Source organism: Dendrobium catenatum, unplaced genomic scaffold (genome assembly GCF_001605985.2).
Source record: "Dendrobium catenatum unplaced genomic scaffold, ASM160598v2 fragScaff_scaffold_124, whole genome shotgun sequence".
Lineage (NCBI taxonomy): Eukaryota > Viridiplantae > Streptophyta > Magnoliopsida > Asparagales > Orchidaceae > Dendrobium > Dendrobium catenatum.
Window position 1 is genome coordinate 603735 of NW_021318586.1, and position 144179 is coordinate 747913.

Below are 144179 nucleotides of genomic sequence, written 5' to 3' on the forward strand. Positions count from 1 at the left end.
AGGTGCTTGGTGATGCCCTTGTAGTTGCCGAGTTTCACCTCAACGTAGGGATCCAAGCTACCAGTAACATCCATGGATGGGAGATCGCGGGCTTTAACGACGTTGACGTACAGGAACTGCATCGGTAGGACGAGATCATAGGTGGAGGAGATCTTGTCGCGACTTCTGTAGCCAACGCGGCCGGCAAGAGGAGGTCGGGTCTCAACAAGTCCGTATTCGGATTGGGGGCGGGGAAGTCCGGTTTGTACTTGCATCACTGCTGAGGCGGGAAGAGGCGTGGCAGCGGTGCGAACCTCCACCGCCGGCGGAGCAGGCTGTGTGGGTCGATTTCCCTGTGCCCCTGCAGGAACGGAAAAGAAGACCCGTGGTTCTCTCAAGTCAGGGGACGGCTGCGGAACTGAGGTTGACTTTTTCTTCTCCTTCTTGTGAGGGAGAGGAGGAGGGGACGGATCAGGGTTGAAAATTGTTGCTGTTTCGGCTGCACCGGGAGAGGGGGAAGAAGATTCCTGGAAGGCATAGAGTCGGAGAGCGATGTCGCCGCTGATATTGGAAAAAAATCCTCGCTTGTCTAGCGGGAAGCGGAGGATTTGGGCTTCGGACGGGGAAGTGGCCACGGAGACGCCGGAGATGCGGACCCTACCGAGGCTTCGATGATGGCCGCCTGCGGATGAGTGGTCGGATGAAGTATACGAGGACTGGCGGCGGTCATGGTAGACGGAAACATCGATGGTTAGATTGGGGAGGATGGAGGGGTCGGAGACGTTGAAGACGAGGGTCTCGTTCCAACTTGGATTCAGGTCCTTGAACTTGGTCTGTGTGCGTTGCTTCTGACCGTCGAGCTCCACTTCGACAAAAGGATTAGCTGAGCCCAACCCATCTTTGGCCATGAGGTCGCTGGCGTCCACCACCTCCACCGCAACTTTCATCCTCTCCTCTGCTGCCCTAATCTGTTGATCCTGTTCCTTGTCCGTATAAGAGAAGAATGGTGGAATATTTTGCGCTTAGTCGGTCAGCATTAAAACGACCTTTTTATTTTTTTTTTTAATTTAATACAGTATTTATAAAAGAAAAAAATTAAAAGAAATCCACGTGATTTTGCCTAATTGAAGTCCTTACGAAAAGTTATATTAGGACTGCGAGAGGGGAAATTATTCGTTCGGACATTAATTCGGATTCGTCCGGACATCAATTCAGATGTGCCGCGTCACTCAAATATATCCAGGATTCAGTATATCCAGGTGACTTGATGCATCTGAATTTGTGTCTTACGGTCCGGTAACCGGACGTAATAATTCGCCCTGAGAGGGGTAGAATTGGGGTAAATTGGGAATTCAAACAAGATTTGCTGACCTGGGGGAGTATATATGTTCGCCACATGATGGAAGGACCTCTACTTTGTTTAGTAAAAGATTTTTTTATCGGTTTGATAATTGTAATATTTAATTAATATAATTAAATTCATTTCAAAGCCAACAAAAATAAAAGAATGCTAGATTATATCATAAGTTTCTGATAAATAATTAATTATGACAGTTATTTTGAATGAATATGTATTTAATTATGTGAACATATTGTAAAAAATAATCTTGTGTTTTGCTTAAATTTATATGTTTGATCTATGAAATTTTAGGTGATAATATTTAATATAGTTCTTGAGAAAGGTTTTCTTAATGCTTTTTAAATTAACTTTTTAATATAAAAACTAATTTTTTTTAAGTTATTTTATGAAGTGTTGCGTCCTAGAATATACGCGGCGATAGAGTTTGTAAATTCGCGTTCGAGTGTTGTACAAGTATTCAGCACACAAACAGAAAAGAGTATGAACACCAGAATTTTTACGTGGAAAACCCAAAAAGGGAAAAAACCACGAGGCCCCGCCCAATTGAAAAATTTCACTATTGTTTTGCAAATTACAAATGGTTGATTCGTCCCACAAGTCGGGGGAATCAGATTACAATTCGTTTCTTCAAGCAAGTTTACAAAGTTCTGCAAAATCTCGTTGTTTCCCGAAAATCCGGCGGGAAGAGCTCCAGCGGTGGTCGAGGAGGAGAGGATTCTCCTTTTCCCCTTTCTCCTCTTCTTCTCTCTCTTCACTTGAGTCCCCTTTGTGAAGAATAAGAGCTCTATTTATAGTTTTTCTGGAGTGGCATGGCTCGTAAATAGGTGTGAGATCAGGGGCGAATAGAGAGTGGTTTGAATGGACGGCCGATATTGAACCCTTCGATCGTGCACCGTTTGTTGGACATTTGGAGGTCTTAATGATGTCGGAATTTGACGATCTTGGGCTCGTTGGATTCGTCTCGTCGAGCCGCTCGATTAATGATAATTTTGTGATGCCTTATCAAAAAGCAGTAAAAAAATCATATCAAATGAAATTTAACTACTAAAAATGAACTAAAATTAATTTTTATGGGCTCGTATTTTGGGAGAGCTATATGAAAGTAAACACGAGTCAAATACAATATTAGGATATTGCTAATGAGGTTTCCAAATGCAACTGTGTTTTTTCTGAAAAAGAAGCCACATAAGAAAAAAAAAATTTACAAGCTGGAGTTAATTTTTTGTTTTTTTTAAAGGTGATATTGGTTTGTTGCATAGAACTTAGAAACTAAAAAGACAAATTGCATGTGTATTTTAGTTTTTTTGGATCTGCTGATGGAAGAAATTGCAACAACAAGTTCTTGAAATATTACAAAAAAAAAAAAAAAAAAAAAAAAAAAAAAAAACACGAAGAATATTTATATAAATTTGAAAGTTATTGAATTTAATTTGATCACATATAAATCTTATATCAAAATATTATGATATAGCTTTTTTAATTATAATACTGTGTTGGCTAGGTGAACATCAATATTTTGGGTTGGGATATTGAAGAAAAATATATTGGGAGCTGATGATTGTGCGAAAAAAATTGTTTGGCTAGCCTCTCATATTTTTAATTAAGAACTATTTAAAATCTTGAAACATGCTTTTATATTTTTAATTAAGAACTATTTAAAATCTTGAAACATGCTTTTAAAATAAATCATTTATAATTGTTCAGATTAGGGGTGTCAATATTGGACCCAACCTGTGCGAAAAAAATTGTTTGGCTAGCCTCTCATATTTTTAATTAAGAACTATTTAAAATCTTGAAACATGCTTTTATATTTTTAATTAAGAACTATTTAAAATCTTGAAACATGCTTTTAAAATAAATCATTTATAATTGTTCAGATTAGGGGTGTCAATATTGGACCCAACCCAAAAATTTCAGGTTTGGATTGACCCGAACTCGAAGCGGGTCAGGTTCGGGTCCGGAAAACTACCCCGTTTGAAAAATCGGGTCGGATTCGGGTTACTCGGGAACCCACGAATGACCCAAAATGACTCGGAATGACACATGAACCAGTCTGCCCGGAATGACCACACTCCGTCTGCCCCGACTGGCCCGCCTGCAACCTGCCCGCCTGCCCGGCCGCATTGCGTCGCGTCGCATCCCGAGCACAGTGTTGTGTCGCGTGTCACCGGCCGCGTCAGTTTAGCTTTCCACACGTCCCGTGTTAGTTTCGCATCGCGCGTCCTGCTTCCGCTGTCGCAAGGCAGTTCTGGGTCAGTTGCAGTTTCAACGGGTAGGGTCGGGTTGACCCGAACCCAAAGTGGGTTGGATCGGGTTGACCCAAAATTGAAGCGGGTTGGGTTCGGGTCCAAAAAAAAGACCCGCTTGCGAAACCCGAATAGAGCTAAGTCAATTTCGGGTTCGAACCAAACCCGACCCGTGACCCGAAATTGACACCCCTAGTTCAGATGATAAAATATTAATTTGAAAAAAATATTTGTTTTACAATTTTAAAAACATTATGAAAAATTTTTACAAAAAATTTAATCTCAAATATATATTTAAAAAAACATGGCTAAAATTTTCAAAAATTATTGTTAGAACTATATGAACTCTTATTTTAGTAATATTATTGATACGGCATCACAAAAATTATCTTGATTGGGCACGAATCTCGAGGCAAAAGCTAGTTGGAAACTTCATAAATTAATTTTGGGCGCACCCGAACTTCGATTTCAGCGAGCTTATAGTCAAACTGAGCGTCTCGGAAATACGAACCCAACGACACCAAGATCAACCCAATCCGAGCCCAAATGAGTCCGAATCAAGGGCTCAAAGCGCTGTTGGAAGGTTCAAACTGCAATTTGAGTTACCAAACGGTCTCCAATTTTGACGAGCTTATACTCGAATCGAACGGCTCGACGAGACGTCGGCTTAAGGCCCGACGTTCAGTCCCTACGTCCTGCTGAAGACCCGACGTCCTGCTTAAGGCCCGACGTTCAGTCCCTACATCCTGCTGAAGACTCGACGTCCCACTTAAGGCCCGATGTTCAATCCCGACGTCCTGCTTAAGGCCCGACGTTCAGACCCGACGTCCTACCCATGGTCTGGACTCGACGTCCTGCTTAAGGCCCGACGTTCAATCCCTACGTCCTGTTGAAGAACCGACATCCTGCTTAAGGCCCGACGTTCAGTCCCTACGTCCTGCTGAAGACTCGACGTCCCGCTTAAGGCCCGACGTTCAGTCCCTACATCCTGCTGAAGACTCAACGTCCCGCTTAAGGCCCGATGTTCAATCCCGATGTCCTGCTTAAGGCCGGACGTTCAGACCCGACGTCCTACCCAAGGCCAGACCATCAACACCCGATCTTCCAAGTGACACTGGGTCTAACACCTGACTCCTTGTCTCCAACCGCCTACGGTCCTTCTGACCTCTGTCGCCTACTACGGTCCGTCCGACCAACATCACTAGACAACGGTCTTTTAGACCCCAGCTTTCTATCGACTACGGTCCTTCAGGCCTTCATCGCATAATATGGTCCTTCTGACCTCCATCAACAAACAACAGTCTTTCTGACCCCGGTTTCCTGCCGACTACGGTCTCCTTCCGACTACGATCCTTCAGGCCAAACAAACATGTATATGTAACTCCTACCATGTAATGCAATCTATATGATGTACATTCGCTACATCAATCCAAGGCCTTCTCCCAAGGAAGAGCCTCATTTGTAGCAACTACAAATACTAGTGGATTCATTCAAACTGGGCCAGGCCCCGTGATTTTTCCCCCTTTTTCAAGGGTTTTCCACGTAACAACTCTGGTGTCTCTTATGAATGTTTCACCCCCTCACTTATCTGCTTGTGTGCTGGATCTTCGTACAATGCTAAGACGTTAAACCATATATTTCTCTACCGCCTCAAATATTCCAGGACGCAACAATTATAATCAAAACAACATTGAGCATGGATAATTTAGTTAAATATTTACCCTTTTGCAGTACATTGATTATCTTCGATCTTAACTTCAAGTTGATCAGTCAATATTGATCAATTTCGAATTAAGTTTCGAGTTGATTGGAATAAAATTGAGCTAAATTTAGTATTTTATTTCTAAATTTATATTATCAAATAAATTAAATATAAATATAGATTTTATGTATCCCCCAACAAAATTCAACTTTCTTGTGGACATCTTATACTTGCATATAGTTAAATTCTGCATTTTGATTTTGTTATTCATCATAGCTTTATTAAACATGGAATTAAATAATTATTTCTCGCTTCTCATTTTGCATCCACTTTTCTTTCATTTGAATATCACATAGGTATTACAAAATAAATAATCTAACTAAAGCTTTTATGTGTAGGTTGGTTGAGTGAAATCATTAGCTAAACTGTTGGTGATCTTCACTCTTCTGGATGGTCCTTGCGCGGATTCGAGGTGTTGGGAGTCCCGGCTATCTGCTAAGCTCTCTTTTTGGATTTAATCTCCTGTGTTTTTCATCTGTTTTGGAGTCTGTAGCTTTTTTGGGGCTTCTATGATGAGCCTTTCTTTATTTGTTGTACCTCTTGTTTTATTATTAATATATTTGTTTTGAAAAAAAAAATATAAATAAATAAATAAAGGATCGGCAAAATTCAAGCAAATTCAAGCAACTTTTTCCGCTTTTTTTTTTTTTTTTTTTTTTTTTTTTTTTTTGATATTTAGGTCATTTAAGGAAAACTCATACACATAATACATACACAAAGACTCGAACCGAAAACCTTTTAGTCAGAAGCCTAAACTCTCAACTAAGAGGTCAAAGTGAGTTATTTCTTTTTTCATTTTTTTTTCCTCTCACATATCCATTTCTTACATTTATATTCAACTTTATACAAAAAAAAAAGCTGTCTGTTGAGATGTCCATTTGGCTAACGTACTGTGAAAGTGACATCGCAACTTACACGATATAGCCGCGAATTGTGAATGGTTGATAATACACTTGAAATTTAAATGAACGGCGATGATCAAATTGAAATTTAAATATCGGCATCAAATTAAAATTTACTTTAACAAACTTATAATATTATTTAGGGGTTTTTACATACATAACACCTAAAAGTTCTCTATTTACTTATTAAACACTTAAACTTGCCTATTTACACTCATACCACCTAAAACCTATTTTGCTCTCTAAAATACCATTCCGTCACTATTCCGTCGTCGTGTTCGTCAAAACTTCCCGAAACCTCCGCCAGTCCTATGCACGCCTTAGAATGACATTGCCATTACAAGCGATCAGATCAAATAAAAAACGAAGCAAAAAACTGAAACAAATGAAAGAAAAGGTGAAGGGAAATAGGGCGCGCTTACTTGGAGAAGAGCTTCTTCCTCTCTATGGTTCTTTGACGCGCCTCCAGGACGACGAGAAGTGATGTTGTTACCTAAAGATGACCCAGCTACCACTCACATCATGATTGCTACTGGAACTGGAGTTGCTCCTTACCGTGGCTATCTCCGACGAATGTTCATGGAATCAGTGACCATCTTCCAATTTCGCGGCCTCGCCTGGCTCTTCCTTGGTGTAGCAAACTCCGACAGCCTTCTCTATGATCAGGAGTTCTCCAACTACCTTCAGGATTACCCCCAACAACTTCAGGTGAACATTCCTCCCTCTTTTCTGTCATATTTATCCTAATTTCCCTATGTACAACTTGTCTGAGTTATTTGGTGAAATAAGTTCATGTATGTTACAACCCTCAGCAGGGAGCAGAAGAACAGGAATGGAGGAAAGGTGTATGTGCAAGATAGAATTGAGCAAGTGCGACGTTTGCACTGGCCGGAGAAACAAAACTGGGCCGAAGAAATTTTGGAGAAAATGACGCCTATGAGAGAGCAGCAGGGAATGCAAGAGGTGCCGGGATTTTTCCCGCCGGCGAAATGTTTTCGTGACTTGCTTTGACGGGGGTAGACGGAGTGGTAGGTTTGATGAGGGAGTAGGTAACTAAGGTGGTATAACAGTAAAAATTAAAGTTTTGGTGTTTAATAAGTAAATAGAGAACTTTTAGATGTTAGGTATGTAAAAATCCCTATTATTTAACGTATTTTTACAGAAGACATCAACTTTTAAGAAATAAAACAATGAACTCATTGCGAAAATTTTCGTTATTTCAAAATATTTTTTGCATTGTCCTTCAAAAAAGCGTTTTCAACAAGTAATTGAGCCAAAAATCTTTTCTCGGTAATATGATGTTTGCGCAGAACTTTTTTCTTTATTCAGTTCTTACATTTATATCTAGAGCGCACTCACTAAACTTGCGCAACTTATTCTGTGCGGAGATCGCATGCAAGCTTACGTTCGGATTTGGTGCTCTTTTGTTGTATTTTTGCAAAAGTCAGCTAATATACAATTTTAATTGCATATTAGCTGTCCGTTTATAAAAATATAGCAAAAGCGTAGTAAAAGCACAGTAAAAGTGTAGCAAATATCTTACAAATTGAGTATTTGCTGCCCTTTTACTGCGTTTTTGTAAATACTCAACAAAAGCGCAGCTAATACGCAATTAAAATAGTATATTAGCTACCTTTTGTAAAAATACAGTAAAAGCACAATAAATGCACAGCAAATCTGAATGTAAGCTTACGTGCGGTCTCCACACAGAATAATTTGCCCCAAGTTACTTATAAGCATTGAAATTTGTGCTTCTTGGGAAAGGTACGATTAAAAATTTATTTATGTAATTAAATATTAAAAAAAAAGTAAAAAAGAGTCATAGTAGTCTGTATAACGAACGATTTGTTAGTCCAATCAGTTAAAAAGGAAAAAAAATAAAAAATACGGTAGCATAATTGGTTAAACGTACGACTTATTATTGTAGAACTATTTTTATTTTATTTTATTTATTTATTTAGGAATAAATTTAGTTATTATATAAATTAAATCAAAATTATTATTTTTATAATACAACATTAAATAATTATTATGAAATCAAAATCCTCCAAATTCTTCCATTATCATTAAAATCCCATGCACATATAATTTCATTAGTGAACCCAAATTACAACTTAAAATATTTTTTTTATATATTCACCTACTCCAAAGATTGTGCTGAAGGGAAAATTGTGCTGTATCATTCTCAAGTATTGTGAAAACTTTTTTTTTTTCATGACTACAGCCGTTTAACAATCTCATCAAATTATATAAAATTTTGATATCTTACGTTTTAAAAATTCTATAGATTTTGTTCACCTTGAGTTTATTCTGAATTAGGTTAGAAAATATTAGGAATGAGCATATACGTGAAAAGGTTGGAGTAGCTCCAGTAGAAGATAAGATTAGAGAGAGTCGCCTTAGATGGTTTGGTCACATAAAAAGGCGGCCTTCGGATGACCCGGTTAGGAGAGTAGAGGTATTAGATTTGACTTGTGTTAAGAAATATAGGGGTAGACCTAAAAAGACTTGGTTAGAAAATATTAGGAATGACCTTTCTTTATTAGATTTAAATAAGAATTTGACTTTTAATATAACACAATGAAAAAAAAAAGGATTCATGTAGCCGACCCCACGTAATGGGATAAAGGCTTGATGATGTTGTTGTTGTTACGTTTATTCTGAATTATATTTTATAACACCCGCAAAAAGAAGCGATACTTTAGGGGAAATTTTGGGTCAAGATATTGTAATCCGAATCTGCGTGTGTGTGTATATATATATATTAACGAATCTGCGTATATAAGTATAATACAATTTGATTTATTTGTCCTGTATTATGTTCATCTTAAAAAAAAAATTATTATTATTATTAAAAATCCATCAAGCTCATATCATGATCCAGATTTTCTTTTCTAAGTGAACCAACTAACATTCCAATTTTTTGGTTTAAGGCATTTTTTTAGCAAGTAGCTTTTATTTTGTGGCAAAAGAAAATTCTATTAGATAAAAGGAGCATTACAACACAAGTCACAAGCCCAAAAATAGCCACAAAGAAGAATACATCCAGAGGAAAAAATAGTAAGCGTTAGGGCCAAAACCACCTAAACAAAACAACGAAAAATGATATCCCTAAAAGCAACTGGATTCAGACCGCTACCTAGTTGCTAGGCTTGGACCAACCAAGAAGGTCAAGAGATAATAACAGAGGTTCCAAGCACATCCAGTCCTCCAAAATGAAAGTCCAAATAATATGAGAAAGAAACAGCCGCCAAGGTTGTGCACCAAGCCATGACCTTTTGAGGGAAGAGTTGTGATTAGGAATAAAGCATTATTAGTAGCAAATGGTTACAATCAATTAGAAGTGATTGATTTTGAGGAGACCTTTGTCTCTATAACTAGATTAGAAGTCATTCGATTTCTATTAGCCTTTGCATGCTTTAGAGGCTTCAAATTATATCAGATGAATAATAAAAGTGTCTTTCTGAATGAGGTTATTAAAGATAATGTTTATGTAGAACAACCCCCTAAATTTGAAAATGCAACCATTCCTAACCATGTATATAAATTAAAAAAAAAACATAATATGGACTAAATCAAGCACATGGAGCTTGGTATGAAAGGCTTAGTACATTTCTCCTAGATAAATCTTTTGAAAGAGTAGTGTACATACAACCCTGCTTATAAAGAAAGAAGGATATGATGTACTAATTATTTAAACTTATGTGGGTGACATATTGTTTAGATCAACAAATGAATGACTATGCAATAATTTTTTAGAAACCATTAGTTGAGTGTTTGAGATGAGTATGATGGGAGAGCTTACATATTTTCTAATATTTAGTATGAAACAAAGATATGATGGAACCTTCCTTAGTCACAGAAAATATATAAAGGAGATTCTTAAGAAGTCTGAGATGGATGGTGCTAAGGCAATAAATATACCCATTATACCATTCAATGAAATAATGATCCAAATGAAAAATTAGTAGATCAGAAGAAGTACATGAGGATTATAGGATCACATTTGTATCTGACTGCTAGCAAACCTAATATAATATTTAGGATATACATATATATATATATGCTAGATTCCAAGCTGACCCTAAGGAATTCCATATAACTGCAATTAAGAGAATTCTTAGATACCTTTTAGGTACCCAAAACTTAGGTATCTAATATCCTAGATATAGCTCATCATTTGAAATCATAGGATGTTCAAACTTAGACATTGCAGGGTATATGATACATAAAAAAAGTACTTCTAGAACATGTTAATTCATAGGGAAATCATAAATTTTTTGATCTAGTAGGAAGTAAAATTCAGTAGCCCTATCTACCGTTGAGGTGGAATACATAGCTTTAAGAAGTTATGTTGCTCAAGTTTTATGGTTAAAGCAAATAATCCTAGATCTTGCACTATTTGTAAGCACCATTCCTATCTAGTGTGATAACACTAGTGTCATTTATATTTATAAAAGTCCAATTCAACACTCTCACACTAAGCAAATAGATATTGGATATCATTTCATTAGAGATAATGTAACTAGGAGAGATATAGAACTACATTAACTATAGAAAATCATTTGGAAGACATTTTCATCAAACCCCTAAATTATGACACCTTAAGTACATTGAAGACTAGACTAGGTGTCATTCATATTCATGCTTTATTCAGCATAGAGTGAAATAAAAAAAAAAAAGTGTGCAGTAATTTCTTTTTGTGTGTTTCCATTTTTGTTCAGTTATTTATTTTTTATTATTTTTGTTTTTTATGATAATTATAGCTAGTAGAATTTCCATAATCTTCACACACCAATCTATTTTCCAAAAAAAAAAAAAAAAGTAAACAATTTTCTCACATCATACTATAAGAATCTCATTCATACCATACGATCCTAACATGTATTTTTGTATCATCACCATTCATGCACTCAAGGGGCCAGATCTTGCCAATAAATATTGTTTGTACTATATGACCACTTACTTCGTATTGAACAATCCATGTGTAATTAATCGTTGGATGAAATTAATTCGACCAATATGATTTAACCAAAAAAGGTCAGGTTTGACCAAGCATAGGTCTAGTCAACCAAGTCAACTTTTGACTGGGTTAGGTTGTCCAATCATGAGAAAATCACTAGGAGAGATGTTCAAATAGGTTTGATGAAAATCAAGGTTGATTTGGAGCTTGATTGAATGTTCAATGAAGTTGACTTGAGCTAACTCAATTGGGCCATACTAGGTCAATCACTAGCTGAGGAGCCAATGATGATTGATTTCATGCATAGAGCTCCTAGTGTGGTTATTTGAACATAATGTAAGTCATAAATGTCATTATATTGAGCTGTGTAGTGCACTAAGCTCAAAAGGTTATGGTTCATGATTGATTTGGTTAACCATGGTTGACCTGATCAACCAGATCAGAGCAAGGATTGGAGTTGGATCCAACATGTTAAACATAGTGATTTGAGATCAATGGGTGTGGTCTTAGGCCATGAAATGGCCATCTAGCTTGAAATATTCATTTGGATCCTTAAAGGGAAATTTGGTCAACATGAATAGACTTTATCAACCATGCATGATCAAGGATTAAATTTGAGTCCAATGCATTCACAATGATGTTTAGGATGCATTAGAGGAGGTTTCAATATTTGATTTGACTGGGTCATATTGAGGTCTCAAGGTTTAGGACCGTAGTTAATGGGTGACGATGGTCGGAATGACTGTAATCAAGGGACGATAGTGGTCGGAGGGACCATAGTCGACGGTAAACAGTGGTTGGAGGGATCATAGTCAGCGGACGACGGTGGTCGGAAACACCATAATGGGGCAATGATGGTCAGAAGGACCGTAGTCGGTGGGTGACATTTAGCCGGAAGGACTGTAATCAGGTTATGGTGGTTGAGCAAAAGTCTAGCAGTGGCGGCACGGTGGCATTGATTCGTCAATGAGTTGTCAGGGTAGAGCTCTAAGATTCTTCAAGTCTCAAAGCTCTTCGTCTCTTCCTCCTCCCAAAGGCTCCAAGCCCCTTTTCATATGAAAAGTGGGGGTCTATTTATAGATTTTTTAGACAAAATGGCTAGTAAATAGGGAGAAGATCATGGGCACGTTTGTAGTGCTGCAATGAATGGCCAATATCAAATCCCTAAGCATTTGAGTATCTTAATAATATCAAATTTGGGCGATCTTGGGTATGTTGGATGTCTCATCAAGCTGCACAATTCGACTATAAGAATGTCATATTTGGATGACATTTGATTATCCAATTAATGATTTGAAGCTTCAAAATAGACTGTCATCCGTTAATTTGGACTCATTTGGGCTCGGATTGGATTGAATTTGGTGTTGCTGGATTCATCTCCTTGCGATGTAAAATTTTACTATAAGCTTGCTGACATCGGAGTCTGGATGATCTCGAATTTAATTTTGGAATTATATGATTCATATTTGCATCAAAATTCGCACCCAATTAAGATAATTTTTTTGGTGACATATCACGCATTTTTTGGATTGAGAAGTGAAATTGGAGAGATTAAATTTTAAAATTTAACCACGACTACTCAATAATAACATGCATTACTGCTATACTGACGACATAAAAGTGCAGAAGTGTGCAGAAAGAAGCAAATGTCAAAAACAGCCAGGCAATACAGGAAAATATAACCTAAGCAAATGCAATTGTACTTTCAACAGGGACGTATAAATTAGTATTTACTATTGAAACCAGACCTAGATCACAGATCACAGCACAAATAAAATCAAGTATGTAAACAAATAGTAAATGATGTAACTAGAGCTCATGAAATAATTCATTTAGCTTCTTACAGTAAAGTCACAGGATGGCAGCACACCAAATTGCATGTTCAGTAAAAGGTAGCTCCAGATATCTTCATTTATCTAACATGCATATAGCAAGGAACGTCGCGACTTTTTCAACTGCCAGAAAAATACATAAATAAGTTAACTTTTCCGATGAGGAATGATACAGATTAAGTAAAACCTACAATTTGTGTGAGGTTAAGGCTTCATTTCGGGTGGCTTTTTTACTACTTCTTAAAGCAACTTTTTAGTATAAAATTTAAAAGTTTTATACTAAAAAGTTGCTTTAAGAAACAATAAGAAAGCCGCCCCAAACGAAGTCTAAATATGCAACCTTTGTCTGCGCCTTTTAGAGCTATCTTCTGTGTATGATTCCCAGTCCCGGTGATTAAGCGAACTCAGATCAGGAAGCTCGGATATGGCCAGTAAATATTGACTAAGCTTAGCCAACTCTTGGTCACTGCTACGATTCAGATGGGCTTTCCTGAAAGGTCTGATGGTAAGACCATTTTGTGGATTCATAACAAAATTTCTTCGCAGATCATCAAGCATTATGGTATTCATTGAACTATAGAACTGCAAAATAGAATAAATCATGTCCATATTAAACTTACACAAAGAGACAAGAAGTTAAAGATAGAAAGTATAAAACCTGAGGGAAATGAGCCCAGATTAGGCCAAGTGGCTTGCACTCAAATGTCCCGTGTGAATCGGTTTGAACAGTGACCATGGCCAGATGATCAAGAAGAGCCGTTATCTTGTAGATGGGATTGTTCAATACGCCGAGCTGTCCCATCTTTAGCTCAATCCATTTCATGCTGTAAAATGAAGAATGTTGCAAGCATATTAATCAAAAAAATCACAAAACTACTCAAATTTATTTCAAGAAAATAAACGCTCATCCTGTGGGGGGTTGATTATTATGGGTGCAACTAGGGGTACAAGTGAGCCGAGCTTATCGAGCTCACGAGTCGAGCTCAAGCTCGAGTTTGAGCTTGAGCCGGCTCGGCTCGTGAGCTCACTGGTTTGAGGCGCGGGAGGGGAGCCAAGCGTTGTTTTGGGGTTGGGGCGGAGCCGCGAGCCGGCTCGATTAAATATTAATATTTTTTTAAATTATTTTTTTATATATTAAATTTAAATATTAAAAAAATTAATAAAAATCACCTAAGTTTTATTTAAATGTTAAACATTTCATATATTTTTCTAAATTTTGACTAATTTTTAAAAATCCCGCTTAAGTTTTAAAAATCCCGCCTAATTTTTAAAAATCCCGCCTAAATTTAAAAATTCATGCCCATGGCTTGCGAGCCGGCTCGAGCTCATTTACAATAAGACGAGCTCGAGTTCGAGCTCGCTTTCCCCTATGTGCAACACAGGTATAGAGGAAGGTGCACAAGGGTATACATTGGTATGCACATTTTGCCATAATTTTTGTGCAAGAGAACCATGGTTTGTTGTACAAAAGAATATCAAGGAAACTACACACCCATAAACGCGCTAGTGCACCTTCCACCTGTTACTTTTACCACACCTAACATTTTTTCAATCAATTAAGACATGAGACCTGACCTAGTTGCTGACCAAATTATGATGTCATACTCTGCATAAACAGAAGAGAGGAACTCATGCAAATCTGCACAGATATCTTGCGTCAGAAAATAATAAAATAGAAATTTTGGAGCAAAATATTGGTTGACCTACATGGCCTCATGAGCTCCAGAGGGCTTTCAGCCGGGGACCTGTGATCGAAGAGAGTATAATCAATGTCCAAAACTAGCAGCTTCTTCCCCTCACGACATGGATTCCGAAGTTTGATCTGATTGAAACATTCAACCGAGCATTAAATGTTGAAAAAGTAAATAATCTACAGCATGTAAATGCAGCTCTTCGCACAAGAAAAAAGGGAGAAAAGCTAAGAAACGGAAAAAACTGAGAATTTGTTTTGCATAGCCGCACGGATGCATAACAAAGCTGTCATTTAACAGGCCAACTTTGCCTCTCCAAAACTTGTTAACAAACCTTGTATTGACTGATCCGACGCCTCAGTTTCTGTTTGTTTACATCTTTGTCTTTGATATCAACAATCTCATCTTGGCCCAAATCAAAATCATCAACTATTTTGGGTGAATCTAGTTGGTCTATGATAATATCATCTTCAACAGTACTGTCAAAACATTTTTAAAAGAAGATTATAAAACAGTGTAGAGCATACTGAATACACTTTTGTGGTACTTATCCATGGTAGATGACCTGAAGCAATGAAACTCAGTGGTGTAAATAAAACCTTTTAAAATAACAAATATCTACAACTTAGAAGTATATTTCTGTATTAAAGAATGATAAAATGAAGAAAATCATAAATAAAATGTGAATCTTATTTAAATCATAAAACTGCAATAATTAGCCCTCCTTCATAACCAAGTTCCGGGGATTGCATACAGTGGTCAATGATGACAGAATATTTCAAATTCATTAATATGGTGTTAAGAAACAATATATTTTTGTGGATTCAAAGAGAGTACAATAACGATGTCAAGAATGGGTGAACAATTCAGAAAATTGACAACAAATAATAAAATATTTAATATATATCATAGTAGAAGGGGTGTCAAAATGGGTTTTTGGGTCAGGTCAGTGTCCAACTCGAAACTGACCCGCCTTCAACTAACCCGACCAGGTTTTTGGGTCAGGGCGACATCACAAGGGTGAGCGGGTGGAAAAATTATTCCGTCAGGTTACCTGACGTAGAGATACATCAGGTAGCCTATAATACGTCGCCACGTGCACTTACTTTTTACCGCGCGGCCCGACGACCCGACTCGGATCGAATCCGGGATTACTATGTTCGCGTATTGCTCGGTATTGCTAGGTATTACTCAGTATTGCTTGGCAATAACGATAAATACCACTCTGTAAAGACCAATACCGAGCAATACCGAGCAATACCGAGCAATACCTAAAAGAACTCGGTATTAATACCGAGCAATACCGAGTAATACCTAAAAGAACTCGGTATTGCGTGGTATTGCTCGGTATTGGTCTTCATAGAATAGTATTTTTCATTTTTGTCGAGCAAAATGGATCAATACCTAGCAATACCGAGCTACGCCAACTCCCGGGTCAGCTCCGGGTCGGGTCGTCGGGCCGCGCGGTAAAGAGTAAGTGCACGTGGCGACGTATTATAGGCTGCCTGATATATCTCTACGTCAGGTAACCTGATGGAATAATTTTTCGAGCGGGTGAGGGCAACGTTGCGAGGGCGAGCGAGTGAAGGAGAGCGGGTGAGGGCGAGGCTTCGAGCCGGCGAGTGGGAAAGGCCAAGGAAGGGCAAGGGGGCGAAGCCGTGAGGGTGAGCCACAAGCGAGTAAGAAAGAGTAAAGTGTGAGCGCAATGCAAGTGTGGGTGCGAGGTGCGAGCGCGGGTTGCGATCCTGAGCATGGGTGCGGGGTGCAAGCACGACGAGGGCGGGCCGCAATGCGAGATGCTTTTAGTTCAAACAGGTTGTTTCCGGATTCCCAGTTTAACCCAAACCTGACCTGATAGATCAATCATGTTGAAAAATTCAACCCAAACAAGACCTACCTGTTATACAGGTCGACCCGAGCCCTAAATTTTCAGATCAGGTACATGTTGGTTTTCAGGCCTTGTCATATATTGAAACCCCTTAAGAAGAAAGAAGCAATCTATCAAACGTTGAGAACACTACAAAAATGGGCTAGCTACAACAACTCGTTATTAAATTTATTTCAACATTTAACTGATCCCAAACCCATTGCATGTTTGTTTACTTGTATTGACCCAACTAGTCTAAACCCTTATTAAATCCCAAATCGGTTTATGTAAACATAATAAATAGACCCCAAAGGCTATATTGAAAAAAAGGAATTAAGATTTCTTGTTTCTCTCTTTTTACTCTCTTCTTTCCCTTCTTTCTTGAGGAGTTCACACATAATCAAAAAATGTCTTCCCCTTCTTGGTGTTGATCAAGAAGTATAACAAACGATGCTCTCATTTATACTAAACACAACCTTCCACCTCATTCTGTTAGACCGATCATTGGAGGGGTCCAGCCGGTCCACATTAGACAAGCTCATGGCTACAAGAGGCGGAACAGAGTTCCACCCTCCCTTGTTGCCGCCCAAACCGTGGGGCCAGCAACTCCCATTAAGAAGAAATTAGTTTGGTAGGAGAAAGAACTCAAAGTAGGGGTTGTTTAGGGATTTCCTTTTGGATTATATGCTTTAAGTAGAGAGACAAATACTCATCTCTGATTGAAGATCCATGGTATCTTATATGATTTTTACCTACTATTATTAATTTAATCATTTTCCCACTTGTGTTTTTATCAAATTCTTCCACTTTTTGGTTTCGCACCCTGCTGAAATTCAAATTCAGCCAAGGTAATTTGGAGATTAACAAGTTTTTTCTATCAAATTGGTATTAGAGCGGTGTCCAGGTTGAAACTCGGGCCTTCCTTCACTGATTTATGCGGTTTTCTTCTCTCCAAATTGCTGCTTCTGCCGATTAAAGGGCAGATTCCTGTTTTTTATCGTTTTCCAATATCTGAGTACCTTTGGCGACCAAAAAGGTGGATGCTTTGGAAGAGCGTCTTGGATATGAGATGAGTCAAATCAAAGAAACAGTGGAGGACAGAATCTCCTCCATGGAAGATAAGTTCTCCAACCAAAAGGAGATAGTGAAGGTGTTGGATCTTCACAACCAAACGGTGGCATATGTGGCAAAAGTACCAGTAGGGGGGAATATGAATTTTTGCAGTAGAAGGGATGACCACGATAAGGAGATCTTGGAGTGAGAAGATAGAAGACGTACTATCGAGCCTATTCAAAGAGAGGTGATGGATACATGTATAGAGAAAGACGTGAGTATTTGGCGTATGAGCAAAGTGGAGATGATTTTGAAAGGAGGATGGGGGAAATTAAAGTTGGGTTTGGGTACGAACGTGGAAGAGATGATTAAGATACTTGGGGAGAATCACCCATATAGGGAAGGGGAAATTATGGAGGATATACAAGGTGAAGAGATATTTCGCTGTCAACAGCTTGATGGAGGAGGAGAGGCTGATAGCGGCTGGCATATGTTTGGAATGGAATTAAGTCTTTGGCTTGGTACCAGTGAAGAGATATCTGATAACTCATACGTAGCTAGAGGGAGTTCAAAAATTGCTTGTTATAACATTTTCAAACCAGCAGGAGATGAGACTTCAACGAACAATTTTTTGCCCTGACATAGGATGGCTCGGTGGTAGAGTACTGAGAGATGTTTGAGAACCTTGCTAGTCGATTGGATCGCCTTTTTGAGATGTTGTTAGAGTGGAACTTCATGAAAGGACTTAAACAAGAGATCCGGGCAGTGGTTAGAGTAATGAGGCGTCATGACTTGGGAGATGCTTTGGAGTTAGCATAATTAGTGAAGGACCAGAAGCACCTGGAAAGGGGAGCCAGAGGAAGTAGTTCAGGAGGCTCGTACAGGATGACCACCACGTTCTTATGACCCAAGAGTCCAACACCAGGAAGCCTTCGTGAGGCCCCAAAGGAGAAGCCTACGGAAGGGGGATTTGGGGGGAAATTTAAAAAGCTTACTTAGAATGAGCTGTGGGAGAAACGGGCAAAAGGATTGTGCTTCAAATGTGATAAGAGGTAACGTCAGGGCGCAGGTGTAAGGACCGAACTCTTCAGGTTCTCACCATTTGTGATGACGAGGAAGTTGAGGCTGGAGCTGAGAGTGAGACAGCAGTAGAAAAGGAGAAAGAGTTGCATCTTGACATGGCCTAAATCTCCTTAAACTCAGTGGTGGGGTTCACCCCGAATCAGACCATAAAAGTGAATAAAGAAATATCTGACAAAGAGGTGATGATGCTGATCGATAGTAGGGCTACCCATAATTTTATCTCCAATTAGGCCGTTGACCAATTGGGGGTGAAATTAGTGGCCACTAGGGGATATGGGGTGATGATGGGCATTGGGAAGGTGGAGATGGGTAGAGGAGTGTGTAGGGGACTTATGCTGACTATACAGGGGGTTCAGATGAGGAAGGATTTTCACCCATTGGAGTTAGGAAGCACTGATGTAATCTTGGGGATGAAGTGGCTACAAACTTTGAGCGATACCAAAGGTAAATTGGGGAGCACTAATGATGGAATTGGTGGTGGAAGGAAGAAGAGTGGTGATCCGAGGAGTCGCAGGGTTGTTAATGCCATGGTGTCTCACAAAACCATGGTAAAAACCATATAGGAGGTGGAGGGAGGATTACTGGTGGAACTGCATAACAAATAAGGGATCATACTAGAGGAGGGGGGGGGGGGGGGGGGGGGGGGGGGGGGGGGGGGGGTACATTCCTTTTTCAGTACATCCACTCATACATCACTTTAGTGAGGTCTTTAAGCCACTTCAAGATTTACCCCCACTGAGGGAGCAGGAGCATGCCATCATCCTAAGGGAGGGAGTGTCACCAATTAGTGTTCGATCGTACCTCTATCCTCAGATTCAAAAGACCAAGATGGAGAAGCTGATCTGGGAGATGTTGAAGGCGATGATCATTAAACTAAGTGTGAACCCATTTTCTAGCCCAGTATTGTTGGTTAAGAAGAAGAACGAAGGCTAGAAGTTTTGTGTTGATTAATGGGCCCTACAAAAAGCTGATTGTAAACATTTCCCATACCGGTGATCTATGAGCTATTGGATGACCTATGTGGAGCATTGGTGTTCACCAAGATGGATCTGAAGTTGGGATACCATCATATTAGAATGAGGGAGGAGGATGTCCCGAAGACCACTTTCAGGATGCATGAGGGGCATTACAAGTTCTTAGTGATGTTGCTCGGTCTCACAAACACCCCTTCTACTTTCCAGTATTTGATGAACAAAGTATTCTGACCATACCTCCAGAAGTTCGTACTAGTATTCTTTGACGACATCCTAGTGTACAATAGGTCCGAGGAGGAGTATTTGGAACACTTGCCAGTGTTCTTAAGAGCCTTACATGAGCAACAACTGAGGGTCAACCTAAAGAAATGTTATTTTGCATAGGCTAGTGTGGAGTACTTGAGGCACGTGATATCCAAGGAGGGAGCGGCCGTAGATCAAGCCAAGATTAAGGCAATGTTGAAATGGCCTCTACCTAGGAATCTAAGAGAGTTGAAGAGTTTCCTAGGGTTGAGCAGGTACTACATGAGATTTGTAAGGGGATACAACACCATAGCCTAACCTTTGACAAAACAGCTGAAGAATGATAGTTTTTTTTTTGTGGGGAGAGACGGCTACCTAGGCCTTTGAGAAATTAAAAAAACTATGACCACGGTATCCATGTTAGCCCTACCAGATTTTTGTGGTAGAGACTGACACTTCAGAATATGGTTAGGAGCAGTGCTCATGCAGAAAATCCTTACTAAGTCGACATTTCATTGTCAGAACAGACTAAAGGAGCTTGAAGTATCTGTTAAAGTAAAAGATGAGGACCGAAGAGCTTCGAAGGTGGTTATCAAAGACGTTGGGTTATGACTTTGAGATCCGGTATAGACCAGGTTTAGATAACAAGGCGGTTGATGCCTTATCCAGATGCATAGAAGAGCTCCATGAGTTAGCCATATCGATTAGAGCAAATATGCTAAAGGATAAGAATAGCTATCCTAGCTATTCCATAGAGGGGAAAAGGATACTGTACTAGGGTATATTTGTGTTGCCTCGAATTTTGATTCATATTCCACACCTATTACAGGAGTTCCATGAAAGCATTGTGGGGGCTCATTCTGGTGTGCAGAAAATATACAGGATATTGGCAGCAAAGTAATATCGGAATGGAGCGCACAAGGATGTGGAAGAGATGATAGCTAGATATGAGGCAAGCCAGTGGAAAATGCACATGGCAATGGCTCCGGGAGGGTTACTTTAAACCCTAGCTCTGCCAGACATGGTATGAGAAGAAGTCACCTTAGACTTCATAGACAGGTTACTCCGATTTGAGGAGTTCACAGTGATTCTGCTGGTAGTTGATAGGTTGAACAAGTATGCTCATTTAATCCTCCTATGACATTCCTACATAGTAGTGACAATGATAGAGACATTCATCAAATAGGTGGTCAGATTGCACAGGATATCGAAGTCTATAGTGTCGAACCAAGATGAAATGTTCCTCAGTCACTTTTGGATTGAGTTGTTCAGGCTGCAAGGAACAGTACTAAAGAGTACCACTTACCACCCTCAAATAGATGGGCAGACTGAGGTGGTTAATAGGAGTTTGGAGACTTCCCTATGATGTTTTGTTTCAGAGACCCCCGACTTTGGGCCAAGTGACTACCATGGGCAGAGAACTGGTATAACACTTCATATCATTCGGCTTCACAGATGACTCACTTTAAGGGGTAATATGGGAGGGAACTACCTCACCTGATGTATTTTGGGCAGAGTAGCACTCTAGTTTCTTCTATGGAATAATACTTGGAGGCGCAGGATAGGGTGTTGGAGGAATTAAAAAAGCATTTATTGAGGGCTCAGGGACTTACTCTTAGAGACAGGTTATGAAACAATCATATCCGCGAAAAGGTTGGAGAAGTTCTAGTGATAGATAAGATTAGAGAGAGTCTCCTTAGATGGTTTGGTCAGGTACATCGGCCTTCTGATGACCCTATTAGGAGAGTAGATGTATTAGATTTGGCCTATTATGTTAAGAAAGGTAAATGTAGATCTAAAAAGACTTGGTTAGAAAATATTAGAAATGATCTTTCTTTATTAGATTTAAATGAGAATTTGACTCTTAATAGGACACAATGAAGAAAAAGGATTCATGTAGCCGACCCCACGTAGTGGGATAAAGGCTTGATGTTGTTGTTGTTGATAGTGGTGGTTGTATTGGATGTGGTTAAAATCCATTGCTCGGTTTCCCAATAGAGTAATATTTAAACTCTGTATAGAAAAAATAATTTTTAGAGGATTATAATTTGTAATAAATTACCAAGATGTTATAACCATTATATATGTAAGACAATGGCCGCTCCTTGAATTTGTAAAATGAAAGTCAAGAATGAAAATGATGCTATGGATTGTGATATATAAATTTGGGCATTTAGTGATGTAATTTCATTTGTCTCTTTTATCAAATAAAACAAGTAATGGCGTCGTCCAAGACCAGAAGCTGGAGGGATTCAACAAAATGATGTTGGACAAAATTGTGTGTCAAGCCACTATCAATGAGTACTAAGACACATTTGTTTGTAATATAGCCATCAATGCGAAATGAGTATGGGATCGGTTGGCAGTCAGGAGCGGGTAAACTACTTTTTAAGTGATCAAGTTATATAGTTAGTGAAGATTGCTCTATTTCAACAAAAGATATAAAAAAGTCAAGTGGCATATCAACTGCCATATCATCTGGTATGATCAAGAGAGAAAAGAGCTTTTCCTTCCAAAATAACAGGGATGAAAACACCCGTCATATTTATATCAAAGACTTTATTCACGATTTCCATAATTTTTGTTAGTGCAATCTTTTTATAGGAAATGGTGCTTTATTTTGGTTCACAAGTATGCTTAGTAGTGTAGATGGTTGTGGCATATGGATGTGTTGTGGTTTGTCATTGTTCAATTTAATGATTATGGCTAGTTCAATAATCGAGGGACAGTGAAGGTGTGCCTCTTTTTGGATTGTTGTTTTCAAGCTTGATTCAGGACAAATGCTAGATTTTTTTTATTGAAGCTGATATGTGACCATTGTAGATGTTGTAAGAGCTGGGCAAGTTCACATCAAAGGTCTCTATAATTCAAAGTGTCGAAACAAATGCGAAGTGTGAAAAGAAAATCATCCCAAGAGAAGTGTTTTATTTTGAATGGACATAGAAACCCTTCTTTCGTCAAACCATCAAGGTGAAAGGATGTTATTGGCCTCTTCTTTTAACACGTTCACTAGTAGTCCGTTTCTGAGCCATTTTGATTTTACTGGTTTATCCAATCTTCTCAGATGTAGCCTATTGGTGTTAGTTAGGCCCAATGACCCCAAATTGACTCTTTTATGTACATGCCCACATGCTCGTAAGCTGTGCAGCCCCACTCTTGAAACCACATACCAACATTCTTTTGTCACCCCATAGACATTTCTCCTAGGTGCTATGGCCAACAGCTTTAACAAAGGGAAGACAATCATCTCGTCGCTTCATCGACATCTCGACACCACTACCGACACCTCTAAGGCTTAACAATATTCATTACTTTGCTAAACATTTCTATAAGTTGTCCCAAGGAGTCAATTTCAAGTCGCTGCACCCAAAAAGCTAAGAAGCTTAAAGTCGACAGCTTCATCTTGGTATTCAGCTGACACCCCAGATTTGTCGATTTCACCAATGGTCATCATCTCATTGAATCCTTAAATCATTGGCATAGGGCTACCAGAAAAGCTCATATGTGTTCATTAAGTAAACAATTTGAACATTAACAAACTATTTGAGTTTGATTTTGAAAATGAGACAAACATGAAAAGACTTTGCTCATGTTCCGCTCATTTTTAACATGAAATAAATATTTAAATAAATAACACTATTAACTTTGTTTATTATTTAGTATGTTAACTACTTATTATTTAGTATGTCACATAATCATAATCTCACAATCTCGTAGGTTATTACCTTTCAATCTCTCGTCTTTCATTATTAACCAATCTCTCTCTATTGTCTCACTTGCCACTCTTTCTCTCTTAGTTCTTAACGCTCACCTCTTTTTCTCGATGCTACAAGGAGAAGCCCTAGCAGGTCAGTCCCTATTGATGTTTTTGAATTATCTTACTATATTATTATATTCTTACTCCTTAACTAGATGTGGAGCAATATTAACTCAAATTTGAGCCAAATAAGTTCATCGATAATAAAACAAATCGAACATGAACACAATTAAAATTGAATATAAGGCAAGTTTAAACAAAGAAAAAGTCAAATGAGTTGAACATGAATAAGCAAACAGCACTCTCAAACTCGCCTTGTTTACATCTAAACTTGTACGGGTTCAATTATGTGGCTACCAAATCTCTTGTGCCAGCTAGCACACAGAACATGCAGATCAGGCCAAATTCACCTTTTAGGCAAGTCTTTCGTTGCCTTTACAATTAGGCCTCGGGTTGCCACCCTTTCTTATCGATGTGGGCCTTCAATCATTGTCTGCCACTAGTTTTCCTCTCTCCTAGCTTTCATCATGATTGCTACAAAGAGTAGACCATTTTAAAGTCGATCCAATGTCTTCATATTCCTTGGAAATGCACCAGTCAAGATATGTCGATTCTTCTCCTAGTTGCTACCAAGCATACAGGTCCTTTGCCACAGTAACAAAGGCCACCCACTTATTCCTCTCTATAAATACCCAACACTTTAAACTAGCAAGGTTTCAATTGGAATCGATTATTCTTTCTACTCAACTTCTCGACTCAATATTCTTTCTTCCTAAACTCCTACCTAGATCCAAGATCCCTAAATTCTCATATGTGCATTATTCCTCTCTCCCTCAAGTACACTTCACTGCGACCATTGCTTCCCAACCCAATAACATGCATTTCACTCACCTGAGTTTCGATACACACAAGAGATCACACCTGTCCCCTATGCTCGATAATCCACACTAATGACCTTCCTGTTCGTGGTTATTAAGTGCATCTATCCTAGTTCCGCACAACTCCTAGTGGCTATCAACCTTCCCCTTGCTCTCATGCTAGCGCTATGGACTATGCAAGGCCATTTGGAGTAGTTTAACCCTAGAGTCACAGCACTAGGAGAGGTAATTTTAAAAACAACTTCTAGCTTTCTTTTCATGAGTTATCTAGTCGGCATGTTGTATTCGATTCATCAACCCAACAACCTCTATGCCTCTAATAATTACGACAAATATGGTTCCACCATGCATAATTCTATCCTTGGAGTTTATAGTGAGAGCTGCATTCCACCTCTTTAGGTAGTATGATCTCCATCTATGGATTACACTCTAAAAATAGACGCGTGTGCAACTGATCATGGGATTCCTCACGACCTCTTACATCGCATTAGAGCCTTTCAAAACCAATAAATGTCAAAGTGAGTTTGTTAGAAATTTATATTTTACAAGACCAAAATATTGTTGAATTTTTAAATACAAGTATCGAGGTTATCTGCATTGTATCATGTATAATTATACACAATGAAATATAGGGTTAGCACCCATAAGTTCATGCATAGCATTGGTAGAAGCAGGTTTTGTAAGAGTACATTCTTGGGTTTGGCTAACCTGCTCATGTTTAACCTCTTGTAATATGATATGAAGCTAAAATTCTTGAAGAATTTCAATAATATTCATAATTTCCTCTGAGGTGAAGAATACTCTTGTAACGCTCCAGAATCAAGCAACTAAAATAATATATATCAAGATATTTTATTATAAAAAATCAAGATATTTTATTATTTATTCACTCAAAATGTCATTTACACTAACCAGAAGATCACTCTATCACTAATATATCACAAGTTCTTAATTATAATAGAATACATAAAAATACATAATAAAATTTAAAGAATATCTGAGTATCTCTAACAATCTCACTCCAATTGATCATGACCCTTTTTCTGACTTGAAATCATTAAAAATTCACATAATAAGCTCAAAAGCCTAGCAGTAATTTAAAATTCACTAAAACTTTCAATGTAAGAACTAAAGAATCAATATGATATGCTCAATCTAATATAATCAATAGCAATCAATATAGTTAATGCTCAAATATTATCAATAAAAGTCAAAATAATCAATAATAAAAGTATGAAATTATTACAATGAATCTAAAAATTAATAATTTGTATAAAACTCAATAAATCGATAAAATAATGGTGCAAAAATAATTCATAAATCACTAAAGGAATATATTTTATATATTCATATGCATCATTTGTTTATGTATTATCAATGCATCCAATACTGTCAATAATATTAATTTGTTTATCAATGTCATCAGTATTATCAACATATACATGCATCAATGTATGATTTAGCAAGGTAGGACATCCAGCTTTAATGCGATGTTTTCAATATCTTTTATCCCAATTGATTCTCAGTTAGTCATCAGGCATATCAATTATCACTTATCAAATTAATCAATTATCATATTCAATTAATCAAATATCATTACAGGTGGCTTCATTAAATTAATAAAGAGTCGTCACTCTCTGCCCGTCAGCACAATCGATCATCTATTACAAGCTACAATTAGGATAACACAACAAACTATCTTTAAAAGAAATCTTTTCGGCTCATCCTGCTGTACAGGGTATTATGTTTTAATAGCTTACTAATTTTATTGTCTTAACAGTCAGCCTTTCTTGCTTATGCAAATGCCATAATCAAAATGCAGCAGAAAATAATCAAATTTGTTCATTATAAAAAAATATATATATAATAATCAAAATCATTAAAAACTAAAATGAGATTTGAGTTACTTACAACAAATAGAAGAAACATATTAACAAATTCGACGGATGAAAAAGTTCCAAACAATATTCTCTCTGTTTTATCTCTCCTCTTCGGCAAGGTATGGCACTGAAATTAAGATTTTTCATTTAAAAAGAATAATTTTTTAAAAAAATCAGATTATTACAATCCACCCATCCTAGAAAAATGTCATTCCTGACATTTTCTTTAAGGATTTGGGTACAAAATCAATACCAAATAAATTCGTAAAATCAAAACTCAAATCGAATGAAAACAAATCACGAATCAAAATTCATTCAATAAAATACAAAAATGACAAATTTATAATGCCCAACTTCTACCACACTCATAAATCAATTCTTGTATCTCTAGTTACAATCCAAATTCTTCCAACAACCGCTATGATACCAATTTGTAACGTTCTGGAATCAAATTTGAAAGAATTATCTATTTATCATTTTAAAAATATACATAGCTTCTATAAATCATTAATACAAATAATAATCAAAGAAAGTAATTAAATTCATATACATCAAGATATTTTATTACTTATTCATCTAAAATGTCACTTACATTAACGAGGAGATTACTCTATGACTAATCTATCACAAGCTTCTAATTATAAAAGAAAAAATGAAAATACAAAATAAAATTTAAAGAAAATTTGAGGACCTATGACAATCTCTTTCTAATTGGTCATGACCCCTTTCATGACCTGAAATTATTAAAAATCCACATAATGAGCTCAAAAACCCACCAGTAATTCAAAATTCACTAAATCTTTCAATGTAATGACTAAAGAATCAATATGATATATTCAATCCACTATAATCAATAACAATCAATATAGTTAATGACCAAATATTATCCATAAAACTCAAAAGGATCGATAATGAAAGCATTGAATTATTAAAATGAATCTAAAAATCAATAATTTGTATAAAATTCAATAAATTGATAAAACAATGATGCAAAAATTATACATCACTAAAAGAATTTATTTTATTTATTCATATGCATCATCCATTTATGTATTATCAATGCATCCAACACTGTCAATAATATTATTGTGCTTATCAATGTCATCAACGCTTTCAATATATGCATGCATCAATGTATGATTTAACAAAGTAGAACATCCAACTTTAATGTGATATTTTCAACATCTTTTATCCCAACTGATTCTTAGTTTATCAAGGGCATATTAATTATCACTAATTCAATTAATCAATTATTATTACAAGTGGTTTCACCAAATCAATAAAAAGTCATTACTCTCTGCTCTTCAGCATAATCGATCATATGTTACAAGCTACAACTGGAATAACATATCAAACCATCTTTCAAAGAAAGCCCGTCGGCCTACCCTATCGAGCAGGATAATATATTTTAATAGTTAACCCATTTTATAGTATTAACAATCAACCTTTCTTGCTTATGCAAATGTCACAATCAAAATGCAATCGGAAATAATCAATTTCATTCATCACAATAAAATTTATATAATAATCAAAATCATTGAAAAACTAAAATGAGATTTAAATTACTTACAACAAGTAAAAGAAATATCTTAACAAAATTGACGGATGAAAAATCTCTGAACAACCTTCTCTCTCTCATTTTTAGCAAGATACAGTGCTGAAATTCAAATGTTTTATTTAAAAATAATAATTAGAAAAATCAGATTATTACAACCTATCCATCTTAGAAAAATGTCGTCCCCAATATTTCCCTTAAGGATTTGGGCACAAAATTAATACTAAAAAAAATCATAAAATCAAAAACTCAAATCAAATTAAAACAAATCATGAATCAAAACTCATTCAATAAAATGTAGAAATGAAAAATCTATATTGTCCAACTTCTATCCCACTCATAAATCAATTCATATATCTCTAGTTACAATCAAATTCTTCCAACAACCGCTTTGATACCAATTTGTAACGCCTCAAAATCAAATTTGGAAGAATTGTCTATTTATTATTTTAAGATATATCAGAGCTTTTATAAATCATCAATATAAAAAATAATCAGAAAAAACAACTAAAATTATATGCATCAAGGTATTTTAATATTTATTCATCTAAAATATCATTTACACTAGCTAGAAGATCACTCTATCACTAATATATCACAAGCTCCTAACTATAAAAGAATAAATAAAAATACATAACAAAATTTAAAGAAAATCTAAGGATCTCTGACAATCTCACTCTAATTAATCACGGCCCCTTCCTTGACTTGAAATTATTAAATATTCATATAATGAGCTCAAAAGCCCAACAGTAATTCAAAAACACACTAAAGCTTTCAATGCAACAACTAAAGAATCAATATAATATGCTTCGTTTAATATAATCAATAGCAGTTAATGTGGTTAATGATCAAATATTATCAATAAAACTCAAAATGATTATTAATAAAAGTACGAAATTATTACATAAAATATAAAAATCAATAATTGATATAAAATTCAAAAAATTGATAAAAGAATAGTGCAAAAATCATTTATAAACCACTAAAAAAATCTATTTTATCTATTCATATATATCATTCGTTTATGTATTATCAATGCATCTAATTCTGTCAATGATATTAATATGTTTATCAATGTCATTAGTGCTATTAATATATGCATACATCAATGTATGATTTAGTAAAGCAGGACATCCAGCTTAATTTAATTTTTTCAACATTTTTTACCTCGATTGATTCCTAGTTGGTCATCAGTCATATAAGTTATTAGTTATTCAATTAATTAATTATCATATTCAACTAATTAATTATCATTACATGTGATTTCATTAAATCAATAAAGAGTGATCACTATCTGCTTATCAGTATAATTGGTCATCTGTTTAGGCTACAGTTAAGATAACACTATAAATCATCTTTAAAGAAAAGTTTATCAACCCACCCTCCTGCACAGGATATTAAGTTTTAACAGTCAGCCCATTTTATAGTATTAACAGCTAGTCTTTCTTACTTATAGAAATAACACAATCAAAATGCAATAGGAAATAATCAATTATATTTATTACAAAAAAATCTATATAATAATAAAAATCATTGAAAACTAAAATGAGATTTGAGTTACAACAAATAGAAGAAATATCTTAACAAAACTAACATATGAAAAAACCTCGAACAACCTTCTTTCTCTTCCCTCTCTCCTATTCGGCAATGCACAGCGCGAAAATTCAGATTTTTCATTTAAAAGGATTATTACAACTCTTGCATAGCTTTTGATGGAACAGATGTCATTGCCCATCGTAGGAAGAGTTGATCAACAAGAGAATCAAATGATAAATGATAGTTTATGATCTTTGAGTTTGCCAAAATTCTCATAGCAACAAAGATAGGATGATGGATGATTAGAAGGGCTCTTTTCAAATGAAAAAATTAGAGGGAAAAGAAAATAATAATAGAGAAAACTAAGAGGAAGGAACTTTTTAGTTTTCATTGCCTTAATTCCTCTTATTAGTATAACCAACATATTTCAACCACACAAGATATATGCCTAATCAATATTAACATAAGATGCAACAAACTATTCCATCATTACAAAAATCTTAACAGGATACCAAATAAAAAAATGACAAGTGTTCTAAGCATAATTAATTCATCAAAATGTAATGCACTTTGAATATTCTGTTATGGTCATCATCGAGGTTTATGACCATAACGGTGGAAAATATAGTAACTTTCAGCATAGCAACAGACACATGGGCAGTTAATACACAATTTTTACCTTCTTTCCATCACTTTCTCCCACTAAATTGAGAGAATTATCATAATTGTGCACATTAAAGTTACAAAACATCTCCATGGTGATCAATAATGCTTAATGATCACCGGCGGAGCCATGGTGAGGGCACTAGGGGCACATGCCCCCACTGGCCCGCCAGAAATATTTTTCCTATGAAGAAAAGGTAAGGTGAGCCTCTTATGCCCTACTTGGCAATGTGCTGATCGACCCTGTTTGACTTCTACCATAAGATGAGGAAATGCTTAAATTTGGCTACTATGACCACGGTTGCTATTAACACTGTGATTGTGGAAAACATAAGCAACCATCTCTATGGAAAACACCACAGCTTCATCCCCATCTCTGATCTTCTATGGTTTATTTTCTTCTACAGTGTACTTTGCTTTTTCTTCTCTTCCAAAATAACTTTTCAGAGCTCTGTTTGTCTTCTCTTATACAACTTCTCTTGCTACTATTATTGTTAGTAATTGTGTCTATAGTAGAATAACAACCAACACTTACATCTTTTGGCTTCCACTATACTTTTTGTTGCAATATGTGAGGTGGGATGCAAAAAAGAGGAGAGAAAGAGAGAGTCAGAGAGAGAGAATTTTATAGGAATGGAAGGGTAGTAAACAGGGTAGATGCCATTGTGAAATGAAGCCGTCACCTTTGGAAGCCTATGGAACAAATGATGAATAATATTTTTTTAGACATTTAGGCCAATTAAGGATAATTTACACACACATTATATGTAAGTTTCAAATTCAATACCTCTTAGTTTGTAGCCAAAGCTTCCAACAAATAGATTAACAGAGTTGAGTAATGATGAATCACGTGATTTACATTTTTGTAATTTTGAAGAATTTTTTTCTAAATATTTTGCCCCCACGCAAAAAAAAAATATCCATGGGTCTGCCAGTGCAAATGATTACTAGAATTCCATTAGCACGTTATCTCATTAAAACAAAATTGCACGAACCGACGGAACAAGAAAGATAGAACAATTTAACTTGAAAAAATTATCAGAAAAGAGAGTAAGGCAAGGCTTGCTAACCCAATCATGGTCATCTTAATGGAGGGCTTAAGATTGAATTGGGAAAGCATAAGAGAATCGTCGCCAAACTTGTTGGCAAGCTTCGGATAAAGGAGCTTCTGACGCTTAGGAAGAACGTTCGTAAGCTCGCAGATCCGCCGCTTAAGTTCCGCCACGCTATCGTCACAGCAAACCCTCACTGTGTATTCCTTTCCGCTCCACTTCACAGTCAATGTCATCTCGGCCACTTCGTCCTCCACTGCCATCAAGCTCGAGCACGCTACGTCCGACGCAGAAGGCGAGGGAACAGTCGATTCAGAAGTGTGTGGTGGCCGTGGCGGCTCCATGTCAACCACTTCGCTCCCCTCTTCTAACGAAATTCGATTCGACCTTGCCCGATTTCCCGTGCTCGCTTTTAACGCCAAAGTGTGTGTATATATATATATATATAAAGTATAATAATTATGACTGAAAATTTATAGTTACTATTTTTTAAAGAAATATATTAAAAAAAAATGTTGTACTAAAATACATCCACTTTTATTAATAAGAGTCAAAACTCCTCTAAAGAATCCTTTTGATTATTGCTGATCTTATTTTTTTTGTACTCAACTAGGATAATGTTGAAAGATTTACATACATATCACTCTATATTATTATATTTACATATCTAACACAAAAAAATTTAATATTACATACATACCACTTATAGTTTACTTTCATATCAATTATGAGTGGTATAAATGAAATATATGGATGGTATGAATGAAGTATGAGTGACATATTTGATATTAAAATAACATATGATGGTATGTATGTAGTATTAAAGTTTTAGGTGCTAGATATGTAAATAAAATAGTATAAAGTGGTATGTATGTAAATCCCCCAATAATATTTTACAATGATGATCTCTCTATTCATGTTAGTTATATTATATATTTGATTAATTTGATTTAAATGTGTTGTTTACACTCTTGACCATTTTTTTTTTTTTTTACACTCTTGACCGTTAGCCTATAACTCTATTAGAAATTATAGTATATGCTACAATCTTATTTGAGCCATAAATCCCCCGATAATATTTTACAATGATGATCTCTCTATTCACGTTAATTATATTATATATTTGATTAATTTGGTTTAAATGAGTTGTTTACACTCTTGACCATAAGCCTATAACTCTATTAGAAATTATAGTATATGCTACAATCTTATTTGAGCCATCTTCGAACAACCATATAATCATGGCTAAGCCATCTTCGAATCCTGATTGAATCATCTTTGAATATTGTTCAATCTTTTGAACAATGTTTAAATAATATTTGAATATGATTTGTGCAATACTTTATCATAATTCGAAGATGGATTAAAAAGGATTCAAAATAGTTCAATCATGATTTAAAGTGGTATAATCATAGTTTAAAGTAGGTTGAATAATAGTTTGAATATAATTTTATTATGAATTATAGATGATTTGATTATGGTTTCAATCATGGCTCAAAGATAATTTAATCATTGTTCGAAGAAAATTTTATAGATTTGATTTTATTAGCATTTTATCATGTATGATCTTTATGGTTTTCACATTAATATTGCTTAATATTGAGAAACTCATGGTGTATATTCAAATGTATTGATTGAAATAGATAAACACATTCTTTTGGATCTCAAGTACATGACTCATGGGTACTATGGAGTGAAATTTTGAATTCAAATAAAATATTTAAGGCTCTATCTCCCGTAAATAATGCTTAAATTTTCTTTAATATATAAAAATAACAAACCCTACTTAATATACACAAGTATATGTGTCGAACCGAGTAATAAAGTGATAGAGCAGCTTTTTAGCAATTAACTACTATTGTTTATTCTAATTGTAAAATTATCCTATTAAAATAAAATGATTAGTTATATATGGAGATTCAATCACTGAATAAAAATAGTTAAATAATAGATAAAATATTTAAATAAAGTATTTTGGATTGATGAACATAAATTGCATATCTTTCCAAATGAGATTCTTATTTTTAATGTAGTTCGTAGTATATGCATCTCTAGATCTCTAGATTTAATCACATAAACAAACAGAAATATCCAATATATGTTAGGAGAAACAATAAAATTTTGTTATCATCAAAAATCACAATTTCAATCTTGATTCCTGATTTGCAACAACAACACCTAGTCCATAATCTATAAATCGCAATGCACAATACATAACTCGTAACCAACAACCTATAACCCGCAACCTGTAACCTACAACCTAATACCCATAACCCATAACTCAAAACATGCAACACACAGCACCCAACATTCAAATATGCTATTTTACCCCTAGTTCAAAAATGCAAAGTGTGCAAAAAAAGATATATTTGTTCTTACAGTGGTCAATCATAATTTACGAAATTGAGATTGTAATCAGGAGTTTACATTTCTAAATATAATTGTGATAGTGTCATTTGATCAGTAGTTTGTCTATGTTGCCTCTAGGTGGGAGAGTTTTGATGTGGATATGTGAATGCTTATATAGGCAATGGAGGAGGGAATTTGAAGTATCATGTGATAGTTATTACTTGGTTAACTCTAGTTATGCTAACACATGACTGATTATCATACAACTACCTATAAAAGATATATTATTGAGTTAGAGTTATTTAATCACTGATGTGCACGACATAATTGAGAGAACTTCTGGAATTTGGAAAGAACGATTTCAAGTGTTAACTCACATGCGACAATTTCCACTTAATGTCCAAGGTAATATTATGCTTGCATGTGCAGGTTTGCGCAACTTCATTAATTGATACCATAAACAAGATCTCTATTTCAATTTGTCGCAAACGGGAATGCAATATGACAGTCATACGGAGAGTTTGAAATATCTGATGAAGATCCCAATAAGCAATAATAGGGGAAAGAATTCAAGCGAAAGCAATAAAACATGTCATCAACATAGATTTGTAGGATGATTGGGCAAAAATTTTAATCATAGTAGTAAAAATTTTATTTAAATATAAAATTTTAAAAAATTTGTGATTTTTTTATTTCATATGTCGAGTCAAAAGTGTCGCCTATCATGATTGAATTGTTCTAAACTAGTAGATATATCGTATCACTATCAACATGCAACATATATCGTCATTTGTTTTTCACTACTTAGGTTGTGTTCATCAATGTTAATATACTATTAACTTTTTGTTGGTTTTATCATTTTTGTTATATAAATTTATGTTGGATTTATAATTTGGTTACTGATTTAATTTATTGATATCAATTAAAAATTTTCAATTCTATCATATAATAACAAATGTCATGCAGAATAATTTTCAAAATTTAACACCCTCGGTATTTAGTAAATCTAAATCTATAGGATTTACTAAATTCTACATATCACCAAACAACCACTTAAGAGATTAAAATATCTCATAAGTCAAATTTTATGGCATATCGCAAACAAATGTTTGATAGCACTTCTCTCATTCTCCATCCCCTAAGCTACCGACTAACTGCATCGCATCCCCAAGCAGCAGACCGTTAGCTAACGAAGTTTGCCAGCGAGCCCGCCATGGGAATGGGAAGCTAGGTTACTCCAATTTACAGGGTAAGAAGCAGAGTGAAGGTGTCGTCACTTCGTATCTCATTTCTAAGGCTTCGTTTGTGACGGCTTTCTTACTACTTCTTAAAGCAGATTTTTAATATAAAAAGTAAATTTTTTTTACAAAAAAAATTATTTTAAGAAGTTGTAAAGCTTCAATGCTATCACTATTATTTATAATTTATCTGCTTCACCAATTATTTTGTCGTTTGCAAATGTATATCTCTATGTTATTGTTAATTTCATTCTACATGCTTAAACTTTAATTTATCTATTAGTGTTAAATCCAAAATTTACTCACGAAAGATACAAAATCTTACTAGCAGATCAAACATGTGAATTAGATGAGCTTGACATGTGAGAATGGAGAGAGTTGAGAGAGTAACGAAAAATTCTATAGAATGCCCAAGAAAGTTATATATCTCAAACCAGCAAATAGGCACTTTCATGTAATAGAGTCTAGAAGAATGGTCGCTCTATGAAGGAGCAAGTGTCTGAGGTCTCTCTGATGAATGATTGATGTACTGGTCTAGGTGTGTGAAGAATGTCGAGTTACTAACAACGGCGGAATCAGCTATAATTTTACAGGTGGGTAAACTCATTATATGAGCAATAAAATATTTAAAAAAAAAAGAAAAATATAAATTAATCAGAATTGTATTCCGGTCCTAAACCCACTTCCACTAAATTATTAAAAAATCTCTACTATTGTTTATATCTTCTAGTAAAACTATTAATTTCATAATCAAATATTGACGTCCCACTGTTCACCCGCACCCAAATAACGGAAGTTTTTACCGTTCGGCTGTAGCTCGCGAGCGACGTCATTCAAGCATTTGGAGTTCGGTTGGAGATGCCCTTAGACGCCATTTAGCACTGTAGTTTAATGTTGTACTGTGCTATATATTTAATTACTTATCTTCTTATTCTGCTGTAAAATTTCTGAGGATATCTTGATAAGAAAATTTCCATTCAATCTCTTGGGAGATGATACAATAACAATCAATCAAGCGCTTCAAGAACAAACTTTTACAAAAGGAAAAAAATATCTAAGAAACCATCTTCATATTAGCTTGAAACATAGTACTTAAAATAAAAAATAATAAATTAAATAAAGAAAAAAAACCTCCAACTGCCAGAGGAAATGGGCTCAAGGAAGTATCTTGAAACCTCTTTTCAGTTTATTCTGGAACCTTCAAAGCATATTAGTCTTCCCACATCTATTCCTTGAGCCAAGGTTCTTGAGCTGGTACCCACTCACACAACTCATCTTGCTTGAACCAGAGATCTTTGAAAAGGGTTAAGCAGGTTAGAGAATGAACCCATTCATTTATGTAGGAATACTATAAAATAAAATAATCATAAGAAACAGCAGGTTTTGCATAACAATCCTTGGAAGCTTTTGAAATCAAGTGCGTTATGATATCTACAGTGCACATTTAAGCCTTGTTGGCACTTCAGCTGCTACAGTCAGTAATGTTCAACCATTCTATGCTATTCTTGTGTCCATTTTGTTCGTAAAGGGAAAAAACAAACATTTTGAAGCCTTACGTGTTTTGATGTACTTTGTTCACCTTGGCTTGATGGTATCTATGTTTCTTTAAAATTCTGTAGAATTTATATCATGGTTAATGACAGACTATTAACCCTCCTCAATTCTCGAAATATTTAGAACTAAAAAAAATGGGTTTTTGTGATTGAGTTGTGCTCTATATGATAAAAATAGACTGTGTAAAAGCCACTAAACGTTTGAATGAGGATACTTAGCATGCATGATTCAATGGAGTTGAGAAACTGCAGCCAGCATTTAGTTTTAGCAAGAATAGGAAAAAATGGTAATCAGGAGAGCAAACACAGTAATAGAATGCCGAGAGTAAACAAACAAGTTTACTTACGGAGAATGCATCTTCGATGAAACATCGAAACTGTTGACATAAAATAAATGGAAACAAGGGTTTCTAGAATCTAAACTTGTATCAACTGTCAGACAAGGAGCAGCAATCGGGACATGACAAGAATACTCCTTAGAAGCAGATGCCTTCAAGGACTCCCCACGGCTACTAGAGGAACTCGTCGAAGAAGAGGACATCACTTACCTGCATCCACTCGAGATCGCCCCACACTGGGCGATTAAAAGGTTCCTCATTAAACAAGCAAATCATCACTCATCTCACCCAAGCTCTTACCCTTTAAACTCATCAAGCCCGCCGAACTCATTTACAGAAAAACATTTACAGCAGAAACCCCTCACTCATTTAGCCGCAATTCAAGCTAGGCTCAAGAACTCATCATCTTCTCTTAGACCTCAACTCGCCTTCACCAATAGGGCAACGTCGAGCCTCTCATATCACTAGCCAATATCATCTCAAAAGGCTCGCCCCTACCCCCTCCTCTCTCTCTCTCTCTCTAGCTCACTCGATCGTTAACTTCACTTTACCAAGTCTAATCAGGAGGCGTCACTTGTCTTAGCTTAGTGTGTAACATCATACCCATCTATGTGTAGCCTATATTTTTGCCTTTTTCTGTGTAGTCATTCCTATAGCCTTCAAAATCCTTCAAAATCCTGTAAATAAGAGGTGATGAGGAACAGTTAAGGGGACTTTTGGACTTTGACCATTTGAAGACCTTTAGACTTCTTTTGGGCTCTAAGTTTATTCATTATTATTGACTGAGTTAAAGAAGATTTTGCTAACATATTTCTCCTCTATTCTCTGCTCTCCATTCTCCTCCATTCTCCATTCTCACTAACAAGTTCTCAAGTTTATCAGACAAATCTACTAGTAAAGTCTAGTATTATCCGCTAGATAAATCCGAATTCAACATGTAGGATTGAACAAAAATTAAAATCGAGTAAGGTTACATATATGTTTGTCCTACATTAATCCATAGATTACCTAAATGACCTTATAAACAGGCCCATAAATCAAATGAGTACTTGGGCTTGTTAGATTAAATAATAAATTTCTAGGTCTATATGAGCAAGAAATTCATTAAATTTTGAATTTGTTACGAAGAGATTTTATTGCAAACATGCAGCTTGTTCATAGAAATAGAAAAAAGGATGTGATTGTTGAACAAACAAACTTAAAACAAACATAAATATTTCAAACAAATAAGTATTATATTCAGGTACACAATTTGGAAACTAAGTAGTTATAAGTCACAAGTCAACACTTCACAAAAGATAATATATTATTAGATAAAATTCAGATTTTCTGATCAAAGATTAATAAATTTAAAAATATCAACAACTCAAAAATAATCAAAAATATTTACCTTGTGTAAATCCAAGGTACTTCTAAATATTTCATGCAATCTGCATTGGCCTCATCTAAACTGTAGCAATGACATATTTTGACCGAACATTGAACCCCAAGACGTCAAATATCAGGCATATATAATGCTTCTGATGGTGGCCCCGCTTCAGGACACCTCTACCATCAATTACTCTATCATCAATTAAAATGTAAAGCAAGCTAAAGAAGATAGCCTCTATGCTATGTCGTTCAGTTCACAAAATCCACCCATGACCTAATTGATGGTAGCAAGTCTATCGTCAAGGTTGCTTTCTTTTTGGGATTGCAACTTTATAATTTCAAATTCTGTTATTAAAAAAGCTCGTCACCATGGAAGAGTTGCTTAAGAAGGCACCTAAATTTGTTAGTGTTGAAAAGTTTTTTTCTGGAAAGCTAATATCTGCCAAATCTAGCTCAAATTTTTTAAGACAATTCTGTAAGATATACCTTGACCTATCCTGAGAGGAAGTATAAAAAAACCTTTTTTTAGTATAAAAAAACCTACTTCTCTCACTAGTTAAGTTTTCAAACGAGGCAACATCCCTATGAGAAGCCTAAAAAAACCATATTTTGTAATCGTTGGAAGACACGAAAACCTTATCTGCCTCCTCTTAACTGGTTACTAAATTGTATTTACAACCATTCACAAGAGATATTACTTTTGTTGACCTATTCAGTTGAGGAAAGGTGCTGGAAAGAGACAACCAAATTTTGTTTATACTAGAAAAAACATGGCCAGGACACCGAGAATTGTTGAGTCTTAAAGGCTCTCCTGAAGAAGCTAAACAATGGTCATTTGAAAGAGTTCGAAGCTTAATGGCAGGAAGATAAGAGACACATCGATGAGCAACTAAAACAATAACGACTTCTTGCAATGCCTAGAAAGGATCATTTGAGCTATCACTAGATGAGTTGGTCTTAAAGTTGCTTGGCGATAAATCCTAAAGAAGCTTGGCCGAAATTTGGTTACAGCGGTTTTGAGTGTGTTGCATTTTGGATGCAAAAATTTTGAGTTTTTGAGTATTTAGTTTGGATTAAAATAAATACAAAGTATTATCTTGAGGGTGCCCTTTAGTTCATTTTTGAGGAATTTAGCTCACAAAGAGCTAGTCATGTGATCCTCCGGCGAAACTCTTCGACCATGAAGTCTCGTGTTCTTGCATGTCCATCTAAAAATTAAGTCTAAAGTTTTAATCTTTGAGGCAACATCATTCTATTTCATCAAAGATATTAAAATATTATCAATAACATTTAAGTTGAAATATATCATGAATATGCCCTGATCTTGAATATAGTCAAGGTAACGTCAACATTGAAGCAGGTCTCTTTTGTAGCATCCCAACTTTGTCGACATCTTCACAATTCATGAAATTTTCTCCAATTTCATTTCAGGCACTATTAGCCATGGCATCATCATGATAGTTTCCACCTTTCACATCCAAAACTATGGGTCCTTTTCATTAATTGTTTGAGCTGCTCCTGTAAGACAATCTTCCCAGCCTTTGTCACGACCCGGCCCGGCTAGCCCGATAATATCGGGGCGGGAACAGACGATCGTACGGAAGAGCATTAGAAACATAAATCAAATTGATTAGATAAATAACATCAGTACATAAATATCATCCATAAATAAGAAAGAGCCACTAAAACAACATCAAATACAGATAGTCCCAAACAGTTCAGATTATCTCAATACCAATAAAAACTTTTGAGTCAACATACATAAACTTTACATACTATTCATACTCAGATACTAACTCAAACCTTAGACTTAAAACATAAAATAAATGGAACCTTTCATCCTGAGGTCCCCTACGACGATACATGTAAGGTCGTCGTGCAGCCATTACTGAATGAGTAGGAGAAAATTGAAGGAAAAATACGAGGAAGAGCTAAGGGAAATGTTTTGATACAATCTAAAAATATGTGAAAGTTTTTTTTTTATTTAATTATTCAATAATTCTAAAAGACAAGGTAGGTATAAATAGAGAAGATCCGCAATTTTTCATATACAACAAAAACGTTTCTAAACATGAAGAAGTAGAATGAAAAAAATAATAAAACATGATCTGAATATTTGAATTCAAATCTTTATTCTTTTTTTTTTTTTTTGGCTTTTTTTTTTTTTTTTGGGGGGGGGGGGGGGGACATTTAGGTCATTTAAGGCAAACTCATACACACAACGCATACACAAAGACTCGAACTCAAGACCTTTTAATTGGGAGCCTAAGCTCTCAACCAACAGACTAAGATGAGCTGTGTATCTTTACTCCATTTAACAATGCACAAAAAATAAAGAAGCAATGTCATAGATTGGTGAATTCTATGAAAGAACCTCAAAATCATCTTGGACAGGCACGGATAGATGGATGGCAAGATCCATGGAATCTCCAAGAACAATGAACTTTCCAGAATCCATGGGCAATAGCAACAATCTAAAAATTTGTTATGACTTCTCAATGCTTGATCTAATGTATAAAATTATGTGAGTATATAGCAGTTATTTAAATATTTATTCAAATAATTATAAATTTAAGATGGAAAAATAGTATTGCTTACTCTTTTATTTTATCCTAATATCAAAAGTTCTTGTTCATGCAAAAAATGTATTTAATATACTTCGAAATTTCTTAACCATTGTTTCAAACCTTTCTAAGAAATTTGTTTCAACGATAAAATATAGATTTATTAAATCAAAAGACTCATTCTTAAATTTTTTTTCTAATTTCAATTTTCTTTTTAGTAGAACTAACTCTAGTTTCGTGCATTGAAGGCACATGAATTTTCTCTTGCAGAAAACAAACTTTACATTCATAAAACATGAAACAAAAATACATTAAGTGGAATACACAACTTTACTTAAAGCACTACCATATATAAGGCGTTACACAAGAAATTTCAAGTATTTTTTTCTTTTAAAAGCAATTATATACGAGCACCAGTGTCTAGTTTCAATATTGCCAAAGCTATGTTTCAATTAGGCGTTCTATGTTATGTCAATGTTAACGTTGACTTTCAAGACAATCATTGATACCTAAATTAAGTGTGTCACAAATAAGAGTATTCAAATGATAATATGGTGAAATTAAGAAGAATGAATTAAGGAATAATTATATCAAATAAAAAGTTGGACAAACATTTATTAAAGTTAAGGAAATTTAAAAAAAATTGAGGTGATTTGAACATGTACTTTGAAAGATAGAAAATGCACCAAGTAAATGAGTAAATAAAATTAATTTCAGAGAGCATTAATAAAGAAAATGAATAGACCTAAGGTTATACAATAGATAAAAGTTGTTCAAAATTATTTGTGAAGGATTGATTAACACCTTAACAACACTCAAAATGAACGAATGAAAAATAAGGATTCATTAAGCTAGCCCCAAATAGTTGGATAATGCTAATAATGATGATGACAAGAAAAAGAGGATCATAATACGGATCATGTATTGCAAAAGAAAAAGATTTAAGGAAATTTCATAGTAATTGTAAATCAACAAAATTAGTGTCTTACCAATTTCACGATGTCCATTATCAGGGCTGTCACTTCCATGAACAACATTTCTAGAAAGAAATCAGATATCACTTTTACAAAAAATATAAAAGCACAGAACAACACAGGAAAGACTTCTCATGCAAATAGAAATATAAATAGAATGCCGAGCTAATCACGGTACAAGAAATAAATTTAAAGGGCTCCTACCTTCCAGTTTGAACAGCTAAATCACCCCGAATAGTTCCTGGGTCAGCTTGAAGAGGATTTGTTGCTCCAATAAGCTTACGAGCCGATGCAACTACTCCAATACCTTCCCATGCCTCTTTGTAGAAAAGAAAACATAGATTGAATGCATAAATGGTCAAAGTAATTTATTTTTATTCCATTTTTAAATGGTTTTAAACATTCATCATTCTCTGCATCTTACTTGCAACAAAAATTGATAGATCTCAAGTAGCATACCATACACACAACTGGACCAGATGTGATGTATTTTATCAGCTTAGGATAGAAACTTTTGTCCTTCAGTTCTTTGTAATGCTCCTGATTAGACAACGAAATAGGGATAAGGAAGAATGCAAAGGAGATCCAAATCTTTTCCACGTATTAACAGATATGAAAAGGAGATAGAATAAGGGAAGGCTTCTTCCATTTAAACTATAATATGGAAGAGAAAGTTAAATATGATTAGAGTCCCATTTGAAATTCATGTGATGGTCTAGTACTGGTCTCTGCTACAGCAAAAGCTAAAAGTTAAAAAAATAAAAATAAAAAAATCTTAAAATTACTACATATTGAATTCTAGGCCCCTGAGAACTACTAAGTATAAAAAACTTTTGAGGTCAATTGTGCTATATTTAATAAAAAATTCCCTTGTTGTTGATTGACTAGAGTGACCTTAGCACCCTAAATGAAAGTAAAGATTTCTGTTTTTATCGGCGCCTAAAAAGACTTGGTTAGAAAATATTAGGAATGACCTTTCTTTATTAGATTTAAACGAGAATTTGGCTTTTAATAGGACACAATGGAGAAAAAGGATTCATGTAGCCGACCCCACGTAGTGGGATAAAGGCTTGATGTTGTTGTTGTTGTTGTTGTTGTTGAATCAAGCTCAAGCATCCATAATTAATATATCCTCACGCTTAAATGAAATCATTTTCAATTAAGAAGAATGTTTAAGTTCAATTTTTAAGAAAAAGGTCCCTTGAGTTTGGGTATAGATGTGGTAAACTGATATGCCAGGGGAGCTCACCTTGTGGGGTCCAAGAGAGTTAATATTCACTATGTAAGGAGGTGAAATCATAGGAGAAATTATAAAAATTTATTTAGGGAAAGATAGCTGATTTGAATTAGATTTTGGAGGGAGTTAGGAAGGCTTTATTAAGGGAAAGAGACTGATTTGAGGGCTGATTTAGATGGAATTAAGTAGAAGATGTTCCCTAATTGAAGATGGCATATTTTGAGGCTGATTTGGAGGGGGTTAATTAGAAGATATTTTGTAATTAAAGAGGGCTGATTTGAAGGGGATTAATTAGGAATTGTTTCCTAATTGAAGAAGACATATTTGGGGGCTGATTTGAGGGATGATTTGGGAGGGAAAGCAAATATGGAAGATTTGGGGCTGATTTGGAAGGGAATTAGGAGAGGGTTGTTTTGGTATTTTATTTTTTATTGTTTTCTTTAAATAGTTGATTTACCCTAGAGTTTAGGATATGTTATGTGTTTGTTGAATTTAGTTTGTCCTTAGGTTGTGAGAGCTCTAGCCACCGGTTAGAGATTTGGAAGAGCCGGATCTTCCTCTCTTATTGAAGATCTATTGTATTTTGTTTAATCTCTTTCATATTTTTTAAAACTAAAAAGATTTGTAGTGTTTTCTTCTTCTCAATTTCTCTTGTGGTTCACTGATTTGATTAAAAGTTTTTCTATTTCGTATCATAAACTCTACCAAGTTCAGATGATTCAACCATCCTGAGTATACCAACTTAACAATCACCCTATTAACAATCCTTAGTTATCAAGGAGCCTTAGCTATGACAACATAGCTTTAGATCAATAAGCTTAGTGCTGCAACTGCAGCCATGAGATCAAATACCTTGTTCTGACCAGAGCATTGAGTCTGGGAGCTAACTATGACATTCAGCTTAAAACAACTAAGTATAATTGTGTCGTGAAGCATCCTCATTAAAGGGCAGTTTGCCTCATCCAAGGTGCTTCCCAAAGACTAAAAAATAAAGGATTGGATTTGGTGAAGAAGCATTGAGTAGCTTGGGAGTTTGACAACCTAGAACCTTAGCTCCAAGTTGAATGTCAGAAGAGTGATCCTATTAGCAGGCTTCAGGCCTTAAACTACATAGATGTTTAAAGCCTGGTCTTAATTAACACTAAGGATTTTGATAACAAAAAACCTTAACTCCAATTCTCAGAACTTTCTATAATATATTAAGGGCATGACCACTCTGCTCAAGGTTGAACCTGATTCACCAATAGTTAAAAGGAAAGTATCAGCTAAGAAAGATATGTTATTGTAATTCTATTTCTATCCTCAATATTATTTTCCTTTATTATCTTATATAGCCACCGATATTCAGTCAATAATACAACAACAACAACATCAAACCTTTGTCCCACTACGTAGGGTCATCTACATTAATCATTTTTCTCTATTGTATCATGTTAAAAGTCAAATTCTCATTTAAATCTAATAAAGAAAAAATTATTTCTAATATTTTCTAACCAAGTCTTTTTAGGTCTACCTTTGCCTTTCTTAACATAAATCAAATCTAATACCTCTACTATCCTATTCGGGTCATCGAAAGGTCATCGTTTTATGTGACCAAACCATCTAAGGCGACTTTCTCTAATCTTATCTTCCACTGGAGCTACTCCAACCTTTTCACGTATATGCTCATTTCGTATCCTATCTCTAAGGATATTTTGATTACTCCCCTTCTTGGTTTTTCATTTGACTCCCAATATAGAAGCCAAGCTCATTCTGCGGTGCATTGTCAAAATGATGATGGAGTTTGTGATTCTAGAGAGGCTTTCATGAGTTGGATCACTTGATAAGACAGATGAGAGAGCTTATAACTTTGGTGAAGTTTTAATAGGTTGAATGAAGAGCCATGATGAATGTTCATAGTCTATGTGTTTGAATGGAAAGAATACTGGATAATCAAATAAGTTTCAACTTTGAAACTCTTGTTCCTGAGTTTTATCCTCTTAAATTTGGATTTAGAGTAATAAGGCAGGTATTCAAGGAAGGTTAAATATATGGATTTGAAATTTTTTCTAGTACTTGACCAGTAACATTCGTACTTTCTATATTTTGGGGAGTATCCAATATAAATGGCCTTTGATAGACTTAGGATCTAATTTACTTGGATACTGAGAATAAATGTAAATGTAAATGAAAATTGAACATCCAAAGACTTTTGAAGGAACAAAAAGAAATAATTTTGGTCCAACACCAATTCGAAGTATTTTTGATATAGAAAATAATTTCCTAAAACTTATTCAAAGTACTCTTGGGCATTGTCGGTTTTTAAGAACTGAATTTTGCATTAAAATTGAGTGTAGATCGTGGTGTTGAAATCTTTAAGAAATCGTCATGTTTTGAATTTTTCTTTCATTATCAAAACTAAATCGAGGATTTTATAATTTTCAATAAAAGAAACAAACAAACTCACTCTATTCTCAAAATAATTTAAGAAAACTACGGGTATGAAATCATAATTTGGAAGAGCTGACCTCTGCCAGTTCCTTGGGACATTGGAAAAGCTTCAGGCCTTTCAGCAGAAACCCTTTCTTCTCAAATCGTGAAATAATATCTCCAACCTATAGCATTAAACTTTAAGCGCACTCAAAGGCCATAAACAATTGAATCTTACATATTTTGCAAATAAAGCCATAAATAAAGGTGGCATACCAGGCCGCGCTGGACACCATCAGGTTTAACCATTACATAAGTCTCCTCAACCTCTTCCTGTCCACAAGAAAACCAAGAAGATTCTAAAATTAACGCTTAAAAAAGTGGATTTTCCTAAAACAGTTAAAAGGAATGTGCTTGAATCAGATTGCGTTGACAAATTGTCCCCTTTCCTAAATTTGATCAAATGAGCCACGGAAATTATCACGAGCGAATGGCGTTGCTAAAACGTGCATCGTTCAAAATGGCACAAATTTAAGATGCTAATTTCTTGGAGTAAGGTAATAATCAGATGGCTTTGAGTTTGACAGATCCGTTTGCTCAAAGTTGTAGATAGTGCAAAAAGGATCGTAATAAAGACAAATAAAATGTGGGAGAATAAAACGAACAATGGAGGCGACAAGATGCGGGAGGAAGATGCGGCTTGTCGACCTTCGAGCTCCCATCCGGTAAAGGTGGCCGCGAATAGCGCAAAAGGAGGGGAATGTAGACGGCCTGAAGGCGGAAAAACGATCCTGGTAACGAACAGTTGAGGGATAAAAGCAAGCAGGCGAAGAAGAGGAGCGGCAACTCTTCCTGTTTCCGCTTCCACGATTAGGGTTCTGCGATGGGAAGCAGTGTGTGGTTGCAAGCATAGACGAGAGCATGGTCGCCGCCATTTCTTCGCTCCGATCTCACTTTGTCGCTGACTGGGATTATGGATAGAAGAATTAGGAAGGATCATCAAACTGCTTATTAGCTTATTAGCGGAAAAAATAAGCTGTTTAGGAACTTATCACGCATGAAATACGTAGGACTAGAATTAGGGGCTTAAGTGAGCTCCGTCCTGCTCGAGCTCCACTTGTTTATAGGTTGCAAGCTGAACTTATCGAGCTCATGAGTCGGACTCGAACTCGAGTTCGAGTTTGAGCCTGCTTGGCTCGTGAGCTCGCGAGCAAGCTCAAATAAATGTTAATACTTTAAAAATAATTTTATTTTATTTATTAAATTTAAATATTTAAAAAAATTAATAAAACTACCTAAATCTTATTTAAATGTTAAACATTTCATATTTTTTTCTAAATTTTATCTAAAGTTCTAAAATCCCGCTTAACTTTTGAAAATTCAATCTAATTTTTAAAAATCTCACTTAAATTTAAAAGTTTCCAAGCTGACTTGAGCTCGTTTACAGTGAGACGAGCTCGAGTTCAATAAAGACTCAACTTGTTTGCACCCCTGACTCGAATCAAGGGTATGGGAAATTATTCTGTGCTTATTACGAGCTTCACTGAAATTGTGACATGTGTATTGCACAATGTGAATATTCATTTGCATTTTTAAGTCTTGTTAGCCCGTTCGATCCTAAAAATTTGAATTTTGCAGGAAATGAAAAGCCTCTCACTCGATTCAATTTTTCATCCTCTTCTTTTCAGCATTCTCTTCTCTCCTAGCATCTTCAGGATTGCAGCTTTAAGAATCATGCGTGAATAGCTTCACCGTTGAAAAAGGTTAGTATGTAATTTGCTTGTCGTTTGTTCACCCACATTTAAGGGAAATTTACATACATACCACTTTATTTTATGCTATTTACATATCTAACATCCAAAACATTAATATTACATGTCTACCACCCATATACAATTTTAATATCAAATATATCACTCCTATAATTCATTTATATTATTCATATAATCCTATAAACTTTAATATTTCATTCCATGCACCCAAATTTGTTTTATGGGTGGTAGTCATGTAATATTAATATTTTAGGTGTTAGATATGTAAATAGCATAAAATAAAGTGGTATGTATGTAAAACCCCCTTAAAATTATTATTTTGTATAATGAATTTTATTTCTTGAACATAGGTAATTAAAGAAATTTAATTGTGCAAACAAATAGGACTAAACCCTAAAAAAAACTCGCTTATAAATGAAGCTACATATATAGATAGATATAGATGGTAAAGGATATTGTAGATCACTCATTAAACATTAAACATGAGACAGAGAGTGAGAGAGAGAGAGAACTCACTCACACAAAAGAAGCCAGGGTTTACTTAGCAGGACGAATAATTTGGGAACTCAAGCCAGAGATAAGAACAGCAGCAGGATATGCATCCGAGAGGAGGACAGTGGAGGGATACGCATGAATAATTATTAGGCTTATATATATATATATATATAAAAGAAAAATTATCAAAATAAAAGTCATCCGGCAAATGGGGGCACGCGCCCCCACCCTGCCTCTACCAGTGCCCACAAGCTTGTGGTGTTGGAGATATTGTAAGCTTGTAAAGAAGAGCAAAAAATCAAAGTACAAGACGAACTTTAACAAATATATCCGTTAGCTGATCCTGTGAAGCAATATGATGAACAATAATTTCTTTGGACTTCATACAATCTCTAATAAAATGATAATCCGCCTTAATGTGGTTCGTCCTTGCACAAAAGATTAGATAATTAACTAAAGCAAGAGTGGAAAATGCTATAGCAATATATGGATGTCAATTAAGAAATGGGAAATTGGAATTCACTTAACAAATAATGTAACCATATAAGATCAGCTCCAACTGAAGTTAAAGTACGATATTTTGCTTCAGTTGAGGAATAAGCGATAGTAGAATGCTTCTTAAAACACCAAGAGATAAGTGTGTTTCCAAGATATGCGTAATTATGAGTTATAAATTGTCTGTCAATATTTTCTCATGTGCAATTAGAGTTCGAATATGTTGGTAAATGTAAAGTAGCAAGAAAGAGTAATTGAAAGACTATAATTGGAGGTGATTTGAATGTATCAAAGTAGGTGTTGATTGAAAGTAGTAATGTGAATAACTCCAACACACATAATTTGTTATTCCTAATGCATCACGTAATTTTTTAAAATAATTATCAACTATAAAGTTAAGTCCATAACTATCTATAGATTTAATTATGTTTATAATTGACAATCTTCCTATTAGGTACTTTAGACAAACATAAATCCATCATTATATCTCACTATCATTCATAATGCTATCAATCCTATGAGTAGGACAATTTTTTTTATAGTCCAGCTGTTTTGTTTGCTCCTTCACCAATCTTACAAATTTTGTAGAATGTCACAATTGTTTTTATACTTTGGTGGCGAGCTGCAAGTTTCTAACAAATTTACATCGACCTATATTGGGGTAGAAATAGACCACTCATCATAGATGACATCATATATATAATATAATATAGAAAGTCAACGAGAGCAATTAACTAGTAAAGTTATAAAAAATGCAAAATATCAAAGTTCTTCCAAGACACCACTGGGTTCAAATATTTTATAATATATATTATCATTGTATGCAACAAAACATAACACAACAAGATACAAACTACTACATAACATTACGCTACAGGAAAACAGTTTATTTCCGGCGGATCTGTATATGTCGCTTAAAGCAACGGTTTAACCGGTAGATATTACGACGGAAATATTCTGGCGTATATTACGCTGGTAAGTTTCCGTAGTATATGATGTCGGTTAATTTGCCAGTGCGTTGATATACAAGTGTAAAATACGCCGGAAATAGGTCCGGCGTAATATCCGTCAGTAAGTCCACCGAAAAGAGCCCTATTTCCACATTTCGGGCCGTTCCTTCTCATTTGCTTTCGTTCGGTTCTCTGTTCACTGTCTAACTGTGACGACGCCTTGCCGACGTAAGCCATCCATTCGCCACCGTTCTTGGCCTCCGCAGTCGTTAAGGTGAGACGATCTTCGTTCGCCCGTACCGATTCTCACGACGGCTTCCATTTCTTACGGTAATACTCAAAACTTTTTTTCCTTCATTCATGGATGTTCTCACTAGACATTTGCAAGAGGTTTTTCCCTAATGTATGCTATTTTCTTATGATATTCTTATCGTTGATAAGACTAGAGAGGGAGTTGAAGGTAAACTTGAATTGCTGTGAACCTTAAGTCTAAATGCTTTTATTTGAGTGGGGATTGTGACTTTTAGAATTAAAGTTGGATGACTACAGTGGAGGAATGCATTGGGCTTGTTTTGTGATAAAAAAAGTCCCCCTCAAAATTAAGGGAAAATTCTATAAAATTGTGGTTAGACCTACAATGCTTTTATGCTGTAGAATGTTAGCCATTAAAAGAGAAGCATAATATTAAATTAAGTGCTGCAGAGATGAGAATGCTTAGGTGGACGAGTGGCTTTACTCTTAGAGATAAAATACAAAATAGAGTTACCTTAGATGGTTTAGTCATATAAAACGGCAGCCTTCCGATGACCGGCCGATGGCTTTCCGATGAAATAGATGAGGACATTAGTAGTGGAATTCAATTTGGATGATTGAACTGGAGGAATGAATTAGGCTCGTAGTTTGATAAAAAAAAAAGTCCATCTTAATCTTATGGGAAAATTCTATAATATAGTGGTTAGACCTGCAATGCTTTATGGTGCATAGTGAAAAATAAGAAGAAGAAAAAGCAGGAAGACTTCTACACCAAGAAGAAAAAGAAGGAGAAATTTCAACTTCTACACAAGGCGAGAGGTGCCGATTTAAGTAGGGAAAGTCACGTACTAAAAAACAGTGGAATGCCTCGACTGTAAGAAAGTTAGAGGGAGAAAAGAAAAAGGTGCAAGTTTCCCCCCGGCCTTGGGGGGTATTTATAATTTTTTTAGAAGAAAGAACATTCCAGAATTTTTTAAAATATTTATGAAGTTTTTCAAATTTTTCTGATTTTTTCAAAATTTTCTGGATTTTTTTGGGATTTTTTCAGAATAAAAAAAATCTACGTAGGCCCCACCAATTAAAAAAAAAAATTCAAACCACGGTTAACAGCGCGGCTAACTGCTGCAGAACCGTGCGGGTCTCAGACTTTCACGCGCGACGCGCGTGCCGCCACCGGTGGCTAGCGGCGAGAGGCGGTCGGCCGGCCGCGCGTGCCGCCGCCGGTGGCTAGCGGCGAGAGGCGGTCGGCCGGCCGGCCAGCCAATTTAGCCGCCTACCCTTGTATCAGCCCGATTCTCGGCCCTGACGGTCCAAATCGGACATTTTTTGGGTCCTCAAAACACATTTTTTGACGTTCCGGACTCAATTTTGATACTTTTGAAGCTCAACGAGCCCTCTATGATTGAGTTTGAGTAAGTTTACATTTTTTGGAATGCAAATTTTTGCGATTCGGCCAATGCAAAAATGTCGACACATACATTTTCGGACTTTCTGGAGCTACGACGTCCGAAAATATGGGGCAACTGATATATCATCCAAAAATTGTATTGACCGGGCACAAATCTCGAGGCAAAATCAAGTTGGAAACTTCAAAAATTAATTCGGAGACCGTCTCAACTCCAATTTCAGCAAACTTATAGGTCAAACTGAGCGTCTCAGACATAAGAACCCAACAACGCCAAATTTGACTCAATTCGAGCCCAAATGAGTCCAAATCAAGGACTCGAAGTACTATTGGAAAGTTTGAACCACGATTTGAGTTACCAAACGATTTCTAAATATGATGTTCTTATAGTCGAATCGAGTGGCCAGACTAGACGAATATAACGAGCCCAAGATCGTCAAATTCTGATATCTTGAAGACTTTCAAATGTCTGACTAACGGTGCACGATCAAGGGATTCAATATCAACCGTCCATTCAAACCACTCCTGATTCGCCCCTGATCTCTCATCTATTTACAGGCCATGCGGCTCCAGAAATCTATAAATAAACCTCTCATTTCTCTTGAGAGGGGGCCCAAGTAAGAAGAGCCCAGACTCAAGCCAGAAGAATAAGAGGAGGTGAAGAGAAGAGAAGAAGGATATGAAGGAAGAAACTCCTCGACCACCGCCGCCGGAATTCCGCCCAACTTCCACTAGATGCCGGAATTCTGCCCAAGTGATGCCATAATTCTGCCTAACTTCCACGAGATGATGGAATTCTGCCCAAGCGACGTTGAAATTCCACCCGATCTCCAAGTGACGCCGTAATTCCGCCTGACCTCCAAGTGACGTCAGAATTCCGCCTGATCTTCAAGTGACGTCGGAATTTTGCCCGACCTCTAAGTTACGCCAGAGTTTCACCCGAACTCCAAATGACGCCAGAGTTTTGCCCGAATACCATATAACGCCAGAGTTTTCCTCGACCGCCAACTGACGTCGGACTTCTACTCGACGACGGACCTCTGCTTTTCGCCAAGTTTCTACCCGACGCCATGCTTTTGACCTTCATCGTTTGACAACGATCTTTCTGACCTACATCGCTCACCTACTACTATCCTTTCGACCTCTGTCGCCCGTCGACTATGGTCATTCCGACTTACGTCGCCCGCCGACTACAGTCCTTCAGACCAAATGAACGCATCAGTAGTGATTCTTTGTATTCTTATCATGTAATATACTCTATAAGATATACATCAAGCTAAGGCCTTCTCCTAAGGAAGGGCCTGATTTGTAATCAACTACAATACTAGTGGATTCATTTAAATTGTGTTAGGCCCCATGCTTTTTCCCCCTTTTTAGGGGTTTTCTATGTAAAAATCTTGGTGTCTCATAAATGCTACGCACATTCTCTCTTATCTAATTGCGTACTGGATCTTCGTAAAATGCTGAGACGTTAAACTTTATATTTCTCTACCGCCGCTAATACTCCATGACGCAACAATTATATTTATTTTAAAAACAGAAACCAAAAACTTATAAATTATTATAAATTAAATATTTAATTTTTCTCTCTCCTCTCTCTCTCCCCTTCTCTTTTTCTAGGCTGCCATCTCCTCTCTCCTTCTCTCTCTTCATTGTTATCTCTCTATTCCTTTCTCTCATCTCTCTCTCCCCCCTCTCTCTGTATTGATGATAGGAATACATCAAATTAAATTACGTATTCTAAGTGCACCAAATAAATGACATATTCTATAATACGTCATTTAATTTAATGTATTTGCTCGTAATTAAATTTTTTTTAATCTACGCTCATTCTACTAATTTTGGTTATTATATTGCTTTTTATAAAATTTGGCCATTAAAACATCTCCAACCTTTCGGCAAACAACTGAATGTAGGCCCTCAAACGTAGCAATCGAACGCCATTTACTCTGCCATTTGATCGCAGTTGAACAGTGTGACGTCATTATTGGCGTCACACTGTTCACTTGCGCCATTCTTTTCTCTCTACCAAACTTGCCTAAGAATGACGCGAAAGAAACAAGTCATGGCTAGGGGACAAAATAACATTCCATTGGATGAATCACGACATTTTTTTATTTTACTGCAAAAAAAAAAAATAAAATTGGAGAGTTTCGGTTGGAGATGCCCTTATTCTTTTTAGAGTTAAGTACTCCTTGCAGCACTTGAGAAACAAACAAATCCAACCAAAATGCGCTCCTGCGTCCTATCTCCCACTCTCCCGTCTCCTACTCGTCATCCTCTCCACAGATTCAAAGCCCCGGGCGCCTCCCGCTCCGTCCCTTCCATTCCCTTTTCTTCTTCTTCCTCCTCCTACTCTACCAATGAAGTCCCCATCGACGAGGATTTTCTCAAGAAGTACGCACCCAAGGAAAAAGAATCCGAGGAAGAAGCTCGCCGCCGCAACTGGATCGAGCGTGGTTGGGCACCGTGGGAAGAGATCCTCACTCCCGAGGCTGACTTCGCTCGCAAGAGCCTCAACGAAGGGGAAGAAGTCCCTCTTCGCACTCCCGAGGCCATCGAGGCCTTCAAGATGCTTAAACCATCCTATCGACGTAAGAGGATGGAGGAGAGTGGGCTCTCCGAGGAGGAGTTGCTAGCACAGCAGTTCGCTGTCAAGGGGGAAATTCCTGAACTTATTGAGACGACCTGGGCCGGGGGTGTAGTGGCTGTGCGGGCGGTGCCGCCTAGGGATTGGCCGCCGAGGGACTGGGAGGTGGATGCCGAGGAACTGGAGTTTATTCGTGGCGCACATAAGTTGGAGGCTGAGAGGGTATATTTGGAGGAAGAGATTAGGACTGATGTTGATTCCATGTGTGTGGAGAGGTATAAGGTTTTTTTGAAGCAGTATAAGGAGTGGGTGGCTGCTAATAGGGAGAGGTTGGAGGGAGAATCCTACAAGGTATACTAATTTCCCTTTTTTTTTACTATTTGCAAGATGCGCTAATTTCCTGAAAATTGTTTATTAGAGCCGTACAAACTTCAATTTTGAATTTTTTATTAAGTTCTTGTACAGTACACAACTCTCCTTGGCCTATTGGTTGAGAGCTTAGGCTTCCAACTAAGAGGTCCAAGATTCGAGTCTTTGTGTATGCGTTGTGTGTGTGAGTTTGCCTTAAATGGCCTAAATGTCCCATAAAAAAAAAATTTCTTGTACAGTTACTGTCCGCTGAAAGTTTGTTATTGAATTTCACTATTTCAAAGATGGGCAGATTAGACTGAATTGGTGTAATCAAATTTAGACTGAATTGGACAAATTAGACTGAATTGGGGTATTCAAATTTAGAGAAAGAGGGATATTTTATTGGTGCTTTCCTATGCCCACGCTTGACCATTGACCCTCCATTTACAGTTAGAGACCACGGTTTGCGCTAGAGAATCAACAACTTATCATAATCACACAGAAAATAGTGAATTGAACCCACTATAGCTGTCTATGTGGCAGACAAGACAAGCTGGAAGTCGAGCTAGTTCTCTGGACTAATCCAAACGAGTTCTTTATGAGAAAACTCATTGGTTGATAAGTACTTTTGGTCAGTATTTTCGAGTGAGTTGATGAGTTCTTCATGTGCTTAAGCGGTTCAACTCTCCATCTCTTTTTTATAAGGATGGTATATTTAAATGGTTGCACCACTTTTACTTGTGTTCCCACCTTTTCTAGACACTTCAATGAAAGATATTGACTCTTGTAAGGTATTGCATGTGCTTCGTAGGTCTAGTTGTTTCTCTTAAAAAGCATATGTAACTGCAATGCAAATTTGTCATGGAATCCATTTCAAATCCTTATTTTGTACAAATTATGTGTAAGTGGGTACTTAAAGCTGGTAGTCTGTGCATGTGACATTTTACAAATAAATAGAGGCGATTTCCTTTCTATCTGGTCCTCAATCTATTAAGAAATTCAATTAGGGAATCAAGAGGGTGCATAAATAAGCAGCAGCAACAACAACAACATCTTCATTCCTTTATCCCACTACGTGGGGTAGACTACATGAATGTTTGTTTTTTCAATTATGTCTTGTTAAGAGTCAAATTCTTATTTAAATTTAATAATTAAATATCATTTATAATGTTTTCTAACCAAGTCTTTTTATATCTACCTCTACCTTTCATTACATAGGCCAAATCTAAAACATCTACTAATCGGGTCATCAGAAGGTCGACGTTTTATGTAACCAAACCATCTAAGACGTTTCTCTCTAAATCTTATGTCATTGGAGCTACTCCAACTTTTTCATTTATATGTTCGTTTTGCATACTATCTCTAAGAGTAAAGTCACTTATCCACCTAAGCATCCTCATCTCTGCAATATGTAACTTAATTGTATGCTTCTCTTTTAATGGCCAACATTCCGCTCCCTAAAGCATTGCATGCCCGATGCATTCCTTCATTTCAACCATCCAATTTGAATTCTACTAATCTTGAAAATATTCCTAAAAAATTGAGCGTGCAATTCTCTTGTTTTTGTTGCTTCTCCAAATCCTATCTGCAATTTCTTCTTAAAAAAACAAATTAATTACTTATTTAGTATTATTATCTCATTCTACAAAGAGATAAGAGAATTATTGCTCATAATTTCATACCCCAACTGGTGTCCAAAACTTTTCTTGACACCCTATGGAAAGGAAATCAGTATAATGCCTCTTACATTTTCTTGATAGGTTTCTATTATCATCCTCCCGACACACCTTTTTCTCCATTTCCATATGTATCTTAAATACTCGTAAGTCACAAACTTAAGTTCACTTAATTTTCTGTGTGAAAGGACTCGATCGCATGCTACTTCATCAAAATAATTTTGCTTTTCCTTTTGTTTTCCTCTTTTCTTTTTGTAGATAAAGAAAGAAGCTATGGTAATTAGGAGCAAGAAATAGTGAATTGTATTTTTGATTTGAGTCATCAAAAATGTTTTAGTCTCTGGGAATTTCATTTTTCTGATTTAGTCTTTGACAATGTTTATCTTTCCTATATGTATAACATATGTGAAGACAAGGAAAAAAATACCTTATTTTATCCTTTTTAATTGTAAACATCTATTCAAAAATATGCTATTGACTAGTCTTAAGTTGTTTTATCTCGATCTGGTATAAGTGATGAGTTATCAACTGAAATGAGGACTTTCTCAAAAAGTTCCCAAAATTAGCTCACTTCATTGATTTATAATAGAATGAAAACTCAGACAGTTCCCAATTTCTGATCACTTGATTTAGTTATCGTACAATGAATAATTTAAATGCTTTGTTTTTACTTCAGTTTGACCAAGATTACTATCCAGGTCGAAGGAAACGAGGCAAAGACTACAAAGATGACATGGTATGTTATGCAATATTCATTTCTTCTATGTTTTCCTGCGTAGTTGGCTTTTTAGTTAACTCCTTTTTGACATTGTTGATTTGAACTGATTTTTTTGTGCAGTTAGAGCTTCCTTACATATATCCTGGACAGGTAACTCCCTTGCTTTAATATTAATGAACTTCTTGATGCGGAAATTGTTCGAGATGTTCATCATTATTGTTTGTAGTTTTAAGTCGCTTTCAAAACCTTGGAAACAATGTTGTTACATGGTCATCCTTGGATTATTTATTATTATGATATGTTATGTTTATGTATTATCTATCATATTTAAACTGACAAACTGGCTTGCAAGCTGGCCATTATTACTGTAAGCCTAGCTCGAGCTTACAAACTGGCTTGCAAGCTGGCCATTATTACTGTAAGCTTAGCTCGAGCTCAAGTTAGATCCGTCTTATCTCAATGATGTCTCAAGCACTTAAGTTGAGAACTTAAGCCCATGACTTGTTTTTACGTTGTTAATTCAAATCAACCATGATTAAAAAATGATTTCTAATTTTTATTTTCAGTCTAATAAAGCAATCTAACCAGCATCACAGACCGATAATCCAATTCCTAATCTCAAACATTGCTTGTGATATTTAGTTTTACTCTTGCTATTTTGCATAAGGCCTTCAAAATCTCTTATTAGGAAAATTCGCATCAAAAAGAAACCCATGGTTGCTTTGCTTACAATGGCAGGTTGTAATTGCAATTCTAAGACTCAACCCTTTATATGCAGGTGGATTTGGCAAGGTCTATAACACAATGAATTCAAATGATATTTAAACTCATACCTATAGCCAAATATTTTAAGTCTGTGGAAAGAGTAGACAATGTTCCAATCAATTAAAATTGATTATTTAAATACCCCAATGATTGGAATGTCTATTGCACATTATAACCTGAAGAGTTTACTATCAAAATCATTATTTCAAACCACAAGGTTAAATATGTTTTACATCGATAATGCCGTATTGACTATAAATCTCAACCATTTGGGATCCTATTATCAATCTACCCTCAAATTTCAAAGTAAACTACTTTAGGCTTCTAATCTTGATGAGGACCTATTCAAGTGATAACATATCGAAGGGAATTCCACCCTAAGTTTAAATCTCCATATCAATACAAAAAAAAATTCAAAATTTGAAAATGTTCAAGCTATAATTGTTACAGGCTTATTAGAGTAATAAAAAATCCAATTCATCCATTATTCATGCTAGCCATGGATGTCAAAATTAAGTATGATCAAAGCTCAAAAAGAATTGTCTTATCAACTGAATCCATATGATCACTCTAAAAAATTTCACTCCACCAAGGACGTGGCATATGTCTTCTAATAGAGTGCTTCACCGTCAAATGATATAATTATATTATGATTACGATTAAAGCTCGTATGTTCTCCAATGGCTTATACCATGAGTAGTGAATCATAAAGTGCACCTGAGAGAGTATGAATCTCTCTGTTTGCTAGGGTCGACTTAGAGTTGATCATTTATGCAAATATTCATCCTAGGTCTATGAGGTCTTCTTGACGATACAATTCATGATTGTTGACTAGGATTATTTACTCAGATTGGTTCAATTACTTTCGTTGGTTAATTAGACTTGGGTTTTCGATTGCCAATGACGATAGAATCATAGAATCTTGATTGGGTTTGTCACAATACACCCGCACCATTCGCTCTAAACTAATTGAAGTTTATTTTCTCGTTCTAAAACTAAATTACTACTGATATAAATTAAATATTTAGAATGTACCAACTAGCATTAATCAAAAGCTCTCATTTTTTATCAAGATAGTTAATTAACTATAAGAGTTTGCGACTGTTGGAAATCTCAAACTAGATCACAAAATCTTCAAACAAAGGATGTGAAATTATGATGCACCGACACGGACACGGCGATACAGACACAACGACACGGACATGACACGACACGACACGCACACGGGACATGACATTTTTTAAAATATAGGACACGGGTGCGGCGTGGACACTGCATAATAATTTTTTTATATAATATATATAAATTAAGGTAACATTATATTAAAAATGGCAAGCAATAATAAATCAAAGTCATGATAACTTGTTTAGCTTATAACATAAAGATGTTTAGTACAAAATGTCTAGTTCAACTACAAAAATATAAGCAAAAAATCATTTGGTACAACATGAAAGTTCAACCACTCAATAGGTAGAATGATAGAATTAGATTCAGAGGTTGGTCTTTGGCCTTCAATATCATCATCATTGAATATCATTGCTTCCAACTCTGGTTCATCCAGAGAAAGATTTGCAACATCCAATAATCTCATATCATCATGGCACTCGAACCCATCTCCAACAACATCCCACATCTTGTTATCACCTGTCATATAAAGTGGGATTATCCTTGATAGAAGACGAAGATTTGTATGCACATAAACTAAATCTTCAGCGTGTTATGGAGTTATTTTATTCATCTTCATTGATTGAATAAATAAGTATGTGCTCCAATTTTTCTCACAACAGGAAGAGAATAATACTTGACCAAGAAGTTTTATTGCTATGGTTTAAAGAAGCAGTACTGAAGCTCCATGAATCAACAACCACACTTTTTTATCCATCCTCTATCTATCAATCAAAGATTCTTGATCACCAAAATCCTCTAAATATCCAAATATTTTTGCAAGTTCTATATTAATTTTTCTCCTCTCTTCCTCATTTGGAAAATATCGTTTCAAATATATCTTTTTCATATTTGACACTTCTAAATCTTTTTGTGGTGAGACACATTGAGGGTCTTCTTGAAGCCATTCTTTACTTGAATACCTTCAAATAATACAAATCATATAAAATTATTTAATCATTTACCAAGAAATTTAAAATTAATTTAAAAGATGAATACAAATGTGCCTTGGATTTAATGAATGGGCCAAACAATGCAGAAGTGTGTTGCTTTTGGTTCACCTATCCTCAAAAATGATATAGATAATGCTCCAAAAACTTGATTAGACACAAATCTCAAGGTGAAACCATAGATTGAAGAGCATTTTTTATTTGTTTAAATCTTCTCAACATGATTATTACAGAGGCAAAACGAGTTTCAGCAACAGCTAATATTCTCAAATGTGAGAAATTATTAAATATTGAAAGTCTCATTGAGTGGTTCATAATGAAATTTCTGATCAAAACAGCATCATCTGCAACCACTGTTATTTAATGACATTCAACATATATGATTTTATTTGCCTCTGTATTCTTTGCTGCACAAATATTTTTTAGAGCAAGATTTAAAATGTGCACAACACATAGAGTCTAGAATATATAATGATAAGTTTGCTCCACCAACAATCCTGCAGCTCTACACACCGGTGCATTATCTGTTATAACCTGTACAATATTTGAAGGCCCAATAATGACTATCACCTTTTTAATCAAATTGACAATGAAATATTTATCATTGCATTATCATTCACAATTCACAGCTTTAATAAACATTGAGCAATTCTCTGTAACGGCCATGAAATTAATAAGTGGTCTTCTTTGAGGATCAGTTCAACCATCACACATCAAAGTGACTCTTTTTTCTTTCCACACACCTTTTGTTGGTTCAAGCAATATTTCAATACGTGCTCTTTCTCTTTCCAATAATTTTGATCTTAATGCATTGTAGACATGTGGAACATAACCTGCAAGGTTGTTATTACATGTAAAAGTGAATGCATTTTGGTAATGAGGATTTCTTGTAAGGTTGAAAGAAAGTCCAACTAAAAAAAACATTTTTGCAATTTCACCACCCAATTCCTCTCGTTGCTGCATGTTAAAAGTCTTCTCTAAAACACTACTGGCAACTCCTTTTCTTTTCTTTAAATCATATCGTTCACTTCTATATGATAATGATTGATCAACTCTAACATATGAGGAAGAAGTGTGGGATAAACCATGGGTAGATGACAAAGATATCTCTTTAGGAAGTGCTCTTTTGATCCTAGATTCAGCTTCATTAACTTGTCTGTTCAATTCAATCAACTGTGATGTAGTAATCTTAGGACACATTTTAATTCCATGGCCAAAAATCTTAAGTAGATGTGCTTTCACCCTAGAATAAGAGGTGCCACCACAATAATTGCATTTGAATGACACATTCCCTCCACCTTCAAATTTTTTTTTCTAACTTTGTAACATGAATCCATAATGGCTTATCAATTTCTACAGATGGCTCTTTTGAACCACTCCCACCAATATTAGAGCTCATTTTGCTTTAAAATTCACTGGTGTTGTAGAAGAAATAAAGGCTTAATAAATTGGGTGACATATTATAAAACAATTAAAAATTGTCAAACAAAGTTAAAAAAATAATTAAAGAACTATTGCATCATATGTTATGACTATTTGACAAAAAAATACTTAAAAATTTGCAGCTATGCCGGAGGTTCAAGGGGGCGTTGCCGCTGGCGGGGTTATACCTGCCTGATCATGTCGCGGAGTCAAGGGGCAGCGCCCCCAGAACAAAAATTTTCTGTGTAGTGAAAGAACAACAAAAGCGTATTGAAAGCGCAGTTAAAGCGCAATTAAAGTGCAACAAAAGAGCAGTTAAAGCGCAACAAAAGCATAGTTAAAGCACAACAAAAGCGCATTAAATAAACAAATTTTTATTGTAAGAATAATTTTAATCCAAAAAAAATAAAATACTTTAAAAAAATATGCTCTTCTGATCACAAATCTACAGAATCATTGATAAATGAAGAGAAATGACGAATAGAGAAAAAAATGACGAAATCAACTTACAGGTCTGAAAACTTTTCTGCGATTTAACGTCGACTTCCCTCAGCTACGCCCAGAAACTAAGGAGGATGGCTTGTTGGCTGTTGCTTACAGCCGTAAGGGAAGACCAAGGTTGCGATCTTCAGCCGACCGCTGCTCGCCTCAATTGCTTGGGAAAACCATGAATACGAATAGGAATACGGGATTGAGGAGAAGATGAAGACTCGGGCGTGAACCGGCTAATATGAAATAGTGGGATTAGGTTTATTTATTTATTTATTTAATTATACACGCGTGTCCGGTTTATTTTTTTTTTAAATGGGACACACTAATGATGTGTCCAACATGTGTCCTCGCCGTGTCAGACGCGTGTCTGTGTCCGACACGTGTCCGACACTGCATACCCTCTTAAAATGAAGTGTCAGTGCATCAAAGATGTGAAATATCTGGAGTGTCTTATCTATTATCCAATCTACTTTCTAAACGTTAATCCAAAATCACTCATTTAGAAGAGCTAGGTTGCCCATGTTATGAGTGTCTTATCTAATATCCAATCTACCTTCTAAAAGTTTAACCTGAAATCACTCATTTAGAAGAGCTAGGTTGCCCATGTTATAATTCTCTCTCCCTTTTAATATTGTATTAGTGTTGTAGCTTGTAATTGCCTCAATCTTCTTTGAACACTTTCTCTCCTATGTTGCACCCCTCGAACTTCTAATCTCTATTGATCTACTCATATACTTTGACTATGACCTATTTGTCTCTAATATCTACCATTGAAGGATTGGGCCTCCTCTATTTCTCACAGATCTTGATAACTTTGTTCTTCAGTGGCAACTCTTTTCTCGTCACTTTATCAATGCTCTCTTTGGACTCTTTTATGATACTCTATTAACATACTTTTTTTTTTTCTATTCAATAATCTTATATGCACCTCTTAGATATGTACCTCCATACTATTATTTTCATCGAGTCCACTATTTTATGAATCGATTGTGCTCCTCTCAATGTCTATGCAACAAAATCTTCCATGACTTTATATTTGGCCATTATTATATCCAAATTCATGTGATAGGAAGTGCTTGTAGAAATTTAGGAAAAGCCTTGGATGAAATCTGATTTTAATAATTTCAGAAAACCAAAAACAAGAAAAATAGGAATAAAACACACAAGAACACTTTTTTTATTGAAAGTTTTATGAAAGAAAATACAAGATACAAGTGGATCATCAATTGGAGAGGAAGATCCTACTCTCCCAATCTCTAGACGATGCTAGAGCCCAAAACCTAAGAGAGATCTCAAATTTCAGCCAAATTCTTGATGCCCTAATCCTAGGAAAACAAACTATTTAATGCATACAATCCAAAAGAAAATCTCTAAACAGTCACTACATTCAAATTTTCCTCCTAAACTTCTCATAAAATCTTCCTAATATGCTCTTTTGGACTGGGCAATTTGATCGACATGTACAGGAGGCGAAACTTCTCCGCCTCTGTTGCCCGTAAGCTGGTCCCATATGGACCGGCTGGATTGGTCTAACATAATGCTAACATCTATTATGCCCCATTGAGTTTGCGTAGGAGTGTTATCACATCTAAATGAAAAAAGGACCAAAATGGTTCATTTACTCTTTATGAATGACCAAATGATTCGTAAATATATTAAAGAATTATTTTGGTTCCTGAAGTCTTTAAAGAAGAATCAAAATAGTGTCATAGTGAGACTATTTTGGTTCCTTTTAAGGAGTTGAGTGACCAAAATAATTCTTTAATATATTTATAGAACATTTTGGTCTTTAATAAAAAGTCTAGGGGTCATTTTGATCCTTTTCTCATATCTAAATTATCACATGTGCTAGTTATTTATAGTAGAAATTTATTTTAATTATTATTATACTAATTTTTCATTATTGAGGGTATTCTTCTTATTGTATCTTCCTTGATGGTTCTCTTTCATATATGATTGAACTAGATGATAATTAAGTAAAGATGGTCCTTTATTATTTTCTCTCCTTTCTAATATTATGCAGATCTGTAGAGGCAAAGTGATAACATTACACCTTCACCAGGGAGCATTTGTGGACATCGGATGCGTTCATGATGGGTATGTTCACAAACATAAGTGCACTATAAATGGTCATGATATTTTTGACGATTGCACCATCAAAGATTTGGCGAATTCGTTTAATTCTCCATCTTATTCCTTCTACAGTTCTTTGCTGGACATCTATTATCACTTTGTTTAATTTCAATTGAATGCCCTTGTTTGCTTTATCTAAACTCTAAAATGATGTTTACTTAAATATATTAGGTAATACGTTCGCTTGTCCAGCTTATTAATATAATGTGATTAACATAGGATAACTATGGCTGATTATCATTATCTAGATCATTCTGTAATCATCTTTATTTTAAAATTGGTTCAATGCGGGGTTTGGTTGCCCAATCTGAAATAATTGTTGATTTGGCATCAAGTTATTAATTACTAGTTTTAATGCGGATGCTTGTTTCTAAGAACATTTGCTGATGTTAATTCTGATCTGCCAGGGCGTAAGTCATGCCATTTTTACTGTATCCTGCATGTTGCCTTATCTTGGGAAAACAGAATGCTTCACTGAAGCGCAAGTCTATTTTCTGCTCTTGAGCCATGTTTGCACCTTACTGGTTTGATATTTTTTAATATGCAAAAAAATTACATGCAATAGTACTAAAAAAATTGATCAGCTAGCATAATATCTGTATTGGTTTAACTTTGACTACAAACTAAAATTGACTTTTTAGAATTATTTGCTTAGAAGTTTAAGGATTTTTATGAAAGTTACGGCAATCACAATCAATATTTCTAAGCCTCTTATTTGATGCTGTCATGCACCGTAGTTTATGATAAGTTGAAATTTTATTTAACTCTTTCTATTATTTTGCTTGCGTAGGCTTAATTTCTTTTTTTAATGGATTTACCTGCTTCTTATGGCTGTTCTCTTTATAATTTAGTTGGGTTCCAATAAAGGGAAACGATTGGTATTGGATTCGGCACCATATAAAAGTTGGCATGCATGTCTTTGTGGAAGTACTGGTGAGTGATTACTTCGGTATAACTAGTTTTGACCAATTTACTATAATGCTGTCATAAATAAGGCATTTTCTTGAAAACAAGTCTCACCTGCATTTAGTTTGTTACTTTCTTTGCACTTAATTCTTCCTCAATTGGATGAATTGAAACAATCACAGTAATTATGGTTTTCCATCCATAAATCATTTTTTTGTTAAAATTCTGTTTGGCCTTTGGATGGAAAGTGTTAGAAGTATCCTATTGAGGGTTAAAGAATGAATTCTTTTTAAGAAATAAAGTTTTTGATTGAAATATAAAATACGAAGCTCTACTCGCTATCTTACTTAATTTAAGGAAATTCGAATACTTAGTCAAGTTTGCTCTGAAAAAGTGTTTATCTGCAAAAATATAATAGAAGATTCCCTGTTATTCTGGCTCTCTCACGTTTCCATCGTTCTAGCTCTTTCCTAATTCTGTGAATATTAGTGTTCTAATTTCTTTGATTCAATGCTGCAATATCTATTCATTTCTATGCAGGCTAAAAGAGATCCTTATCGTTTCCGATTTCCTATTGAATTGCGTTTCCTCTATCCCAATATAGATCACCTGATGTATGTACCTGGAGTTTGTTTATTTTGTTTTCCTGAACGTATGCATGATACTTATTCAGTTTATTTCAATCTCTTTCATATATCGTTCAGATTCAATAGGTTTGATTTCCCACCAGTTTTTCATCGTGAGGAGGATACAAATCCTGAACAATTATGGGTATCTTCTTTTCTCATTATGATCTTATTTACATTTATACTTTAACTAATCAAGTTGTATATATTAATATGTTTCCGTGGCAAGATGATATAAATTTAGCAAAATTTGACATAACAAACATGCTAATCATTCTGCCTTGTATTACATTTTTTTTTTCTTCAAATTATTCTTAAGATGGAAGGACTAATTCTTACACTACATATTTGTTCGGCTCTGTTTGCAGTATGCAAGGGCCTTTCTTTCATGAAGTGATTATATTACTATATAAATATTTTTATGTTTGGTTACTTTATCTGAAAGATTCATGTGTGCATCATCTATCAATTGCCCAACGTAAGTTCACATTAGCTCATCAAAATCTGATACAAATAAGTGAAGCTAATTGGAAAAGAAGTAACATATATTGCCTTCAAATAAACTCCTTTATTAATTTGAAACAACCGAAACCACTTATGCCATATGACTTTTTTTACGTGAGCTATTTGTGAGCGCGCAAGGGATGAGTCAATGGCATGTCCTGAATTAGACCTTCTCATGGGAGAATAATGATAATTTTTTTACTCATACAGTTTTTGCTTCAGTTTGGATGGGGATTATAATGTGCCTTTATCCTACAAATCATAAAAGTTATTTTTACCTATTTGAACTCATGCCTTATTGATTTCAATAGGGTATACTAATTGTTGCTCTTAGTGTACCCAATAAAGTTTGGATGCTTGGATGTAATGATTGAGTTGCATCTATAAATGACCTAGAATTCATGAATTCAAATCACAAAAGTCAGTAATTCTCTCATGGTAGTTTTCCTTGAGATGGATTAGAATGTTGTGTACGGATTTATTTAGATATGGGGTTTAGATTTTCAATATTTGCATGCCTCCATAGCTAGTTACACTTTCTATCATGGCATTTTTATACTTTTGACATTAGATTTAGTATTTAGCTTTGAATTAAATTAAAGGAGAATAGTTGGGCTAGAGATATATAAATTCAATCAAGATCTCAAAATTCCATCATTTTTATATATCAAAGGATCCAATCTACAAATATAAGAGGGGAGTAAGATGCTGTCACGACCCAACCCGACCGGGACGGATCCCGCTCGCAGCGGGCCGCGACACAACCATTGAAAATCCAGGATCTGGCTTTGGAATTTGCTTCAGAACTATCTTCCAAGTATTAAATAGACAGAAAAACACAGAGCTACTATAAACATCCGAATGCAGAACAGTTCATCTATCTTTTCTTTCCTCAAAATAAACATATACAGATACAGTGCATGGCTTCGGACAGAAAGAACAGAACAGAACAGAAAAGTCATGACTGTACAAAAATCAAAAGTATCAAGTACCTAATCACAGATCAGACTCAGAACGTCTAGTCCAAGACCTCTTTCCCTTTCCCAGAACCTGAAAAACACGCAGAAAACAAGGATGAGCTAACAGCTCAGCAAGACATCAATCACCAATCAAAATCATCAGAAACTCACATCAGAAAATGTATCAGAAAAGTATCCGTATAGAATTCGAACAATCGTACAGAAATCATATAACAGACAGAACAAATAATAGCTCAATCAGAAATCAAACATCGGATACGAAAAACTGAAGTCATATCAAAATCCCAATTCAAATCAGAGATCATAAAGCTTCAAATCACAAATCAGATAGGATCGTACAGAATAACCAATAACGTACAGAAGTTATAGCAGAAATAATCACATTACAGCTTTACAGAACATATAATTTTAGAACAGAACTTCCTTCCAGATGTCAGAACTTTCCCTTATATCTCCCTTGTGCTTATAGCACCAGAACTTCCCCTTATGGCTCCCTTTTGTGCTTATAGCACCAGAACAGAACAGATATACAAAATTTCAGATTTCAGAACTTCCCCTTATATCTCCCTTCCCGGACCCAGACAACGGAATCACAAAGGATTCCGGCCCCTTATAACTCCCTTCTGATAGCAAACAAATAATCAATTCATTCAAATCATCTCATTTCAGAAATTCAGAAATCGTACGAAAATTCAGCGGCATAACGGCAGTATACGGAATTTACACAAAATTCACAGATTCAGAAATTTACCAAATTACCACAGAACATTCACAACAACATTATAAGACTTTCATTGTACTGACAAAATATTTTTCAACATCCTGATAATTTGCAGTTCAATTAAAACACCGCAGAATCCAAAATATCCGGTAAAAATCTTCCAGAAAATGCTCAAAACGTGCATAATTATCATCTCAGAGACATACCAAAAGTTACGCGGTAAAACCTTTGTCAGAAGAAAATAATACCAGAAATTTGCTAACGGAAACAAAATCCGGAACAGAAAATGCGTCAAAAATCTCGTTTCTGAAAATTGAGAAAGGCGGAATGTGCCTTACCTCGAGTCGGTCAACTTCTCTAACTACAGCAACGAACGAAAACGGACCGGAGTCGCCCAAAAATCCTCTTTTCCTTCGTTTTTCTCTCTCATGGACGTCCTTTTTCTTTCCAAAAATATCTCATTCCTATATATCCAGACTGATCGTCCCGGACGATCGCAACTTCGTCCCGGGATGATTTGGGCTCTGGACGAATTTCGTCCAGACGAAATTAAATAATGTCCCGGACGACTTGCTCTCTGGACGAATTTTCGTCCAGACGAACCATGCAGCCAGAAATGTTTTTCTGCACAACCTGTACCGATCGTCCTGGACGATCCAACTTCGTCCGGACGAACCTTGGAGCAAAATGGTCTTTACAGATGCGATGTCCATGAAGTCTATTAGACAATTATGAGTTGGCTCATCTCAATTATTATGAGTGAACAAGTTGGAAAATGTAGGTGTGAAGAAGAATTATTTTTTATATTAGCATTGACTTGATTACTAGTTATTGACTAAATAAAAAATAAGAAGAAGCAATAGCAGAACAAAAAAAAAAAAATCAATCGAAACCAAATTATCTCTTCGTTGTCTCCGCCGGCCCCACTTCATCGAAAGACACACGGGCGGCCCCACTTCATCGAAAGACACACTGTTTCGTTCTGGTAACTATCATTCGACAAAGGAAACAAATAAAAGAAACGAAGGAGTTCAGAAGGAGGACATACACACACTCGTTCGCTTTGCTCCCCCGATTTTGACGTTGTTGTTCGACTTCTTGCTTCGCAGCGTCTAGGGTTCACCCTTCATCTTCTCTCTTCGTCGTTGCTGTTCGGTCTCCTTGCTTCGCAAGAGGCAAAGAGATTGCACACGCCGCTTCTCCTACTCCCCATCGCCTTTTGACTTCGCTCTTCAGCTCCTTCGGTGCCATCCGACTTCATTCCTTCACAAGAGGTATAGAGATTTCACGCGTCCCCCCTCCGGTTCCTTCGTTTTCCGTTCGACTTCGCTTCGTGCGGCTCCCTCCTTGCTGTCCGACTTCTCCTTTGTAGGAGAAATAGAGATTGCACGAGTTGCTCATTCAACTCCTTAATGGCTGTCCGACTGTGCTCCTTTCTCCCTCTCTCTTATATTATATATAATATAAGAGCCTCTCTCTTATATTATATATAATATATAATGATATAATTGTTATATATTATAGTATAATATATATTATATAATTGTTATATATAAATATAATTAAAGATAATATGATATTATATTTAAAAATATATTTATATAAAATATAAAAAGTAAAAATATATCTATATAAAATATAAAAGAAGATAAGATTGAATTCCAAACAAGTGTCGAAGACCTCGTGCCGTCGACTTTGAGTCTGGCCGAGATGGTTTTAAATTTTGAAGACCCGCACCATCGATCTTAGATTTGGGCAGATGATTTTACAATTCGAAGACTCGCGCCGTGATCTCAGATCTGGGCGGATGGTTTTAAATTCGAAGCCCTTGAGTCCTTGATCTTAGATCTGGGCGGGATGAAACAAAATTTGAAGACCCCATGCAGTCGATTTAGATCTTGGTGGGATGGTTTAAATTCGAAAGCCCTACGCCATTGACCTTAGGTCCGGATAGGAAGAAATTTCGGCAATTGCCGCCCCGATTTCTCCCTCGGTGGGGAGGTGACGTCGGGAGGTTGCTGAAATTTCCTCAAAATTTCAGCGGATAATTCAATTTGAATTCAATTAAAATATTAAAATTAATTTTAAATATTAATTAACTAATCTAGTTAATTATTAATTAAAAATCTATTGATTAAATTAATCAAAAAATAATTGATTAAGTTTGGAATGCCTAACATCACAGATGAAGGTCCTGAATGAACTCAGGATAACTGTATAACTCAATATGCATCATTATCGTCTTATTAACGTCGACTTTTCTTAATCCTTTTCTCCTTGTACTTGTGACAAGGAAGAACAAAAAAATATTCTCGTTTCTCTTCTTATTCCTAAACTCCATTTAATATAAATGAGAACCTGTTGGATATCATCTCAAACCAAAGACTACTTTTTGAGATGCCACGAATGTCTCTAAATGAGGCATCTTGAAAGTCTCTAAATGAAGACCCTCTTTAAGAGATTTTAACACAAGTAACATTAAGCGGAAAACTTTGAATTGTCGTGACATTTCAAATCTCTTGAAATGTTGGAGGTTTTTTATTGTCAAAGCATCACCTCTTTCCCTCTAGTTATTGAGATAACAAAGATCATGATAAATCATTTCAAAACTAATTTAATTATATAAAACTCATGAGCTGTTTAAAATATAAGAGCATTTCAAATTTGAAAGAATTTTAATATAAAATTTTTTAAAATCCGAGAGTTATTTAAAAAAATTTGAGAGCAGTGGAATTTAGAATTGATTTATTGGTTAATTATTTAATTAATCAAATGATAAATTTTAAATTAAAAAAAATGCAATAAAGAAAAGAGGAGAGTGTTTCCACTAATCAAATATATACAAACTCTCAACACAATCCTCACAAACTATCAATACTTTACATTGACTCCAACACCTTGCAAACTCTCTAAAGTCCCTTCTGTACGAGCTCCTGAAACTATCTTTAGGGTCTATCCTCTGCAACTGCCAGCCCTGGCTACTGCAACTACTGGCTACGAACACCTACAAACAAACATATGAAGAGTCAGTACATCAAAAATAAATTGAATGAATGCTGATAAATCTAAGCTATTGCATATAGAACAAAGTACTAGAAAGCAAGAAAAGCTAAGTATGAAAAAGCTAGTAGAACAACAATGCTAAAAGACGGGTGGGGTAGTGGACTACTGTAGTAGAAAACAAGCTACAAGCACAAAACAGAACAACCAAAACATTAACCCAGTGTCAAAGATTCGAAGTGTCAAAATCACAAACTCAAACCAACTTACAATCTTTTCAAATTCTCTAAATAACAAATCCTAAACAACTGACATCCTCTCAACAAACAATAAAAAAACACAAAATCCTAGGGCAGCCTTGTTTATAAGAACTTGGTTGTAAGACCCATTACCTGACAACTTTCGTAGAAAAGTCGTAAGCCCGACCTTAGGGAAAAGTTTTAGGTAAAAGATTGACCTAACTCCTAACCCTCAATTAAAACCTTTGACCACTTCTAATAGAAGTCATAAGTCCGACCTCTGAGGGAAATATTTATATGATAATACAATCCTAGACCTCTCACTCGGACATCCTAGTCTATAGGGCTTGGTTGTAAGACCCACAACTTGGGCCACTTAGCTTAAAATGCTAGGTCGTTAGACCCATTACTAGGCAACTTCTAAGGAAGCACTAAGACCTATCCAACTGAAATACTTGGGATACCTTCAGTAAAGGTTGTAAGACCCACAACTCGGGCCACTTAGCTTAAAATGCTAGGTCGTTATACCCATTACTAGACAACTTCTAAAGAAGCACTAAGACCTATCCAACTGAAATACTTGGGGTACCTTCAGTAAAGGCTGTAAGACCCACAATTCGGGCCACTTAGCTTACAGGGCTAAGTCGTAAGACCCATCATTAGGCAACTTCTATGGAAGCCATAAGACCTACCCAACCAAAATTCTTCGGGTTACCTTTAAAAGAGGTCGTAAGTCCCACTATAGGGCAACTTCTAAGGAAGTTATAAGCCCCTACAATCAAATCACATGTGCAACTCTTAATTAGAGCCGTAAGCCTCAAACTAAACAAATTAACGGATAACTTCTAAGGAAGTCATAAGCCCCAGCCCAAATTAAATCAAAATTAAAACTCACATTTAACCACTTCCGTTTACTCGGGATCCCTGAGAAGAGGCAACCCATGGTTGCTAATCAGATTCCCTAGACACAACGGTCAATGATTGTTAGTGTTGGTAGACTGAAACCTATGGTATACCCGGGACGACGGAACCATGGGATCTTGATCGGGTTTACCTCCATTTCCCCTACTATTGAGACTAAAATCTACCTAAAATTTATTCATCCTTAATCGAGAGTTCTCTCTTACATAATAAAAGGGGTAATTAACTATGCGTGCTTGCGCTCATAGGAAGTAAGGACCCAAGATCTTTAAATCCTGACATTACTGACGCAACCCTGGATCGGCAGCAGCGCTGGACTCCGGTAAAGACCTGAAACCAAAGAAAAGCAGAAAGAACAGGGAAGAAATGTCCCAGTAAAGTATCTGTATTTTTGTATATGTGTAAAAAAGTGTGCTTCTCCAATACAGAGATTGTATTTGTATCCCTTCCCAGTGGTAAGGTTACCTATCATTACTATGAATATACTACTCAGCGAAAGCAAATAAAAAGCTAATAATAACAGAAATAGTACTAATATAGTGGGGCTCAAAGCCTAACCGAATACTTGGAAACAGCTACTGTAAAAGGAACCTGGTAACCGTGCACATGGGGAGTATTGCGCTGCATCTGTCTTCCCCGGCAGAAGAAGAGCTCGACTCCGACGAGCTTAGTAAAATTGGTGCGTCATCAGCTGATTGGTATGGCCACATATCTGCGACATTGAAGGTAGAAGAAGTCTGTATATCGGAGGGTAAATCGACAATGTAGGCATTGTCATTTATCTTGGCCACCACCGAGACTGGGCCGATCTTGCGACGATGCAGTTTGGTGTACATGCCCGGGGGAAACCGTTCACGGCGTAGTCTAACCATGACCAAATCACCGGCTTTGAACAATTTTTGTCGCCTATGCACATCCACTGCCGCCTTATAGGAACTGTTGGACTTGATAATTTGTTTGCGAACTTCTTCAAGCATTTCTGAGTAATTATTTGAGAAGTTGGAAGCAGTTTCAGACTTGAACTTGGGTAGGATCGCAATATCCAACGCTAAATTAGGTGCTTTAGTGTAGACGATGCTAAACGGTGACTTTCCCGTCGATCGATTAATCATAGAGTTATATGCAAACTCTGCGGAACTCAGCATTTCTTCCCAGCGCTTTGGGTGATCTTGGACTAAACATCGCAGCATGTTTCCCAATGTCCGATTGACGACCTCTGTTTGTCCATCCGACTGGGGGTGATAAGCTGAACTGAGGCATAGTTTGGTTCCCAATCGTTTCCACAATTCGCGCCAAAAATGACTTATGAATTTGACATCCCTATCAGATGTCAGGCTCCGTGGAACTCCATGAAGTCGGACGATTTGGTGAAAGAATAAATGAGCAATGTGGAGTGCATTTGAAGTCTTCTTGCAGGATACAAAATGACTCATCTTGGAGAATCTATCGACCACGACCATGATCGAATCATTACCCCGCTGCGTACGAGGAAGCCCGAGGACAAAGTCCAAACTAAGGTCCTCCCATATTGATTCCGGAACGGGTAGGGGTATGTATAGGCCCGTGTTCTGTGAACCGCCCTTGTAAGTTTGGCAAATGAAGCATCTATCAACGAAGCGATATACATCACGCCGGAGACGAGGCCAGAAGAAACGAGATTGTACCGCAGCTAAGGATTTATCTCTGCCTGCGTGTGCTGCCAACCCACCCGAATGAGCTTCTTGGATGATATAATTTCTCCATGATGAGACCGGGATGCAAAGCAAGTTATGCTTAAATAAATAGCCCAATCGCAGGCTGAAGCCGGCCAAGTTTCCTTGTGCTGGACAATGCTTCCAAATTTCTGCAAAATCTGGATCATTTTGATATAATTCTTTGATACACACTAAACCCGCAAAATCAGTCTGTAACTGAGTAATGAGGATCATTTTCCGGCTGAGGGCATCAGCGACGATATTACTTTTGCCGGACTGATGCTTCAAAGTGAAAGAAAATTTCTGTAGAAATGTTACCCAACGCGCGTGCATCCGATTGACATGCTTTTGGCTATTAATAAATTGGAGGGCCTTATTATCGGTGCAGATAATGAATTCCTGATGAAGCAAGTAGGATTCCCACTGCTTCAAAGCGCGTACCACTGAGTACAATTCTTGCTCATAGGCCGCCCATTTTTGCCTCGAGGGGCATAGTTTCTCACTGAAAAAGGCCACCGGTTTTCCATCCTGTGATAACACCGCCCCTATGCCATGACACGAAGCATCCGTTTCGACAGTAAACAACTTTTCAAAATCTGGGATGGCGAGCACTGGTGCGGATGTTAAGGCTGTTTTTATAGCATCAAAACAGTTTTGTTGGGGTTCACCCCAATGGAAGGACTTTGATTTTAAACATTCAGTGAGCGGACTCATAATAATACTAAAGCCCTTGATAAATTTGCGATAAAAATTCGCTAATCCATGAAAACTTCGTATTTCTGTAAAAGATTTTGGAATTGGCCAGTTAAGAATAGCAGTTACCTTATCCGGGTTCATCATGAGGCCATCTGCGGAAACCACGAAACCAAGGAATTGCACCCGAGAAGTTGCAAACTGACACTTGCTAAGATTCAAAAATAGTTGATGCTTTAACAAGATTTCAAACACCTGTTTGAGATGTTCTCGGTGGCGTAGCAAAGAGTCACTGTAGACTAGAATGTCGTCAAAATATGAAATACAGAACTTTCCCCAAATTGGTTTAAGTATATCCTGCATCAATCTCATAAAGGTAGAGGGGGCGTTGCAGAGGCCGAAGGGCATAACACGCCACTCATACAATCCGAAAGGCGTTTTAAACGCTGTTTTCCATTCGTCACCTGGACGAATACGGATTTGGTGGTAGCCGCTGCGGAGATCCAATTTGGAAAATATAGACGCCCCGACTAATTTATCCAGCAATTCGTCAATACGAGGGACGGGAAACCTGTATTTAATCGTGATTTTGTTTATGGCCCGGCTGTCTACACAAAGACGCCACTCCTTATTCTTCTTAGGTACCAGCAAAGCTGGGACCGCACACGGACTAATGCTGGGTTGGATCATCCGTTTTTCTAATAATCCCTCAATGATAGACTGCAATATTTGCTGCTCTTTGGGGTTTAGCCGGTAATGAGCTAGATTAGGAAGCGTAGCATTAGGGAGGAGGTCGATTTGGTGCTGAATGTGTCTCACTGGTGGCAGAGCAGCAGGTAATTCCTCTGGACAAATTGCTTTAAATTCTTCCAATAGAGTGGCGATATCATCTGGGAGCTCTTCCTGCTGGGACACAGTCCCATCTGTGACTATCAACGCCCACATTGGCTCCTCTTCACTTTGACTTAGTAACAGTTTGGGCCCAGATACTATGTGCATCACGGTGGATGAATTTGAGGATGTCGCCTTGTGATCCCGAGGTCCCGGTAATAGCTTCAACCGTTTTCCTTTCCAATCTAGGGAATAAACATTAGCTCTTCCATCATAGGTCACTCCGGCGTCGAACTGCCAAGGTCTGCCCAGAATTAGATGGCAAACATCCATTTCCAGAATGTCGCAAAGCACCTCGCATACATATTGCCTCCCGATCGAAAATGTAACTTGACACATTTCCGTAACTGGTATCTCCATGCCTCTCTTGACCCAACTGATCTTATACGGTTGAGGATTACTCGTTGTTTTGAGCTGCAGCGCCTGAACTACCGAACGCGAGATTATATTCTCTGTGCATCCACTGTCTATTAGGAGATCGCAGACCTTTCCATTAATTGTACAACGAGTGCGGAAAATGGCATTACGTTGCGATGGGTTAGCTAAACGAGGAGCCAACAATAACTTCTCAATCATACAGACTAAAGTCTCACCTTCATCAGCTTCAACTTCCTCGATTTCGAGATTTTCCTCCACATTTACTTGATCATCCTCTTCAGCATTCTCCAGCAGTTGTAACTGTTGTCGCTGTGGACACTCGTTTGACTTGTGTCCGGGTTGAAAACAACGGAAACACTTCAGGGTTGAAGGCCGAGCATAAGGATTATTCGGCGCAGGGTATTTAGACTGATGCAGGGGCTTATTTTCTGGAGCGGTCCCTGAAGGTTTCGGCACAGCTGTTGTCTGCGATTGAGGACTATTAATTGATATGGTCTTGGCAGACGAGGAGCTTCCTTTGACATGGTCACCAACAACCTCTTGAAAGGAACGTCTCGTATAGGAGAATTTGGATTGACGATTCTACTGTGTTTCGGCTCTTAATGCGAAGTTGATGGCCTGGGCTAATGACCAAATTGAATTCAATTGCAGTTTATCCTGGATGCTTTCCTTGAGGCCGCCTACATAACGTGCGACAAGTTGATTCATGGATTCATTCAAATTATTCCTTGCACTGAGCCGGTGAAACTCTTCGGTATACTCACTGACGGAGCGAGTTCCTTGTAGGCAGTGTTGATACTTGATATACAGAATCTGCTCATAATCTGTCGGTAAGAACTGCGATCGCATCAACTGCTTCATTCGCGTCCAACTACGCACAGGCCCCTTCCCTTCTCTTTGCCTCATATGGAGCACCTGATTCCACCAAGCACCCGCTCCGTTTCGGAGACGGCAGGCAACATACTTCACATGTTTAGCTGGCTCTACTTCCATATAATCAAAAAAATTATCTACCGCTCTCTCCCAATCTAGGTAGTCCTCAATGTGCATATGGCCGTCAAAATAAGGTATATCTACCTTGGCTTTAAACTCTGTGTGAATTCTCGGAGGAAGCACAGGTCGTTGCGGTCGCCTATACAACTCGGCATTCTCGTCACTGTCCCCGTCTTCTTCAGAGATTCCCAAATGCAATCTCTCTTGGCAATGCCCTTCAATTTCCGAATCAGATAGATCACCAATCGGTGGGGGAATGCGTCGCCTATGCCGATCAAGGTCCATACCACGTCTAGCTCTCGGACTGATAGCCCGAGCTGGAGTTCGACGAGGAAACTGGGGTGCTGTCCTTGTCCGGTTGAGATTAAACTCCCGGCGAACTTCGACGGATAGGCGCTGCACATCTGCGGACAACACTTCCAGTTGTCGCACGATGCTGGCCTGGTTTGCCCACAGCGATTCCAGGCTTCTGTTGTCTTCAACCACCGGCTCCTTGCCCTTCTCTGTCATCCCGCTGCTTGGCTCTGATACCACCTGACGCAACCCTGGATCGGCAGCAGCGCTGGACTCCGGTAAAGACCTGAAACCAAAGAAAAGCAGAAAGAACAGGGAAGAAATGTCCCAGTAAAGTATCTGTATTTTTGTATATGTGTAAAAAAGTGTGCTTCTCCAATACAGAGATTGTATTTGTATCCCTTCCCAGTGGTAAGGTTACCTATCATTACTATGAATATACTACTCAGCGAAAGCAAATAAAAAGCTAATAATAACAGAAATAGTACTAAGATAGTGGGGCTCAAAGCCTAACCGAATACTTGGAAACAGCTACTGTAAAAGGAACCTGGTAACCGTGCACATGGGGAGTATTGCGCTGCATCAATTACCCTCAGGGGAAATCTGGTTAACTTCAATCTGACTTAAGGGAAATGGAATCCTACGGTTGCAAAGCGGGATTTGTGCATTCGTGCCATTTTTCTTGAGCCAACACTAGTAAAGGTTTGGTCGTACTTATTTTTATTGAATAGTTTAGAAGCATAAAGTATATGACCACTTGTGGCTTAAAGGTACTAGGCATGGCCAACAAGCGTTTAGAGGTTGGTGTGACCATAAGTTATCTGTGAGTTTCAATGTCTAAAAAGTGTGTTTAAGACACGTCTCAATCTGAAGTGAATTCCAATCAGAATGACGAATTAAGCCAATTAAATATTAAAAAGTGGTAGGACATAGGGAAATAATCAAGATAATAATTTAAGGTGTTTATGAAAATTATAAATGCTAAAGTTTTGGCAAAGATGAAGACATATTTAGAAAGTATTATTTGAATTGTTTACCTGTGTTGATAAATTTTCTTTTAATGCCTTTATTTGTTGGTTGCTAGACATATATTTTCTTTGGGTTAAATTTCAAAATAGTCCCCCGACTATTTAATATGGTCATTTTAATCCTATAATATCACGTTGCTCCAATTTAGTCTCTCGACTGTACAAAATTGATCCAAAATGATCCTTCTGGATTAAATTGAGATCAATTTTGTAAAGTCAAGGGACTAAATTATGATCAATTTTATATCACAATTACAACATGAGGGATTAGTTGGATCACTTCTGTATAGTTGAGGGATTAAGTTGGAAAAATGTCATATTCTGGGACTAAATTAGACCATATTCTGGGGACTGATTTTTCTGTACTTTCTTTGAATGAAACTATTTCAGATGAGAAGCATGTGAGATTCAAGAATATGAAATTAACAAGGCAAACTAAAATCTGTTAGATGAGAGTAGAAAGATAAAGGGAAACATTTGGAAGGGAATCTATTACCACGTGGACTAAAATAATAGAACTTTTGAAAGAGAAATATTTACCTTTTTTTATCTTGAGTGTGCTTAATGAATTTAATTCATTAAAACAATTGACTAAATTTTTTACTTAATACATGAGCAAATTTGAAGAATTGTGGTTTCGTTCTAAGATTGTTGAAGATTCAAAAACTACTCTCTATATTTAGGTCTTCTTTGAGTCTTGATTAAAAGAAATTATACATCGCCACATATCTGTACTTGAACATACTTTTCAACTTCGTTAGACTTAGAATAAATGCTAAAACTTTCTTTGCTAAAAAGATTATCATATTGGTCGAGTCATTTTGCATCAAATCTCTTAAGGATTAGTGCGGTTAAGACTCTTGAAGAAATTCGACTGGCATGAGTAAAGTTTAAAAAACTAATGCTTGTATCTTTTGGGGCATAACTAATACCCGTCAAGTATATGCTTCATGTTAAAGAAGAACATAACTGATTTGAAACATAAATAAATAGGAGATTGTTATGATAAATGAAACACTTCTACTTTTCCAACTTATCTTCTTCATTTCAATGAAAGGAAATTAATGTCATCACTTAAGCTTTGGAATTTAGAAGGGGGAAGAAAGATGGTTGTTGAGGTTTCTGGTGATTATTTTTCTTCTTGATATCGGCTATCTCTTTTACAATTTATTTTATTCTTACGTTTGCTTTACAGCGGGAGTGTGGAAGGCCACCAATACCTAGGAAAAGACCTCCAGTCAAGATGGAAGACCAGTCTTTACTATCAGATCACCCTTATGTTGACCGGGTAGTTTCTCCATAGCAATCTTTTCAAATTCTCTTTTGGTTACTGAAGTATTTTACCTTGATTTGGCTAGGAAAATCTGTAATACAATGTAAGTGTTGGTTGTTAGTTTTTGTAGTACTTGAAGCATCATATTTTTGTCCTACAAGCTCTAGAATTTCTTCTCTTGTTTACTATTATTTACAAATATAGTTTTATCTTTTTGTTACAGTTGTGGCAGCTACATGTTGCGGAGCAAATGATCCTAGATGATGAAGAGGCTCATCCTGAAAAGTACATGGACCAGAAATTCATCGAGAATGCACTTTTTGATGAAGAAAACAGTATTCAGTACACAAAAGCATACTATGAGAAGGCTTTACTCCCAATGACAATTTTGGCAAGTTAAAAGACATACAAATCGCTTCTTTTTGTTTTTGTGCATATTGTCTGCTAATCCACTTCTTTTTGGTTGATTTTATCTTCTCAGAATACAAATTTGAAAGAACTTGACCTGGATGCTGCTCGAGCAGAGAATCAGGTAATAGTGAGACAAATTTGTTGATTAAACTTGAATCTCTTAAAACCTTAGAAGTTCTTGTACAGTTACACATGTAACTATAGCATTATATCTTAATTATTCTTGACGATTTATACCTTAAACACTTTATTCACTTTTCATACTCACGTAACCGCTCATACATTTACGTTTTCATTGATTTGATGATGCTAATTGTGAGAGGTGCTCAAGATCATTGAAATATAATGATAAATGCTTGAATCTTATGAGCACTACCTTATAGTTGAGACCAAATGATAAGATTTTTTTTTTAATACAAATTATTTTATGTAAATAATAGTTACGTATAAGATTTGTTGATTGAGATGTTGCCCACAAATGAGTCCTTTAAAGCCTTTTTGTTTTGTTTTGTTTTCCTAAAGCCTGTTTGGCTTTGGGAACCTGTGGATTTATTGAATTTTAAAAAATGCAAGGAAAACATTAGATTAATGGTGATTTAGTGCTTAAGTTTTCTTCAAAATGGATCTCAAGCTATGGCATCATTTCACTATTGTGTATCCTTTAAGTCTGATGTCATAAGTATCATTGCTGATCAATTCACTAAGTCAATTCATCCTTCAGGTCACTGCTAATATGCTCTTCGGACACCTTTATTGGCCTCATCTGACGTGAAACACCTTGTTACTTGATCGAATCAACATCTGTGATTCTCCATAGAGATTGTCACAAATAATCTTCAACTATCAACCACCTTTAATCTTATGTCTGCTAAATTTAGGAACCCATCACTGGCTCAACAATATCGTAACTGGCCTCTTATCAATGCTACTCATTGAACCTCCTCAACACTAGTCTTCACCACCACCACTGAACCTCTTTTGGTTCAAGGTGTTCGCTAGAGGATCAACCTTTAGCTTCTTGAAGTTCCTTAATATGGAATGGGAAGATCAGTTAAAGAACAAATGATAGTAGAAGATTTCAAAGCTTAAGGAAGGTGTTGCATTTTGAAACCCTATAACACTCCATTTTATAGCCTTTTGAAATGGGGAAATGGTGTGTATAAAAAAAAAAAACTCTCTCAAAAGTCAATCGAAGCTACGGGTGTAAATGAGTTGAGTCAAGTTGAGTTAGGGCTAACTCTAGCTCAGTTGGCCTACTTATGCCTTGCTCAAACTCGAGCATGAGCTCAAATGACGAGCACAAGCTCGACTCGTTGGAAAAATAAAAGGTTTAAGCTCGACTTGTGAGCTCAATTCAAAGTTTCAATGGGTGCTTGCTACTGTATGAAGTGACGAGAGTTCTATCGAGAGCTTGGTGGAGAATTCAATGCCAGAGACCAGTGTTGGTGTGAGCTCCAAAATTTCACACCCTAGCCTCTCTGCATGCTTTTATCAACAAGGAGAGTTTTAACAAAAGATACTACTCAAAGATTCCGCCCTCATTTTACAAAAAATTTATGATTTGAGGTCTGTTTTTCGATATGCGCAAGCCCATATAGTTAATTACCTCTCATGATTATGGGATAAAACTTCTTTATTAAGTTTAGTCATTAAATAGATCTAAGTATTCGATGTATAGTAGCAACAACAAATTTTGGGATTTGGATTTGTGTTCTTAAGATTGAAAATACAATTGACTTTAGTGACCTTAGCAACCTAAATGAAAATAAAGATTTTTGGTTTTATCGACGTATTAGTAAAATCAAAGTTAGAGAGGCTTTAAAGAAGTGTGGGAAAGCTGTTGGATCTGATGATATTCCAATAGAGGTGTGGAAATGCTTAGGAGATGAAGGAATTTCTTGGCTTACTAAACTTTTTATTACTGTTTTGAAGACTAAAAAGATATCAGATGTGTAGAGAATGAGTATGTTAATTCCTATTTTTAAGAATGTAGGTGATGCACAAGTTTGTGTGAATTATAGAGGAATTAAGTTAATGTGTCATACTTAAAAACTTTGGGAGCGAGTTATGGAGCATAGGTTGCGGCGTGATTCTAATGTTTCTCAAAATCAATTTGGATTCATGCCTGATAGTTCTACTATGGAAGCCATACATTTATTGAGAGCAATTGAGAGGTTTGATGGAGAAATATAGAGAGAATAAGGAGGATCTACATATGATATTTTTATTGTTTTAGAGAAAGCATATGATAAAGTTCCAAGAGAAGTGTTATGGAAAGTTCTTGAAAAGAAAGAAGTTAATGACGCTTATTTTCAAATCATTAAAGATATGTATGCATGAGCTATTACTTGTGTTCAAACACAAGGAGGTTTGATCTAAGTATTTTTCTATTTCGGTTGGATTACATCAATGATCAGCCTTAAGCCCATATATTTTTGCTTTTGTCATGGATGTTCTTAGATATTTGCAAGAGGATGGACCTTGATGTATGCTTTTTGTTGATGATATTCTTCTTGTTGATAAGACTAGAGAGGGCGTTGAAGGTAGATTTGAATTATGGAGGTCAACCTTAGACTCTACAGTTTTTCGCTTGAGTAGATCTAAAACTGACTATATGGAGTATAATTTTAGTAGTAATAGACCTAGTAAGAGTACATGTTTTAGATATATTGGATATATTGTTCATAGTGATGGTGAAATAGATGGGGATATTTGTTGACCTCGTTTCGCTCGTATTTTCCTCGAGCATGTTGGATTAATTTAATTAAGCCTCATTGGGCCTAATTTGACTCCAATTGATATCGATTTTTAAGTTCAATTTTATATAATTAAATTAATTAAGCTAGGTAGAACCCAAATCAATTTAAATTGAATCAAATTTGGACTTGAGTCTAACCTAACTTAGCCCAATTTAATTCTATTAAAATTCATTTAACTACATGAGCATTTCAACTTAACTTCCATATCAAGAAATTTGCATTGACGGCTGCGATCAAACGAGATCCTCGTTTCAACCAAAATACCGCGCAGCAGAAGATATCACGGCGACGGGATGGTATCAAGCAGAACAAAAACGAGACTCGCGATATCTCTTACATAGAAGAAGAAACCTCCGTCTGGGGTATTCAAAGGATTCGCACTCCAGCTTCCTCTCTCTCGACTCTTCCTATTCGGATGGCTCCAAGTATTCGCACACCCTTGCCCTTGCTCTCTCGTTCGAGCTCCCTCTATTTCTTGATCTCTCTCTCATGCGAACAAAAAGAGGCTAAACAGAGCAACTCTTACTCTCTCAGTTCCTCTCAAAGAGCCTCCCATTCGCCATTGTGAGTTCGGCCGTGGATCCTGCCACTATTTTGAAGCCTTTCATCTGGTCGACCGCAAGTTTTCGTTCGCAGGTATCCGTCTACCTTCATCTAATCTTATATTTTCCTTCCACATATGCTTTTATAACTCTCTATCTTAGGTTTCTGCACCATTCTAAACACTTTGGTGCTTAAGAGAAATCATTACACTTGAGGTCGGGACGACGAGAACCTCCCAAATTGATTGCATAGTTACTATGTAATTGCTATTTATTTTTTGTGTATTTACTGTGTATTTTATTGCGTATTTATTGTGTATTTGATGCATATTTACTGTGTATTTGCTGTGTATTTATTGTGTATTTTTAGTGCATATTTGCTGCGTATTTATTGTGTATTTTGCTGCGTATTTACTGCATATTTTGCTGCGCATTTTACTGCTTATTTGCTGCGTATGTAATACCTATGTTACTGCATATTTGTTGTGTTTTTTGGCGTATTTTGTGAGTACTTATGAGTAATTTCTAAGTACTTTGTGAGTACTTTATGAGTATTTTTTAGTACTTTGTGAGTATTCTCTGAGTATTTTTCCAGTATTTCATTTCATGCTAGTGAGTGAATTCAATTCATATACTCTTATTTCAAAACATGTGTAGATTCAATTGTAACCAATAGCGTGACAATGATTTAAGATGTATATGCACATCCAAATTTTGCCAATACCAATGCATTTAATCCGAGCATTCTACTTGTAGTAGAATTGTATATTATGCCCCAATCACAAGCATGTGTAGGTTCAATTCAAAATCATATGATGATCACATTCGTTCTTGTCTCAAATTACATTATGCCTGCCTTTACTTTAGTGACTGTTCACAGTTGCTCATGTTTATCTGTTGTTTACACTTACCTTTTGTAATACCCAAAATTTTTAAAATAAATATAATTATATACTTCTTTTAAATGTTCATTTATTTCATTAAATTATACTTTTAATTTCGAGCATTTTGGAACTGACCCGGTACTGTTTGACCCGACCTGTTTTTCAAACGGGTCAGTTTCCTGGATCCGGACCCGACCCGCTTCGGGTTCGTGTCAACCTGAACCCGACCCGCCAAGTTGATGTTCGACTTCACTCTTCCGCCTATTCGCTTCTACGCTCCTTTCGGTCGGATTGGAAGTTATAACAATTTGATTGGAAGCAACGAGGGGAGCTCATAGTCGCTCACTGTGAAGGAGTCGCCGCTGCTTCATTGCTGTTCGACTTTGCTCCACGGAGTTCGACGGCGTTCCCTACTTCCCTTCCACTCTTCCGATCAGAATCAGAAGTTAGAACATAGCAACGAGGGGAGCTCACAGTTGGAATTGGAAGCAACGACGGGAGTTCGACGACGTTCCCTACTTCCCTTCCACTCTTCCAGTAAGAATCAAAAGTTAGAACGGAGCAACGAGGGAAGCTCACAGTCGGAATCGGAAGTTAGATCGAAAGCAACGACAGGAGTTCGACAACGTTGCTATTCGACTTCACTCCATGGAGGCACGGACGTCGTTGCTGTTCGTCTTCACTTCACTCCACCAAGTTCGCTCGTTGTGGCCTGTGAAGACTGAAGCATGGCCAAATCCCGTTAATATGCGGGACTACAGTAAAACGGGTCAGAAATGGGTCATTGTTGGGTTTCCGGGTCAACCCGAACCCGACTCGGAATTCAAAACGGGTCGAAAATATGACCCGAATTCGACCTGTTTCGGATTTGGGTTGACCCGAACCTGAAATTTTCGTGTCGGGTTCGAGTCGGGTTTTCGGGTCGTGTCAAATATTGACACCCCTATGTAGTAGCATTTAGCCAAGCATGCAATGGCTTGATTAGATCCTATGGCTGGGAATAGCTAGATGGCGTTAGTGGATTTAGGATATTTATATTAAATTGATAGTGGAGAATAGGGTAGCAGGTATCAAATAATTATATTAAACTTTTGTTTCAAGCCCTTTCCTCTTATTCCATAATCTCTACCCGATAGAGACTCTTGCAACTAAATTGGCGGTGAAGAATTGGGAAGGAAAAATGCTAGTGTTGCTGCTATAGGCTGCTGTAGAAGAAAAGAATTCAACAAACTAAGGTAAGAGATTAGGTAGAGGCATTACTTGTATGAGATAAGATGCGAAATTTTCACTGATCATCAGAGCCTAAAATACATATTTTCACAAAAAGAACAAAACTTACGACAAAGAAGATGGTTGGAACTTATCAAAGATTATGATTTGGATATTCAGTATTGTCCAGGAAAAGCCAATATTGTGGTCGATGCTTCGAGTCACAAGTCTACAGGAATAATGAACTGGATGATTACTCAAGAGGTTCAATTGATCAAGGAAATTGAAAATCTGCAATAGAGATTAGAGATTTAAAAAATGCGGAATATTTGCATCAGATGACAGTAAAGCCTATTTTAACTGATTGTATCAAAGAAGCTCAAAAGCCTAGTAGTGAATCTTCAAAATTTATGGAGCAGGCCCAGTCAGGGAAAAGACCCGTTATTTCTGTTGATGTTGATGGAATCATTAGACATAAATTCCAGTTGTGGATACCTAATGATCTGGATCTAAGAAAGAAAATTTTGAAAGAAGCTCATCATTCTGGTTATACAATTCATTCAGGTAGTACCGTGATGTATAAAGGCTTGAAAGTAATATTATGGTGACCATGTATGAAGAAAGACGTTGTTGAATATGTAGCTAAGTGTGAAGAATGTCAAATTGTGAAAGCTGAACATCAACGACCTAGTGGATTACTGCAATCACTTTCTATCCCTTAGTGAAAGTGGGAAGAAATTGCAATTGATTTTGTTATTGGGTTTCCCCGATCTAGACAAGGCCATGACATTGTTTGGTTGATTATTGATAGACTAAAAAAATCAGCTCATTTTTTGCCTATTAATCAAACTGATCCAGTAGACAAATTGGAACGGCTATATATGAAAGAAATTGTCATATTGCATGGTATTTCAAAGGTTATTGTCTCATATAGAGATGCTAGATTTACTTCTAGGCTGTGGAAGAGCATTCATGAAAGCTTGGGTATAAATTTGCATTTCAGTACAGCTTTTATCCACAGACTGACAGTAAATCTGAAAGAACTATTCAAGTACTTGAAGACTTATTGATATTATATGTTTTGGATTTCAAGGGTAGCTGGGAAGATCACATATCATTAATAGAATTTTCCTACAACAATAGCTATCAATCAAGTATACAAATGGCACCATATGAAGCACTTTATGGTAAAAAGTGTATTACTCCCTTTACTTGGGTGGAGGTAGGAGAAAGACAACTAATGGGTCCAGAGCTAGTTGATGAAGCAACAGAGAAAATCAGAGTAATCATGGATAGATTAAAAGCTACTCAGGATCGCCAACAAAAGTATTATGACCCCAAGCACAGAGCAGTAGAGTTTAAATTGGGGTTTGACACCTTTCTTGTGCCTTCTTTTCATGTACTTGACTTGAATCCTGAAGTTATATATTTCAATTATTTTTTTTCTAAATTAATTCTTGTCCAATTATATTTCCCTTCGAATGGTGCCTACTGCTCTGTGCTTGGGGTCATTTGTATACTGGATTGGTAGGGTTGGGACACATTGTAGGAGGCATGATATTTACATTGGAAATGAGCAAACGAATTAATTTATGTTTGGAAATGAGCATGCATATTGTTTCAAAGCCTTGCATTACTGTAATTTAGATGCATGATTTACTCACTGAGTTCTATTCTGACTCGCTCTTCTTATTGAAAAATATTTACATTTATAATTCAATTAACTAAAATGAGTATAAAGAAGATAATGTATATCGTAGGTGCACCAGAAGAAAGGTATTTTAATATTTAACTTTGTTTCAAATTTTGAGGTTTTAGAGGCTCTTTTGATGTATTGGAAATAGTTAGTTAGTAATTGAAATTTAATCAGCCGTCTAACCGTCTTTTACCGCCTCTTTAATTCGGGTCTCCGTGTCTGGTCTGGACACATTGTAGGAGGCACGATATTTATATTTTGACCTACTTAATTAATATCAAATTCTAAATTCATCATAACCAAAATTTCCCAACCAAAGCAAATTTAATGGATATATAATGGTTTATACTCATTGCAAATTCAAATCTAGGGTACTGAGACAAGCAATTTAATAGTTTGATACTTCGAGGATTGCATGCTTTATTATTTTATTTTGAAGTTGTTTTTTTACTTTTGTTTAATTATTTTAACATTCCTATGATGATAGGGATTATGGAATATGGCACATTCTTTATTATTATAGTCTTCTAGTCCAATTTGGTTCAGTGGGTTTGATACAATCGTTTGTACTTTCTTAGTTTCAAACATTGATTCATAGGTTTGGATGTACTGTTGGTTTAGTCATCGTTTTTTTGTTTTGTTTTGCTCACAATGATTGTCAATATTCGAGGGACCTACATTAGTTCTTGTAGCAAGTCTGTACTTCTTATGGTAATCTACTACTTATCTCTATTTTTCCTGAAAGTGGCATTGTCATTTTATATTGTTATTCTTTGCATATCTTACCAATATTTATCATTAATCTTGTGGATATTCTATTGTGCTACCCATGATATTGATCTTGAATTGAATTTAGCGGCCATAGTCGTGTTTGTTGTGCGATTTGTTCCATAAAGTTCAAATGTTTGTCGACATTTAGAGGACTTCAAGATTATGAAATTAGAAAATATGAGACATGCAGTGAAGTTCTATTTTAATAAAAAAAAAAAAGTTTTATTTCAATCTTGTGTGTTGGTTGGATGTTGCTTCAAATGAATATCTAGATTGTATTTTAATAAACATCTTTGTTACTTGGGCCATTGTAACTACATTTACGCCATACGAGTTAATCATATAAGAATCAAAAGGCCAATGTTCAAGAACTTAAAAGGGGTAGTTACATTTTACTTAAAAGGGGTAGTTACATTTTACCCTACTACTTTTTGATAATGTGGTATAACCCCCATGCGGTTTAACAATAAGGGTTAATGCCCATGTACTCACAATTATATTTTCCATTCCAGGTAACATAGAACATGTTATTCCTCATAAAAATAATATCATGGTGGCTTTATTGCCTTTTTTTTTTGTTTCTTCCTCATGAAAAAAAATTACATTTTTCTCCTAAAAAGCCCTGCTTCCATCTCTCTTTTCCATTCCACTCGATTAACTAGGAGATTGTTGATCAACAAGGGCGACAGCATCAAGCATCATTGTCGAAGCTCTTAGGAGTCAATCATCCATTTTAAATTCCATTATGTTGGACAAACTTTTGCTGCAAATAAAGTAGGCATCATATGACGTGTGCATTCTTTATTTTTACCAAGTGATTTTCATCACTCTTACAAATTGTTTCCTTATTATGCAGCTTAACAAAAAGTTAAGAAAGGAAGCTGAAGAGAGAGGAGAAGTATTTCAAGTTAGCAAGCTGAAACGGAATAGAGAAATGGATGAGTATGATCTCATGCATTGGCGTCGATCGTTGGAAGAGAGAGAGGCTTTGGTTAGAGATATTAGTTGGTAAGTCTTCATTATCCCTTCTGATATTTTAACATAAATATCTGCACTGATTTTACACATTGGTTTAGCTAAGAATATTGCTATATCTGTTTGTAAAAATTTTCTTATTCTCAGTTTATATCTGGATGGAAATTTTCATGCTTATCCCATAGGCGATTATCCTTTCAATGTTCTTTAACACATGTTCTCAGATTTATGCCTTATAAGTAAAAAGGTTCGGTTTGAGTTAGCGAGTATGATTGATGCTTGAAGTCAATAACATAAACCACAAATGCTTTTTTAAATAGCCACATCCTTGTCTATATTTATCTCCAATTCTCCATGAGTTTTTCCTTACCCAAATCCCATGAGAACTTGCAGTAAATTGATATAGGAAGTGCTTGCAAAAATTTAGGAAAAGTCTTGGCTGAAATCTAATTTCATCAATTTCAGAAAAATCAACGATAAAAAAAATCAGGAATAAAACACACGAACACTTTTTTATTAAAAGTTTTATGAAAGAAAAGACAAGTTACAAATGGATCTTCAATTGGAGAGGAAGATCCAGCTCTACCAAATCTCTATAGCCGTCGGCTAGAGCCTAAACACCCTAAGAACAATCTAATTTCAGCAAACAACACCTTTCCCTAACCTTAGGAAAATCACCTACTTATAGCAAACAATAAACAGTAAATACCCAAACAGCCCTCCCCCAATTCCATCCTATTTTTTTAATTATTTCCCACCCAACTCAGTCCCTAAATCTGTCATCTTCAATTAGGAAATATTTCATAATTAATTCCCTCCAAATCAGCCCCCAAATCTACCCTATTCAATTAAGAAACATTTCCCAATTAATCAGCCCCCAAATCTGCACTCTTCAATTAGAAAACATTTCCTAATTAATTCCCTCTAAATCGGCTCCGAAATCAGCCCCCCAAATATGCTATCTTCAATTAGGAAATATCTCCTAATTAATTCACTTTGATTAAGAACCTTCCTAAGCAGCTCCCTCTTGATTATGAAACTTTTTTATTCCCTCACAATCAAACTAGTTGGTCCATTAATACTCCCCTCCCAAATGCCACATTGTCCTCAAGGTGGAACAAACGAAACTGCTATTAAAGCACTTGACTAATACCACTGGACTAAAAAATGAAATAACACTAAGTCAAACCATCCCTTCCTCGAGCATCTCCTCGATTAATATCTCAATCTCTTTGTTTTGAATTTGGGATGACGGTATAAACGAACACTGATAGGTGGGATTCATTCCTTCAAGATGATTACATATTTGCGTTCCCGTGAAAGATTCAACCCTTGAACTTGCTAGAACACCCCTCGAAACTGTTGTAGGGATGGTAGAATCATGTTTGGTGCTTCTATATTTTCCCAGTCTTTTTCTCCTTTCGAATTCTGCAGATCCACTAAAAGTCCCACTCCTTCACCCTTTCCTCTCCTTGGAAGTGGCTTCAAAAGTGGCATCCCCTCTTCTTCCCCCAACATTTTCATCTCTCGATCTTTCCATCTCCTTATCAGATTAGGGTTCCTTCACTCCCTTTGTCACTGGTGGCTCCCCTTGCCGCTGGCGATGCGTTTTGGTTTGGAACTCGAGCATCTTTCTTATCATCTCCTCCATGATGGCAAACTTCTCATCAATCTTCTCATAGATTATTGAATATAGTTTTTTGAAATCTGAAATCTTTTCTCCACTATCTGATTTCACTTGCCCGAAATCACCTTTTGATACTTTACTTTTCTTCCAGCCATGGGTGCCTGGATCGAACAATTCTGATACCAATTTGATTAGAAGTGCTTGCAGAAATTTAGGAAAGACTTGGCTGAAATTTAATTTCAGCAATTTCAGAAAAATCGACGATAAGAAAATCAGGAATAAAACATATGAACACCTTTTTATTAAAAAGTTTTATGAAAGAAAATACAAGATACAAGAGGAAGATCCGACTCTCTCAAATATCTAGTCGCCGGCTAGAGCCCAAACACCCTAAGAACAATCTAATTTCAGCAAATAACACCTATCCCTAATCCTAGTAAAATCACCCATTTATAACAAACAATAAATAGTAAATACCTAAACAACCCTCCCCCAACTCTTCATATTTCCTTATTTATTTCCCTCCCAAATCAGCCCCTAAATATGTCATCTTCAATTAGGAAACATTTCCTAATTAATCCCCTCTAAATCAGCCCCCAAATCTTCCCTATTCAATTAGGTAATATTTCATAATTAATCCCTTTCAAATTAGCCCCCAAATCTGCCCTCTTCAATTAGGAAATATTTCCTAATTAATTCTCTCTAAATCAGCCCCCAATTATGCTATCTTCAATTAGGAAACATCTACTAATTAATTCCCTTTGATTAAGAACCTTCCTAAACAACTCCCTCTTGATTAGAAAACTTCTTAATTTCCTCACAATCAAATCAATTGGTCCATGATAAATCAAGGTTTTTAAAAACCTGCTCTTATTGTATTAGCTCTTTAGTCTCCTTTCTTCGGATATCTTTCACTCTAACCATTTTAGATATAAATGCTTGTGTTAAACGCTAACTTGTACAAGGACTTGAACTTGCAGTAAACGATGGTTCTGAACAACCCGCTCTTATTGCAAGTTCTTTAGGCTCCTTTCTTCGGATAACATTCACTCTAACCATTTTAGATCTAAATGTTTGTGTTAAACTTTAACTTGTACAAAGACTTAAACATATTAAACAGATCTGTTAGCTCGTTATTGCTTTTCCTTATGAGATATCTTTCTTTCAGGGAGCACTTGCGAAGTTTCATTTTACTTATACTTTGAATCTTTAGTATGCTACACAGTAGTAGTTGATGAACTAGTCAAACTAAATAAATTGACCTCCTATCCCAATAACATCAGCCACATGCTATCTTCCTTACCCTCCCTTCTCACCTCCTCCCCCCTCCCAGTCCCTCCTGCTGGTGGTCCCCTCTCCCACTCCTCCCCTTTGCCACCGCCTGCTCCCTCGCATTCATCTACCCTGCCTCAATGGCATCACTGGTGTTTCCATTAACTCTGTCTCAGGCTATGCAGTCCAATTCATGTCGTTTACTTATCCTTCAACCATCTCACCCTGCCTCGCCCTGAGCCTCCATCACACCCATCTCTCGGAAAAATTATTACGTGCGGGTTCGGATTTATCCAGAGACCAATAAAAATACGCCACGTCGCCTAAAAAATGTACCGCGCTCAATACTGCTTGGTACCGAGCGCGGAACCGGACGGTTCTCCCGGCGCAAAATAATCCCTCCATCTCTTGATGTATGATTCGGCTTTGCTTTTGCTGTGCAATGCATCGTGTAAATGAAAGGCTTTGCTTCATTCGAAATGGTCTACTTGCATTGACAGCCGAAAGGCTCTTGGTCTGCCACTGGAGGAGCCTGGAAGATACGATGTAAATTCTGCATTTTGGAAGAACAAATATGATCCCACCAATCCTTTATATCGCTATGACTATTGGGGGGAGCCCAAGCACTCTGAGAAGAGCCGTCAACAAAGAATAACTGAAGACCACAACAGATCAATTGTTGGAAACGGCACTGTTTGGTATGAGATGTCCTATGAAGAAACCATCAAACAAAGAATGCGTCGAGAAGCTCAAATGAAGAATATGCCCAAAGAGACAAAGGATGTAGAAGAGGGTGATGATGATGAAGATGATCTAGATTTTGATTATAGCATATTTAGCAATTCAAGCAACTCTTCGGCCGATGATAAGCCACTTGTTAATGGTACTGAATCCCCCAGATTGTCAGATGAGGGTTTGTTTGAGAACTAATTCCTCTTTTAGGTTATTTGTGCTTGAAGTGGAATATTTTGCATGTATATCTGTGCTATCTAGTAATTATGATATCAGTTATTGCCTTCATGATTGGGAGCTTTTCACTTAGGCTTTGTTTGGGATGGTTTTCCTCTTGCTTTTTAAAACAGTTTTTAAGTACAAAAATTTCTTGAATTTAAATTTTTTGTACAAGCAAGTTGTTTTAGAAAGCAGTATGAAAGTTTTCCCAAACAAAATCTTAGTGTTTTCAAAACAATTGACATATTACTTATTTTTATTTGTGAGATCCATTATGAAATAAATCGATATTTTTCCTGAACTATATTTCCTCTCATCAAACAAGCTCTGACGTTACCTCGGTCATATTTCGGGTAGTTTGGGTTAATATTATTATTCGTGGGCAAATTATTAGGTCCAGTCACCTGACCTAGAAATAGGTCCGGACATCCAACAAAAACTTGCCATGTGGACTGCGCTTTGACTGTGCTGTAGGCGCGCTTTACATGTGCTTTTGACAGCGCTTTTTTGAGTCAAAGCACAATCCACGTGGCAAATTTTATTGGATGTCCGGATCTAGAAATAGGTCTGGTGACGGGATCTAATAATTTGCTTTTTATAAGCAGGCCTGAGCACTTTTCTCGCTTGAATGCATAGCAGAAGCAAATTAAAGCTTAGATTATAGCGGATTCAAATATATAATGAATCAAAGTTGCTTCGATAAATTTTAATTTATATAATAGTTATAATTTCCTTCTATATAAATTATTTAATAATTAAATTAAAATAAATTATTTAAATTAAAGAACTATGTATAATTATTTGAAATATTTAAAATTTATGCATTATTAGATAAAAGCAATTTTATTAACATTGTGAAAATTGGATGATTGGGAAACAAGAGGATCTTGCACGAATTTCCAAAAATCAATAGATCTCGTACCAGGATCTACTGATTTGCTATTACATATTCCGATTAAATTTTTATAATAATTTATTTATTTAAATCATTATATTAAATAACTAATTAATTAACTATTATATTTTATTTGTCTAAAAATAAATATAATTACTAAAAAAATATATTCCAAAGAATATCCTCTCGTATTTTAAAATAAAATTAGTAACAAATGAAACAACTAATTAATATCTTCAAAATCAAATTCTTCAGCGACCGAATATAATAATTCTTAATTTCTCTCAATAGTAATAAATAGATAGCCTTCTCAGATTTCATTAAGGCAGAAAAGGCTGAAGATGAAGGATCCGGCAAGGCAGCTTCTTCACCTCCTCGCGATCGTACTGACGGCGGCGGTAGGGGTGGTGGTGGCCTTCGCTGGGAACGCCTCGGACGTGGGAGATCCGGCTGGGATCACCGGAGTTCAGCCGCTGTCGATTATCGCAATCCACATGGCGTCGCTGGAGCTTGACAGATCAGCCAACATCAAGGCTTCGCCTAACCTGCTTGGCCTCCAGTTATAGGATCCACTGTTCACATATCTATTGATTTTTGGAAATTCGTGCAAGGTCCTCTCTTGTTCCCATCACCAAATTTTCTGAAAAGAAAAATAGTGATATAATTTCCCAAAAAAAAAAATAGTGATATCACGGTATCACCTTAAATATTTTATTTGCCTCTTCAAAACATTTTATACATTTGCATATCTTATATTTAAAAAATGCCTCTACCATTAAATAAAAAAAATAAAATAAAATCTTATTTTTAAATACTAAAAAACATGTGTTAAGATATGTTGCGGGCTAGAATATACGTGACGATAGCGTTGTACGGATAACCAGCTCAAACACAGATAACACAAGATTTTTTACCTGGAATATCCTGGAAAAGGAAAAAAACTACAGGGTCTACCCCAGTTGAAAGTGATTTCACTAGAATTTGAGCAGAGTATGGTGGGCTAACTCGACTTTGAGAGCTATCAGATTATAAATGTCAATCGTATGGTTGAAGTTTAGTGGCAAACAGGGGTTAGATGATGGCGTCACTTGGAAGTTCGGGCATCTATTTGTAGTATGGCAGTGGTTTTACAGAACTACGGCATCAGTTGGTGGTTCGGTGGAAGTTCGACAAAACTCTAGTGTCAGTTACTGGTTCGGGAGAAGTCCGGGCGTCAATCGGTGGTTCAACGTAACTCCGACATTAAGTAGTGATCCGACAGAACTCCGGCGTTAGGTGGTGGTCCAAAGAAAGTCTGACGTATGTAATTTGTGAACCTACGGAAGTCCGGCGTCACTTGAAAGTTCGGGCATCCGTTGGTAGTCTGGCAGTGGTTTGGCATAACAACGGCGTTAGTCGGTCATTCGATGGAAGTCGGCAGAACTCCAGTGTTAGTCAGTGGTCCGGTAGAAGTCCAGCGTCAGGTGGTGGTCCCACGAAACTCTGGCGTCGGATAGTGGTCTTGCAAAAGTCCCAGCATCAGGTGGTGGTCCGACAGAACTCGGGCATCAGGCGGTGGTCCGGTGGAACTCCGGCATTTGGTGGTGGTCTGGCAGAACTCCAGCGTCGGTGTTGGTCCGACAAAACTCTAGCGTCGGGCGGTGGTCCGACGAAACTCCTGCGTCTTGTGGTGGTCCGGGAGAACTCCGGAACTTCGACGTCTAGCAGTGGTCCGAGAGAATTCTGACGACAGGCGGTGGTCCAGCATAACTTTGGCATCGGGCGGTGGTCTGGTAGAACTTTGGGCGGTAGTTGAGGAGCAACTAGGGGCAAAAGCGATCTCCTATCTCTCTCTTGCTCTCTTCCTTTTGGGGTCTCTTTTCATGAGAAAGGATGGCTCTATTTTTAGATTTTTTTGGTGGCATGACTCGTAAATAGGAGGAAGATCAAGGGTATTTTAGGAGTGATTTGTATGAACAACAGATGTTGATTCCCTTGATCATGGACCGTTTGCTAGACATTTGGACGTCTTACTGACATCAGAATTCAATGATCTTGGGCTCGTTGGATTTGTCTCGTCGAGCCGCTTGATTCGACTATAAGAATGTCACGCTTGGAATTCGTTTGGTAATCCAAATTGTGCTTTGAAGCTTCCAACAACGCTTTGGGTTCTTAATTTGGACACATTTGGGCTTAGATTGAGTCGAATTTGATGTCGTTGGGTTCGTATTTTCGAGACATTCTGTTTGACTTTAAGTTTGTTGAAATCGGAGTTCTGAAGGTCTCAATCTTATTTTTGGAAATTTTCAACTTGATTTTGCCTCAAAATTTGTGCCCGATCAACATAATTTTTTGATTATATATCATAATAATAATTATTTTCTTAAGAAATATTTTTTCTTTAAAAACGATAGCTTACTTTGCAACATCTGAGTAGAGTGCTCAGTTTATTTGATTGTTTGTTTTTACATTTTTCTTCTACATTATGGCTTAAAATTTTCTTATATTTTCTTCTAGGTCTCGCTTTTTTTTTTTTTTTTTTAAATTCAGTTGTAAAATATAATAAAAATTTTAATTTCAACAAAAATAAAAAATAATTTCATGGCTAGTTACAAATCTGCTAATACTGTCTGATCAACAATAAAATATATGATTAATATTACAATAATATCATTATATTTATTTTAACAAAAATATAATTTATAACTAATAAATCAAAATTTATATTACAATTATCTTAAATCAAATCTAATGATTATAAAGTCTATCATGAATTCTCAAATCAAATCGTCTCAAGATTATATTACATTAATAGTACCACATTTTCACTTAAAAAAAAAAATCATATTTAGAGAAACAAAGCTTTCAAGTTACTAATTTTGCTTCACGAGATAAAACCAAATTTAAAATATTGTCAACAAGTAGTTTAGTTTCCAAGAACTTCGAGATCAAATCCACAATGACAACAACAACATTGAGCCTTTATCCTGTCACGTGGGGTTGGCTACATGAATCCTTTTTCCTCATTGTATCCGATTAAGAGTTAAATTCTTATTTATATTTTATAAAGAAATGTCATTTCTAATATTTTCTAACCAAGCTGTTTTAGATCTACCTCTGCCTTTCTTACCATAAGTTAAATCTAATACATCCACTCTCCTGACCGGGCTATCGGAAGGCCGCCGTTTTATGTGACAAAATCATCTAAGACAACTCTCAATGCTCTTATCCGCCACTGGAGCTACTCCAACCTTTTCATGTATATGTTCATTTCATATCCTGTCTCTAAGAATAAAGACACTCATCCACCTGAGCATCCTCATCTCTGCAACACTTAACTTAATATTATGCTTTTCTTTTAATGGCCAATATTCTGCGCCATAAAGCACGGTAGATCTCACCCCCATCTTACATATTTTTTTCTTAAGTTTGAGTGGTACCTTTCTATCACACAACAAGCCTGATGCATTCTTTCACTTCATCCATCCAATTTAAATTCTACTAATAATATCAAGTGGCTTTAATAAAAAAAATCAAGTTTATAATTGAAAATTTGATCGCAAACTATAATAAACTTAATCACTGATTAACGTGATTGTTTTATCGAGGAATCTTCTTGAGTGTCCTCTTTGGAGATTTCTCTAGAAGGCCTCTCATGTGTTTTCTTGGGAACCTCTCCCGAGCTATCTCTTGATAGTTCTCTTGACACTTAACTCTTTATACTTGGTCCCTTCCCAGCACCTCTCTGAGGCTCATATATGCTCTTGTTAAAATAATATTGAATCGGCAACCAACACCTTTATATTTATGTTATGTAGTTAATTCTATATTCTAAAATTAAAATTTACCATCTATATTTATGTATATCCTAGATAGGTGTTTCTCCAACTATATATTTATGTGGGCTCGGAAAATTCGTGCCCCGGCCTCGCCATTGATTTTCGGGGGAGTTTTAAGATATTAAGTTCTGGGGAAAGTTTTGGCAAGTCATATTGGGTTTATAGATAAGACACTATCCAGAGATTTCGCCTTCATTTTACGATGACTTTATGATCTGAGTTATGGTTTCCTATAGGCAGAAGCCCTTATAGTTAATTACCCCTCCCAATAACGAGAGAGAACTTTTGATTAAGGCTAGTCGTCAATCATATATGAAGAAGTACATGTTATCCGGCATATAGCAACATGGGCTTAGGAATGTGAGATTGAATATTTAAAATAGAAATTTCACCATCTTGCAGTTAAAGCAGATGGTGGGGGAATGTATGATGGACTCAATCAAAATCTCATGGTTCCATCATCCCGGACCATCGTGGTCCCTGGTTTACTTAGTCAGAGGAGGTAGTCGACCCAACCTGACATAAGGATCCTTGTTGGCAGCCATGGGCTGCTTCGTCCAAGGGTATCTGGAAGACTTGGGTGAGGGTTTGTCTAAGGGTACAAATTTGAATACACCTTAGCTAACAGAGGATTTTGTGCCCTATCGATTATATCATACTGTTTCGTATCTCAAAGATTTAATACCATTGAGGAGCATACGGGCTTTGGCCATAACATTAATTTGATGGTGCCATTTGGCGGCAAACCACCCGGTTCAGAGGGCCCCGGTCATAGCCGTTTATACGCGGTGTCATTTAGCGACAAAACTGTCGGTTAGAGGATACATGCCACGTTCTTAATGACAATAGATTGTTTGAAAATGAATCCTAAATTTTTTCGCCTCGACAAACTATTGTGGATGGTGGATGAATTTTTACTTTAAGCGGTTGATGATTGAATTTTCATTTTAAATATTTTGAATTTGGAATTTTTGGAATTTTGGGTTTTAGGATGATATTTGGATATTTGGAATTAATTCCTCCGATTAATATTTATATTTAACGCGGTAATCATCGGAGTGTTTATTGGCAATTACATTTTTGGACTGAATCTTGACGACTATGTTAGTTTGCCGACAGAGGATCGAGTTTATTGTTGATTGTATTCTTTTGTTAATGAACTCTTCTTTATGGACCTTAAATGTTTAATATGAATGTATTAAAAAATATCACAGTCGATATCTCGACCGTATATTTATTTGATGGTTCGAATCGTGTCAACTCTTATCTACCCGCATAGAAGGACCAGACTTGAACTTGGGTTTATTGTTTGACCCGTGCAGCATCCCTAGATGTCATGTGTAACACACTCGTCGTGGTCCATACGGGTGTATGATTGTACGTGCTTTTCTTGGTGTTTGTGTATACAAATTGTACTGCATGTGGGGGGACATTTTTGAAATATTTTGATGTTGCTCAATTGTGTGGACAACTGTTAGTTAAATGTGTGCAACGCTCTATATAGAATCACATAAACGCCTTCTATTAGCTTGTATACATGTTGCGGATCCGGTGGCGTGGCGTCGTACTATGATCATTTACCCGTTGTATACATGTAGACTGTTGTGCACTGCTTATTGTTTTATACATGTAACCACTAAAGAATAATCACCCATCACCGGCGAAATTTCTGGCGGACTCTTTTCCAACTGATAAGGATGAAATATTTTCGGCAGATTTTCAGAAAGATTTTCCGGCAAATTTCTGGCGGATTTGTTTCCGACGGATTTTAATAATTTATGAAAAATATTATAAATTCATAATTTCATTAATTAATAATTTTATAATATATTTTAATTCATTATTAATTTAATAGCTTTATATAACTTGAAATAGTTAAAATTTAGTTGGATAGAGCCTTTAAGAAACTAGAACTCATATCTTAAAAGTCCTCACTAAGAGGGAGAAACCTCTGGGTAGTTTCTTATCTATATCTAATCTACCTTCTAAAAATTTTCTACGAAACTTAATCCGTTAAAACTATGCCCGAATATAACATAGAGAAGTCGGAGCCCAAAAGCTCAAATTTTCAAAGCCCGCGAATATCTTATGTGATTATGAGAAAGTGTCATTTGTAATCTTTAACTAATGTTAATAAATTCATTTCAACTTGGTTGGCTTTTACCCTTCCTAGCATAAGAAAATATTGTCTCCTATATGTTGCTCTCAACGTAATGCACTTATGTCGGACCTTCATACAGCCATATGATGTTAAATTATATCTACTGTAGTGAATTTTCCAACATACAATCATAAAAAGACACTTATTAATTCATGTAAGTTGAGAAATTCAATTGCAATTCATGTTGTTACCATTTTGACATATTCACATGGGATGTTAACAATAGTACTCTCTAAGAATGAAAATCGTAAAAAGGGTGGCGCTTACAAAGCAATTCAACCTAATCTATATGATTCCTCAATGGATGAGCAGTGAACGTTACAATTTAAGATGCAAATAACAAAAAGTAGAGTAAAACAACAACCAACTTAAGCTTAATATAATCTTCTTAATATAACAAGAAATAGCTTCAAAGTGTTCATTTTAGAACTGAACAAAATTTGGCATAGTATACCTCCGATAGTGGAATTCCATACATCTAGCTGGATTCTTTCTTAGCCACCATCCTGTTCACCGCCCTCAAGTAGGCTTCGACGCTAGAAACAACAAGGTCTGTGCTTTCTCCACTTCCACTAAAGCTGAAAAGAGAATAATCTAATTCATTGAAAATGGTCATTAGCATGCATATTGATTAATATAGCTATGTTCCTAGGGGTTTCAATTTCGGGTCCCGGGTTAGGTTCGGGTCGAATCCGAAATTGATCCGACACTATTCGGGTCAACCCGAACCAGACCCATTTTTTGCAAACGGGTTGATTTTTCTGACCCGAACCTGACCCGCTTCAGGTCCGGGTCAACCCGACACAATCAAATGACCCAGTGCCAACAAAAAACTGCTAGTTTTCGGATCAAAAAATGAGTCAATCTCCGTTTTTCAAGTCAAAGAGCCAACCCGAACCCGACCCGATTTTTAAAACTAGTCAAATTGTTGAATCCGAACCCGACCCGTTTCGGGTTCGGGTTGACCCTTATCCGAAATTTTTGGGTCCAGTCAAATATTGACACCCCTATATGTTCCAAATAGTAGCAGTAATAATAATAAGAATAATGATAATATTAATTAAATAACAAAACTTAAACATATTCAAATCCTGCAATTTAAAGCAAAATAAGTGGAAGATGAATGAAGTACACAATGAATTCACGAGAAAAATTGGGAAAGAAGGTACGAAATGAATCAACAAACCTCATTGCATGACCATTGGCTTTCTTTGATGAATCATTACCATTACTGTGACCAATGGCTCCCTCAGATGGAGCATGACCATTACTGTAACCGTTGGCTTTTGTGCATGGACAATGTGTAGATATGTTACCATTATCTTCGCTTACGACTACTTGGGTCAAAGAAATTGCATGTATGCCATCCAAAAAAGAGTTTTTGTATTCAACGAGCTTCATAGGAGTCTGCATTTTTTTATAAGAAATAGCTAGAAGGCTGTTACAATAGATTAAGAACAAAATGTAGCATACATCAAAATACAAATGCATAGGGCTCTTATGAAATTCAAGAAAATTATATAAAGCTGCATTAAACATCAATGTGCTGTGTACAAAACTCTCTCGCTAGTGTGGAGCCTAAGAGGTGGAATGTGATATATATATATATATATAGAGAGAGAGAGAGAGAGAGAATGATCAAAATAGTCTCTCAACTCTTTGTGAGGGATCAAAATAGTCAACTATTTCCTCAACTTCTCCAAATGGGACTATTTTGGTCATGCCGTCAATTTTAACCGGAAAAGTGAGATGGGCAGAGGGTATAATCGGAACAAGCAAAGAAGAAGCGTGCGAACGGAAGAAAGATGGCTACCTTTGAAACAAGCAAGCTCCCATTTTCATTGTTACTTCCGATCGCAGTCGATTTGACCGAAGAAACGTGCAAACGGAGGCTGAAGTTTTATTTGAACAAATCATCTAAGACAACTCTCTTTAATCTTCCAACTCTTTCACATATATATTTGTTTCGCATTATGTCTCTAATATAAAGCTTCTCATCCACCTGAGCATCCTAATCTCTACGACACTAAACTTAATTTTATCTTTCTCTTTTAATGTCCAACATTCTGCTTCTAATATCGCAAGTCTCATCATCATATTATAATTTTTTTTCCTTATATTTGAGGGGGAACAGGCCTGATGCATTCATCTAATTCAACCATCAAACTTAAATTCTACTAAAACAAAAAAAATGATAATTTATCGTAAAAGAAAATCACGGTTGAAAATAAATTCTCATACAAATTCTTGGTGTACCTGGATAATATTATCAATGGCCTTGTAGGCAGCATCAACTGGTCCTCTCCCCATAGAACAAGCAATTCTCTCTTGTCCATCCACGTTAAGTAGTTTAACAACAGCTGTTGAGAATCCCATAGTTCCATGCATAACCTGTAAAATGAGATCCGTTTAAGAAACGCCAACTGATGATGGACATAGGAAATAGCACCTGTAATCATCTTTACCTGAAGATATCCAAGTGACCAAATTGGTTCAGATTGCATAGATTTACTGCATACCAGCTCTTCAATATCGTCATCAGTAATATTCTGTAAAATAACCAGCCCATTACAGCATTTCTAAGGATAAAATTATCAACATAAATATATATTTTATGCAACTAAGAGGCTATGAATGCTTTTCCAATGGAATATTTGGCTATGAAAAGCTAATTCCGAAACATTAAGATTTCGTTTGGGATGGCTTTTTTAATGCTTCTTAAAGCAGCTTTTTAGTATAAAAATTAAAATTTTGTTCTAGAAAACTGCTTAAAGAAGCATTAAAAAAGTCGTCCCAAACGAAATCTAAGATTGCACAAGATGTAAGCTCAGCTGCAAATATATATATATATATATATAGAATATAATGCATCAGTGAACAGTGCCAGTTTTTTTTTCATGGAGCCAGTGGGGGCTCGTGCCCCCAGTGCCTCCACCGTGGCTCCGCCACTGTATATATAGAATATAATGCATCAGTGAACAGTGCCGATGACATGCAGTAATGTACCTTTTTCTTTGCAGTCAACAATTTAAATTTCTTGAATATGTCATCAAGCTCTGTTCCATCTAAATCATAACCTAACTATGATAGGCAAGCAGGAGGATGACACATCAGAAGAGGAAAAGTAAAATATTTCATATGCGAAGATAGTAAAGTTCCATAAAGCAATACCTTCAAAAGCCTAGATTTTAAAGCATGCCGCCCACTGCAAGGAAATAAGCTGAGCATGTTATATATTTGTCATGAATAAAAAGTTTTCCACATTTAAAAGCTCGAATATTTTGGACCTTTACATCATTTTATGGAATAAGTAGCCAGCATAACTTTTGGTAAATTGCAAAACAAAAAATGAGAGCAATTCAAGAATTTTGTACTTTAATAATCTTTAGATGTTTCTCCTCTAAACAATCTACGTTAAAACATAAAAGATAGATCGTAAAAAAAAAGGAATCACTTGATGTTTTGTTTGGGATGGTTTTCTTACTGCTTCTTAAAGCAGCTTTTTAGTAAAAAATTAATTTTTTACTAAAAAGCTGCTTTAAGAAGCAATAAAAAAACCATTCTAAATGAAGCTTGAATTTGAAAAAAATGTGTTCCTAACATAAAGAAGCTTCATTCAATATTAAAGCTATTAAATTTTTTGGAGGCATCATGATTAACATAATTGAGTGGCTAGGGGAAGAGGGAGGAGAAACCTGAGCTTTCCTAGAACAATACTAGGTTCACTTGTCAGATCCAATCCAATATCTTCACGGGAAATGAATTCATATGTGCCTTTAAATTTAAGGACGCCATCCTAAAGAGCGCAGAATAATTTCATCAATAAAGGTAAAATGAATTAAGTGTATTATTTAATTTTGAAGAAAGACATCCTCAAAAATTCAAATAATTTCACCATAAAATGTAACACTATAAGCCAAGGCATTATGAAACCGAGAACTGGATGATTTGAATTATCATTGCAAAGAGATTATGGAGAGGATGATTTATGTATTTTGAAAAGTAATTTGAAAGATTATTGTTGGCTTGAATAAATTTGGAAGTTACTTCAAGCAATTCTAATTTTGTTTGGCTTGGTGGCCAAACATCTCATCCTCTTTAGTGTGAATTGGAACTTTTTGTGATGTTTTGATTCTATATACAAAAACCACCTCACCACCATTTGCCCAAACCTCACTATCACCCAAAACCCTTACATAATTCACCAAACAACCTCACCGCCACCTCAAGGAGGCTTTCCCACTCAAAGTATTCCACTACCAATCCTTTCTTCAAATAAAATTTTCGATTCTAAGTTCATATAAGATTACAATGCATCATATTCAAATAATGTTATTCCCCAATAGTATAGAGTAATGATTATATTAATGTGCTTACTTGATGAATGCCACTTTCATGGGAAAAAGCATTAGCTCCAACAATCGCCTTGTGCGGTTGAACATTCAATCCAGTGCACTCTACAACCTACAATATATCAAATTTTCTTTACATGGCCTGCATCTATTATGATTACATAATTGAAACTGATAATTATGATAAAAGATGTACCATCTTGCTTGTTGCAATAAGATATTTGGTGTTAACCCCAGTATAAAGGCCTCCCATTAATTCTTTTCGGCACTTTATAGCCATGACGACCTGCAAAATTATGTAAAAAAAAAATTATCTCAAAACAATTGAATATTGAAAAATGGATGGTAGCATTCTATAAAAAAGAAACAAGCATATTTGAGCAAAATTGCAGCTTTTACCTCCTCTAGGGCTGCATTTCCAGCCCTTTCCCCAATACCATTAATGGTGACCTCAACCTCCCTTGCCCCAGCTTCAATACCCTGCAATCCATGCCATTGAATGAAAGATATAGAAAGAAGAAGAATAAGAAGAAGAAGAAGAAGAAGAGTTAATACAGCGAGAGTGTTGGCATTGGCAAGACCGAGGTCATTGTGGCAATGAATGGAGACAATTGCATTTTCAATGCCTGGCGTGTGATCTCTGATGTATGCGACGAATCCACCGATCTCTGATGGCATAGAGCAGCCGACTGTGTCTGCTATGATCACTGTTCTCGCCCCAGCCTTTATAACCTCCCCGAAAATACGGCATAGGAAATCCTTATCCGACCTTTGGGTGAAAAATTTTTTGATTTAGAACAGGCTACAATTTGCTTACGCTAAATTTTAAGGAGAAGCACTATTTATAAATAATTAAGTAAAAATAATACGATTAAAATATAATTAAGAATTTAAAGATGTGAACCCAATTTTTATTTAATTTTAGATGAAAATGTACATACAATTTATAAGTTCACTAAAAATACAAATTTATTTTACATTCTCACCTAAAGCGTAAAGTTAATTCGAATTTTAAGTGAAAACGAATAACTTTACATTTTCACTATAATTAATTTTATTTATTAAGTATAATATTATATTCATATAATATATCATTATCTTCCATTAAAAAAGTGAAGGTTAATAACTAAGAAATGTAGATGTCATCAAAGAGAAATTATTACTTGTGGAGTTAGAAAACCGCCAGTAAATTAGAAAACCGTCCGAAAATGCTCAATTTCCGTCAGAAAATTTCGCCGGAAATAATTGATTTTCCTGTTATTAATAAAATGCTGACACGTAGATTTCTTTTTTTTTTCTTACGAGCCAACCCAGCCCAATTGTGAAAATTTTAAAATCACAGCATCAACTCGTTTTTATGTTAAAAAACAGCAAAAGCTTCCAAATATTTAAAGTTTTTATGAATAAAACTTTTGATACATGTTGAGAAAGAAAAACGAGAAAGAGGTTATGAAAATGAAAATTAGTTTGGAGAATGTCACATTCTCTAAAGGGTCATTAGAAAAGAAAAAAAAAACTTAAAGAGTAAGATGAAACCTACATACATAATAATTGCTTTTCAATGTATATTATGAGGCAATATACATTTCTTGAGCTTAATTTTTCAATAGAAAAATCTGACGTATAGGCAAATACAACAGAACTGTGTTCACCTTCAAGGTAGCTCAAGTTCTCTAACAAGCCCAAAATCTTTAACAAGGAATTTGAAAACCAACCCGAACTCGACCCAATTTTCATACGGGTCAAAAATATTAACCCGGGCCTAACTTGTTTTACAAATGGGTTGACATGAACTTGAATTTTTTCAAGTTGATTCTAGGTCGTGTCAACTTTTGACACCCCTACCGCCCAACGTCGCCCGATTATGGTTCTTCGAACCACCCCTTGCCAGATGACTACATTCCCTCCAACCATCATCGACCAACTATTATTCTTCTGATCTCCATTGCCCGCGCGCCGACTACAATCTCTTCGACCACAATTCTGATCTACGGTCCCTCCGACCATCGTCACCCAACTATGATCCTTCCAACCACCCTAGTCTCCCGACTACGATCCCTCCAACTACCATCACCTAACAACAGTCCTTCCAACCTGTCGCCTATCGACCAAGGTCCCTTTGACCACCATATGCTGACCATGGTCCTTTCTGCCTCCATCACCGATTACAGTACTTCCAACCTCCTTTGCTTGTTGATTATGATCTCTTCAACCTCTATCACCCAAATACAATCCTACCGACTAAATGAACATGTCAATACTCTCTTGTGAATAACTCTCATGTTATTGGATTCTCCCAACTCTAAACTACATAATGTGTTATATACAATGTATATTTGATATATTGAGCCAACATTTTTCCTCGAAGAAGGACATCATTTGTAATCAACAACCAAAATTAGTGGAATAATTTCAACTGGGCAAGGCTGTGGTTTTTCCCCCTTTTGGGGTTTTTCACATAAAAACTCTTATGTCTCTTATGATTTTGCACCCCTCTCTCTTATCTATCGATGAGCTGAATCTTTGTGGAAAACTAAGACGTAAGCTTCTTATCTATCTACCGCCACGCAATAAGACTAAAAACTATCTTAAAATATCGACAACATTAATCATAATCTATGTGATTATTAATCATAATTTAAATCAATTTAAAAATGATTTAATCTAAATCCTTTTTTACCTTGAATTACATATTTGATAAATCTGGGCTTTTTATTAATTTAACTTAAATTCGCATGTTAAACAAAATCTTATTCTTCACACACCGCTATTTGTTTCGATGCCTTCTTCATTAAGCTCCCGCAGCAACTTCCTCACTTCTTTGTCATGGAGGGCTTCAAAACTATGAGTGACAAGGATTTGGGGGAGAAAGACGAGGGTTTCACACATTAATTAACAACATTTTTTTATTAAATTTTTATTATTTTGAAAATTATTTATACTAGTTGGTATTAATGAAATAAGTTATTTTAATTAAATATTTAAATAATCATAATAAAAAATATTAGTTAATGAAAATTTCAATGAAGAAATTAACATTATTTAAATTAATTTAAGTTAATACAAGTTATTATATTTAACTAATTTAATAAATAACTAATTAATAATTACTTATTATGCTAATTTATATTAATCATAGTTTAATTAGTCTAATTTGAATTTTAAAATAATTATAAAATTCAATCAAATAAATTAAATTTTCAAATCAATCTTAATAATTAATATTATCTTTATAAAATTAGAGTAATTTAAATAAATGATATTGTTTTTATCTAATTCATCAAAATAAATTAATATTCTTATTCAAAAAAATATTTGAAAATCGTTATGGTCCGATTTGAGCACTCCCATGCTTTCAAAAAAAAGTTATTATTTAATGAGCAGAATAAATTATAATTATAAATTACTAATTAATTAAGATAAATTTAACTCAATTTTAATCACACTCATATAAATATTTAAATCTGAAAATATATATAAGAATTAAAAAAAACTAAATTCAACATTAAATCAGGAAAAATATTCCTCATTTGTCACCCACCTGAGAGAGTCCTCGGCGGCAAAGGAGATATCTTGAAAGCCGACACTTCTCGCATACGCGACCATTTCCCTTGCAATCGCCACCACCTCATCTGCGTTCTTCTTCAGCTTATGCTTCATATGAATCTCACTCGTCGCGATGAAGGTACCGAGCCTCGGCCGCCGTGCACCGCTCACCGCCGCCCACGCCGTATCAATATCAATCTTCGAGCAGCGCGCCGCGGCCATGATGACCGGCTCATGCCCTCCTCGCATATTCCCGACCTCGTCGGCAATCAATTTAACGGCATTGAAATCCTCCGGCGAGGAAATCGGGAAGCCGGCGTCGATGACGTCGACGCCGAGGAGGACGAGGTTTCGGGCGACGGCGATCTTCTGCTCGGCGGTCATGGCGCCTCCAGGGGCTTGCTCGCCGTCGCGGAGGGTGGTGTCGAGGATGCGGACGTAGGAGGGATCATTACTGGAGTTGAGAGCGGAGAGAGGGCGGACGGTGGCGGTAATGGTGGCCGGAAGTAAAGCCATGGCGGGAGGAGGAGAGGAGAACTGTCAAGCCAGGGGAGTAATTAAGTTTGGCAATACATCAGCATGGAGAATGACTATTTTATACGAAGGGGGAGTAGGGATTATTTTTAAATATTATCTTTTTTTTTTTTAAGTAGTCGGCAATATAAATTTATTTAAATATTAAAATGACGCTTGCCGCAAAGATTCAATTTTTCTGACATGCTAGCCTTTTTCTTATTCAGGAATAAATATTTATATATATTTGCTAGCCACACAATGACACGAGGACATTTTTTTATTTAAATTGTGAATACCGAGGCCAAGTTTAATAAATTATTTAAAAATAATGCCATTATTTTCAAATAAATATTTTTCTAAATAATCACATTAATATATTTGAAATATTTCATTGTCAATATGAAAAATAAAATCTTATAATTTTTGAGATGAAGTATTACTCATTCTATGTTTTTATTTCCAACAAAGTTTGTGGTTAGTACTTAGTAACATGTCACTTTAGCATTGCCATATAATATTTGCATATTTAAGCATTTAAATTTTTTGGAATTTAACGGCTAATCAATTTTTATTAGGTTTGTTAAGAACTTGTTAGCATGGACATATAAAAAATAAGCAGTCAATTTGATTATTATATTATTAGAATATTGAGATTTTTACATAACATAGCAGTCAATTTGATTATTAATCTTTACGACCCTATCTTTCTGAAACTTCTGCTTCGCCTTCATTGCCTCGCTTGGTCGGCTCATCCGAAACTTTTGCTTCTACTTCGCCTTCTGCTTGTGTCAGATTTGTTTTCCTATATACCTTTTTCATTTCAAAACTTTAAGATAAAATGTTTAGAAAAAGAAAAAACTTGTTTCAAATGAAGTGTACTTAGATTCAGATTATTATCCTAGATTTTGCAGTGTAGCAATTATTTGCAATAGCGAGATCTGAATCTACTACACTAATTTCAGGAAGAAGTAACTTTTGAGAGTTCAGAACATGAGCGAGATCAAAACTTAAAGGTTCAGCCTGCATTTGTGAATAAAAAATGCTGCATTTCTGAATTAATTTGTTAAGGGGAAACAAGTAGAAGCAAAATAAAATAAACCATCGTCGTGGGCGACATGGAGAAGACGACCAGCGTGGACAACAGTTTGGATTGGTTGGGATGTATTCGGATTGCCTGGAGAAAACTACCGGAGGGCGGCGTGGAGAAGACGACAGGCGTGGGCGACGTGGAGTTTCTCCATCGGGGCGTTCTCTTTGGATGGGGTGAAGGATGTAACGGGAGGTAACGGGAGTGGTAATTTAGGTAACCTAGTAGTGTTTTAGGTGGTAGAATAGTAAATAGCAAAGTTTGGGTGTTAGATAAGTAAATAGATCAATTTTAAATGTTATGTATGTAAAAACCCCTAGAATATTTACATGAAAGAGAGAGTGTCTTTAGAAATTTGTAAAGGTCTTCTACATAAATAGATAACTAGGAAGCATCACATAAGTGATACAAATTTATGAGAAAATCTTTGAGAAAAATCAGTCTTCTCCTATTGAAAAATTCAACTAATTTAAAAGAAGAATTTTGAAGGTTTGCTATTATTCAATATTAAATAAAAGATTATTATATTATGATAAGCATCTCATATAATGATGATGGTAGGAGTTATTTTGTTAAGCTTGCAGCGAATAAAGCTAAAATAATACAATCATAAATTATATCTTTCAAGCATATAAAATCCCCGAAAACTCAAATTGAAAGGAAATAGGCAAAACAATCTTAGTCACTTTCTTATTCCTATCCCCATTGTTTATATATGTTGTAAGAGTTGTTTATTTACACAATTAAGGATATTTAAGGAAATCAATCAGCTGCTCAAACAAACAACATATTATCATGCTATTTCTCGAACTAACCTTTCAACCAAGTTAGATCTTGCTCATTTCTATTTGAATGATTGTTCAGTTGCTTCTTCCCCCTATTTTGGCAACATATAGTTTTAGGAGTTGTTGCCTTCTCTTTTTCTATAATTTGTTTAATTTATAGCTTTGTTCTTGAATCAATGAGGGATACAATACTATAATATCCTGCCTAACACTCCCACCCTCATCGAAATCAACCTCCTAAAGGTTGAGAGCTAGGAATGAGCAATATAAAATAGTGAAAATAGCACAAGTAGTTTTTCAGCGATAAAATTACTCCATTGCATGAGCATTTGAAGGTGTTTATGACAATATTGTCAACATGATCCTAAAATGTGTTCTAGAAGAAGTACTAGTTGATTACTGAAATTTAAGGTAGGTAAAGTTATACAAATTGAAGGTGCATGACCTTTGAACAATTTTAAAACTGATATATGAAAAATTGGGTGGATATGATATTTTCAACAAAAGTTTCTAATGATAAATAGTATAACTAATTATTGTTATAATTTTGAAGAGACCATATAATTATTGGGCTAATTTTTTGCTAATGGAGGAACAAAGAGATTTTTGTTAGTACAATCAACTATCTAAATACATCCCAACAATGATGATTGATCATAACCTTTATATGATGTTAAGCTAGTTGAAGATTTAATTTCAGCACTATCAGCAAATCATTTATTACAACAAAGTCGAATCCAAGGTTGCAATCATAATTTTTCTTCAAATGTAAGTCAGAATTATTGGTGGCAATTGTCAATATAAGGCTTGATAAGGTGCCATTTGTATAGCTATATGAAAGCTTGTGTTATATCACTATTTAGCCCAGCAATGATAATTATAACATAATTTAGTTCAATTGGAATAATATGTTTGCAAATATTATTCAAGACAATGATTCGACACTTTTGTTTTGCCATCCATTTGGAGATGATAAGTCATGCTTTGATGAAATGTGATTCTAGTGAGACCAAATAATTATCTCCAAAACTACTGAGAAAAACACTTTCTTTATAAAAATAATTATCTTTTAAAGTCCACGAAGATGTATAACTATCTAAGTGAATAATTACATCACCATTGTAGCCATATAACTAGAGGACAGTGGTCCAAAATGGACATAAATAAATAGTTGATGAACATTAAGATAGTAGTGAACCCTCTTAAAGGTTGCAACCCTATGACAAAACCATTGAAATATCTTCTAAACTTATTTTGGAACTAATAATTGGCACAATAAATTGGTTGGGTGGTTGTAGATACATTGATCTTTTAATAAGTTAGACAACAAATTACATAGTCATACATATCCTTTCGCATTTTGGGCCAATATATATTTACCAAGATATTTTTTAGTGTCTTTAAGACTCTACCATGCCAATCCATTAATGAATCGTAAAATTCCGAAAGCAAATTAGTTTTTGGGTGAATAAAATGCTAAGATAGATTTTGCATGTATAATATAGAAGTCCATCCTAGACATTCAATAGCTAAGAGATCATCTTGTTTTAACTTTTGTTGAATACTTAATAGATCATGGGCAGAAGCAATCTCCTTGCATAATTCATCCAACAATGAAACAAAAATTATGACAAATGAGAAAACATAAATCTCATTTATTGGTGAAGAGTTGGGTGTGTGGCTTCATTGTTATATATTTGAGATAGAGAATCAACAACTTCAGTAGACTTACCAAGTTTATTTCAATATGAAAATTGAATCCTAAGAGTTTTTTATGGTAATTTTGTTGATATAGTGTTTGAATGATTTGGGTATTGAGTTCTTTCAAACTTCAATTACCTCACTTCCACACAACCTTAGTGATAGAAAATAATTTTTTGATATAATTGAATGAGAGTTGCATTTTTTACCCAATTTCTTGCTAAAGAAGAAAATTGGATGGCCATTTTACACTAAAGTAGCATCAATATCACTGCTTGAAGTGTTAGTTTTGATGACAAATTCTTTAGAAAAATATGACAGACTTTGATAGAGTTCAAGTGCATGTTGAAATTTAGAGAACAAGATTGAAATATAATTTTTCCCAATTTGTTCGAGAGCCACTTGTGATGTTATTGGTGTAGTTTTGATGCTTCGATTGAGTTTTATTTGGTCTTAGAGGAAGTTTAGAATGGAGAAAAAATATTAGAAAGGTTGCAAGTAGACATTTAGAGAAGATGAGTAAAACAATCTAAGATTAAAAAAAAAAAAAGATAACCATAGAATCTCACCCAAAAAGGCAAACTCTTGAACCAAGAAAAATAAACAAATAAAGATTAATTCTCCATCAAAATATTTCTTTCAATAATAAAAATATCATTCTACATCAACTCATATTTATAAGCAAAAGAATAACCCTTTCTCCAGTGGTGATTTCACACATCTAAATTCTACCATAACCAACATACACAGATCTAATCCTACTGATGTCTCGACATTTGTTAATCTTAACTGAAAATCTTTGCTCTCGACTAAAAACCCTAGTTTAGTGGAATTTCTTCTTTCATATGTGCTCCTCATTGATAAGGACCCTTTCTATGCTTTTTAAAGGAAGAAATCTTAGAAGGATCCAAAGAATGGAAACTATCTCTAGTGTGATATGCAACTGATAAGCGCCCTTTCTATGAAACCCTTCTTACTATTGTGAAAAAGACCTGGCAGCTAAAAGGTAACCTAACCCTTTTGTTTTTAAGTGATAGTTTTTTTCTTTTCAAATTCTCTAATCTTGAAGATTTTGAGATGTTTTGGTCGAATGGGCCATGTTTTTTTTTTTTTTGGAAGCCATTTATTTTTCAAAAATGGATTGTTGGTTTTATTCCTAAACATTATGAGTTTGATTCTGTTCCTCTTTGGAATAAAATACATGACATACCTCTAAGTTGTTAGGATTCGACTGGCGTCTCTAAAATAGAGAGTAAAATTAGCAAACCTTTGGCGGTGGACGTCTTAACAGATGAAAAAACATTACTTAAATTTTCTTGCGTTTGTGTTCAAACAAACAAAACTCTATTCTTGCATATTCTATACCTATTTCTATCTAGGAAGGATTATATTTTGAAAGTTCAATATCATTGGAAGCCTACTCCATGCTCTCGTTGTGGTTTTCTAATTTATCCTTCAAATATTTGCCCAAAAAATCCTATGGATGTAGTCCAACATAAGCCTTTCCTTTGAGGTAGGAGTAAAAGTTGAAATGTCTCGTGCTCAGGTGGATGAGTGCTTCTAACTCTACTACTTATGCCTCTGAAAATCCTGCTAATAGAGATGCTTTCAATCCTCAGCTTCACAATGTTAAAAAATATCCTCCAAAAAAATCAGTACAAGTTTACCGCTGGGTCTTCTTTTAATGTCTCTCCTATTTTATCTAATTAATATTTCAATTTAAACAATCTTTCCTCAAAACCACCTCCTCCAACTGCTAACAATAACCCTCAATATACTCAATCTTCCAATCGGTTTTCCATACTTGTCTCCTACCTTAATATTTCATCATCATCTTTAGAAGCACAGCACTCTAAAATTACAGAAGTTATATCTCAATAAGTCTCTTATGCAAATTATTTATCAAAGAATGCGAACACCTCAAAGCCTCCTAATCCTCAAAAGGCCAAGAAGATGGTCAACAATCTTTTCAAAGCTCAATAATGAACTTTAATATAGCCTCTTGGAATACAAGATGCTTTAATGGCATGGATAGAGTTCTTACCTGCAAGAATCTTATTTAGAATTTTAATATTAATTTTTTCTGTGTTCTAGAAGCAAAAGTTAATGTTTCACAATTGTGGGATGCTTGATTTTTGAATTCTCACAAGCTGTTTACTAATGAAAGAACAAATCACAACTTTTATACATCATAGCCTAATAAAATCTAGTTGAAATGGAATGTTGATTTTATGCATTTTAACCCCTTTTTTGTTAGCTCCTAACTTATTCATGGGGAAATAAAAGTTGGTAATTTATCTTTCATTCTATTTGCGGTCTATGCCTGGAATGATATCATATTAAGAACGGAGATTTGGAAATCCTTGAGGAATTTAAGTATTTTTATTTCTTCCTCTATATTCCTTCGGTGATTCTTGGAGACTTTAATTGTTATAGGGAGACTTCAGATAAAGTTGCGCGTAACAATATTCACCATAGTAAATTGTGGGATTTCAATAATATGATTTTTGACACAGGCTTATAAGACTTATCTTCTATGGGGCTTAATTTCATTTGGTTTAAGAACCAAATTAACTCTCATATTCATATTAAGCTTAACAGTGTGCTTATTAAGAAGGCTTGGTGTGAAACCCCTTAAGTAAAAAGAAGATCAACTCTTAAATATCAAGGTACCTTTTTGGTGTATTGGTCAAACTTTTATTTAAGAAACTCCACAATTAAGCGTGCTCATCCTGGTGAAATCCGGGGATGGGTGACTTAGGAAATTACACCAACAAGACAAAAACGTGAGGCCCTTAAGCTAAAGTGAGCAATATCTCGATAGTTAAGAGTTTGAGCTGTTACAAATGATTTCAGAGCAACACACTAACTGGAAAATGAAAACTAAAGGTCATACAAGATAAATTGCTACACCATGGGAGCCATCTCTTGAACCATGTATGGAGAAAAGTGCTACATGAAGAGAGTCACCACTTGAACTTATAGGGGCCACCTCAAGTTTCCTATATGTCTGGTGGATGATTCTGTGATATAGATGCTGACGAGAATGCTTGTTACATAAGTGGGGGTGATTGTGGAACCCCTTTAGTAAAAAGAAGATTCAATGGATTAAGGCATGTATTTATGATGTCCCTTATTCTTTATGTTATAATGACTCACTTTTAGGGATTTGGCTCCACTAATGGGCTTAGACATGGCTGCCCTCTTTCTTTATATCTTTTTTTGTATTGTCATAGATTGTTTATCCTCTATGTTTGAAGATATGATAAGAGGAAAAGACTTCAAAGGTATTTAATATGATGAAGATTATATGGCTCACTTAATCGATAAGGATGATTTGCTAGTTTTTTTGGAGAAGCCTCTATTGCTAGTATTCTTAATATCTCTAATGAGATAACCACTTTTACCTACTTAGGGATGCCCGTTGGGACAAAAAGGGTTCTTGTTTCTGATGTTCCACCTCTCCTAGAAAAGATGACTTCTATGCTTGAAGGGTGGAAAGCAAAATCAATATCTTTGGTTGGGAGATTGCAATGTCTTAGATTCACTATTTGGAATATCATCACTTATTGGATCCGTGGGTCTATTATACATAAAACTTGTAAGGAGTACAATGAACTATCTTGAATTATCCAATTAATGTGCAACAATAATTACGATGGATGCTTGATTTGAAAGAACAGTAAACCCTAAATTTTTATTAACATACCTGAACTGGACTCTTATCTTTAAGCTTAATCAGATATAGGACGAATCATTGGAACTCTCCATATATGTTTCTTTCTTCATTAGAACTCTCCATACATAGAATATCAGAAACTTTATACATAACATTTTTACTGGGCTTCAAATATGATAAACAACATTGCATAATAATATAAGATAACAAGAAAAAACCTCACATTTGATGTAGTGCACAATAGCAAATGTGTAAAAGGAAAGAAACAAAGACATATATAAGATTAAGCAGACCAAGAAATCCTCAATTCAGCATGTGATAAGGCGCATGTCGCAGGCGTCTTGCTGCTCATAGTTCATAATATATGAAATCTGGCTCTGTATATGTCTGCATCAAGCCTAAACTATAACCATCAAGAAATTCTCAATTCAGCATTTGAAGAATAATGCATTTGATCTGTAAAAGTATAACGTGGAGCTGTTAAATATAAACAGTGTGATTTCAATATCATATATTGTTTGTTTCTCATAAAAATGATGCCTTAAATGATGAGCAGTGGGTTACAATTTAAGATGCAGATGACAAAAGAGTCAAATATGATGCCTTAACTGATGAGCAGTAGGTTACAATTTAAGCATCTTCCAATTTTCCATCCAAAGTCATTTAAAGAGCAATACAAAGGATATATATATATGTATTTCGTGCCATCATAATAGACATGTATTTAATGAAATCATTGCACTACATAAGCAAGTACACCTCATCAAAGATGCTAGTCAAGATATCTTGGATTTTCAAGCTTTGACGTACTACCTGAGGAGTGAGCGGTGCTTAACATTTATGATGGGAACATCAATGCATGAAAAGTTTATAATAGAAGGGGCCGTAGATCGACGGCCACGATTGAATTGTTATATTATTAGTTGTTATATGTGTTGTATGTGATTTAATTTAGTTTGTGAACTTTAGTACACCTCATCAAAGGCAGTAAAGGCCACATATATATTGATTAATGCAAATTTAGTTAACTTCTTGTTATTGATAGATAGTTCACATCTGAAATTTAGATATGGCGGCATCAACTCTTAATTTTACTTAAAAATTTTAATTTACTTAACTACTTAAGTATCATGTGAAATGGGTACGTAGCACTTGCAATTGAAGCAATCCCTCTTAGAAATAAAAATGTATTGCAATCACCTCAACGCCAATACAATGGCTTTAAGAACCAATAATGACCAAAAAATTTCCCTAAAATCTGGCAAAGCATACCTTGGATGCTGGATTTCAAACGTCTAGCTAGATCTAGCTAGCTGGATTCTTTCTTAGCCAAAATCCTATTTACTGCCTTCAAGTAGGCCTCGACGCTAGCAACAACAACGTCCAAGTTTTCTCCACTTCCACTAGAGCTGAAAACAGAAGAGTTCAATTCATTGAAAATGTTCACGAGCATACTCGTTAATATAGAGTCCAACTTTTCTGTTCAAGCATGGATTAGATAATATTATAGGATCTAATTAGGGGTGTAAGTGAGCCGAGCCGGCTCGAGCTCAACTCGTTTATGGGCTCGTGAGCCGAGCTTATCGAGCTCACGAGTCGAGCAAGTTTAGTAAACGAGCACGAGTTCGAACTTGAGCCGGTTATTGGGTTTCTCTAAACAAGTAGCTGAGAATCAACGAACCTCAATCCATGACCATTGAGTTTCTCTAAACAAGTATGGCCGTTACCATGATCATGAGCTATTACAGATGAAGGGTGTGTAGAAATGTCATCATTATCTTCACTTAGGACAACTTGTGTCTTATAAATTGCATGTATGCCATCAGCAGCAGAGTTTGTATATTCAACAAGCTTTATAGGAGTCTGCAGTTTTCATTAAGAAATTATTAGAAAAGTACTGTTACAATATGTTATGGACACAAGATAACATACAACAAAGGCCAGATGGTATTCAGATGAAATTCAAGAAAATAAACTTTAGAAAATAATATAACGCTATATATATAAAACAAGGGCGTACTTAGTATAAGAGGCAAGTCATCATGGGTGGACTATATTGGGAGCATTGGATATGGGTGTTAATAAATGATCCAATTTGACAACCCAACCAATACTTGACTCTAAAAATCTAAATTTGAGTTGACCTGATTAATTTTTGGGTTAAATTATGGTTCAAATTTTGGTCCGATTAATTTTTGGGTAATGCTAGCTTAACCCAAAAACACGATATTTACTTGCAAAATAAACCGAATATCATTTGAATTTGGATTAAACGAGTCATTTTTAGATTAAATTGGTCATATTTCGATTAAATAAAAAATCCGTAATGTACTTCGGCTTCTTTTGAGACAGTTTTCTTACTACTTTCTAAAATAATTTTTTAGTACAAATTCTTTCTTTTTTGAAATAAAAATTTTTATGCTAGAAAATTGCTTTAAAAAATAATAAGAAAGCCGTCACAGCCCAAGCTTTAATCTGATAATTTTATAGGAGATTTTTAAAAAAATCATGATAAGTATAAATGACACCGAAGATCCTAATTTTACAAATCCTCACCAGAAATCTACTAAACTCTCCAATAAAATTATCAGATTATTGTATATTTATATATATAAGGGCAACCAAAAAGAAAATCACTCTTGAAAGGAAGTTGTAAGAGAAATTCCAGTGTACCTGGACAATATTATCAATGGCCTTGTAGGCAGCATCAACTGGTCCTTTCCCTACAGAAGAAGAAATTCTCTCTTTTCCATCCAAATTAAGCAGTTTAACGGCAGCTGCTGAGAATCCCATAGTTCCATGCATAACCTGCAAAATGAGATCAATTTAATAAATATCAACTGATAATGTGCTCGGGTGATAGATCAAATAATTCATAGCAGCAATCAAGTTTACCTGAAGATCTCCAAGTGACCATACTGGTTGGAACAGCAAAGATTTACTACAAACCATTTCTTCAATATCATCATTTGTAATATGCTGCAAAAAAATGAACTCATTTTAGAATGCTTAAGCTCCAATGAATTTGGAATGCTTTATAAACTGTAATCAAAGCAAAGGAATAACCAGTGCCAATGAGATGGAATAATATACCTTCTTTTTTGCGGTTAACGATTTAAACTTCTTGAATGCGTCATCGAGCTCTGTTTCATCTAAATCATAACCTAACTGAAGTATGATAGGCAAGCATAAGGAAGACACATTAGGAAAAAAAAAAAAAAAAGGAAGACACATTAGGAAAAAATAATAGAGCATTCCTGGTTGAAGAATCTTAGTGAAACATATCCGAAGCGGGTCGGGTTTGGGTTAACCCATACCCAGAGCGGGTCGGGTTTGGAAAACCGGCCCGTTTGCAAAAATAGGTCGGGTCGAACAGTGTCGGGTCAGTTTCGGGTTGAACCTGAACCTGCCCCATATCCAATTTTGACAGCTCTATAAATGAAGATGGTAGTTCAATAAAGCATTACCTTCAAAAGCCTAGATTTTAAAGCATGTCGCCCACTGTGAGGAAAATATTAGAGCATGTTACATATGGCATGAATAAAAACATAAGAAAAACACCTTAAATGTCCTACCAATATAAAGAAGTTTTATTAAATATTGGAGCTATTAATTACTTTGAAGATGTCATGATTAAAATTGTAAAAACCAAGAAATCTCTATTAGAGTAAGCCATCTAACATTTAAAAAATAGTTCAAATACATGTGTTGATAAAGTGAGTTTATATCCCATCAAATTCATTGAACTAACATGAACATTCTGAAACAAATTATAAGAAATAAAATAGACATCATATGGAGAAACTTCTGATCAATTTACATACACTTCAACTATTGTGCAACTGGATAAAGTCCCGATTAAAAAGAGAAAGAAATGTTACTATTGTGCTTCAATAAAAACTAAGTCATAACATCAAAAGGTTTTAAAAAATAAATAAATATTGGCAGCACTTATTTCAATTAGATTTTCAAACAAGTAGAAGGCATCCCAACCATTATCATAATCAAGCTTTTCCCAACTATTTATTTTTACCTTTAAATATTCTATATGACAATCATCCCTTTAAAGAGAGGTATATGTTATTGCAACGTTTAATGTATTTTTGGGCGTAAAAAAAATTATAGATTAACCACACGCTTCATAACATTATATAGTGGGAAGGGGGAAAAGGAGTAGGTACCTGAGCTTTCCTAGAACAATACCAGATTCACTTGTTCGATCCAGTCCAATATCTTCACTAGAAATAAATTCATATGTTCCTCTAAATTTCAGAATGCCATCCTAAAAATCAAAGAGAAAAATTTTCACAAAAGCTAAAATGAAGTGTATTATTTTAATGTTAAAGAACATTATCCCCACAAACAGAACAAAAATTTTCACCATAAGAAGTTAACACTATAACCAAAGACTGTAGGCAAGTATTACAAAAGGTGGATGACCTAAAATTGATCCTTCCTATAGATCTAACATATAGCCAAATTTAAATGCTTAGAGAATAAGCATAAGGTATAAACTTAATTAGTGCATTGTGGTTGAACCAGGATAAGGGTGAAAGATGAATCAAGGGGCAAGTTCTGGAATAATTAACTTCTCTAAACCCATCTAGCAATAACATCATGGAAATCCAAACTCTTGCATCATGGGTTAGTTTTGAGAATAAAGGAATTTGGGAGCAACTCATGAAATGAAGCATATGGAATAAACTAGCATGTTTTGAGACATACAAAAACTAAATTTTTGTGTCAATTATGATCATGTACTCATAATAGATGAAGGCCATGTAATGAATTCTTTTGTAATGTAGGTTGTAGAGTACACTAGATTGAATGTTCAACCACACAAGGCTATATTGTACGTAAAAGCTTTTCAGAAATCTTTTGAACTAGTCATAAATGCAATTTGTACTTCACCACACAATCTACATTACATAAGAATTTGTTACATGGTCTTCATCTATTATGAGTACATGATCCTAATCGAGGATAAAAAAGCAGGAAAAAGTGACTCCTTTAAAAGCTGATTATTCTGAGAGCAGCAGTTCTGAAGGTGTGGTTGAGTACACATTGTATTTATGACTAGATAGTTCAAAAGATTCGCAAATATATTTAACTATAATTAATGATAAGTGTTTAATGATTCTTAAAAAACATTTTTAACGAATAAGATATTATAGTTCCCTACATGAATTGATGCATATATATTCTTATAACATTCCCTCTCATAAAGTCATCAGGATTTAAATTCTTGTAATTTGGTTTGCAATTGTAAACTTCGTTAGACACTCCATCTCTGTGATATCATTCCTTCTCTTTTCTACATCTATGAATTGGTAGAAAAAGGTCTTCATATTTCAAGTGTTGCAATTTATATCCCGCTAATTACTAACACTCCCACTTTCTTTTCTAGTAATCTTGCTCCTTTGTATGAACACCTTGATTGAAATAACGCTATTGAATCTAAAAAGTTTTGTTTATACAAAATAATTTTAGATACAAATATCTAAAAGAGCAGATGATTTAAAATGAACACCAATGAATAATTAGAAGTATTGGTACCATGCAAAAATAAAATGTCGACATTAGGTTCATATAGTATTTCAAAGCATCATATTCAAATAAAATTATTCTCCAATATTGTAGAAAAATCATTATACGAATATTCGTACCTGATGAATACCACTTTCATGAGAAAAAGCATTAGCTCCAACAATAGCCTTGTATGATTGAACATTCAATCCAGTGTACTCTACAACCTGCATTACATAAGAGTTCATTACATGGCATTCATCCATTACGAGTACATGATCATAACTGATGAGTATGATAAATGATGTACCATCTTGCTTATTGCACTAATATATTTGGTGTTAACCCCGGTATAAAGACCTCCCATTAATTCTTTTCGGCACTTTATGGCCATGACCACCTGCAAAGGTCAGTCAAATGATTAAACTAACACAATTGAATATTGATAAATGGATGATAACAGTACATTTTAAAAAAGGAAATTAAGCAAAATCATAGCTTTTACCTCCTCTAGGGCTGCATTTCCTGCCCTTTCCCCAATACCATTGATGGTGACCTCAACCTCCCTCGCACCGGCTTCAATACCCTGTAATTCATGCCATTGGAAAGATCCCATGAATGAATGAGAGAAACACAGATACATCGGGAGAGACAGAGAGAGAAAGAAGAAGAAGAAGAAGTCTTGGTACAGCGAGAGTATTGGCATTGGCGAGGCCGAGATCATTGTGGCAATGGAGGGAGATGGTTGCGTTTTCTATGCCTGGTGTGTGGGCTTTGATGTATGTGACGAGTCTGCTGATCTCCGATGGGAGCGAGCAACCAACTGTGTCTGCTATGATCACTGTTCTCGCCCCAGCCTTTATGGCTTCTCCGAAAATACGACAAAGGAAATCCTTATCCGACCTTCAAGTGATACAAAGGAGAAAAAAAAAAACAGAATTTGTCTATTATCAATATATAGATTTATTTGTAGGTTAAAATGAAATTGTACCATAAAAGATCATATTTTACTCGCAAACAATTTTTGATTTTTTCACTTTTACTAGGCCAAAATAGTTTCACTCCTAACTATCCTAGAGATCAGAAAGAATCAACTCAGATCAAATCGTTTTGAGCTGATTTTATATTAAAATTATATGGGCTCGAAATTAAATCATTCAGAGTCCTATTTGATCAAATCGTTTTGAAATAGATGGGGATATTATCAGTAGAATTCAAGTTGGATGGTTGAAGTGGAGGAATGAATCGGGCTTGTTGTGCAATAGAAAAAGTCCCCCTCAAACTTAAGGGAAAATTCTATAAGATGACGGTGAGACCTGCAATACTTTATGACGATGAATGTTGGCCATTAAAAGGGAAGCATAGTATTAAATTAAGTGTTGAAGAGATGAGGATGCTTAGGTGGATGAGCGGCTTTACCCTTAGAGATATGATACGAAATGAGTATATACGTGAAAAGATTAGAGTAGCTCCAAGAGAAGATAAGATTAGAGAGAGTCGGCTTAGATGGTTTAGTCGATCTCATTAAACGGTGGTCTTATGATGACCCAGAGTTAGAAAAGTTAAGGTACTAATTTGACTTATGTTAAGAAAGATAAAGATATCACTACAGGAAAAACAGTGAAAACCGGCGGTTTGAACCGGCGGTTTAGAGGCCGTCGGTATTACCGACGGCTACACCGGCGGTTACGCCGTCGGACGATAACGACGGCTTAATCGACGGCTTAGCTACGATAAAATTGGTTATAAAATATTAGAAATGATCTTTATTTATTAAATCTAAATGAGAATTTGACTTTTAACATGACATAATGATGAAAAAAGATTCATGTAGCCGACCCAACGTCGTGGGACAAAGGCTTGATATTATTGTTGTTGTCGTTGTTGCTGTTGTTGTAGAGTCTAATTTTTTACTTGATAATTTACAATTGATATCAAGGGTCAACTTGTGTTTTACCACGTTAGTAGAGTTCGAGATTCTAAATTTAATTAAAATAAATAAATTATATAGTTCATTAATAAAATCTTTTTTTTTAATAAATTAAATAATTAAAACTTGTATTTTTGCCACTCGCCTGAGAGAGTCCTCGGCGGCAAAGGAGATATCTTGAAAGCCGACACTTCTCGCATACGCGACCATTTCCCTTGCAATCGCCACCACCTCATCTGCGTTCTTCTTCAGCTTATGCTTCATATGAATCTCACTCGTCGCGATGAAGGTACCGAGCCTCGGCCGCCGTGCACCGCTCACCGCCGCCCACGCCGTATCAATATCAATCTTCGAGCAGCGCGCCGCGGCCATGATGACCGGCTCATGCCTTCCTCGCATATTCCCGACCTCGTCGGCAATCAATTTAACGGCATTGAAATCCTCCGGCGAGGAAATCGGGAAGCCGGCGTCGATGACGTCGACGCCGAGGAGGACGAGGTTTCGGGCGACGGCGATCTTCTGCTCGGCGGTCATGGCGCCTCCAGGGGCTTGCTCGCCGTCGCGGAGGGTGGTGTCATATTAAATAAATGTTGAATATAATAATTCAAAAAATGAAAAAAGGATTTTGCATTTAATTAAAATACAAAATCACTTCGCAATTTAATTAAAAAGGCAAAATTATGTTGCGATTAATGTTGCATGTTTGATCTTTTTTAACTATATCGTAAAAAATTCGAACGTGTTACCTACCAATCTCTTATTTATCTTTTTTGGTAAGTTATTGACGACACCAAGATGGACTTCCAACCCCATCAGTCGAGTAATTATTACATCCAGAGAAAAAACATGAAATTCAGACGTATACCGAGCAATACCGAGTGCTCAATATCAAATTTCAGGTGACGTGGCGCGTGATTATTGGTCTCTGGACGCGGAAGGTAACCTGGCGTAATAATTGCTCCCATCAATCACATGCTAGCAAGCCATTTTGCATAGTACATCTTTTCTATTTTGGTGAAAAGAATATGTTAATATGACCCAGTCAAATTATTTATGAATTTTTTTTGCTAATCTTACATAAGAAAGGCAGCTAGCTAGTACCCATGTAAACTTCTAGATTGAAAAAAAAAAAATCTATTAGAAGCATGGAAGTTCAATAATAGCTGCTTACCTTAAATGAGTTTATGCTAAAATATACTATCATTGCCATCAAATTGTACTGGAATAATTAATTTTTATTTAGAACTTAATGGTAATTAAAGACTGAAAACCTACTTTGCTCACATGGTTAGCAATTTTATTAACAATATAATGTACTGAATTTGGCATCATTTTATGGAGAGAAAAAGTATCTCAAGATGTCCCAAGCAAAATTCTCTTGAAGGGGGCCTTAGGATTTTGTCACACTATCACTAGTGCTTATAAGCAGTGAAAGTCCAATGATTTTTATCAGTTCTATTTGTTTTTTATTCTTTTGATAAGCTATGTTATTTTTTTGTTCTTCCGCGTCTATATGAAATATTTTGGCCAGCAATTTTAATTTGATTCAAATGATTTAAGCTTCATTTGGAACATCTTTCTTTCTGCTTCTTAAAACATTTTTTTAGTACAAAATTTTTAATTTTATACTAAAAAACTGCTTTAAGAAGCAGAAAGAAAGTAATCCTAAACGAAGCCTTAAGCTCAAAGTGATGATAAAATAATTCTCTTTTAAATCTGAATGATGAGATTTAAATGGTTTACCATAAATTTTATTGAGTTGGAACGAATTGCATTTGGAATGTGATTAATTATATGTAAGTTTTAATGATCTAATACTAAAATATGATCCTGGATTAAGATGCCAAAGTATTATGCTCCTAGAGGCGAATAAAAGGGCCGGGCCGGGGTACAAATAGTTGTTTACCTTAAATGAGTTTTATGATCCACAATTTTCAACTGCAAATAATGCATGTTAATAGGTTGATTGTAAAAGCTTGAAGGTGGAGTTAAACATTGCCTTGCAAACCCTAAACCCAATATGATGTCCATTAATATGGGTGTAAATAATTATCTTTCCCCTCTCCTCTCACCTTAGTCATGGTCAAAAACTCAAATGCCTAGCCAAAGATAAGATTTTAGTCGCCTTATATGGTGTGGTAGTAGAAGGTAACAGCTACTCTATTGATGATATGGTATGTTTGCTTGACACGGGTTTGTTTTTATATTTTATGTAAGTCTATGAGAGTCTATAAACTTCAAAATCATATCAAAATTAAAAATAAAATAAATAGAAAGGATATATTTATATAATTTTATTATGATAATGTAATATTTTATCTTAATTGGTTATATACATTGTCACTATTTCCTTCATGATATGTTATTTGTTTTTGCCTATTTATAGGCTCCAATTATATTGATAACATGCAATAAACTTTGTTTCCTCTCATGATGGTATTAGAGCTATTGTAGGCCTTAGTTGTCTAATACCTAGCTTCCTCCTTCTCATGCTTCACCTCTTCTTGCACTGTACGCTTGTGTTATCCCTATGACTTAGGCTTCGTTTGTGACGGCTTTCTTACCGCTTCTTAATGTAGCTTTTAAGTACAAAAGTTTAAATTTTTGTACTAGAAAGATGCTTTAAGAAGCGGTAAGAAATTCGTCCCAAACGAAGCCTCAGTTTGAAGTCTGGTACGTGACTCGATTTCATCTTAATGTCGTGACCCAAACTTCTTCTACAAGCTCATGTCTTTATCTTCATCAATTTAGTATGTAGACAAGCTCTCGTCTTTGTTGATCCTTCTGATGCCTACACATCATGACACTCTCGCACATGTATGAATACTACTAAAAATATAAAGTTTTTGCAAAAGTTTTTAGTACCTGTTTTAAAACCGTTGTTATATATTGGCATATGTAGCATTTTTAACAGCCGCTAAAAAATTATTAAAAACTTAATATTTTGGCAGCTGGTCGCCACCCCTGCTCTCAATTTAAAATCACTACTACATGATCTCATGTTCTCCTCTCCCTGCCCTGCCCTAGCTACCGCTCTACTTATCCCGCATCTGTCTACCAGACCAAATGATCAACCGAGGAAATAAAACAGAGAATGTCGATGTTGAGGCACCGAAGGCAGCTATAGGGTGAATCATGAGGAGGTGGAGATGATTGATGTCCATTGAGAAGGTGTTTGAGGGGAATAAAAATTCCTCTGTGGCTTGAGCAACTGACCTTTAGAGCAATGGAGATGAGCTTCTTCCTCTCCGTCATGTTTAGCATCACCGTGATGGAGTTTAATATCACTACCAGTATCATCCCCTCCCTCAACGTCGCCACAAGGCTCCTAAGGTTCTTCTTTATCAAGTTGTGGACGAAGTTCCTTGATAAGTTTGGTCTACTCAAGTACCCTTTAATTCACTCGTTAGGAGAATACCATCATCTACACTTGTGTCATGGAAGCCTGTGATATCTCATTCAGTGATAATTAAAAAAGCCCTCTTCTCCTCATTCTTTTTCTTGCTCCCTTCCTTCTTGTCATTTTCTTCTCAAATGCCTGTTTGATTCTCGTCTAGCTACTTACAGGGAGAATTAGGCAATTGAATCGAACTGGTGAAAGAAAATCATATGATGGTATATATGCTGGATTTTTTATGAAATGGAATGATGAAAGGATATCTCGAAAAAAATGCAAGCCACAAATATGGTTGTTTTTTTTTTTTAATTTGAACATATTTATTGGAATATCGTATTCTTATCTTTTCAAATTTGTTTCCATTATTTCAGAAATATATAAGTGGTTTGGACAAATAAATTAAGGATCTTTGCAAATAAATTTTGTGCTCATTTCTGTTGTCATGCTTCTCATTATAAAGGAGTGATGTTTATGCCCTATAGAACTTATGTTCATATGATGAAGCTTTGTAGCTCTGAGGAGTGATGTTGCTTGAGGAGGTGTAATATCATAATCCCTTGCTATGAAAAAGAAAAATGAAATGAAACTACATTATAGAAAAAAATATTTATAATTTTCATTAGGAAATCCTACTATTAGCTTTATCTCTACCTTGAAATGCAATTGGGAGGACTTAATCATATGACAATTATCAGGATTAATGAAATTCACATAACATGCAGCAGTGTGCCTTTGATGTATTTTTCTAGTAAGAATTTGTGAGGGAGATGATAATGATCAGAATTTAGCCATCAGTTGCATATGGTTGTTATGAAATATCTCTATATTGCCTATGGTAATGATGTAGCATGTTTGGATGGTTTTGAAGCTTTTCGAGCAACCACATCTATCATCATCGAGGTGATTAATGTATGGTTGTTCATAGAAAGCTATAACACTAATCCACTTTCTCTGCCACAAACTAACAAACTCTTATTTTCCTAATTACCTTTATACCCATCTTCTTACATATATACTCATACTATGTATAACAGATTAATATGAAACAATAGAAATTACTTGCACTACAGAAAAATACTTTCCTCTACCTTCCCTCTGCTTTCTCTTTTGCTTTCCACAGGTGTCCTCACAGTAGTTGATAAAAAATTAGTTTCACCAAGAAAATTAGAGCATGCACATATTTGTCTTTATCATATATATGTTTCCTATGGTGATGATGAAGCTTGCATCTGATTCAAGCATAGAGATTTTCTACTGAATACTTCACTTAAATCTTCCTTGTAATTACTGCTTCTGTGCTTGATAAGGTCCAATATTGAGGTCTTATTCTCTAGTGATTACTTCAACTAAAGGTTTTTTTTTTCCTTGATCCACTTCTAGTTTTGTTTTATGATCAGTGCTTATATTGTTAAGTGTAGTATTACTTTGTTTCATTTTTCTCAGCTTAGGTTAATCTTTACAGAGATGCAATGGCTATGATGTCCAACAAATGACTTACTTCTTTGTAGCATATGGGTACAGATCATCTATAGTTGACTTCTCTTATTATTATTGTAGTAATGGATGAAATTTTAAGGATGGTTTGAAAGGCATATAAATGATTCGTCATTTTATCTTATTTTGGTCTTGTACCTAGAGGAATGGAAAAAGTTCTTTTCTTTGTGTTGAAAAAAAATTCTTGAACTGTTGATTTATATGTTATTAATATTCACTCAATTTATGTTTGTTTAATGTTTTATTGATATTTATAATTTGATGACAACATTATTTTTTTTGGCATTATATTTTTTTACTATGTGCTACCCTTTAGTAGTGGATTTAACTCATGCTAAAAGCACTGCTAAAACATTCCTACAACAACACTCATAAAATCACTGCAAAAGCCTTTGCAGCGAACGCAAATATAACGGATTTGTAACAGTTACTAAAATGCTTCAAATAAATTAGTAGATGTTTAAACAGCTACATTAGACATTAAAAAGTGCCGTGAAAGTCATATATATGACATTTCTATGTTTAAATTTAGTAGGTGTTAGTACTTGGTATACAGTATTTCCTTTGTAGATCTATGATCAAAGGCTGATGGTATTGGTATACCATTGTATGCCTTTTCGGTGAGTAAGCTCTCCATTATTCGAAAGCTCTAAATCTCATCCATCAGCGTCACACTGATGGCATAGCTTCCATCTTTCTCTCATGCATTCTTGGTGTGTAATGTCTCCTTCTCTAATTTCTGCTCTTTTGACTGGCCGAGTTCTTGTGTGATCCATGTATGTTGAAATAGCCAGATTGAGTCTATCTACCTTTGGATTAGGAGAGCCTAGGTAATCCCTTATGTGTCAAACCCTTGAAGAGAATAATATAGCATTATTAATCAAGAGTTTTTCTAGGTTGAGACCTAAGATGTAATTAACAACGGGGCTTGCGCTCTTGGGAAAATTACACCTACATTAAATAAACCTCATTCGAGTTGATTTATCGAATGGGATAAATCTCATGATTATTGGGATATATATATATATATATTATTAGTTATTGAGGTGTGTAAGGGAAAGTCGCTATCCTCCATGGTTAATTATATGTATAATCTTATATGCTCTCTCATTGGCCTGCTTGCACAGAGTGTAAAGGCCTACTATAGTTTTGTCTTACGAGACAGTGCGATTGTATCCTCCATATTCTAACCCCTGCCAATATAATCCTTTGGGAGACCCACCAGACAAACTTGAAACTTCCCCACTATACTTATAGATCAATTTTTATAGCTTTATTTTATATTCAAATTATAAAATTATTACTCTGATACCACAACATCTTGTCACAACCCATCCTATCAAGATCAATCTTATTGTGTTGAATTGTGACAGACAAATCTCAAGATCTAGTTTTAAAATATTTCATATTATCTTTTAAATTTTATTTTAAACAACATACATATTTCAGAGCTACTAAAATATTCAAATATTAAAAATAAATGCATTCACAAGATTTCTTTTATTTCATCAAAATGTATCTACATTATAATACATGGCTATATGTTGAAGCTATAGAACTAAAAATGAATAATAAAATATATATGAATGTATAAAAATCAAAATAGAGAAATACATATAAACTTATATCTAATCCGGAATAGCTAGCTAATCAATTGTCTCCTTCCCTTTTCCAACGTATTAAAACTAGAAGTAAAATCACAGTGAGCTACAACAGCTCAGTATGTCACACAATTCGATCTAAATTTTCAAATTCTTTTATTAAATATTTTACTGAATATCTAAAAGCAGTTAAATACAATCTAATGAATCATTGTACTAAAATGTAATAAGAGTACAATATTTATCCAATTATTTAAATAACAATACTGAGCAAATAAATAAATTATAATTCATATTATAGATCAGTTCATATCACATTTTTTGGACCCAAACAAAATATCAAAAGATCAAAATCCCTTATGACTTTCATTTGTGCTTATAGCAACAAACATACTCATAGGCACTTATGGCTTATTGCCACCAAAACATGTCTTACAAGCACCATAATATTTCCTAGGGGTATCAATTCGGGTCGGCGGGTCGGATTCGGGTCGGCGGGTCGGGTTCGGGTCGGCGGGTCCTTATGCCTCCCGGGATATATAATTTAACCATATATGATATATATCATCACATCATAGGAGTTAAAGAGTAATTAAGCATGTATCAAAATTGCACAGTTTTTTATAACGGTGAGCAACAAAAAACATATTAAGCAAAAATATACAATTTCAAAAAATAACTAAATTATCAGGTATTATATAAAATAATATTTTAGAACTTCTATCATACCACAACACTATTTTTCAGAGTCCATATAACTTTCTATTCAATAAAAGCCTCACAAATTTTAAAACCCATTCTAATTTTTTTTTAAAATATTCAAAATATTAATAATTGTAATTAATATAACATATAAAAAGTTATGCTGTGAAAATTTTATAGTGCAAAGTTATATGTATTTTTTGCTAACAAAAATAGAAATTTGATCGAAAAATTAGATTAAAACTATGTATTTTTTAAATTGAGATAGACATATTGTAACTTAGTTCGAGACGGACAAATTTTTCAACTGGGCCAACGGACAAAAATGATTGAGTCTCTCAAAATCAAATTTTAGTTTTCTCACTTCTTTCTTTTTCTCTAAATTCCCTAAGCCCTCTCTGTTAATAGATTCTCTGCTAAACAAAATAAAGGAAATGGATTTTTAATCATTTATGTAAGCGTATTTAGATTTTTTATAATATAATAATATTATTATAAGAGAATTTTTAATTCATAGAAAAATTTTTGTGGATTCCAAAAAATATAAAATAAATATCAATAAAATTCTATGGGATGGTGATTATTTTGTTTAAGTTGATGACATTCTTCTAATTCAAAATGATATATCTACATTGAAGAAATTAATAGGCATTTTGTAGAAGGCTTTTATCAATGAATAGTCTGAATTGAAGGGGTGAACTCTTATGGCGATTTTGAGTTTTAGGTTTTGGTGGGTCGGACCTAATTTGAATTTGTGGAGTAGTTGATAGGCAGCTTCAGAAGAAGCAGAGCTGGATATTTGCCTAATATGACGACCGAAATTATCCGTCATTCAAATGGAAAGCAACAAATAAGTGATTGCAGTAAATTTTTTTTTTTTCACCCATTACAAATATGTTCAACGGTTCATTATACTTGAGGGAATCTGAGTTGAGTTAATTTATGAATGGTCGGAGTGGACAATTGAAGAAATTAGTGGTGGCATCCCGGAGTATTCGCGGCTGTAGAGAAATATAAATTTTAACGTCTTAGTGTTGCTCGAAGATCCAGCATGCAATTAGATGAAAGAGAGGGTGTGACATTCATAAAATCAGACATCAATATTTTTACGTGGAAAACCCTGAATAGGGAAAAAACTAAGGGGTCTGGCCTAGTTTGAATGAGTCAACTAGTATTTGTAATTGATTACAAATGAGGCCCTTCATTGGAGGGAATGTCTTGGCTTGATGTAACAAATATACATCATATAGAGTGTGTTACATGGTGGAAATAGGAAGAATCACTGTTGACGTGTTCGCTTGGTCGGAAAGACCATAGTTGGTGGGCGATGGATGTTGATAAAAGATCATTGTTTGGCGACTGAGGTCGAAAGGACCGTAGTCATCGGGCGACGGAAATCGAAAGGACTATTGTCTAGCAACAAATGTCAGAAGGATTGTTGACGAGCGGAAGTTCGGTGTCAGGTAGAAGTCCGACGAAAGTCCTATGAAAGTCCGAGGACGGGCGGAAGTCCAAGGACTAGCGGAAGTTTGGCGACTAATGGAAGTTCAATGATGGGTAGAAGTCCGATGAAAGTCCGGCAATGGGAGGAAGTTTGGCATCGAGTAGAAGTCCTACAAAAGTTCGACGACAGACAGAAGTTCAAAGTGGGGTAGAAATCTGATAACGAGCGAAAGTTTGGTGTCGAGTAGAAGTTCGACGAAAGTTTGACGACGGATAAAAGTCTGATGACAACATAAAAGTTGACGTCAGGTAAAATTCTGACAAAAGTCTGGCGCCAGGTAAAATTCTGGCAATGGACAGAAGTCTGGAGAAGGGCATAAGTACATGGTCGGGTAAAAATCTGGTGACGGGAGGAAGTCCGGCGTCGGGTAGAAATCTAACAGCTGGGCGAAGTCTGGCATCATTTGGTGGTCGAGCATAAATCTTGAGTCAATTGATGGTCGAGCATAATTGTGACATCAGTAATATGCCGAGTGGAAGTCCGGCGGTGGTTGAGGAAGAGTTTGGTGGCGAAAAAAGCTCTATTCCTTCTCTTTTTGCTTCCTTGCTTCATTCACTTCTCTTATTGCTTTGGGTCACTTCCTCCTCCCCCTTCTCATGAGGAATGAGATGTCTATTTATAGTTTTCTGATTGTGATATGACCAATAAATAAGAGAAAGATCAAGGATAATTTGGGAGTGATTTGAATGGACGTCCGATGTGGATTCCCTCGATCATGAATTGTTTACTGAACATTTGGATGTCTTAATGATATCAAAATTCAGAGATCTTGGTCTCGTTGGATTTGCCTCGTTGAGCCGCTCAATTCGACTATAAGCACACCACATTTGGAAACTGTTTGGTAATCCAAATTATGGATTGAACCTTCCAAATGAGCTTCGGGTCTTTGATTTGGACTCATTTGAGCTTGGATTGAGTTGAATTTGGTGTCATTGGGTTCTTATTTTTGAGACGTTTAGTTCGACTATAAGTTTGACTAAATTGGAGTTGAGATGGTCTCCAATTTAATTTTTGAAGTTTCCAACTTAATTTTTGCCTCGAGATTCGTGCTTGATCAAGATAATTTTTTGATGATATATCAAGTGGAATCAATAAATCATAGAGTATAAGATAATTAAGCACTTATGTAATTTGATCCATTATGTTCGTCCGTTTTGAAGTTATTAATTTCATAGAAGAGGATTAAAAAAAGATTTTTTGAAAATAAATTTAAAATGAAAATATGAATTTCCATTTGAACTATAATGCTGCGACGTTGAGCTTGTGATGTCGCAGAGCCAGAAATCATCTTCGCGGCATTAAAGCCTCTATTGTATAGTAATTTTAGATTCAATATGCAGTGTTGCGACACTGGGTGGTGTCGCAGCAGTGCTACACACTAAAATTTATCTTTATATATATTAAAACTATTTTTCTTTGCACTCACTCATACGTCACTGTCGCTAGTGCCAGCTTACCATGGAAGGAAAAAAGAAAAGGGGGAGGAAAAGAGGAGAGAGGAAAGAGAAAGTCGCATTTTGGTTGTCGATCTGCTTCGTCGCTTTTACAAAAATTGCTCATAAGAGATAGGAGACTATAATCTTATATCTATTTTTAAAAATTTTGATTTCGACCGTCCAATTTCTTTTAAATTGAATTTATTCTATTTTTCCAATATTTAGTTAACTTCAATCGCACAACTTTTTATACGTTATAATATTGATTACTCTTGATATGTTGACTAGTTGATTGTTTGATTTCATCGGATAAAATGAAAGTTATTGTATTTTGAACGGTTTGCACACAATATAAATTTTTTAGTATAAGCATACCGGTAATACAAGCATTGTAAATGAATATTACGTATGTGATTGTGTAATAAATGATCATTATTATTGTTATAACATTATGATAATAGTATGTATAAGGACAAGTAAAGGTTGGTTTTACTCATGTTGTTTGAAGATTGACTGGTATGTACATAATGGTGGGCAAACGAGTTTTCTTTTAAATACTGTAATTTGGTTTTATCCTCAACTGATTTACGTGATTCACTGATTAAGAGTTATAATGAGTTATTACCATACCAACAGTAAGGAATCGTTGGTACGATAATAACGACATTGCTTACTAAGCTAACGGTTATTGACTACTGAAAAAAATACCACACAAACCAAAACTTCTTACATGTTTAGTATGATTACTAGAATATATGTTGCTGCACTATTGTTACTGAATTATTTTATTGCTCTATTGATTACTATTTTACTATTACTGCCACCAATTTTACGGATACTGATACTACTACTGATTCACTATTAATATTACTACTATTAATTTAATGTTTACTGATTTACTGTTATTAGACTCATGATTCCTATAATGAGCAAGTTATATTGAGCATATGATATAAGATATTGATTAGATACTGATATAGAATAATTGACACGCATGTGTATACTAATTTCATTGCACTGCATTGTTATAGATTCCGACAACTTTCATAGATGTCTCTGGTTTATTAATTTTTACAATTTTCTTACTAATATAATGCATGATTTGGGAATGATTATTTGTTGCTTATTTGATTTGACTTATGTACTGATTTATTGATCTTTTGATTTATCGATTACTGATTTGCTAGTTTACCGATTATACTATTTTTGTATTGCACTATTTTACTGGCATCCATACCATACCAATTCTATTGTTTATAGGTTTAACTGTTATTGCATGTGATTTACTGTTTCTGCATATATTCATGCTCATATTAACTATTACTTTTATAAATTGATTGATGATGTATACTGCTTTATTATCATATTTTGAGTTTAGCTATAAGTTTTAGTGACGTGTTGAATTTTTTAGTTCATTATATATGATTTAATTCAATCCTAAAGTGTGTGAACTCATAAAAATTCTTCCAATACTGAATTTTAGCCCTAATGGCTTTCTTAATAGAGAAAATAAAATTGCCAGAGCAAGCAAAATTTCCCCCATAATTTCTATCATTATGTTTCGGCCGAAGAAAGTAAATTAAGTTGCAAATAACAAAATAATAATAATGCTTTACATCATTAGAGAGCAAAAAGTTGAAGACCAAAAATTCTCAAAAGAAAAATGTTAGCCCAACCAATAACGACAAATAGAATATAAAAAGAGGCATCACATTCAAAAAAAAAAAAATGTGATGCATTTTCAAAATGAGAAAAACAGAGGATGCATAAATGATCAATAGGAATACTCCTAATGAGTTGATCAACATTTTTAAAGCCACCCGCCAGCATCAACCAAATTAGGTAAAATTAATGATTTTATGACAGAATGCACTTACCGTACAGAGCCCTATATGGGGTCCTGGTTGGATACCCATTGGGTACCCACACTCTGCGTTGGCGGGCTTTGCCCACCCACACCCACATATGGTGACTTTTCGGATGTCATACCCACCCACACCCACCAACTTTCTACGCTTAATGAATGCAGTCTGTCATAGAATAATGGCCTTGATGTTTTTTGCCATTTTCTCTGACGGTAAACTTTCAAGCCACATATCAAAATTTATCATGGTTGTGAAGAGGTTCAGTGTTGCGCACTGCATAGTAAGGATTATTATAATATACTGCATGTATATGATGATTAGTAATGTAAAACGATTCTCCTCTGATGTTGAATACCCACTCATACCCACCCACGAGGCCAGGGGCGGAACCAGCCTTAATTTTCAGGGGGGCAAGCTTATAAATAATTGTCACGGGTGCAAGGGGGCAGCGCCCCCAGTGGGGTTCGACCTATCCGGTCAGGTCGCGGGGTCAAGGGGCAGCGCCCTTGCAGGGGTTTCAAATTCGCACAGAATATAGATAATCACATTCCAGAACCTTTATTCTACTGCACAGAGAATTTACAATTTCACAGAAAAATGTAGTCTACGAAAAACTCCGCCGAATCAAAAATATCCGGACAAAAATCTTCGGAAAATAACCAAAATGTGCACACTCGGCACGTCAACAATATACAGAATGTTACGCGGTAAAAACTGAACCAATCAAAAGATACGGACGAAAAACAGTAACGGAAACGAAATCCGGATAGAAAATACCGCCAAACTCGACGGTTCTGAAAATTGAGAAAGGCGGAATGTGTCTTACCTTGCGTACAGCAATATTCTGAACAGTCTCTTCGGACGAAAACAGCTCCGCGTCGTCCGAAAATCAACTTTTCTCCAAAATCTCTCGACTTTCTCTCTCCTCAGATATTTTAATTTTTTATTTTTGATTTTTCTCTCTCTTCAAAAAGACTGAAATCAGCTATATAATACACAGATCGGCCCGGCCGATCGCCAGATCGTCCCAGGACAATCAGACCATCTTGGATCGTCCTGGACGGTTCCCAGAACTATTCTCAGGCCGACATTTTCAACAGTGCTGATCGGCCTGGATGATGTCCAAATCGGCCTGGACGATATGTACAGAAAATCACCTGGAGCAAAACTGGACAAATTCTGGAGCAAAATTTCCACAGATCGTCCCAGGACGATCCAGATCGTCCTGGACGATCCTGGAGCAGATTTTTGATGTTACAATGAATAATTGCTCGAAATTAGGAAGGACTAAGACAGGCGCCGAGGTAAGGGTGGTTTTAATGTCTTGAAAACTCTGCTGCTATTCGGATCCCCATTGGAAGGATTTGGACTTCAAACAATCGGTGATCGGGGCCATTAGAATGCTGAAAGTTTTAATGAAGCGCCTATAGAAATTGGCTAGCCCATGGAAACTGCGAATGTCAAAGAAGGAGGATGGAGTCTGCCAATCCTGTATTGCAGAGATTTTGTGTGGGTCCACATGTATACCATCCGCACACACTATAAAGCCCAAAAATCGGACGGTGTTTGTAGAAAATTCACACTTCGGACGGTTCAAGTATAGCTGATTTGCTCTTAAAACTTTAAATAGGGACTGCAAATGTTGTAAATGTTGTTCCCGGTTGGTGCTATAAACCAAGATGTCGTCAAAGTAGACAATACAAAACCGTTCGAGGAACGATTTTAGGATCTCGTTCATCATGCGCATGAAGGTAGATGGCGCGTTGCACAACCCGAAGGGCATCACCTTCCATTCGTCGCCGGGGCGAATGCGGATCTGATGATAGCCGCTTCGCAAGTCCAATTTGGAGAAAATAGAAGAGCCCGTAAGTGAATCAAGTAATTCGTCTATCCTGGGCATTGGAAACCTATACTTGATTGTAATTTTGTTTATCGCCCTGCTGTCCACGCACATTCGCCACTTGCCATCTTTCTTTGGTACCAGGAGCGCGGGCACCGCACAGGGGCTGAGACTGACTTGTATCAGCTGCTTCTCTAGCAATTCGTCCACAATTCCAGCTAAAATGGTCTGTTCTTTCGGATTGAGGCGATAGTGAGCCAAATTCGGCAGTGTAGCGTCTGGTAATAAATCTATCTGATGTTGGACGCTCCTCAAAGGTGGAAGCTCAGCTGGCAGTTCTTCTGGAATAAGTTCCGAGTAATTCTCAAGAATTGCAGCGATGTCGGTGGCTAGGACTTGGGAGTCGGGAGTGTGATTCACTTCGACAATCAGTATGCCGAACATAGGGGAGGGTTCTCGCCAACACTGTAACGTTGGCGGGTGTTGGGAGTTCGGCAGTTCCAGGGAGTAATCACAGCTTCCTTCCCTTCCACTCAAAGGTGTACGCATTGGCCCTACCTTCATAATGAGCATCCACGTCGAATTGCCATGGCCTTCCCAGAATTAGATGGCACACATCCATGTCTAGGACGTCGCATAAGACATCACATGCGTAATGTTTGCCGACAGAGAACGTGACGCGGCAAGACTCAGAAACGATGATCTCCATGCCCTTCTTGACCTAGCCTATCTTATACGGTTGCGGGTGTTTTGTCGTCTTCAACTGCAGCCCTTGGACGACTGATCGGGAGACTATATTCTCGGTGCACCCGCTATCAATGAGAAGATCACATACTTTCCCATTTATAGTACATCTGGTCTTGAAGATTGCATGCCGCTGAGATGGGTTGGACTTCCTTGAAGCCAATAGCAACTTTTCCATCATTCCTGGAAAAGGTTCCCCCTCATCCGCCTGTATCTCTTCGATGTCTGCCTCAATTTCCCCTATATTCTCTCCTTCGTCGACTTCTGCAAATTGCAATTGCTGACGTTGGGGACACTCATTAGATTTGTGCCCCGGTTGAAAACAACGGAAGCACTTCAGCGTTGAGGGCAGTGCATACGGGTTGGCTTGGGGAGCCGTTTTTGGCTTATTGGGGCCTTTGCCTTCATTTCCCGCACTAGCAGAGGAGTTGGCTGGCGTCGTCGGAGTGGCAATTGGATTGGTTCTTACTGCTGCGGGGGAGCTACCCTTAACACTTCCGGAACTTGCTTCTTGCCAATGCCTCCGGTTGTAGGTCGTTTTTGAGTGCCGATTTTGTTGTATTTTGACCTTCGTTGCTAAATTCACTACCTGCGGCATAGTCCAAACAGTATTCAATTCTAATTTATCTTGGATGCTATCTTTGAGACCTCCAATATATTGAGCAACCAATTGAGTGCCCGACTCCTGTAGATCGTTCCTGGCGCTCAATCTATTGAACTCCTCGGTATATTCGCTCACCGTGCGCGGCCCTTGCACACAGTGTTGGTACCTCATGTATAAAATCTGTTCAAAATCAGTAGGTAGGAATTGAGCTCTTAACAGCTGCTTCATTCTTCCCCAGTCACTTATGCGGCCGCGACCTTCCCTTCTTCTGGATTGTAAAATTTGCTCCCACCAAGCGCTCGCTCCACACTTCAATCTATAGGCCACATATTTTACTTGCTTTTCAGGGGGAATGTCCATGTAGTCGAAGAAATTTTCGACCGTTCTTTCCCAATCCAAGTAATCTTCGATGTGCAGATGTCCATCAAAGAATGGAATGTCCAGCTTAACCTTAAAATCTCCTGCAGGTTGTTGGAACTGGGGCGTCCTTCGACGCCTCTGGTCGTTAGGCGTCCATCCTTCATCTGTTTCCCCGTCGTTGGACCAAACGGGATTCAGAAACCAACCGCGAGGAGGCGTTTCCTCCTCCGAATCAACTGGTTCAGCTTGATTTCTCTGAATGTGTCTCCCATGATTGCCGATGGCATTTCGCCTCCTCGGAGGAAGCCTATTTGCAGGTCTTTCTTCCCGATGGATGTTCGGCGAAACTCTCGCCGCATTGGGATTGAACCCACGGCGAACCTTGACAGCCAGTCTCTGAATGTCTGCCGCCAACTCGTCAATCCGTTGATTGACTTTTTCCTGACTCGCCCACAGCATATCAATGGTGCGAGCTTCTTCCCTCACCGGTTCTTTGCCACGGTCCGTCATCTTCTTCCAGCTTTAGCTCTGATACCAACTGATAGCCTTGTACAGGATCGGTAGATACCTGGAAGAAATACACAAACAAAAGCAAACAACACAGGGAAAAGGTATAGGAATACCTCTGTATATTCTGTATTCTTCCTGAGAATAACTGATAAGATGATAACAAAAAGCTGTCCTCCCTTCCCCTGTTTCTCCTATATGTATCCCTTTACTATTCTATTTTTTTAATTACCATAAAGTTGCAAAGTAAAACTATAAAGTACTGTCAGATAAAAAGCAAAAAGGTAATACTAGGTAGTGGAACCATCAGCAACCGTTATAGCGATAGGATGTGCCGCCCTACTTGGTTTAGTTAACCTGCACTGCATCAATATGATTTACATAATTCATAAGAATAGAGTGTGCAAGGCCAGTTTAATACTTCTTAGCAATATTTTTTTTTTTGCTTAGGAAACACAAATACTAGATTATAAATAAAGATTAAATTACAATATAATAGTATTGTTGAAAACAAAGTGGATGTAAAGTATTCCTTTTGTAAGGGTTGAGAATAAGGTGTAAAGTATTTTGAAGTAATGTAAATATTTTAAATCTTTTTTGAGTGAAAAATATTTTTACCGCAATCAACCTCCCTTATCACTATGCCCACCAACCATCAATCTTGATCTGCCACCACCACCGTCACTATATACCACCACCGGCACAATTGACCACCACCACTGCCATCTCTACTGAAACTGATGCCAGGCATTGCTTGTAGCCGACCCCCACTACTACTGTCGGTAGCCTCCAGTCACCACGACCCTAGCTGCCCACCGGTTTTTGCTCTTGTAGGTATTATTTCACTTACTCCCACTACATTTGTAGGTATAACCTTGAGCTGATTTTAAATAGGAACTGTTAGCGATATCCAATAAATGACTTACACGTGTACTAGTCTATTACATCTTCTTGTATTTACTTCTTTATATATAGGTCGTATGTACAGACAATTGATTAGATTGAATAAAATTTCCTTTCTACTGTCTTGCTCTGTCTTCTTCCTTTTCCTTCTTGTTCCTTCTTGTTCTTTCCTTTCACATGGTATCAGAGCTCAGGCATGGCAGAACAAGGTTCGACTGCTTCTTTCCACCCATCATCTTCTACCAACACCGGCATCTCTCCGGAGTATCTCATCCCACCATCACTCAAATTTCTCATTTCTAACCTCAAAACCTTGGTTCCAACCCAGCTTTCAGCCGATTCCTATCCCATTTGGCATTTTCAACTTCTGCAGCACTTCTCGGCAAACGGCTTTGCCGGCCATCTCACCGGTGAAACCCCCTGCCCTCCGTCCTCCTCCACCTCCGACCACAATCTTTGGCGGCTCATTGACCGCAACCTCATTTCCGCACTACTCTCTACCATAAACTCTACGATAATCCCTTATGTTCTCAACTCCGCGACCGCTCAAGAAGTCTGGCAGACACTCGAACGACGATTACAACCGTCGAACAGATCTCGGTTGATCCAGCTCAAGAACGAGCTTCACAACATCCAAATGAAAAACTCTACCATGCAACAGTATCTTGCAAATGTCAAGAATCTGGTAGATAACATCGCTGCCTCAGGGTCTACGATCGATGCCGAAGACATTCTCATTTTTATCTTGAACGGACTGCCTTCCACGTACAATGCGTTCCGATCGGCTATTCGCACCTCCCAACAGCCCATCGATCTTGATACACTATATTCCCTCCTTTGCAGTGAGGAAATTAATCTTCAAACTCAGCAACAGAAAGATTTGGCTTCGTCTAATGATACCATGGCTTTATTCTCCAACCGAACCAACTCACGCAGCAAGACGTTTTACCGCAACAATAAGGGCAAGAACGCCTCTGGAAGACCTACCACTCCTTCTTACCCACAATCCACTTCCCAGCAGCCTACCTCCGAACGCCCAACATGTCAAATCTGCAGCAAAGTCGGTCACTCCGCCTTAAATTGCTGGCATCGCTGCAACCTCAAGTACGCGCCCACGACCTCCTCTACGCCACAGGCAATGCTTTCCTACAACACCAATACTCCGACGTCCGACTAGGTTCTTGATTCTGGCGCATCTTCGCACCTCACACCCGATCTCGCAAATCTACACTCCTCTATCCCTTACAATGGATCAGATGTGGTATCCAATTCTAATGGTACCACTCTACCTATTCAACATTCGGGACAAGGTATACTAGCGTTGCCAGATACCGCACGTAAGCTTCGCCTTTCAAAATTATTACACGTTCCTGCTTTATCTCACAATCTTATTTCAATTTCTAAACTAACCGCTGACAACAATGTTTCAATATGTTTTGACTCAACTGGTTATATCATCTAGGATATTCAGGATCAGCGCCCCCTTCTTCGTTGTCATCTACATGATGGCCTGTATCAGCTTCAAACTCTCCCAGCTCCTCCGTCCCGCGCTTTGCAGGCTCACATTTCGTCTGTGCAACTTTGGCACAACCGTCTCGGGCACCCGAATGCTCGCCTGCTTACTTCTCTTCTCAAGAACATTCCGGCTTTATCTAGTTTATATTCTTTGCCATTTGTTTGCATTCCCTGTAATTCGGCCAAGAGCCACAAACTGCTGTTTAATAAAAAAATTTCTGTTTCTGATACTCCTCTCTCTCTTATCCATTCTGATGTTTGGGACCGGCGCCACAAAGTTCTTTTAATGGTTTTAAATACTACGTCATGTTCATCGACGACTGCACGAGATTCTCTTGGGTCTATACGATGCACTCGAAAGATGAAACACTAAATAAATTTAAGAATTTTTGTTCTCTCATTCTTAACCAATTTAAAACCAAACCCACCACTTTCCGTTCGGATGGCGGTGGCGAATTTATGAGCTCTTCTTTCAAATCTTTTCTTAATGAACATGGCATTACTCATCAAATAAGCTGTCCCCATACGCCTGAACAAAACGGTCTTGCTGAACGCAAGCACTGACATGTTCTCGAGCTCACTCGAACACTTCGTCACACGGCTCACCTTCCACATTCTTTTTGGGCCGAAGCTCTAACCACAACCAATTATCTGATAAATAGACTTCCCTCGACAACCATTTCTCTTCAAACTCCCTACTTCAAGCTTTTTGGCAAATCACCGAGTTATGAGCACTTAAGAACATTTGGCTGTCTGTGTTTTCCGTGGTTAAAACCGTATGCACCGGACAAGCTATCTCCTCGCTCACAATAATGTGTGTTTCTCGGGTATTCTTCCATGCACAAAGGATATCGGTGTCTTAACATACACACTAATAAACTCCACATTTCTCGTCACGTTGTCTTTCACGAACAATTCTTTCCTTTCCAGTCCTCTACGCCTACACCACCACCAGCTCTGGACAATTCAACCACCTCTCCTCTTCTTCTTACTCCATCGTCTATCTCTTCCACAGCCGCTCCTGACCTGTGTCCCTCTTCTTGCAGCAGCTCTCAATCGCCTACTCTATCGGTCCCGCATACATCACCTCAGATTACCAATTCCCACAACACTACCTCTCACATCTCCACGGATCAAACCTCTGTTTCCATATCCAACGCCCACACTCAACCTCTCAATCTTCATCCAATGCAAACTAGGCTTAAGTCAGGTATCTCTAAGCCCAGGCAAATCTTAAACCTTCTTGCTACTACAAATACAGCACACAATCCTACCACCTATAAGCAGGCCAGTCAGCATATCCTCATTGGCAGGTAGCAATGGCTGAAGAAATTAAGGCCCTCAATCAACAAGGAACTTGGTCCCTAGTTCCCTGTCCTCCTAATAAACCAGTTCTTGGATGTCGTTGGACGTACAAAACAAAAATGCTTCCAAGTGGTTTGATTGACAGGTACAAGGCACGTCTCGTTACTCAAGGCTTTACACAAGAACAAGGCGTCAATTACACCGAAATCTTTAGTCCAGTTGCAAAGATTGTCACCATCCGGGTTCTTCTCTCTGTTGCTTTGACTCGGCATTGGCCTGTATCTCAATTAGACATTTCCAACGCATTCCTCCACGGTGACCTACCGGACGACATTTATATGAAACAACCGCCGGGCTATTCAGATACTCAACATCCGGACTTTGTTTGCAAATTACACAAATCAATCTATGGACTTAAGCAGGCTCCGCGTCTTTGGTACCAAAAGCTCACCACATTTCTTCAAACTCTTGGATTCCGGTTTAGTCGCTCTGATCCCTCTCTTCTTCTTTATCATCGAAAACATATTCAACTTTACTTTTTAATTTATGTTGATGTTATCTTACTTACAGGAAATGATCAAGAATCGATCAATAACCTGCTAGCTCAACTGCAATCCACCTTTCGCGTAAAACAACTAGAGGCGGACTCTCTGTTTCTCGGCATTCAACTTCAAAGAAGTTCATCCGGTCTTTTCCTCTCTCAACATCATTATGCTGCTAATCTCATTTCCTCTGCAGGATTTTCAGATTGTAAAACAGCAACCACTCCACTAGCTCCGAAATCTTCACTCATTCATCCATCCGATCAACTCTATGACAATCCGCAACATTACCGAAAACTCGCTGGCTCTCTGCAGTACTTAACGATAACCCAACCAGATATAGCATTCGCTACAAATGCTATTTGCCAACATATGCATGCACCAACTCAAGCAGATTTTGCGGCATTAAAACGGGTGCTTAGATATATTAAATGGACGGCACATTTCGGTCTACCATTAACCACAGGTAATCTCCAACTCAAAACATTTGTTGATGCTGACTGGGCTTCTGATCCTGCAGATCGAAAATCCACATCCGGCTTCTGTACCTTCATAGGAAGCAATCTCATTTCATGGACAGTCAAGAAACAACCAACAGTCGCCAAGTCTTCCACCGAAGCAGAGTATCGCTCATTAGCCTCCGCTACTTCCGATGTTATTTGGCTACGACAACTTCTTGAGGACTTTCAGGCGAAACAATCTACTTCAACTACCATACACTGCGACAACACTTTCGCCATCGCACTCGCCAACAATCCCGTCTTTCATGCTCGGACCAAGCACATCGAGATTGACTTTCATTTCATTCGGCAACATGTGGATAAAGGCGACATCACTCTATCACACATTAGCTCAACTGATCAAGTGGCAGATATTTTAACAAAGGCATTCTCTTCATCACGATTCTATACTCTTCGCAACAAATTAACCATTCGTCCAAACGAGTGATTAATTTGCGGGGGAATGTTAGCGATATCCAATAAATGACTTACACGTGTACTAGTCTATTACAACTTCTTGTATTTACTTCTCTATATATAGTTCGTATGTACAGACAATTGATTAGATTGAATAAAATTTCCTTTCTACTGTCTTGCTCTGTCTTCTTCCTTTTCCTTCTTGTTCCTTGTTCTTTCCTTTCACAGGAACTTCATCTATAATTTAATTATCCCATTCTTCTTCCGGTTATCTGATTTCCAGAGCCTTCGACGTTATTAACAAAATTAACATTATAGTTAAGTAAGCCATTAACCATTACTCAATTTTTTATGCAAGGATAATGCTCTACAACTTGCATTGTTTTATACTTTTAATTATTTTTTTTATTCAAATAAACCCCTTTGTCGTTTGGAAATTGGAAGTATCTGTTTATATTTCGTTAATTAATTTAAAAATCTGATTAAATAATAGAATAAATAAAATGATTGGCAAAAGCCAATTGGCTACTACATCCTGGTTGCATAAATGTGAACGCCATGACTGCATTGCAGGAGAACAGCCTTTTATCTCCTTCCTCGATCAGCCAACTATTAGACACTTATCTCCTTTCACATCCAAGCCCAGCTCTGCCATGGCTGCTCTGAGAGTTCTTCACGAAATCCAAATATCTCCCTGTCCCTCTCTTCCATCTCAGCCTCCGCAACGTCTCTCCTTCCTCGACGCACTATGGCTCCTAAGCTCACAACCGGTAGAGAGGCTTTTCTTCTACGAATATCCTCATCCCACCTCCCACTTCATCGACCACAACCTTCCCATCTTCACCAAATCCCTCTCTCTCACCCTCCACCGCTTCTACCCATTAGCGGGATCCATCCGCCCCTCCCCTGATTCCGATGACCACTTCGAGATTGCCTATGAGGAAGGCGACTCCGTCACTATCACCGTCGCCGAGTTCATCGGCGAAGACTTCCGTAACATCTCCGGCCACCACCCCAGAAACTTCAAGAATATTCGTCTTCTGGTCCCCAAACTATCCAAGTCATCAACAAGCGGGCAACTTCCACCCATCTCGATTCAAATCACGATTTTTCCGACACAAGGCATCTGTATCAGTTTCGCAATAAAGCACGCCGCCTGCGACGGATCCGGATCGACGCAATTCATCCGGTCCTTGACCGCCGCTTGCTGGTCGAGTGGACCTACACTTGATAACATCTCCCCTCCATTCCTCGACCGATCCATTATTGTGGATACCCACGGCATTCAGCGGATAATATCCGAGAAGATACTTCAATACAAAGGGGTGATGAAGCAAGATAGCTTGCCAACTTCTGATCCTAGCTTGGTCTCTGCAACTTTCACTCTCTTTAAAGATCAGATTTTGCGGCTAAAAGAGCGGGTGAAAGCTTCAGGAGCGGAAGAAGGGAAGCCATCGTTTCATTTGTCTGCTTTTGTTGTGACTTGTGCTTATGTATGGAGATGCCTTGTGAAAGCTCGAGCTTACAACAAAGATATCCAGCAGTGCTATTTCTCTTGCGCTGTGGATTGGAGGTCGAGGATGAGGCCGCCGATCCCAAGAAACTACTTTGGGAACTGCTTGGGGGCTTGTATGGCTGAGTTGAATGTAACAGAGCTGGTGGGCAAGAATGGAATAGAGGTGGCGGCCATGGAGATAGGGAAGAGCATAGATGAGTTGCAAGGGAGGGATGTCGGTGAGGTGTTAGAAGCGATGATCATTAAGTACTTAG

General features: G+C 36.2%; 7 protein-coding genes across 10 annotated transcripts in view; 2 read left to right on the top strand and 5 right to left on the bottom strand.

The window, feature by feature from the left end:
* The window catches only part of LOC110098598 (FT-interacting protein 3-like), a 3274-nt gene extending 2273 nt beyond the window's left edge, over window positions 1–1001 (bottom strand). Inside the window, exon 1 of the mRNA XM_020825470.2 lies at window positions 1–1001. This exon is cut by the window's left edge and continues 2273 nt beyond it. Coding sequence (XP_020681129.1) covers window positions 1–926 — 926 coding nt within the window. The 5' untranslated portion in view covers window positions 927–1001.
* Window positions 1002–9235: 8234 nt separating this feature from the next.
* Window positions 9236–31694, bottom strand: LOC110098612 (ubiquitin-like domain-containing CTD phosphatase). Of its 2 annotated transcripts, XR_002303364.2 has the most exons (8): window positions 31295–31694; window positions 15070–15214; window positions 14752–14866; window positions 14620–14683; window positions 13703–13868; window positions 13385–13626; window positions 13057–13167; window positions 9236–9524 (listed from the first exon to the last, which is right to left on the bottom strand). XR_002303364.2 is itself a non-coding variant. In XM_020825491.2 (7 exons), the coding sequence occupies exons 1-7, from the start codon at window positions 31618–31620 to the stop codon at window positions 13164–13166; spliced, it is 1062 nt and encodes a 353-aa protein (XP_020681150.1). In that variant the 5' UTR covers window positions 31621–31694; the 3' UTR covers window positions 12890–13163. The 2 variants fall into 2 exon arrangements, 1 of the variants encoding a protein (XP_020681150.1); XM_020825491.2 differs by lacking the exon at window positions 9236–9524 and having other exon boundaries at window positions 12890–13167.
* A 4123-nt stretch (window positions 31695–35817) lies between these two features.
* Window positions 35818–46303, bottom strand: LOC110098618 (nucleoside diphosphate kinase). The gene is made up of 7 exons (XM_020825498.2): window positions 45975–46303; window positions 45586–45642; window positions 45408–45494; window positions 42123–42203; window positions 41868–41980; window positions 41679–41728; window positions 35818–36156 (listed from the first exon to the last, which is right to left on the bottom strand). The coding sequence occupies exons 1-7, from the start codon at window positions 46242–46244 to the stop codon at window positions 36089–36091; spliced, it is 726 nt and encodes a 241-aa protein (XP_020681157.1). The 5' UTR covers window positions 46245–46303; the 3' UTR covers window positions 35818–36088.
* Window positions 46304–52865: 6562 nt separating this feature from the next.
* LOC110098604 (protein PLASTID TRANSCRIPTIONALLY ACTIVE 10) lies at window positions 52866–91203 on the top strand. Its single transcript, XM_020825481.2, has 12 exons — window positions 52866–53619; window positions 55972–56031; window positions 56134–56163; window positions 62830–62903; window positions 63791–63872; window positions 64386–64459; window positions 64550–64616; window positions 78003–78095; window positions 78304–78471; window positions 78562–78612; window positions 87209–87360; window positions 90727–91203. The coding sequence occupies exons 1-12, from the start codon at window positions 52909–52911 to the stop codon at window positions 91154–91156; spliced, it is 1992 nt and encodes a 663-aa protein (XP_020681140.1). The 5' UTR covers window positions 52866–52908; the 3' UTR covers window positions 91157–91203.
* Window positions 91204–98398: 7195 nt separating this feature from the next.
* Window positions 98399–106348, bottom strand: LOC110098602 (2-isopropylmalate synthase A). The gene is made up of 12 exons (XM_020825475.2): window positions 105945–106348; window positions 102959–103172; window positions 102803–102883; window positions 102600–102689; window positions 102429–102515; window positions 101747–101847; window positions 101223–101256; window positions 101058–101132; window positions 100517–100600; window positions 100308–100442; window positions 99238–99458; window positions 98399–98629 (listed from the first exon to the last, which is right to left on the bottom strand). Exons 1-12 carry the CDS (start codon window positions 106331–106333, stop codon window positions 98530–98532), a joined length of 1611 nt encoding a protein of 536 aa, XP_020681134.2. The 5' UTR covers window positions 106334–106348; the 3' UTR covers window positions 98399–98529.
* An 8651-nt stretch (window positions 106349–114999) lies between these two features.
* Window positions 115000–121722, bottom strand: LOC114580508 (2-isopropylmalate synthase A-like). 3 transcript variants are annotated; one of them, XM_028698297.1, is made up of 13 exons: window positions 121319–121722; window positions 119933–120146; window positions 119749–119829; window positions 119554–119643; window positions 119384–119470; window positions 117899–117999; window positions 117185–117218; window positions 116811–116885; window positions 116613–116696; window positions 116391–116525; window positions 115464–115580; window positions 115339–115370; window positions 115000–115126 (listed from the first exon to the last, which is right to left on the bottom strand). In XM_028698297.1, the coding sequence occupies exons 1-13, from the start codon at window positions 121705–121707 to the stop codon at window positions 115027–115029; spliced, it is 1539 nt and encodes a 512-aa protein (XP_028554130.1). In that variant the 5' UTR covers window positions 121708–121722; the 3' UTR covers window positions 115000–115026. The 3 variants fall into 3 exon arrangements, with proteins under 3 accessions (XP_028554130.1, XP_028554125.1, XP_028554122.1); XM_028698292.1 differs by lacking the exon at window positions 115339–115370 and having other exon boundaries at window positions 115000–115140; window positions 115461–115580; XM_028698289.1 differs by lacking the exon at window positions 115339–115370 and having other exon boundaries at window positions 115399–115580.
* A 21217-nt stretch (window positions 121723–142939) lies between these two features.
* The window catches only part of LOC110098588 (phenolic glucoside malonyltransferase 1-like), a 1919-nt gene continuing 679 nt past the window's right edge, over window positions 142940–144179 (top strand). The window contains exon 1 of the mRNA XM_020825447.2: window positions 142940–144179. This exon is cut by the window's right edge and continues 239 nt beyond it. Within this exon, the coding sequence (XP_020681106.1) occupies window positions 143063–144179 (1117 nt within the window). The 5' untranslated portion in view covers window positions 142940–143062.

Excerpts from the sequence above, each read along its gene's own strand:
- LOC110098612 (XM_020825491.2), bottom strand. The coding sequence starts at position 31,620 with ATGGAGCCGCCACGGCCACCACACACTTCTGAATCGACTGTTCCCTCG. Across the intron at positions 14,867-15,069 it reads GTCGGATCAGTCAATACAAG|ATCAAACTTCGGAATCCATG; the intron begins GTTTGTTAACAA and ends TGTTTCAATCAG. Across the intron at positions 14,684-14,751 it reads TCTGGAGCTCATGAGGCCAT|ATTTGCATGAGTTCCTCTCT; the intron begins GTAGGTCAACCA and ends ATATCTGTGCAG.
- LOC110098618 (XM_020825498.2), bottom strand. The coding sequence starts at position 46,244 with ATGGCGGCGACCATGCTCTCGTCTATGCTTGCAACCACACACTGCTTC. Across the intron at positions 45,643-45,974 it reads CGCATCTTGTCGCCTCCATT|GAAGAGGTTGAGGAGACTTA; the intron begins GTTCGTTTTATT and ends TCTTGTGGACAG. Across the intron at positions 36,157-41,678 it reads TAATGGACATCGTGAAATTG|ATCTCTGGTTCAAGCAAGAT; the intron begins GTAAGACACTAA and ends CCCTTTTCAAAG.
- LOC110098604 (XM_020825481.2), top strand. The coding sequence starts at position 52,909 with ATGCGCTCCTGCGTCCTATCTCCCACTCTCCCGTCTCCTACTCGTCAT. Across the intron at positions 78,472-78,561 it reads TACTCCCAATGACAATTTTG|AATACAAATTTGAAAGAACT; the intron begins GCAAGTTAAAAG and ends TTATCTTCTCAG. Across the intron at positions 78,613-87,208 it reads CTGCTCGAGCAGAGAATCAG|CTTAACAAAAAGTTAAGAAA; the intron begins GTAATAGTGAGA and ends CTTATTATGCAG.
- LOC110098602 (XM_020825475.2), bottom strand. The coding sequence starts at position 106,333 with ATGACCGCCGAGCAGAAGATCGCCGTCGCCCGAAACCTCGTCCTCCTC. Across the intron at positions 101,848-102,428 it reads ATGAAAGTGGCATTCATCAA|GATGGCGTCCTTAAATTTAA; the intron begins GTAAGCACATTA and ends TGCGCTCTTTAG. Across the intron at positions 100,601-101,057 it reads TGTTGACTGCAAAGAAAAAG|AATATTACTGATGACGATAT; the intron begins GTACATTACTGC and ends GTTATTTTACAG.
- LOC114580508 (XM_028698289.1), bottom strand. The coding sequence starts at position 121,707 with ATGACCGCCGAGCAGAAGATCGCCGTCGCCCGAAACCTCGTCCTCCTC. Across the intron at positions 120,147-121,318 it reads GCCGCCGAGGACTCTCTCAG|GTCGGATAAGGATTTCCTTT; the intron begins GCGAGTGGCAAA and ends TATCACTTGAAG. Across the intron at positions 116,697-116,810 it reads CGTTAACCGCAAAAAAGAAG|CATATTACAAATGATGATAT; the intron begins GTATATTATTCC and ends ATTTTTTTGCAG.